The sequence below is a fragment of the Pelobates fuscus genome, chromosome 3, assembly GCF_036172605.1.
Source record: "Pelobates fuscus isolate aPelFus1 chromosome 3, aPelFus1.pri, whole genome shotgun sequence".
Taxonomy (NCBI): Eukaryota; Metazoa; Chordata; class Amphibia; order Anura; family Pelobatidae; genus Pelobates; species Pelobates fuscus.
Window position 1 is genome coordinate 262,477,355 of NC_086319.1, and position 144,179 is coordinate 262,621,533.

The 144,179-nt window shown below is 43.2% G+C and overlaps 3 protein-coding genes across 5 annotated transcripts; 1 reads left to right on the forward strand and 2 right to left on the reverse strand.

Moving 5' to 3' along the window:
• Positions 1 to 31,848: 31,848 nt before the first annotated feature.
• On the reverse strand, positions 31,849 to 34,121 carry LOC134601082 (protein phosphatase 1 regulatory subunit 3C-like). The gene is made up of 2 exons (XM_063445502.1): positions 33,965 to 34,121; positions 31,849 to 32,966 (listed from the first exon to the last, which is right to left on the reverse strand). Exon 2 carries the CDS (start codon positions 32,941 to 32,943, stop codon positions 32,275 to 32,277), a length of 669 nt encoding a protein of 222 aa, XP_063301572.1. The 5' UTR covers positions 32,944 to 32,966; positions 33,965 to 34,121; the 3' UTR covers positions 31,849 to 32,274.
• A 27,412-nt stretch (positions 34,122 to 61,533) lies between these two features.
• GINS4 (GINS complex subunit 4) lies at positions 61,534 to 73,680 on the reverse strand. 2 transcript variants are annotated; one of them, XM_063445504.1, is made up of 8 exons: positions 73,643 to 73,680; positions 70,961 to 71,115; positions 68,659 to 68,745; positions 68,447 to 68,560; positions 67,771 to 67,868; positions 67,022 to 67,110; positions 66,850 to 66,940; positions 61,534 to 64,760 (listed from the first exon to the last, which is right to left on the reverse strand). In XM_063445504.1, the coding sequence occupies exons 2-8, from the start codon at positions 71,054 to 71,056 to the stop codon at positions 64,664 to 64,666; spliced, it is 672 nt and encodes a 223-aa protein (XP_063301574.1). In that variant the 5' UTR covers positions 71,057 to 71,115; positions 73,643 to 73,680; the 3' UTR covers positions 61,534 to 64,663. The 2 variants fall into 2 exon arrangements, with proteins under 2 accessions (XP_063301574.1, XP_063301573.1); XM_063445503.1 differs by having other exon boundaries at positions 73,631 to 73,660.
• A 573-nt stretch (positions 73,681 to 74,253) lies between these two features.
• Positions 74,254 to 100,217, forward strand: CHMP7 (charged multivesicular body protein 7). Of its 2 annotated transcripts, none has more exons than XM_063448441.1 (11): positions 74,254 to 74,459; positions 74,689 to 74,971; positions 75,331 to 75,499; positions 85,915 to 86,100; positions 87,513 to 87,646; positions 97,011 to 97,059; positions 97,256 to 97,375; positions 97,557 to 97,655; positions 98,135 to 98,195; positions 98,660 to 98,795; positions 100,041 to 100,217. In XM_063448441.1, exons 2-11 carry the CDS (start codon positions 74,715 to 74,717, stop codon positions 100,102 to 100,104), a joined length of 1,275 nt encoding a protein of 424 aa, XP_063304511.1. In that variant the 5' UTR covers positions 74,254 to 74,459; positions 74,689 to 74,714; the 3' UTR covers positions 100,105 to 100,217. The 2 variants fall into 2 exon arrangements, with proteins under 2 accessions (XP_063304511.1, XP_063304512.1); XM_063448442.1 differs by lacking the exon at positions 74,254 to 74,459 and adding an exon at positions 74,497 to 74,583.
• Positions 100,218 to 144,179: the final 43,962 nt, after the last annotated feature.

Consider the following 144,179-nt stretch of genomic DNA (forward strand, 5'->3'; position numbering starts at 1 on the left):
TGCTTAGACCAAATTCCACAAACCAATTGAAAAAAGCCACTTCATTTCTACTAAGCACTACCTACATAAGCCAGCTGTTTGGCATCACAGTCAATCACCTCCGCATTCCCTTGTTACCAGTTACCGCAATGATACTATTAATTCTCTTTGTCATCATCTCCAAATTCCTCTGCTACCTCGTCTCATTTCCCCATTTTAACCTTTAGATTGTAAGCTCACGGGCTATCTAGCAAAGTACTTTGTATAAAAGATATTCAGGGGCTAGAATTCCACCCAAGGGGCAGGGCCCTCTTTACCTTTTGTTTGGGTCTGATTATATTGTACTTTCTTTTTCCCCGTTGTACAGCGCTTGCGAAATATGTTGGCGCTTTATAAATGCCAGTAATAAATAAATAATAAATACCGTATTTATCGGCGTATAACACGCACCGGCGTATAACACGCACCTCATTTTTAGAAAGAAATTCCAGGAAATTTCCCCCCTCCCATAGTATTCCCCCCCCCTCATCCCATAGTATTCCCCCCTCATCCCATAGTGTTCCCCCCTCATCCCATAGTGTCCCCCCCCTTTCCATAGTATTCCCCCACCTCCCATAGTATTCTCCCCCCCTCCCCTCCCATAGTATTCTCCCCCCTCCCCTCCCATAGTATTCTCCCCCTCCCCTCCCATAGTATTCTCCCCCCCCTCCCCTCCCATAGTATTCTCCCCCTCCCCTCCCATAGTATTCTCCCCCTCCCCTCCCCTAGTATTCTCCACCCCCCTCCCATAGTATTCTCCCCCCCTCCCCTCCCATAGTGTACTCCCCCCTCCCCTCCCATAGTGTACTTCCCCCCCTCCCCTCCGCTCCCCCCATAGTGTACTTCCCCCCCCTCCCCTCCCATAGTGTACTTCCCCCTCCCCTCCCATAGTGCACTATTGTGCACACTTCCTTTCAGTCCCGCCGGAAACCGGAACATGAAATTAAAGTTCCTGTACCGCGGTGCAAGCTGTGAAGCCGGCCCACGCTTCAGGACAGGTAAGTAATTATGGGACATCGGCGTATAACACGCACCCACGATTTTTCCCCTATTTTCAGGGGAAAAAAGTGCGTGTTATACGCCGATAAATACGGTAAGTAAATATAGCCCTTTCCTTAAACACCAAATGACACTTAGTGAAGGGTAAAACACACACTTTATTGTGACATAGGCACACATTTATAGGGACAATCACAACAGGGGGTTCATTAACTGGGACAATAGATGCCCTCCCTGGCACCAATTTGTCTGGGGGATAACACAATTAACTATGACTGATTTTATTAACTTCCAGCCAGCAGGACACCTTATGATAGTAACTTTAAAACATACGTTTTCCCAATAATAGATCAACAAATTATGCTTCACTGGATAGGGCTAATACCCACAAGCAAGAAGTAAAAAAAATAGATTGGATGTACCCAGCCCAAGAATTCATCAAATGAAGTTTAGCCAGGCTATGGCTATTTTCCAATCCAGTGCAGAGTTCCAGACTGCCAGTGGCTAACTGACGGCCTCCGGAAAAGAGTCCTCCTGTCTTTGGTTATCCATCTTCCCCATATCCCCTCAAACTGTTCAGCTTTATCCAATTATGCAATTTTTTTATTTATTTTTTTTGTTACAAATTTTAACTTTATGTTATCTTGCTGTTTCAAAAATATTAAAATTAAACAACACGTTACAGTGCACAGGGGTGGAAGCACAACAGCAAACACGCTGACATGTTACGTACCTGTAAGGCACTTCTTCAAACATCTCCCCAAACTTTTTCACAGGTTATAATGGTATAACAATTTAAAAAGCATACCCCAAATCGCAGAATTCACCAGTAAAAGCAGTGTGATAAATAACCACACTATAGACTAGTTGCTTCATGCTGGCAACAATAACTAAGCTGCTAGTTATATGCCAAATAAGTATTAGACATCGAAGGCTGCTGCAAATGGTAACATACAGTATTAGTTGGGAAGTTACTAAAATCTAACTATAAAGATACTTTCTAGTGCCAATATCAGAAAAATAAGCTATATACCTGGCAATGTCCCATAAAGTAGGTAAATGGAAGAACCAGCTTAGTGTTATAACTCTTATAAATTATAAAATAAGTTTCCAGGGGGGCGGGGCCTGACTGCAGAGCAGACACATGTTGCTGCTGCTCTTGCTTCTCATCGCATATCTAGCTGATTTACGCTGAGCAGAGGCTGTGGCCTGACTTGCGTCTCAACACACTGCAAGGCAAAGCTTGAGCTGCCGTCCCCCCCCCTATGGACCGGCGGGGGTTATCCCGGTCCCCACCGACTTGGCATGCATGGCACTGTCGACTACACCTGACCATTACAGCACGGGCTCCAGACATGCCGGGCCCAGCAATATGGCGGACGCAGCCCAAATATCGACACCAGCACACACGCAGTCACCGACCGCAAGCCTCAATCTGATTTTTCAACACTTCTGGGACCAGCTAGAGAAGCTCCTCGCTGGGCCTCCCCCTACCCACAGAGAGAAGCCACAGGGGACAGGGGTGCGGAGACGGAGCAAGCCTATCCCGGGTAAAGCAAACCCCCTCATATGCAAAAAGCGCACCAAACGCCCACCCGGGCCGAGGGTTGCAAGGAGGATACCTCCGAAGCATCGGCCACTACGCAGGAAGACAGGCCACCGCGGGCGGTGGCAGAACACCAGGGTTTTCTGTGGCGCCCCTGAGGGGAAAGACCCGGCCTCAACGAGAACCGGAGTCTGTGGCACGCAGATGCATACCCTACCGGAGGCCTGGGGTTTGGGAGGGGCCGCTCCTTTCTCGCAGCTCACCTTCACCCTCCAAAATTACCAAGCATCAGAAATGTTGCTGCCCAGCGAGGGTATTGGCTGACACGGCGGTCCATGAATTGTGTCCCCGAATAAGATCCAGTGTTGTGACCGGACTGACACCATGCGACAATCAAGCCACTGCTGTTACGTGACTCTCTACCCACACAAACGGACTCTGTCTTTCAAGCTATCCGCACCTACTGGATTTTTGGACTTCTCTGCAAACTCGCGGGATGCCCAGTATCCAATGACTCTACCTAATGCCTTAGTTAACACATCTTTCTATATTTTCAATGTATATAAGTTTGTTTTAAGTACATGGTGACGTGTGTCCCATAGGGTGGATATCAGCCTGTTGAATTACTCTAATACTGTTAATATCTAAGTGATAATTATACATTTACGTATATATAGCCTGAAATACCCTAATTTCTGCATAAGCATATTCTGGTAGCACACTCATATGCATGGCAAGCCTGATCTCGCTATTGTAAACTCATTATAACATATAACATGCACTAGGTTAACCCTGCCTTCATTTTACTAATACATAGACTAGCCAGTTAACCTTGCCAGGGATATGCTACAATGCCTAAGCTAGACAAGTATCTTTAGGCTGTGAAATGCAACACACTTTTTATTGTGTTTTAAAAGTATTGCTCACAGACATTTAATATTTCTCTCACAGTTGATAACTAGCATGTTTTCCATTTGCTATTATTATTATAAGATGAGGTTGGAGCCTGCTGGAGTTTATGATTGTACACTACGGTCGCAAATGTGATGTCTGTTTACTTGATAACACTCCCTTTTCTTCTTTCTGTACCGTCCTTACAATTGCCTCGATAAAAGAAAGATTGACAAAATACGTTTCCAGAAATGTTCAATAATTGGCCAAAACCACCTAATGTGGGAAAGGGTACCTCTAGCTGTCAGTCATCTCCGACACTCTCATAAATGGTGAAATTGTGTTTTTTTTTTTCTAAATAAAAGGGTGTCCTATTCCAACAAGATAATCTTTTATATTTACTTTCCTGGTTCACAAGACTAGCTCAAGTATGAGATCCAAATAGAAATAGAACACTTTTTTTTTTACATTTGTTTTCAGGAATGGCCATTAGTAATTCCAGTGACCAACAAGCAGTAAATGCTGGGAGACTATAAGAGTGTTCCTTTTGAAGAGAATACATCACTGAAAGATTTTATGCTTAAGCTGATGGGATACACATATACCTTGAAAAGGAGATAGTGATCTGGTCCCAGGGGGATAATTTGATATGGGTTGGATAACGAGTGGCATAGCTTAGTATATTGTAAATTATCTAGAAATGATGGAGACTGATTTGGACAGTGTATGTATGCCTAAAGTGGTACGGGAGATCTTACTTAGAAATATGGAATGCATAAGCAGAAAGTGCAAATTCTGGAGGGCATAAAGGTAATTGTAAGGGGCATGAGATGGGACAGTCAGGGAGAAAGGGAAAAGGACTGTCTCAGGTGGCTCCATACTTAGGGAGTAGGGAAGACAGTAGGATGTGTACATTTACATGATAATACTGGGCTGGCACTCTACCACAACAAAGTAGAAATGGGAAAGATTGTTCTAGAAAATACCATTGTTTTCAATTCTGCTTTTATATTCTAAAATTTGTAAATCCTGGAGGTCTGCCACAAGACTAGCAACTTAAAAGATTAGTTATTTTTTGTTATGTAGTTTTTTGGGGGTTTTCATTTATTGCTTTTTGGTTTTTAAATTATTTATTCATATTTGCCTCTCGCAATTTTGTTTGTGTTTTTTTTTTGTAACCTTGAGGCAGCATTACCACTCTCGTGAGCCTGTGCTTTCAGGCAATTGCCTGGTTTGCCCTGATTTAAATGCTGGAAACCTGTAATGTATGTTAAGACGGAGAACTCGAGCACTCGGACATAGTATAAGCATCTTTATGGCCATAATATGAGATTAAAACTCTATTTTCATCTTAGGTGTTTGATTTAAACCTGACAGGATATATATATATATATATATATATATAAACAAATAGGAAAGACTCTTGCACTCCAACTCTAAATGGTAATACTGCCAGGTGCCAAGTCCCAAATTCATAAAAAATCAAAAAATTACCGGCACTCATGGGCTTCTTTTATCCAATTTATTTTAGGTGAAGATAGTCAGGTCGACGTTTCAGCTCCCGATCGGAGCTTTCATCAGGACACCAAAGACATTTTACATGGCATAAAACAAACATATATAGGACAAATGAATCACATTAACCAATAAGCACTGACCTTATCAGCTGTATTCCATTCGCTCCGATGCTCGGCGTGCACTCCATCCTATTGCGCATGTCTACCGCCGGTATAGACTTCCGTGTCACATGATCGGGAGGCCGGGTCTCTGATCTGGTAGCGTCATAGTAACTTAGCAACCGCTGATGTAATCAGCTAAGGTTGCTACTATGTTTCCAGCCACCGTCAGGAGAACTCTCCCTTCTAATACAGAGCCAGCCCCTCGGTGATTGCGGTTTATGCCGTTACGATCATGGTGCTCGCCGAGCATCCCAATGGATTTAAGCACTAGCAGAATAAATATTACTATTAATATCTAAATCTCATCACTTATGTACATTCGCTACTCATATACAAGGGACGATTGTGTTGCAAGCTAATTACTAATGATCAAAGAAAAAAAGAACAAAGAATAAAAAAACTTGTGTGTATGCACAAAAGGAAAAGTATCTGTACAAGTGAAGACATATATCAATTCAATTACATATAAATGTAAATTAGTGTGCATAACCAATAAGGTATTAGTGTAATATAGTGTTTTTGTTATATAAACAATATTCTAGTGATTTGCTTATAAAAAGCAAAAATCTTAATTAGTATACAGTGGTATGAGATTTACGTGTGCCTCAATGTAAATATAAGTGTATAATATGTGCCTCAACGTTATTAATCTGCCCCTGATTGGCGGTAGAGTGAAAGAGAAAAGAGAAAATACATAACAAAATATATAGATTACAAATTTTCTAGATTAGGATATATAAGCAATTTTAGGTCAGTGTCTATGGTTATAACCCTTAACATTATTAAATACATTTTAAAATTCCAGTTTATCCAGAATAACTTTTCCTCTAAAGGATATGTTCAATTAAAAAATATTATATTATTAACAAATGGAACTATTTCTGTAGCTTACTCCCAAGGGTAACTCTCAGGAATGTTCCTTTTCCATACATTTAAATAGAGAGGACATATAGGTACATATTCAAGATGTGACTGCTATTTAACACAAGACAGGGAACTGATTATAGAAAAGGAGAAAATGAACATTTTTCGTTGAGACCTCTAGGGGAGATGGTATCAAGTTCCATTATCCAGTAAGTTTCTCTTTGTAAGAGAAGTCTCCCTCTATCCCCACCTCTAGCCGCCACTGGCACATGATCAAATGCCACACAGCGTAGGGCAGAGAGTGGGTGTTGTTTTTCCAGGAAATGTCGGGCCACAGGTTTGTCCGACTTGCCATCACGATAGGCGAGTCGGATACTTGATCTGTGGCCCCTGATTCTCTCGCACAGTGCTGTTTCTGTCTTTCCTATATAACTCAGTCCACAAGGGCATGTGAGTTTATATATAACAAATTCTGTGCGACAATGTATCCTGTGGGCAATTTTGTAGATTTTACCACTATGAGGGTGGGTAACTGTCTTAGAAGGAATTATATGCCCACAGGTCACACAACCCAAACATCTGACACAGCCATTGTTCACTATTTCTTTTCTTGTAGTGTTATAGCAATGAATGGGATCTGTTTTAACTAACAGATCCCTTAGGTTCTTATTCTTCTTATAACAAAACATTGGCTTATTTGTCAGTTCCTTCGGAAGTGTTGGATCTTGTCGCAAGATGTTCCAGTTGCGAGTGACAGTTTCAGTAATTTCTTGACTTGCAGTGTGTAGCATCACTGGAAAAATTATTCGATTGGTTGATTCTTTTCTCGGGTTGTTTCCTTTCTGATATTGTTCTCCTGCTTGTATTAAAGCTTTCTCCAGAATCGGTCGTTTATACCCTCTCTTCATGAATTTGGAGTACATCATCTTCAGTTGTTCCTTCCGTTGTTCCTCCTGGGAATTATTTCTATAGACCCTTAGAAATTGAGATAGTGGCAAGGATTTCTTTAAATGTTGAGGATGAAAACTATCAAAGTGCAAAATAGTATTACGATCAGTTGGTTTTGTATATAACTTAAACTCTAACTGATGATCGATAATTGATATTTCAAGATCGAGGAATTGGACATTTTTATAATCAATGTGTGAGGTCACTCTTATTGGTGTAGGCAAATTATTGATGTATTGTACGAATGTCTTCGCTTCTTCACCTGTGCCCTTCCAAAGGATTAAAATGTCGTCAATAAAGCGGTAGTACCTAACTATTTGCTCCCGATATTGTGTCAATATGTATTTTTGTTCAAAATCGAACATAAACGTATTAGCATACATTGGGGCCATCGCGGCCCCCATGGACGTACCAGAGACCTGTAAGAACCATTGTTTCTCAAACCTAAAATAATTATTGTATAATGCCAAAGATAATAATTCCAAAGTAAATTCAATAGGAGGGCCACAGTACTGTGTAGACGTTGATAATAGTTGTCTCATCGCTTCAATGCCCTCTTGGTGCGGAATCACTGTGTACAAACTGTTGACGTCCATTGTTATTAGCACCCCATCAAATTCTTTAATTCCTTTGAGGTCTGCTATCAGACTGTTAGTATCTTTTGATACACGTGGGTATAGCAGTAACCGGTAGTTTGAATAGATGGTCAAGATACTTAGCTATGGGCTCTATAATACCATCTATGGCAGACACGATGGGTCTGCCTGGAGGGGTATTTGGGTTTTTGTGGATCTTGGGCAGCGTATATAATATTGGTGTACGTGGCGCTTTTTTCTGTAGATATCCAAAGAGATCTAATTCAATAAAGCCCGCTCTCAATCCAAACGATAGAACCTCTTCAATCTTTTGAGTGATGGTACTAGTTGGGTCTTTGTCTAGGAGTTGGTAAGTTGTTTGCACAGACAGTTGTTGTTTAATTTCTTCTGCATAGTCAGAGTAGTTCAAAACCACTATCCCTCCTCCCTTATCCGCAGGGCGAATTACGATCGATGGATCCGATGATAGACGACGTACTAGTTTATGTTGTTCTTTTGTGAAATTCCAATATTGTGGCTTGTGTTCTTTTAGCACACTCTTTGTCTCATTCATAATAGTGGACAAGAACGTCTTGATCGTAGGTTGAGTTGGTGGGGGATCAAATTGACTAGGTTTGCGAAAAAATTGTGTTCTTGGTTCAGAAGTCTGGTCACTTGTATTTTTCTGTTGTTTGTTAAAGAAATCCTTAAGTCTCAATGTACGGCCAAATTTGTATAGTTCGACATTCCACTGAAAGTGGTTTGGGGCCTGGGTTGGTATGAAAGATAATCCTTTGCTTAGAATGTCCAACTCCTTATGGTCAAGGGGTCTATCCGATAGGTTAAAGACTGGGATAACCTCCGCAAAGGCGGTTTCCCTTTGGGTCCAGTGTATCCTACCTTTTTGCCCTCGTCTTGTGGCTGATCTCTTTCGCTTTTGCTTCTTGTCGCGATTCTCTGTGGGAGTTGATCCTCCTGATGTTCCTCTAGGTCTAAAAAATTAGCCGGTTCACTTGGGCGTGTGCCCTCATTGTCGGATGCCGATTCCCCTGATGTGACATCAATCGTCCTGATGTTTGGTTTGACAATCCGCTTTCGAAATCGTCTAGGGCGATTCCTATGTTCGCCTGATAGCCATCTATACACAGAGTGTTCGGTATGATCTTGCTGCACCCTTTCCATTTTTTGTCTTTTAAACTTTATCAGCTGATTTTTATATTTTAACAGTTCCTCATTGAGTTTTAGCTGCATTTTCACTCCGTCCTGTGAGTTCAATAGTATTGCATGTTCATTTTCAAGTTGTTGGATTTTTTTGCGGATCTCCATAAGGTCTTCTTTTACATCCTGGATTGTAATTAGCATTAGGTTCTTGTCCACTATTATGAATGAGACAAAGAGTGTGCTAAAAGAACACAAGCCACAATATTGGAATTTCACAAAAGAACAACATAAACTAGTACGTCGTCTATCATCGGATCCATCGATCGTAATTCGCCCTGCGGATAAGGGAGGAGGGATAGTGGTTTTGAACTACTCTGACTATGCAGAAGAAATTAAACAACAACTGTCTGTGCAAACAACTTACCAACTCCTAGACAAAGACCCAACTAGTACCATCACTCAAAAGATTGAAGAGGTTCTATCGTTTGGATTGAGAGCGGGCTTTATTGAATTAGATCTCTTTGGATATCTACAGAAAAAAGTGCCACGTACACCAATATTATATACGCTGCCCAAGATCCACAAAAACCCAAATACCCCTCCAGGCAGACCCATCGTGTCTGCCATAGATGGTATTATAGAGCCCATAGCTAAGTATCTTGACCATCTATTCAAACTACCGGTTACTGCTATACCCACGTGTATCAAAAGATACTAACAGTCTGATAGCAGACCTCAAAGGAATTAAAGAATTTGATGGGGTGCTAATAACAATGGACGTCAACAGTTTGTACACAGTGATTCCGCACCAAGAGGGCATTGAAGCGATGAGACAACTATTATCAACGTCTACACAGTACTGTGGCCCTCCTATTGAATTTACTTTGGAATTATTATCTTTGGCATTATACAATAATTATTTTAGGTTTGAGAAACAATGGTTCTTACAGGTCTCTGGTACGTCCATGGGGGCCGCGATGGCCCCAATGTATGCTAATACGTTTATGTTCGATTTTGAACAAAAATACATATTGACACAATATCGGGAGCAAATAGTTAGGTACTACCGCTTTATTGACGACATTTTAATCCTTTGGAAGGGCACAGGTGAAGAAGCGAAGACATTCGTACAATACATCAATAATTTGCCTACACCAATAAGAGTGACCTCACACATTGATTATAAAAATGTCCAATTCCTCGATCTTGAAATATCAATTATCGATCATCAGTTAGAGTTTAAGTTATATACAAAACCAACTGATCGTAATACTATTTTGCACTTTGATAGTTTTCATCCTCAACATTTAAAGAAATCCTTGCCACTATCTCAATTTCTAAGGGTCTATAGAAATAATTCCCAGGAGGAACAACGGAAGGAACAACTGAAGATGATGTACTCCAAATTCATGAAGAGAGGGTATAAACGACCGATTCTGGAGAAAGCTTTAATACAAGCAGGAGAACAATATCAGAAAGGAAACAACCCGAGAAAAGAATCAACCAATCAAATAATTTTTCCAGTGATGCTACACACTGCAAGTCAAGAAATTACTGAAACTGTCACTCGCAACTGGAACATCTTGCGACAAGATCCAACACTTCCGAAGGAACTGACAAATAAGCCAATGTTTTGTTATAAGAAGAATAAGAACCTAAGGGATCTGTTAGTTAAAACAGATCCCATTCATTGCTATAACACTACAAGAAAAGAAATAGTGAACAATGGCTGTGTCAGATGTTTGGGTTGTGTGACCTGTGGGCATATAATTCCTTCTAAGACAGTTACCCACCCTCATAGTGGTAAAATCTACAAAATTGCCCACAGGATACATTGTCGCACAGAATTTGTTATATATAAACTCACATGCCCTTGTGGACTGAGTTATATAGGAAAGACAGAAACAGCACTGTGCGAGAGAATCAGGGGCCACAGATCAAGTATCCGACTCGCCTATCGTGATGGCAAGTCGGACAAACCTGTGGCCCGACATTTCCTGGAAAACAACACCCACTCTCTGCCCTACGCTGTGTGGCATTTGATCATGTGCCAGTGGCGGCTAGAGGTGGGGATAGAGGGAGACTTCTCTTACAAAGAGAAACTTACTGGATAATGGAACTTGATACCATCTCCCCTAGAGGTCTCAACGAAAAATGTTCATTTTCTCCTTTTCTCTAATCAGTTCCCTGTCTTGTGTTAAATAGCAGTCACATCTTGAATATGTACCTATATGTCCTCTCTATTTAAATGTATGGAAAAGGAACATTCCTGAGAGTTACCCTTGGGAGTAAGCTACAGAAATAGTTCCATTTGTTAATAATATAATATTTTTTAATTGAACATATCCTTTAGAGGAAAAGTTATTCTGGATAAACTGGAATTTTAAAATGTATTTAATAATGTTAAGGGTTATAACCATAGACACTGACCTAAAATTGCTTATATATCCTAATCTAGAAAATTTGTAATCTATATATTTTGTTATGTATTTTCTCTTTTCTCTTTCACTCTACCGCCAATCAGGGGCAGATTAATAACGTTGAGGCACATATTATACACTTATATTTACATTGAGGCACACGTAAATCTCATACCACTGTATACTAATTAAGATTTTTGCTTTTTATAAGCAAATCACTAGAATATTGTTTATATAAAAAAAACACTATATTACACTAATACCTTATTGGTTATGCACACTAATTTACATTTATATGTAATTGAATTGATATATGTCTTCACTTGTACAGATACTTTTCCTTTTGTGCATACACACAAGTTTTTTTATTCTTTGTTCTTTTTTTCTTTGATCATTAGTAATTAGCTTGCAACACAATCGTCCCTTGTATATGAGTAGCGAATGTACATAAGTGATGAGATTTAGATATTAATAGTAATATTTATTCTGCTAGTGCTTAAATCCATTGGGATGCTCGGCGAGCACCACGATCATAACGGCATAAACCGCAATCACCGAGGGGCTGGCTCTGTATTAGAAGGGAGAGTTCTCCTGACGGTGGCTGGAAACATAGTAGCAACCTTAGCTGATTACATCAGCGGTTGCTAAGTTACTATGACGCTACCAGATCAGAGACCCGGCCTCCCGATCATGTGACACGGAAGTCTATACCGGCGGTAGACATGCGCAATAGGATGGAGTGCACGCCGAGCATCGGAGCGAATGGAATACAGCTGATAAGGTCAGTGCTTATTGGTTAATGTGATTCATTTGTCCTATATATGTTTGTTTTATGCCATGTAAAATGTCTTTGGTGTCCTGATGAAAGCTCCGATCGGGAGCTGAAACGTCGACCTGACTATCTTCACCTAAAATAAATTGGATAAAAGAAGCCCATGAGTGCCGGTAATTTTTTGATTTTTTATATATATATACACACACACACACACATATAAGATGTACCAGTTTCCCTCAGCAATTTAAATATTGACCATTTCAGAAGCAATTTACATATAATTAATCAGATGAGAACACGCATTTCTTTGTTACAAGTATGTGTGATATATAATGTCTGACTGATATAGCTTTAGAAATATTATCTACCATTTACAATTAAGAAAGGCACTCAACTGACACGTCATGCATAAAACCTAACTAGTCCAAGTAAGAAAAGCATGATGTTTACACAATGCAAATGCTTGTAAACCTCTAATCTCAGACTAGGTTTGTATAATAATTAAGGATGGGTGATAAGCAAGCAGACACTTGTCTGATAGTTAGCAGAGCTGCAAGGTTGAATTGAGCAACAAACAAACAATCCAGACAAAAAACCTAATAGATAATTGAGAGTGGACAGTGTGCTGTTTTTTTAGTTTAGCTTATCTTTCCTGTTCAGCAAACAGTGATAATGTGTTGAAATGCAACATAGGTACCACAAAATATCCATATTGCTACACATTGTACATTAAAGAGATCTTATAAAGTTGGGAACACAAATCTGTATTCCTAACACTACAGTGCCCTCTGGTTTCTCCCTCGTGCCACCACCCCCGGTGGGGCATAAAGCATTAAAAACCCTTTATATACTCCCCCAATTGTAGCGGCGATGTCCCTCAGCGCTGGGTCAGCACGCCACCTCCTCCATCGTCCTCCGATGGCAGGGACCTAATGTATGTGAGGAGAGAGTCGCGAACGCATTAAGCCCTACCCATAGGAAAGCATTGCCTCAATGCGTCATCTGGTAGACAGCCACAAGATGCTGTCTTAGTACTGCAATCAGTTTCTCAAAAATTGCAATGTTTTACATTGCAGGACTAAGGGGGGCAGGGACACAGCACCCAGACCACTTCAATGTTTTATTGCATTGTAGTACTGTTTCCTTAGCAGAGGCACTCTTCAGTCATTGAAAGTTGGAATCCTGTCTCTCTAGCTGAAAGGCTCAAGAATTCTGTACAGCAGACAAAATATGACTTATCATTTATATAGCCCTCCCAGGTTTATAGATGTGTTTTCATTATTTTACTATGAAAACTTATTGGGGCTGTGAGGCAGGGCCAGCGCGTCCATAAGGCGGCACAAGCGGCCACCTTAGAGTGCACCAGCCCAGGGGGCACTAGATTGGAGTGACAGCGCTCCCCATGCCAGTCACTCAGTGTAGCGTGGCCGGGCGACACGGACCGCGGTACAGGAACTTCTGATTCCTGTACCCGGCCGGACTGAAAGGAAGTGCTCACTGAGAGAGCACTTTCTGTCAGTCCGGCCGGGTACAGGAAACTGAAGCTCCTGTCCGACCACGCTACAAGAAAGGTAGGAGACACACCGGGACAAAGGGGGGAGAGAGAGGGGCAATAAGGGGGGGCGGGGAAGGAAAACTATGGGTGGGAGGGGAAGGAAAACTATAGGGAAAGGGGGGGAGGAACACTATGGGGGGGGGGGGGGAAACTATGGGAGGGTGGGAAGGAACACTATAGGACAGGGGAGGGGGGGAAACAGTGCTATGGGATAGTGGAGGGGGGGTGAACACTAAGGGACATAGAGGGGAGAGGACCATTAAGGGACAGGGAGAAGAGAGGAACACTAAAGGGCATGGAAGGGAGAGTGGCACGGCACACAGGGGGGCCTGAGTGGGGAGAAAGACGCGCGGATGTGCCTGGCGGTGAGAAATTCCAAAGAGGGGCTGGGGATGAAAGCGCCACACAGAAGGGCCTGTGAGTGGAAATACAAAGAGGATGGGGGGTTAAAGAGACACAGAGGGGCTGGAGAAGAGGAAAAAGATACACAGAGGGGCTGGGGGGAGATAGATGGGCTGGTGGTGTAAGAGAAACACACAAAGGAGCTGGTAAGAGTAAAAGACACAAAGGGTCTGGGAAAGAAGGAGACACAGAGGCTGGTGGGAGTAAGAAACACAAAGGGGGCAGTAAGAAATACACAAGGGAGGTGTAAGACACACAATGGGGAAAAATATAGGATAAGACACTAAAGGGGTTAAGACATTTAAAAAAGGGGATAAGAAACAAAAGGTGGGTTAAGAGGCACACAAGTGAAGATGCTTTGGGGGGGGGGGGAGGTGCTCCAAAATCATCTTCGCCTGTGTACCCAAAAATCCTTGCACCTGCCCTGCAGTGAGGACACTAGAGGCATAAGCTATACCTACCACCAAACCTCTTTCTCACTAATGATTACTGCCAGCTATCATTGGATATAATTAGTTTAGTATCAGAGATTACATATTGTTGTCACTACATGCGCCATGTTATACAATGTTCTATGGCATGAATTTAAATGCATATTAAATCAAAGAGGAGCACACTCTATAAATGCTACATCTTTATTAAATCCATGCTAAAATATATCATATAAATGCACACAATATACAAAGATAAATACAATACGATCTGTTAATAAAAATGAGCGCAATATGAACAATTCAAACAACTGCCTAATCCATGTAAGGTCTAAGAAGGATAATATAAGGATAATATATCAAAGCATGAAATAGGAAAAAAACAAAACAATAAGTAACACTAAAAAACGCTGGATAAACCAGTATGGGAAAAGAAAGGGACGACACCGACAGAAAAAGAAAAACAATGTTGCGGCTATGAGCCTTCCTTGAGAATGGCTCATAACTGAAACATTGTTTGTTTGTTTGTTTTGTGTCAGTGTCGGCCCTTTCCTCTCCCACACTTGTTTAGCCAGTGTTTCTTGGTATGTTCCTTATTGTTTTGGGGTTTGTTTGATTTTCAATTTCATGCCTTGATATATTATCTTTTTAGAGCTTACATAGGGGTGGGTTAGACTTTTGCTTGAATTACTCATATTCCACTTTTTCTTATTAACAAATTGTTTGTATTTTATTTATCTTTGTATATTCCTTATATCTATTGTGTGTATTCATATAGGATATGTTTTAGCATGAATTTAATAAAGATTTACCTAATAAGAGTGTTCTGCTCTTTCGTCCTATATACTATTGATGTATTAACCCTGGAGGGGATTGGGTTTATGCGAGAGCATCTAGTTCATAGTTTGCTTTTTTGGGCTATATTTTTGGGTTTGACAATATTTAACATAGTGTGCCCTCCATGCTAATTGTTTACATAAATTTAAATGCATGCAATACCATGCCCTATTATTATGTTTCACGAACTAAAGGATTTTGTTGAAATTTTTAACAAGTAGTGTGATACAGAGATAATGGCTAAACAGTCCTATTGTGATGATCAGTTTCTATCAGTACACAACTCAAAGCAAACTTGGTGAAACAGTTAATAATCAGGAATCAGCAAGGTCCTCCAGGGTCATGCACAGCAAGCTAATCAGTCAGATAGACTAGGCTGGTCTGACCTAATAGGCTGGAAGAGCCAGATGTTTTACAAGGAACACTAGAAGCAATGAGGCACTATTAACATTGGAAATACATAGTTGAATACACAGACCCATCATAATATTTTTGACCTGCAATAGCAAATAAAGAAGAGCCATTTATGTGTACGGATTATGTGTAATGTAATTCTGTTGCTTGTGTGCCTTGTCTCCAGCAGGCCTTTTTTTGTGTGAACAAATAGCAGCAGAATGAAACAAACTATGAACAGGTACATTCCTCAGTATTCAACCAGGGCAGATTGCCAGACTAGGTAAGTCAGAATTTTTAGATATTGGTCACCTGTGAGTCCAAGACAGGAAGATGCGAGTGGGGATGTCAATGATGCCTTTGGTGAAAAGCTGTAAGAAGGGAATTTCCTATGTACTTGGGTGGTAGAATCCAAAACAATCACTATATGGTCTACAACGAATTAACCCTTTAAGGAAAAAAAGTGTTCCCTTAAAACACTCAATGACAATACAAATATAACCAGAAAAAAACCAAAAAGGGAAACAACTTAGAAATACTACCAAATGTGAATAATAAATATTTACAACTTTTATATAAATAATAGAAACCATTAATATAAATGATATCTGCACTATATAATGAAAATATAGTGCAGTATAATCAGCACAAGGGTAGGGGTTGGGGTGGTAGAGAACTCACTGAATGGATGGAAAGTCAGGCATATCTCCCTCTCAAATGGGATGAGAAAATGTATGTAGACAATCTTCAAATGGGTCTTCTTGGTCACTCAAAAATGGAAAAATAGAGAGTAATATAGTGCAGATGGTATCAAAATTACAAATGTATTTAACAATATTGCACTTACAAGAGATCAAAAATGAGCATATCTCCACACACAGCGTGGTGTCCAGACTTCGTCAAACACCAGTGACAAACATTATGGGAGAGTCTGACTGGAAAAAGGGCAGACCTGGCCACTGAAGTGGTCAGGACCATGCAGGGAGCACTCTATGAATGGTCGCCCCAGAAGTGAATATGAAGAGTAACATATAAGAATGAAATGAAAACATACAAAAACAAAATTTTAAGTCCTACGCTTTTCGTCCTATTTGGACTTCCCCAGGGATGTACATTCGTAGTCCGTGGCGTTCCTCTTAAATACTTGTTGAATTACAGTCAACGATCGGCGGCTGGAATGGCGTGTGTCTCACGCTGGACTGCACGTCGGACTTTAGGGTTGTCGTCTTTCGTAGTAACAGTCACTTATGTTTTTTCAGTAATATGATGATGACATTGGAGGGGGCAGAGCACTGACCCAGCGCTGGTATCTGGTAAGTACAGTAAGGGTTTATTAACCCTTACACTGCTGGGGGGGGGGGGGGGGGGGACTACATCCAGAGGGAACTATAGTGTAGGGAATACAGTTTTGTATACATAGCACTATAGTATTCCTTTAATAATTGAAGGAACACTAAAAGCACCATAACCACTACTTGAAAGGTTATGGTGCCTGAAGTTCACTGGCTCCCTCCATTGTAAGTAGCATGCTTCCCAGCAGTTCTGCTTTTGGTGGAACAGTCCACATTTCAGTGTCTTGTCCTCCCATTCCTCTTTAGTTCCATGGTGTCCTGCATCCAGAGACACTAGGGAACTCTCCCCAGGCAGCACAGTGCAAGCCATTATTAGACGCGCCTGCGCTGTTCAGCGGTGTAGAATATTGCGACCATTCATAGAGTGCTCCCTGCATGGTCCTGACCACTTCAGTGGCCAGGTCTGCCCTTTTTCCAGTCAGACTCTCCCATAATGTTTGTCACTGGCAACATGATCTGTCATAGGCAACACCCCATCAGGCCCTGTCTCCCTGTCCAGATTACAGACCTCTTTTTTGGGGGAGGTGTGAAATAGTTAAAGCTGAAACTGCTATGTTTACAGCAGAAAGGGTTAATCCTAGATGGACCTGGCACCCAGACCACTTCATTAAGCTGAAGTGGTCTGGGTGCCTATAGTGGTCCTTTAAGCAAGAGCATGTGAATAGTAGTAAAAAATAAAAGAAAAAGAAAAAAATATATATATATTTTTTTTTTAAATCAATGGGCCTGTTCTATAGGCATGGGCCTGGAGATACAGCTCCATCAGCCCCTATGTTAATCTCCCCCTGCATCAGGCACAGATGACCGGCGAGGGCCTCCCCCTGCTGTCCACGTATGTGGAGAAGGCCTTCCACAGGGTGAGCTGGGATTTTCTCTAGCAGCCCTGTATGATAACCCGACAGCAGGCCCGGACTGGCCATCGGGCACACCGGGCAAATGCCCGGTGGGCCGCGATGGCCGTGGGGCCGAGGCCGGCAGGGGAGATCACAGGATCTCCCCTGCCAGCCCCAGCAGGGCCAGCGCGCTACCCGAGCGCCGGCCCTGCTCTGAGCCTCCATGGGCCGGTGGGGAGATCAAAGATCTCCCTCACCGGCCCAGAGACACTGACAGGCGGCCGCCGGCTGTGGGGTGTGAGGGAGGCAGCAGAGAGGACCGGCGGAGCTCAATCCAGCAGCTCCGCCGGGTCCTCTCGCGAGGTCTGAGCGTTGCCGCGGTAACCGCGGCAACGCTCAGATCTCGCGAGATTGAACTCTAGAAGCAAGGTTAGAGTTCACTCTCACCACTGGACCACCAGGGAAGGAAGCTGCAGAAAGGATCCGCCCCAGGCAGAACGGCTCCCCCCTCCCATGCTAAAGGTAAGAAGGGAGGGGGGGATATAACTTTTTTTTTTTTTAATTATTAATAATATATTTAAATAAAAATTTTTTTTTAATTATTAATATATTTAAATTAAAATATTTAAATAAAAAAAAATCACACCAACAGCCCCCTCACACACACAGCCCCCCCAGACACACACAGCCCCCCCCAGACACACACAGCCCCCCCCCAGACACACACAGCCCCCCCCAGACACACACAGCACCCAAACACATACAGCACCCCCAGACACACACAGCCCCCCCCAGACACACACAGCCCCCCCAGACACACACAGCACCCAAACACATACAGCACCCCCAGACACACACAGCACCCAGACATACACAGCACCCCCAGACACACACAGCCCCCCCAGACACACACAGCCCCCCCAGACACACACAGCCCCCAAACACACACAGCACCCAAACACACACAGCACCCCCAAACACACACAGCACCCAAACACACACAGCACCCAAACACATACAGCACCCCCAGACACACACAGCCCCCCCAGACACATACAGCACCCCCAGACACATACAGCACCCTCAGACACACACAGCACCCCCAGACACACACAGCCCCCCCAGACACACACAGCACCCCCAGACACACACAGCACCCAAACACTCACAGCGCACGCAGACACACAGCGCACGCAGACACACAGCGCACGCAGACACACAGCGCACCCAGACACACAGCGCACCCAGACACACAGCGCACCCAGACACACAGCACCCTCAGACACTCAGCACACATCACCTTCAGACACACACATCACCTTCAGACACACACAGGACCCTCACTCACAGACAGGACCCTCACTCACAGACAGCACCCTCACTCACAGACAGCACCCTCACTCACAGACAGCACCCTCACTCACAGACAGCACCCTCAGACAGACAGCACCCTCAGACAGACAGCACCCTCAGACAGACAGCACCCTCAGACAGACAGCACCCTCAGACAGACAGCACCCTCGCTCACACACATACACATATATAAAATAACCCTCAGTGAGTTAACAGACAAAGAAAATTAGAAACCTAGAATGTGACGGCAGATAAAAACACCCTCACACACAGCACCCCTCTTAAATACACACACACTGCGCCCCTCACACATACAATACGTCCAAATATATATATATATATATATATATATATAGAAAAATATGAGGGAAGGCTGCTCTCCGGACTTTTAAAACATCAAACTTTTATTGAGAAATAGTTAAAAAACGACCAATTTTTTATATATATATATATATATATATATATATATATACACACACACACACTACAGCACCCCTCACACTGCACCACCACACACATTACGCTCCAGATACACGCTAGATCCCTTACCCTATATGCACTCTTAATCCTCTCTATATATACACACACACACTCTCCTATACACACTCTGGGTCCTTTACACACTAGATCTCCTACACACCCTCTCTACAACCCCTACACACACTACGTCACCTATACACACACACACACACTACAGCCTGTATGCACACACTCGCTACATCCCCTATAACACTATGCCCCCTATACACACACTATCTACAGCCCCTAGCCACACATATTACACCACAAACACAAATGAAATTGACCTATTTACACAATACCACACCACACTCTACACACACGCAATTTCACAAGCAGGCTCCAAACACATGCACCATACACTTTCCTGGCCCAATTGTCCTCTGGTATCCCACTTGTGGAGACACCAGAGACAATTTAAAAGCAAACACAGCGCAAGCCTTTTTCTAATGCCAGAGCTCTTCAGCGCGGCTCTGCGCATTGAACCAACTTGCTCACTTTGAGAGGGGGTGTGCTTGTCATTAGTGATGACAAAACACACCCTCTCTGGCCCCGCCCCCTTCTTAGGGGGCTGCTCTGATTGAAAAATGCCCGGGCCTAATTTTTTTCCCAGTCCGGCCCTGCCCGACAGCTTGGGTTTGCATCAATGGGGCATACACAGAACCCTTTCAAATCCAAAATGGCACACGCCAGGGCTGCCCACTGTCACCGCTGCTCTTCATCCCTGTCCTCGAACCGTTCCTCCAGGCGGTGAGGAGGAATCTGGATATTCGTGGCATTTAGGTGGGGACCGAGACGCACAAGGTAGCTGCTTACGCGGACGATCTCCTGTTCTTTGTGGCATCCCCGGAGATTACACTGCCGAACATCATGCATGAGTTTGGGCTCTACAGAGACCTATCTAACTTTAAAATCAATTATACCAAGTCAACGCTGCTCAACATCTCAGTGCCTTCGACCAGGGCTAACATCGTGCGTGGGAACTTTTCAACTACAATGGTCGGATAGAGCTGTTAAGTACCTGGGAGTCTGGATAACTAGGGATGTCGCCCAACTGTACGAGACGAACTTCACCCCGATGCTGTCTACGATACGGAACAACTTGGCAGGTTGGATGCTACCACACATATCTTGGCTAGGACGCATCGCACTGACTAAGATGAACATCCTTCCGCGCATCCTCTACCTGTTCCAGACCCTCCCTATCAAGATTACGGCTATGTACTTCACATCCCTAAGATCACTGCTGATAAAATATATATGGGGCTCCCAGAAACATACGCTACCGGATTCTGACTAGAACGAAGGCGGAGGGGTGGCTGGCAGTGCCTGACTTTCTCCTATATTATTACTCCACCCACATGCACAGAGTACTAGCTTGGGCCAAGGGCGGGGTTGCCAAATTGTGGAAAGAAATCAAGCAACGCCAAACAGGCGGCTCCTTGCAAGCTCTAGTCTGGATGTCACAAGGAGAGAGTAGAGTGTAAACGGGTCGCCAGCCATGTGTTAAGGCCACTCTTGAGATCTGGCACAGGTTGGCCCCAAAATTGGGCCTTTCCCGTCACCCCTATACCCCCTCAACAATAATTGGGGGAGAGCGCAGGCACATTCATGCATAGGTTTAAGTATGAACGACTTAAAAGGTTTCTCTCCCACATCCCTCAACAACCAGACTTGTATAAGACTTTTACCTCCTTCGAACAGAATTGTATAGACCCTGCCCCGCAACCTCACGCAGTCTCTTTTCTTTAATCCCTACTCCAAACACAAGGGAACTCACCGGCACCTAGCTACATGGGGAAATGGGAAGTGGCCCTCGGGGGAAACCCTCACAGACAACCAATGGGGGAAGATTTGTGATCTAGTGCATCACTGCACGCTAGCTAGCAGAACTCAGGAGACAGCCTATAAAGTCTTAACACCCTACCTCAGACGGTGACTGTTGGTGCTGTCGGGCTGCATTGGACACGTTCCTGCATGTATGATGGGATTGCCCTAAAATCCAGCCTTTCTGGAGGGAAATTAGTGCCATCCTCGGAAAGTTCTCAGACAACCCACCAACTTTCACACCGGCGCCATTCCTCCTACATCACACCACCCACCACTTCAATCACCAAATACAAAAGGTCTTTGTCCATACAGATTCTGAACACAGCCAAACAGGTTATCCCCCTTTACTGGAAGAAAGAGGAACCCCCGACCCTGACATTGTTTTTTACAAAATGTAGGACTTACAACGGTTAGAGGAGCTGACCTTTGTGTCCCAGGGACATACACAGTTATTTGGACTCACTGGCTGCTTGACGCTTACCACCTAGACTTCCAGGCTTTGCTGACGTACGGTTCCCCAATAGACACGGCTGAGGGGTTGGGGACAACGGTGGAGGTACAGCCGGTTGGGGGAACATGCCCCAGGTCGCCAGCAGATAGAGGCCTACCATTATATAGGATATGAGGAGCTTTCTTGTACATGTCGATGTGCTGGACTGGATTTGGCAGCTGACCTGCCTGATGCCTCAGTGACCTCAAACATCCCTTGCCGCATGACAGTAGCGTGTTAAGAATGAGTCTACCCAGCCTCGCTTAATTGCACATAGTTAGGGTTTGATTTGAGATAGTTGATTGGAACCTTGGGCATGTGACGTCCTTTTAAAGTGCCTATATCACCTGTTTATCCGAGCATAATAATTATTGATGTAGGACTGAAGGATCCACGTGTACGCTTTCCTTATTATGTACCATTTTGTCTCAGTCCTGCGTGCCTTTTCTCATTGTTACTGTGGCTTGTCTTGAGATAGATGAATGGGCCCGTGGGTCAGTGATATCATATCATGATGACTATATACTCTGTTTATGTGAGCATAATGTTTATTGATGAAGGACTCAAGGGTCCCAGTTTCCGCCTTGCTTCTTTTTGATGACATTACCTCAGTCCTGCGTGGCTGTTTGCACAGTTACTGTACGCTTTCTAAAAATTATTGTTACCGTTGATGCATGCTTTCCTTGATAACCGCACGTGATTTATATGTGGTGACGAATAAAACTTTTATTCACAAAAAAAACTATCTTCACTAGCCGCCACTGTTCTTCCATCCAAACTCCCACTAACCCTAAATATAAACTCTATCTAAACCTAACCACCTCAGCCTAAACACCATCGCACTCCTAGCTTTAAACCTTCAAAGCACAGTGTCACATTTAAGTTATTTCACACTTTCATGTTGCCTACCTGTAGGTGTCAATCTCCATTTATAGGTTTTTGTTCTCCATTCACTCATTGCTGCAACGAACTTGAGAACACTGACATGACAATGCAGCATTGATGCTTTGCACCACAGTATATGCCTGAATGAAACAACGTGACTATATCACTTTGAGCTGCCTGAGACAGAAGCACAAATCTCATATAAAATGACTTCCTCTATTTACAAAGATGGATTTTGTTTCATGCTTTCCTAAGACTAAGGAAATGTTGCAGTAAATTTCTTAAATGAGTATTCTCTGCAATCCAATAACCACCTAGAGGTATGTACGGTAGTCTCAGCTTGCAGAACATTGAATGAGGCTTACTAAACAATGCAAACTCACAAAGCAATAAATACTTTTCAATATAGAACTCCATCATTGAGTCTCTGCTTGAGAGTTTGGGGGAATTTAGTTCAAAATAAAATGCAGGTTCTCAAGACGGATTGCAAATTTCCTGAGACCAAAAAGAGAAGACGAGAGTTAGAGAGAAAGGGATAAAGGAAAGGGTTGGGAAGACTTCTAAAGAGCAGAGCTAATTAGAGAGTGAATTCTGACTGCGCCAAATGTGGAAACACGTTACATAACATGGAAACGCCATGATGGGATAATTGGCTTCTACTTATTAGGAGATTATAGGCTTACAATGGCCTCAATGCATATGTCATAGGCCTGTGATTTTTAACTCTGGGATAGCAAAACATCACACTGCAAACAACGTGCACAAAAATGAAGATAATTAGTGTTATTACTAGATACTCTGACGATTCTCCAGTGGTTGCCAGACGGACAGGCATATATTGTATAGCTGGGAGTTGTGATCATGGACTAACCAGCCACAAAATGGAAAAAAACATTGTAATAATGAGCAGTGTATGTAATACAAGTTGAAATAATGATTTTCTTATATGTATGTGTGTTAACTACAAAAAACAATGATTATAATACAAGAGTTGCAGCAATAACATAAATATGAATATAGAATACCCCTTGCAAGAAATGTGTGCAATTAACATGTTAGTGTGTGGCTAGCATTTGATCAAACTGAACTAAGAGCTGCAGCAGTACACAGAACCCTGAAGAAACTGGTTAGCATAGCTTCTAGTTAGCCTGATGTGCAAGCATAGTGGGGTGACATTCCATATTCAAATCAGAACCACCTCCACTGCATTGCAAGTGATTCCCAGTGCATCTTTGGAATGCCACTCCAGCTACTTGTTCACACTTGAAGATCTGCAGAGGAAACCAATTTAAGATGTGGGGAGGAAAATCTCTTGAATCCAGTTTGCACAGGGCAAGTACATCATTAGAAGAACTTGCTCTGTGCAAACTGGATTCAAGAGATTCTGGTTACATGGAAGCTCTTCAAGAGTCGGCTGAGTTGGGCTGGCAAGCATGGATGGTAGTCACACCCCAGGCTGTGGTGGCAGCTTTTTCTGGGCAAAGGAATGTAGATTTAGGCCAGTTCCATACTTGAAAGTCTCTTAACATGCTTCTTTATTTATGATCAATTTATTATTAAAGGACCACTATAGGTACCCAGACCACTTCAGCTTAATGAAATGGTCTGGGTGCCAGGTCCAGCTAGGATTAACCCTTTCTGCTGTAAACATAGCAGTTTCAGAGAAACTGGGTTAATCCAGCCTCTAGTGACTGTCTCAGTGACAGCCGCTAGAGGCGCTGCCGCGCTTCTCACTGTGATTTTCAGACGCTAGCTTTCCTATGCTTTCCTATGGACTGGCTGAATGCGAGCGCGGCTCGTGCTGCGCATGCGCATCCAGACGATGACGGCGATATGGAGGAGGCAAGGAGGAGGAGAGTTCCCCGCCCGGCGCTGGAGAAATTTAACCCCTTCCACCCCCTAGAGCCCGGCGGGAGGGGGGCCCCGACGGTGGAGGCACCCTCAGGGCACTATAGTGCCAGGAAAACGAGTATGTTTTCTTGGCACTATAGTGGTCCTTTAAGCATTACTGTCTTTCAATTGTTCAACGTAAAAAGCAGGAAATGCCCCTCAGCATTTATTTAAAGGGTTAGTCTAAGAACCCCCGACCCAGTGATCTTAAATAGTCATGGTGCTTTAAGTCTGTATATGCAGCATTTCACTGAGAAATGTTGCACAAAGAGTTAAGCTTCAGCAGTGGCATTAGCTAGCCCAGAAGAATGTGAATTATTTTTCATATTTGGCGTTTGTTGTGAGCAAGCATAGCATCCTTGCGACAGTGGACCAATGGCAGCTTGGGTCTCCATTGTGTCACCCAAGTACCCCCAGGGAGGGGGAGCGATGCTACTAGAGGAAGGTCAGGCTGAAACCTGAAGCTTCAGTGCAGGATAGACAGGTAAATGTATCCTTTATTTCATTCTTTTTTTTTTTTTTTAAGGGGGGGCGGGGAGGGGGAGGGGAGCATACCAGCAAATTTTTATTAAAATACAGTTTTTTTTTGGTTTTGGTAACTGTTTAATAGGAGTAACTACCACCGTCTGTTTCACAGGTTACAGTCGTACATGATTTAATTCAACTTTTAATCCCATGAAAGGATTATTCGTGATTGAAAATGAGATTATACTCTTCTTTAGAGTGGCTAAATGGATACCCATTTCACAAGGTTATCCACATTGAACCTCTTACCTTAACAATGGTTCACATTCCTTAACAGATAACTCCCATCCATGAGCCTGTTTGATAAAACATTGCTATACTATTTATACCATTGCTTTAGAATTGTTTCCAATGTGAGAGAAGTCATATACATTGGTGTGGTCGTGGGGTTAACTAGCATTAACTAATGGTGTCAGCAAGTGAGGGTAACTGCACATTTAACCCTTTGAGTGCCTGATCACTAACCTAAAAAAATATAAACAGTTAGCCACTTTATAAAAATGTAAGATTATAACAATTCAAACCACTTTATAAAAATGTCATCCTCCTTTAAAAGCACATTCACAGTTTCTCCTTAGGTTACATGATTTAGTCCATAGAACTGAAACATAAGCTGGCCCTTACTTCAGAGGGCCTTGGGGTTTTGGCTAGAACACAAGAGAAGTCAAGAAAAATGGACACCCTACTAGTTAGAAATCTTAGACCAAGCAAGGACATCCACTCATTTGATTAATTCCTATAGAACTACAGATGAAGATATTGGAACAAACCCTCTAAAATAACAGACTCCTATAGAGTTCCTCACTGGCTTATGAAAAATATTACAGTTACCACAACATGAAAAAATAAGACCCTTTCAGAAGATATTGAAAAGTTTCTTACATAATTGTACCTATTCATATGCTGACCCCCTTGGAAAAATGATTTAGGCCAATCTCATTGATGAATTCTGATTTTAAAATGATCTCTAAGGTGCTGATAAAGTGTCTACTGTCAATCCTGGTGGGACTAACTCACCCCCCGTCCAGTGGGTTTAATTCTTAGACATCAGGCATGTGACATTGCATGGATCTAATCTGGTTAGTCATGCACAGATGGACCTACTGTAATACCTGACTTTGTGCAAAAGGGTACCTTATTCCAAGAGACTATTACATATATCTCAAGATAAACTGTTTTGCTAGTCAGTTTCCACAGGCTGTTCACACAAAGAGAACATGGTATGTAATTATGAATCCCTTTGTCTCGAGGGAAACTGCTTTAATGGACATATCACACAGTTGTACCATCCCTTATGTGTCACTGGCACAAGTAAACAAGTATGTTATCGAAATACAAAAAAAAAAAAAAAAAAAAAGTTGGGGCCCATAGGACAATTACATTTTTTCCCCCTCTACCTTAGATGAGGGAAGACATAAGATACCACTATGATGGGGAGGGGTGATCCAAACCCATAATGTTAAAGGAGGAAGCAGCAAAACAGAGCTGAAAAGGAGACTGTGGGGTTAAACAATTAATGAACTGTTTAACCCCTCAGAGTAAGCCAGTGCCAGGGACCTCCTGTCACCATATTAAGGTAATTTCAGTTATGTTATAGTGCCTGGAGTGTTCCTTTAAAAAACAACTGCAGCAAACCTACTAGTTACTGTAGGTTACCCTGTCACAGCCGATTTAATACAATTTTCACAAATTGGAGCTCTGCACAGGGAATGCACATAACAATGTGGCTTATATTGGCTTGTTCAAACGTGTTAATGTGAAGCCAGGGCACTCTAGTCAATCGGATTACAGCAAATACGGTAGTTATTTTGCCTAGTGTGCACCTTTACATTTTAAGTTGTGCCTTGCAGTGTAAAATGGATGTGATGAAGTATGTTTAACCCCTTAAGGACCAAACTTCTGGAATAAAAGGGAATCATGACATGTCACACACGTCGTGTGTCCTTAAGGGGTTAATGGCATTCTCCAGCACACAAAGCACTTTAGTTCAGGCTTCCCCAAACTCTGGCCCTCCAGATGTTGCTGAACTACAACTCCCATGATTCTATGAATGATATAGATAGGCTGAGAATCATGGGAGTTGTAGTTTGGGGAAGCCTGCTTTAGCTTGTCAAGTGCCAATTCAGGAGAGATTCGTACTTTCTTCTTTTTCCTTTAGCTCCACTAAGCTAAAGGAAGTGGTACGCACTATCCAGGGCTTTCTTCAAAAGTTGTGGGGCCACTTACAGAGCTCCAGGATTGAAGCCTCAGACTGGAATGGAAGTTAGGGGCAAAGTTTATGGGTAGCAGATTGAAGACTTTGGCCTTAAACAGTTTATCATTTTAACCCCTGAAGGCAAGTTTGTGCACAGAACATCCACTAAAGATTAAGATTGTGTTCCCCCACCCCAAATACAAGGTGTTTTTAATGTGCATTTTTTAAACTTGGTATGCTACTCCTGTACCCAAACTTGTGGTCAGCTACATCTAATTTGAAGACACCTATTGTATGCCTTTGTCACTATCCTGAGATCTTACAGTTGCCTATAATGACATGGAGAGTTTGACCGTTCTAGTTACCCCATAAATCCATACACTTTACAAGACACCACCTTGAGTAGGTCATAGTATTTTTTGAGCTTTCTTGTACAGCCATTATTTAACCAATTTCTTTCAAGTTTTATAGTAATTTGTTTTTGCATTTCATATACATGTATATTTTATTGTAGCTATGCACTGAGCGCAAGATGAGTTTCCTTCCCTGCTGCCCAGTAAAATTGCGACAAGCTACCACAAAGGGATTTAAAGCAGTTTGCGTGATCACCACTGGGCAGCATATATAGCCAAGCGCTGAGAATACTCAGCAGCTGTGATCGCGCTGTAGGGTTTTTTAAGCAGACCTAATTGGGTTCTTCTGGATCTATGTCGGACAGAATCTTCCATGACATTACCGAGATAGAAACATAGAATGTGACGGCAGATAAGAACCATTCGGCCCATCTAGTCTGCCCAATTTTCTAAATACTTTTATTAGTCCCTAGCCTTAATCTTATCTCTTTAAGAAAGCTTAAAGGACCACTCTAGGCACCCAGACCACTTCAGCTTAATGAAGTGGTCTGGGTGCCAGGTCCTTCTAGGGTTAACCCATTTTTTCATAAACATAGCAGTTTCAGAGAAACTGCTATGTTTGTGAATGGGTTAAGCCTTCCCCTATTTCCTCTAGTGGCGGTTTCATTGACAGCCGCTAGAGGCGCTTGCGTGATTCTCACAGTGAGAGCACGCAAGCGTCCATAGGAAAGCATTATGAATGCTTTCCTATGTGACCGGCTGAATGCGCGTGCAGCTCGTGCCGCGCGTGCGCATTCAGCCGACGGGGAGGAGAAGAGGAGGATCGGAGGAGGAGAGCTCTCCGCCCACCGCTGGAAAAAGGTAAGTTTTAAACACTTTCCCCTTTCCAGAGCCCGGCGGGAGTGGGTCCCTGAGGGTGGGGGCACCCTCAGGGCACTCTAGTGCCAGGAAAACGAGTATGTTTTCCTGGCACTAGAGTGGTCCTTTAAGGCCTCCAAGACTAACCTCTACCTCACATACCCGTCTCTTGCTCCCTCCTAAAGGGCAGCCCACCTTATTTGACTGCAAATTCCTGTCCTAATGTGTTTTACACCCCACCTCCTATAGAATGTAAGCTCGATTGAGCAGGGTCCTCTTCAACCTATTCTTCCTGTAAGTTTTTTTTGTAATTGTCCTATTTATAGTTAAATCCCCCTCATAATATTGTAAAGCACTACAGAATCTGTTGGCACTATATAAATGGCAATAATAGTTAGGATAGCCTTATGCCTGTCCCACACATGCTTAACCCCTTAAAACCGCAGCCAAATGTACAAGTTGTGAACGAAACAAAATGTAAACAAAACCTGGCATTTGCGCTATATGTCTGTCCAACCGTAATTCACCTCTTTCATATTAAATGCACCCCCCTTATTATACATCATTTTATTCAGGAGAAACAGGGCTTTCATTTAATATCAAATATTTAGCTATGAAACATAATTTAATATGAAATAAATGGGAGAAAAGATTTTTTTATTTTTTTAGTTCTACATGGCATTTTAACTGTCAATGTCATAATACTGTTTGCTTTTACTGCAATAAAATACACATATTTGTATTCAGCAAAGTCTCACGTGTAAAACAGTACCCCCTATGTACAGGTTTTATGGTGTTTTGGGAAGTTACAGGGTCTAATATAGCACATTACATTTGAAATTGAAATTCGCCAGATTGGTTACGTTGCCTTTGAGACTGTATAGTAGCCCAGGAAATAAATTTACACCCATAATGGCATACCATTTGCAATAGTAGACAACCCAAGGTATTGCAAATGGGTTATGTCCAGTCTTTTTTAGTAGCCATTTGGTCACAAACACTGGCCAAAGTTAGCGTTAGTATTTGTTTGTGTGTGAAAAAGTAAAAAAAACGCCAATTTTGGCCAGTGTTTGTGACTAAGTGGCTACTAAAAAAAAGACTGGACATACCCCATTTGCAATACCTTGGGTTGTCTACTATTGCAAATAGTATGCCATCATAGGGGTAATTTTCATTCTTGGACTACCATGGGGTCAAAAAGGCAACGTAAGCAATCTGGCGAATTTTAATGTGAAAAAAAATGAAACACAAGCCTTATATTTGACGCTGTAATTTTTGAAAACACCATAAAACCTGTACATGAGGGGTACTGTTGTACTCGGGAGACTTCGCTGAACACAAATATTTGTGTTTCAAAACAGTAAAAAGTATTGCAGCAATAATATCGTCCGTGTAAGTGCTGTTTGTGCGTGAAAAATGCAAAAAACGTAACTTTTACTGGCAATATCATCGTTGTAACACATTTTACTGTTTTGAAACACTAATATGTGTTCAGCGAAGTCTCCCGAGTAAAACAGTACCCCCCATGTACAGGTTTTATGGTGTCTTGGAAAGTTATAGGGTTAAATATAGTGCTAGCAAATTAAATTCCCTATACTTTCGGCCTGAGTTGTCAGGCAGGTCCGGCTAATTGTAATTAATTAGGATACCCAATTAGGTAAAATTATTACATAAATATATGTGTAGAATTAATATATGTATATATAATTTTTTTTTAAAATATTTTTATTTATATATAGGTATATATAGTGATATATACGTATATAGATATATATTATTTTGTTCTACGTGTATTTTGATATAAATATATATTAATATCACAATAAAGTTAGAACGAAATAAAACACATCTATATATTTAATATATATTTTTTTTTTTACGTATTTACATTATAAATAAAATATATATAACAATTATATATATATATATATAATATATATATTTAATCAGTATCAGTCTACGTGTAATTTGATATTAATATATAAATATATAAATATATATAAATAATCTAAGTATATATATTTTTTACACTTATTTTAAATTTTATTTGATTTTCAGCCAGCAAGGGGACTGTCATTACAGTTAGTCCCCCTGCTGGCATTGCTGCAGCCAGCTATCCCGGCCATGTGATTGTGAGGTCCTCGCAAGGACCTCTCTCAAATGGCCAGGGGCGACCGGAGGAGGAAGATCTGCCGCGGGGATCTCCCTGGGAGCCCCCCCAACCGCAATCGTCGGCGTGGGATCGCCGGCGACCGGGTAAATGAAAAAAAAAACGGAGGGCGTACATTTACGTCCTGCGGCGTTTAGAGCCGCTTTAAAAAGGATGTAAATGTACGCCCTGCGGACTTAAAGGGGTTAAACTCCCTCACTGTGTTACCCTCTACCGCTTCAGCTGGAAGGCTATTCCATGGATCCATTACCCTCTCAGTAAAGTAATACTTCCTGATATTTTTAAAACTTTGCCCCTCTAATTTAAGACTATCCTCTTGTGGAAGTTTCTTTTAAATATGGTTTCCTTTACTGTGCCAATTCCCTTTGTGTATTTAAATGTTTCTATCATATCCCCCCTGTCTCATCTTTCCTCCAAGCTATACATGTCAAGTTCCATTAACCCTTCCTGGTAAGTTTTAGCCTGCAATACATGAACCAGTTTAGTAGCCCTTCTCTGAACTCTCTCTCTAAGGTATCAATATCCTTCTGAAGATACGGTCTCCAGAACACAAGTTCAGGCTCAGTAATTTAAATTGTTGTATGGTGTACTCCCTTAACCCCTTAAGGACCAAACTTCTGGAATAAAAGGGAATCATGACATGTCACACATGTCATGTGTCCTTAAGGGGTTAAAGCACTGCATACAGCGCACCACTGTGGAGTGACCAATTGTGGCCCCCGTTGACAGATTGGAGTTTTGCGGTCATGGGTACTTAACCATAGTGTCAAAACTTTTTTTTACATCTGCCTGCATAAAGCTTCCATGTGTTTTTATATTGAAAGCTAGGGACAAAACAGTGATAACACTTGTAGCCAGAGAAATTGCAGTTTCTATAGATTCAGGCTTGGCAGCTTAGATCTAGTAAAGTGATACTTATCAGTAATTAAGTTAAAAGCTTTGAGGGAAATGTGGTTCAAACACCTGGGGTCAGGCTTTACAGGCCTATACCATGGATAAGCCATCTTATATACTAATGAAGAACTTTGTCTATTTGACATTGTGACAACTATCATGAAAATGGTTGTAAAGTTGAAAGTGTGTATTGAAAGACCACCACAAGTCAATATATAAAATATTTATTTGATTTGTAGTACAGATTCAGATAAAAACCATAACTGATCAACTAGCCCAATTCAATCATCCAATCAACCCATGGATTGCAAAAACCAGTTTGCACACAAGTCTTTACATGACAGTTCACCAGTCCTAGCTCCCCATCCACCCACAAGGTCTCAAAGTGTTCTAGCTAAAATGCTATTCTAACAGCTAGGCGGAGCATGGGATTAGAGGTTAATTAGCCATACAGGATGAGTATCATTTTAGAAGCTGATAGTACAAGATCGTAAGTGTATTCACTTTCTCCAAGGTTGGCTCTGCCAACCCTACTGTTTTGCATTGTAAATGGCTATACAAAAGAACTTTTTTGCCAGACAGGAAAACCATTTCAGTAGATGAAACATTGAGATGTCAATTAACCTGATCTATTTCACCACTGTGATCTCTGCATCTGCCCACTGCGTTCCTCCACTTTATGCAGTGTATAGTTCTTTCCATGGTTGTTGTCCCAGTATTCCTGCCCCTGACAGCAAAAACAAATGCAGAACTCTGCCCGAACAGTACCACTAGGCAGTGGTAACCTAAAGGAGAAAGTGTCAGTTTCCTCTCCACCATGTAAGTCACGTAGGTAGGAGCAAGGCAAATCATAATGACTGTTCCAGTTATCGTAGCTAACCCGCAGAATCACTCTCTTCTCAAAGCCAATGTTCAGCACCCTCACGGTACCAGCCAATGATGCTCCCTGCACAGCACACTGCTCCAGACAAACCTGCTGTCTGGCTAGTCTACAACGAAAGACAGTGTAATCTTGACTTGGAGGATGGAAATCCAAGCTATAGGTTGTGCGGCAGAGAGGACGTAGGGCACGTAGTGAGGCCAAAGCAAGCCCAATTGGATCTTCATCAAAAAATGAGGGTGAAAAGTGGCGGATGGTGGTGAGGGCCAGTCCAAGGGCATCCGCAAACACCACACCTTTCTTGCGGAGATCTGGAGGACGTTGAGTTTGTGCCAGGCAAGGTCTGAGTGAATTAGATGATGGGAAGCACAACTGATGTGGGGTTGGAGGGCTGAGACAGAGTACAGAGAAGTCACCAGGCATTTTGCAAGTGTATGGAGGTCAACCTGAGGGAACAAAAAAAAAAAAAAAAAAGGACAAAAATATAAGTTAAAAAAAAAAATCAACTTTTACTATGTGCATAGAAACTACAACATCTCTAAACTTTCTATGGAGTTTAAGTCAAGTCTAACAATGGCTTCAATGGAAAAAAAATAAAAAGCCCAGACAAGAGTTTAAGGGAATACAAGAGTATAACGCTCTAATGCAGCAATGAACGTATTCACAGAGACTAGGGTTTAAAACGTTAGACATGCATTGACTTTGCCTGTCCCTTTGACAAGATATGCACTAGGGATTGTAGCTTTATTAGCCCAGTGATGCAGATTTAAAATAACAGATCAAGTTAGTACCTTGCAATAACTATTTCACAACACCAGATATTAAAAGATCGAGGTGTTAAATGTAAGACTAGCATTACAGTTTTATAACCTAGTTATTCATTTTCATAGAAAGTTTGCAATTCTAAAGTCAGACTTATGGTTAAAAAAAAACAAAACCAAAAAACCAAGGAAACAAATGACAATTATTTTTTTATATGCCACATGTATTTAATATGGGATCACCAAATACTTGTGGTAAGTTTGTAGGCGAGAAGGCTTTGTGATCATAAGCAGCAATCCACAATTTATTCATTTCTGACAGCCATAGTGGGATAGTGAATACGGCAAGTTTTTTTTACATGTCCTGGTTTTTACAAGTCAGCTATTTTGACCCAAAATATAAAATGCATTCTATTTCAGTGAAGAGCTGAGTAGGTAGCGGATTCACCAGGATAATGGTTTAATTAAGCCACGATAGCCGATTTCAGACTCCAATTAAAAGTTGGGCGAGTTCTGTACAGATTACTGTTAACAATAAACACATAAAGTTCTATAGTGGAGACAGCCACGCCAGGGGTCAGACTGAGCAGTCAGAACATTGCATTACTCTACATACTCCCTTCCCATGTATTATCCCCCATTCATTCAGTATTACCACTTAAATCCAACTCCAGACTGCTTACCTTCTAGATAGAAACCTTTCTCCGGGTGTAGGAGCGGCAGCAGGCTGTGGTGGTGATGGTAGACCAGCAGGACCGTGGCAGAGGACGCCGAGACTCGCTGTGTGGCAGCAGACGGCAGAGAAGCACTCCTCTCACACCGGCGCCCTGCGCCTACTGAAACCCGCCGGTGTTCTATCAGATCTCTATACCTTGTCAGAATGGTATACCGGAAGTGACGCAGCCGCACCGGAAGTGACGAGGCCGCACCGGAATTGACGTTTCGGAGCTGGAGGAGGAGGAGCGCCTGCGCAGAAAAACAGGTAGGTGAAAATTTCACACAGATCGGGAGCGAAGGACACCTAATGCGCATGCGCGAAACCCACACTGCGCCTGCGCAAGTAGCTACAAGGGAGGGGGGATGGAGGGGATTTAACGTGCCAGTGCGCACGCGCGCCGAAGTACTCCCGCCGGGCACAGACAGCGCACCAGCGGGCAGGGAGATCGATTCAGCCGAACATTCATCCGATCTCCCTGCCCCACACTGCGCACGCGCCCACCAAGCCAGGACAGCCTCGGACACCGCGCATGCGCACTAAGGGGGTATAGAAATCTGATGGCCATATCTTCTAAGAAATCTCCTACCCCCTGAGTGCGCATGCGCGGTGTCTGCACTGTATCCTGACATCTCTCAGGTAAGCCTCGCTCACAACACTCTCAGCCATCAGGGGGGACTGTGCTGTATGGAGGGGGTGTATGTACAGTATTGGGGGGGGGTCTGTACAGTGGTGGGGGGGGTCTGTACAGTGTGGGGGGGTCTGGACAGTATGGGGGGGTCTGGACAGTATGGGGGGGTCTGGACAGTATTGGGGGGGTCTGGACAGTATTTGGGGGGTTCTGTACTGTATGGGGGGTCTGGACAGTATGAGGGGGGTCTGGACAGTATGGGGGGGGGTCTGGACAGTATGGGGGGGTTCTGTACTGTATGGGGGGGTCTGGACAGTATTGGGGGGGTCTGGACAGTATTGGGGGGTCTGGACAGTATTGGCGGGGTCTGGACAGTATTGGCGGGGTCTGTACAGTATGGGGGGGACTGTACAGTATGGGGGGGTCTGGACAGTATGGGGGGGGTCTGGACAGTATGGGGGGGGTCTGGACAGTATGGGGGGGTCTGGACAGTATTGGCGGGACTGTACAGTATGAGGGGGGTCTGGACAGTATGGGGGGGGGTCTGGACAGTATGGGGGGGTTCTGTACTGTATGGGGGGGTCTGGACAGTATTGGGGGGGTCTGGACAGTATTGGGGGGGTTCTGTACTGTATGGGGGGGTCTGGACAGTATGAGGGGGGTCTGGACAGTATGGGTGGGGTCTGGACAGTATTGGGGGGTCTGGACAGTATTGGCGGGGTCTGTACAGTATGGGGGGGGGTCTGGACAGTATGGGGGGGTCTGGACAGTATTGGCGGGGTCTGTACAGTATGGGGGGGACTGTACAGTATGGGGGGGGTCTGGACAGTATGTGCAGTATTGGGCGGTCTGTGATGTATATTGGGGCGGTCTGTGCTGTGTATTAGGGGGCTGTGCGTTAGATGTGGGAGGCAGTGTATTAGGGTGCTGTGTGTTAGATGTGGGGATTGTGCGTTAGATGTGGGGGGTGGGCAGTATGTGGGGCCTGTGTGTTAGATGTGTACAGCCCTGGTTTGACTACCAAATATTTTGTTTCAGAGATCTCAGACGCCATGGCCTGCTTTTTGCTACGAAAGCCCAGCCATCTAGTCACTCACCAGGGGTGGATGAGAAACTGCACCCCAGCCAGAGGGACTGCCCCACATCTGCAACCAAATCCGTCTGTCACTGAATTCTGTAATCTCCGTGTCTTTGTGCATGTATAGTACTCCCAATTCTTATATTTAATACGGTGTGTCTCTCACAATCTTTGTGTCTGTCTGCTGTAAATATGTGGCACGCAAGTCTGCATGCACTGTGTCTGTTTTGCCATTTTACTCTAACCATTATATTTTTGTGTGTGTCACAACTCTGACAAGCATGTTCTCCTATGGGGCACGAAGTACATAAAGAGGAATGAAGAAGTCCCCGTTTGAGGCTCGCGTCCAGGGTGGATTATTGAAGTGCCATCTGACACGTGACAAGTTTCTCCTGTTTGCACGGCGACTTCAACACTGTGTACTGTGATCAGAGGTAGGTAACCTTAGACAGTTCAGATGCTGTGAATTACATCTTTGCCAGCAGGTGTAGTCCAAAACATCTGGAATACCGAATGCGTATGAATGAAAAGTATGGTGTGTGTGTGTGTGTGTGTGAATGGTCAGTAACAAGGGTTGAAGCCTTGACGTGGCGTTACTGCTCACATGTGTTTTCATGTGCCAATTCAACCAATGTGAGTCACTGTAATACTTATAAGGTAACCAAAAGTACTGTGATTGTGGAGAATTAAACGCCTGTATCACCTACACACTGCTTACACTGTGACCGTATGTCCTATACACTGCTTACACTATGACCGTATCACCTAAACACTGCTTACACTGTGACCGTATCACCGAAACACTGCTTACACTGTGACCGTATCACCTAAACACTGCTTACACTGTGACCCTATCTCCTATACACTGCTTACACTGTGACCGTATCACCTAAACACTGCTTACACTGTGACCGTATCTCCTAAACACTGCTCATACTTTAAGCACAGACATGCTTTTATTCAAAATTGAAAGCGCTCGACCATTCTTTCTATTCTACGCCTCCAATCTCCAACATTGAAATTGTCGTTTGTAATAATATAAAATAAGTATTATGCTTTCTGGTTACGATTTGGTGAGTTGTAACTATATTTTTTATTTTTACAGTTCCAGAGGGAAGGAGCAAACCGCTTTGAGGAGTCCCTGCACAAGAGACTATTGGATACTGAAGGGCTGTACTGCAGTGTCGGCTCTAGACTTGGCGAGGCCTTGGGCAAAACTCGTACATGAGACCCCACGAAGAACACCATTATTGAAGAATAAATAGCAGTTGACTTTGTGTATAAGGAGCTGTAGATATATTGATGGGGGAGCTTTCAGCACTGGATACACAGAGCTAGTCTCTGTAAACATCGTTTCATTGTCTACCTGAGTGTGTGTCTGACAGTGAGTATCCTTGTATCTGTATGTATGTTTCTCTGAGCATGTGTATGTTTGTGTACTGACTGGCCTTTGGCACTGAGTTTATGGCGAAGCTAAGTTTTATGACGGTGTGTGTATAATGATTGCCTTTGGGGGGGTGACAGGGTGAGTAAAGGGGTAACTGTGGCAGGGTGAGTGTAAAAGAGCAGGAGGGTGCCAGCGTGTTGATGGTTGACAGTGTGTATGGAGGGAGGTGCCAGAGTGTGGAGAGTGGTGCTCGTGTGTACGGGGAGTGGTGGCCGTGTGGGGAGGGTGACATAGTGTGAGGGTGATGAGATGAGGGGGGAAATGACAGAGTAAGAGGGGGGGTGATGTAATGTGAGAGTATGGGTGACAGAGTAAGGATGGGTGACATAGTGTGAGGAGGGTGACAGAGTGAGGGGGTTATGGTGAGGTGACCGTAAGAGGGGGGTGACAAGGGGTGATGAGGTGAGATGACAGGGTGTGGGGGTCTGACAGGGTGAGAGGGGGGTGACAGGGGGGTGACAATAACAATATCTGATATTAGGCCACATGTGCAATTATTATGTAAATAATGGACAACATACTTTTTCAATTTTGTTCAATTAGAAATTAAATATTGTTTGACTTTTTTTATATTGCCACTTTTAAAAAGATTAAAACTCTTATTTTTTAAATCTACAGTAATTTGTCTGTAATAACGTTAACCTGTTAATTATTGTGGGACAGTGGAGAGAAAACCGAAACTGGGACTCTACCAAACAATCCAGGACTGTTAGGAAATATGGCTTTGTAACAACATTTGATAATTTATGGTGCATATAGGTCCTCTTGTCACTGTGCCAATGCATAGGTTTGCTTATAAATGTGATGACTTTCAAAAGATAGCAATAAGCATAGTAAGAAGTTGCTCTTTAAAAGCCCACGTCGGGGGGCGGAGCCTGCAAGCCTGACAAGCGGACGCCATCTCTGAGAGCTCCTAAACTACAGACTGAATCCGACCAAATATCAAAGCAACTAAAGCCCATCCGACCCTCTTACCGCCACAGCTGGGTCCCCAGAGCCATAACGCATCGATAGATGCCTTTCTTTATCGCGACAAGGCACACCAAACCACGGCGCAAATCTGCGGCCTACAACACACCCCTGAGCCTGGGACTGGAAGCACTCCTCCGCGGCAGCACCATACAACCCCCGCAGGGAACGGAGCCCATCACCTACCTGCCGCAACCGGAACACCGGACCGCAATGGGGAGACGCTCCCAAAAGCCAAACACAGTGGCTGACGGCAGAGACATTGGGGACATGCTGAGACAGCCCATGCAGCCTAAGCTGACCCCTGCTGGAGACCGGAATGAGGAGAACCGGGCGCAGGACAGACAAGAGGCTACACCGACCACCCAGGCAAGTCTCCCACACATACTTGACAACCCGGACGGGTCTGCACCCTCAACAAAGCAGGACTTGAAACTCCTGCTTAATGACATCCAACAAGTGTGGGCTGCTGACCTCAGGGCTTTGAGAACTGACATACAGGCCATAACTGACAGAGTACAAACCTCTGAAAAGGACATATGTACTGCCAGAACTGACATTGTTGCCCTTAAAGAGACAGTACAACAATTGCAAACCACTCAAGTCACACTGTCACACCAAATCTCAGCCCTGGAGGACAAACAGCGCAGGAACCACATAAAAATCCGTGGCATCCCTGCTGCGGTGACCGCAGAGGAACTCCCTCATTACGTACGTAGATTAATCACGTCCATACTGCCCCACACAACAGCCAAAAAGATGGCTCTGGACGGAGTATATCGCATATCGGGCACACCTAAAGCACCAACTGGAACAGCACGAGACGTTATCCTCCGCTGCTTATCCTCACAAGATAGGAACCAGATCATGATGGCACTGAAGAATAAAGCACCTCTGCCCTTTGAAGGCTCCTCGTTAACATTTTATCAAGATCTCACCAAAAATACCCTAGTCTGGAGGAAGTCAATGGGTACAGTTACCTCTCAACTACGATCTGCAGCCATACCCTACCGCTGGGGAGCCCCAGGAACGCTTGTAGTAACCCACAATGGACATACTCACACACTCACGTCACTAGAAGGGGCACCGGCCTTCTTCCAAGCACTGGGACTAACGGACAACCATCAGGACCCACTGGCGACCACCCCTGGGGGCACGTGGGACCCTGCCCACATCACCCCCTTCGTCCCAAGAGCCGGAAGCTCACAGGACACCGACGGCTGACAGCTAATGGGGACTGGGCCAATGATTATGGCTATGGCACCTGCCCAAAAAACAGCTGGGGCAAAACCGGCACAAGCCGTTATACCTGTTTGATCTAAGTTGCATATGTATATTTGTTTTTTGATTACTGTTTCTCTCAAACATACGTTCCAGTCCACTGCTCTACCAGAGCTGTAGAACCCGCAGAGACAAACACCTTGAGGCACACTGACGCCACAACCCCCCCCCCCCCCCCCGCCACCCCCATGGTTAGGGGCAACACATAAAGAGGAGGTCCCACATCTCACCTCAGGCACCTTGGCAGTGCGCCTAGCGACACACGGCCACATACCTAAATACGACAGACACTAGGCAAAAGACACCCCACACCTGGGGACCTCCCGCAGAATACCACGGACATACGCATGGGAGGCCACTAAGAGCCTCCACATAGAATCCCATAAGATTATCTCACCCATCACAAGGGCACACCTAAGAGCCCCCTTCTTTCCCGAGATACCCAACACCCATCACACCTCTCAGATGCGCCCACAAAAAAACATCTCCTGTTATAACGCATACAAGAGAAAATGTTGACAAGCATGTTTCATATCTTGTTATTAATCCTGTTTTAAAAAAAAAAAAAAAAAAAGTGCAGCACAACATGACTATGCTATACGGAACAGTTAATATCTCTCTAAAACCCTGTACTATTGATGAATCGTATATTTACCTCTGCACTCAAAAATAAAGAATTAAAAAAAAAAAAAAAGCCCACGTCATCTCGTTTAACCCCTTAAGGACCAAACTTCTGGAATAAAAGGGAATCATGACATGTCACATATGTCAGGTGTCCTTAAGGGGTTAAATGGTTTGGGTGCAGTGTCAATGTCCCCTTAACCCTGCAATGTTAAATATTGCAGTTTCTGAGAAACCTACAATGGAACGCAGCAAGTGCTGGTATTATTTGTAGCTAAGTAACACAAATTACATGTTAAGGTGTCAGCAAAATACTTTATTTATTCAAAGTTAATATGCAGTTTACACTTTATATGTATAGTGGAAAACATAAAAAGTCAAATTTGGAAACTGGTTAAGAAAAGTCACACTGTGGTATCCAAGAAGGAGAAAGTTCAATCACATGTAAAGAAAGGCTGTATGGCATTAGGAAGGCAGTATCTTAATAATATAATGGTCTCTTTCCCTGGACGGTCCACTGGAAAATGAAGGTTACATCATGTCTGCAGCATGCGTTCCGAAGCAGCCATATGGAAGTTTTCTATAGAAGAAGGTAATCTCTTCTGTTTGAGCAGGTGGAGGTTAATGGTGGTGGGTTTGTCTCTGGAACTGGAACCATCAGTAAAGGAGTGTAAAATGGAGAGGATCACCTTGTTCTTCCCACAAATGTAAGAAAACACAGAACAGAAGATTGAGGACAGAGGTTAACAAATATATGAAACCGCAAACACTAAAACTAACTTGAAAAAATAACATTCACAGTGTAAGCAGTGTTTATGGGATACGGTCACAGTGTAAGCAGTGTATAGGAGATACAGTCACAGTGTAAGCAGTGTATAGGAGATACGGTCACAGTGTAAGCAGTGTATAGGAGATACGGTCACAGTGTAAGCAGTGTATAGGAGATACGGTCACAGTGTAAGCCGTGTTTAGGAGATAAGGTCACAGTGTAAGCGGTGTGTAGGTGATACAGGCGTTTAATTCTCCACAATCACAGTACTTTTGGTTACCTTATCAGTATTACAGTGACTCACATTGGTTGAATTGGCACATGAATACACATGTGAGCAGTAACGCCACGTCAAGGCTTCAACCCTTGTTACTGACCATTCACACACACACACACACACACCATACTTTTCATTCATACGCATTCGGTATTCCAGATGTTTTGGACTACACCTGCTGGCAAAGATGTAATTCACAGCATCTGAACTGTCTAAGGTTACCTACCTCTGATCACAGTACACAGTGTTGAAGTCGCCGTGCAAACAGGAGAAACTTGTCACGTGTCAGATGGCACTTCAATAATCCACCCTGGACGCGAGCCTCAAACGGGGACTTCTTCATTCCTCTTTATGTACTTCGTGCCCCATAGGAGAACATGCTTGTCAGAGTTGTGACACACACAAAAATATAATGGTTAGAGTAAAATGGCAAAACAGACACAGTGCATGCAGACTTGCGTGCCACATATTTACAGCAGACAGACACAAAGATTGTGAGAGACACACCGTATTAAATATAAGAATTGGGAGTACTATACATGCACAAAGACACGGAGATTACAGAATTCAGTGACAGACGGATTTGGTTGCAGATGTGGGGCAGTCCCTCTGGCTGGGGTGCAGTTTCTCATCCACCCCTGGTGAGTGACTAGATGGCTGGGCTTTCGTAGCAAAAAGCAGGCCATGGCGTCTGAGATCTCTGAAACAAAATATTTGGTAGTCAAACCAGGGCTGTACACATCTAACACACAGGCCCCACATACTGCCCACCCCCCACATCTAACGCACAATCCCCACATCTAACACACAGCACCCTAATACACTGCCTCCCACATCTAACGCACAGCCCCCTAATACACAGCACAGACCGCCCCAATATACATCACAGACCGCCCAATACTGCACATACTGTCCAGACCCCCCCCATACTGTACAGTCCCCCCCATACTGTACAGACCCCGCCAATACTGTCCAGACCCCCCCATACTGTCCAGACCCCCCCCCATACTGTACAGACCCCGCCAATACTGTCCAGACCCCGCCAATACTGTCCAGACCCCCCAATACTGTCCAGACCCCACCCATACTGTCCAGACCCCCCTCATACTGTCCAGACCCCCCCATACAGTACAGAACCCCCCCAATACTGTCCAGACCCCCCCAATACTGTCCAGACCCCCCCATACAGTACAGAACCCCCCCATACTGTCCAGACCCCCCCCATACTGTCCAGACCCCCCTCATACTGTACAGTCCCCCCCATACTGTACAGACCCCGCCAATACTGTCCAGACCCCCCCATACTGTCCAGACCCCCCCCATACTGTCCAGACCCCCCCATACTGTACAGTCCCCCCCATACTGTACAGACCCCGCCAATACTGTCCAGACCCCGCCAATACTGTCCAGACCCCCCAATACTGTCCAGACCCCCCCAATACTGTCCAGACCCCCCCATACAGTACAGAACCCCCCCATACTGTCCAGACCCCCCCCCCATACTGTCCAGACCCCCCTCATACTGTCCAGACCCCCCATACAGTACAGAACCCCCCAAATACTGTCCAGACCCCCCCAATACTGTCCAGACCCCCCCATACTGTCCAGACCCCCCCATACTGTCCAGACCCCCCCACACTGTACAGACCCCCCCCACCACTGTACAGACCCCCCCCCAATACTGTACATACACCCCCTCCATACAGCACAGTCCCCCCTGATGGCTGAGAGTGTTGTGAGCGAGGCTTACCTGAGAGATGTCAGGATACAGTGCAGACACCGCGCATGCGCACTCAGGGGGTAGGAGATTTCTTAGAAGATATGGCCATCAGATTTCTATACCCCCTTAGTGCGCATGCGCGGTGTCCGAGGCTGTCCTGGCTTGGTGGGCGCGTGCGCAGTGTGGGGCAGGGAGATCGGATGAATGTTCGGCTGAATCGATCTCCCTGCCCGCTGGTGCGCTGTCTGTGCCCGGCGGGAGTACTTCGGCGCGCGTGCGCACTGGCACGTTAAATCCCCTCCATCCCCCCTCCCTTGTAGCTACTTGCGCAGGCGCAGTGTGGGTTTCGCGCATGCGCATTAGGTGTCCTTCGCTCCCGATCTGTGTGAAATTTTCACCTACCTGTTTTTCTGCGCAGGCGCTCCTCCTCCTCCAGCTCCGAAACGTCAATTCCGGTGCGGCCTCGTCACTTCCGGTGCGGCTGCGTCACTTCCGGTATACCATTCTGACAAGGTATAGAGATCTGATAGAACACCTGCTGCTGGTAATAGGTAAATCCACTCTGTCACGTGGTATATTCTTAACTCGGCGAATCAGACGCGGCTCTGTAATTCTGCCGAGCCAATGGGAGCGCAGAGCCAGGTTACCTTGGAGAACATTGAACCTGCCACCTATGCATGGACAGCAGCTGGGTGTGCTACGTCATCAGCATGATCTGCACATGGAGTGGCCCCAGCCTGGGACAGCACGGTCACTCTATCCTCAGCTGTACAGGGTTGCATCATGATGGGCACTTTATAGGGAGAGCAATGTACACAATGACACAAATCAGCACTGCTCCCTCCCTGTCATACATTGATTTTAGCACTTTTTGACAATTTTCTTTGCTTGTTTCTCTATAAATAAGGAATATTTAAAACATTTCTGAGCTTTTGTGTATACCTGGCTGAGGCATTTATTGGGAACTTGATATGGATTTGTTCCACTGTACATTGTTACATACAAATAAAATATAAGAAGAAAACAAAACACTTTTTGTTTTTTAAAATTTTAGTTATCTACTCTGCAACTTAAAAAAACCCTCAAAATATACTCACTTTCTAGTCCTTATAAGATGTCTAGAATTTCATTTAATGTTGGTTTACATCTATTGGTTATTATTTTATTATTATTATTATTATTATTGCCATTTATATAGTGCCAACAGATTCCGTAGCGCTTTACAATATTATGAGAGGGGATTTAACTATAAATAGGACAATTACAAATAAACTTATGGGAACAATAGGTTGAAGAGGACCCTGCTCAATCGAGCTTACATTCTATAGGAGGTGGGGGTGTAAAACACATTAGGACAGGAATTTGCAGTCAAATAAGGTGGGCTGCCCTTTAGGAGAGAGCAAGAGACAGGTATGTGAGGTAGGGGTTAGTCTTGGAGGCCATAAGCTTTCCTAAAGAGATGGGTTTTAAGGCACTTCTTAAAAGATGCAAGACTAGGGGAGAGTCTGATGGCGGTAGGCAGGCTATTCCATAGGAAGGGAGCTGCCCGCGAGAAGTCCTGCAAGCGCGAGTTGGCCGTACGGGTGCGGACAACGGACAGGAGGTGGTCACGGGCAGAGCGGAGAGACCGAGAAGGAACATACCTATGGAATAGCCTTCCAGCTGAAGTGGTAGAGGTTAACACATTGAGGGAGTTTAAGCATGCGTGGGATAGGCATAAGGCTATCCTAACTATAAGATAAGGGACTAATGAAAGTATTTAGAAAATTGGGCAGACTAGATGGGCCGAATGGTTCTTATCTGTCGACACTTTCTATGTTTAAACTACAACATCTGTGTTTAGCAATTCATCATTCAATGTAAATAAAATACTTTTTTTTCTTTTCTAAATTACATTTTAGTTGCATAAATTGTCACGAGTAAGTCACCTAAAATGTATCAGAACCGCCCCGCCCCTGACTACACCCCCACCACACCCCTAAAATTCAAATGTTCCCCTTTGTCCATTTAAATTGGTGGAAGGTATATCAACCTCTTCCATATCTGGTTATATTATAGAAACAAACCTAGCCTCATTACACCTCCTTTATTACAATCAAATTGCTGTGTGGGAAGGAGTGCCTTCAGGGGTTAAAGCACTTTCTGTTTAACCCCTCCCTCTGACCACCATAATCATCAGGAAGGTTACCTGGGCACTCGTTAAGAGTAATAGTACTTTTATATACATACATATATTCATATGTTTAATAGTTAGAGAAAACATGATTATTCATCTAATGTTTTTTAAAAAGCATGTAGATCAGCCTAAACAGTTCTGGCATATGGGATCTATGGACAGAAAACTAAATCTATTTGGGTGACATGGACCATGATGTTGTGTTGATTTAATAAACACCACTTTCGATAATCTTGTGATTTAAGCAGTGCTGGCTACCTTTTGAATTATTTTTTGTATTATTATATGAGGATTTTTCTTTTACATCAGTCATGCAACAGAGCTGTAGCCTGACACTCATAAATAAGTCTACAATGACTGAAGAACAAAACAAATTAAATAATGTTTTGGAATGGTCCAAAGTCTAGATGCATGCTTCATTGAAATGGCATGACAGATCCTGAAACTCAGAGTTTATGCTGAAACCCCAGCCCCCACACATTACTTATGTAAAGCAGTTCTGCATGTAGGATTGGGCTAACATTTCTCTAAAGCATCACAGGTGGCAGATCCATAGTTTCCTTCATTGAGATCGTAGATACTGGTGGTAGTGGAACCTATATTGAGTCAAGTGAGCAACAGCTTTTTCCATAGGGGCACTAGTTGCTGCATTACTTCCCTAAATGAATAATATACTAGCACAGGGGCTCCCAACTCATGGTACGCGTAAAAAAAATGGAGGGTGGCTAAAATCTTGATCTGTGTGTGTGTGTTTTTTGGTTGTTTGTATCTATGTGTCTGTCATTTTATCTGTATGTGTGTCAGCGTGTGTATCTGTATGTCTTTGTGTGTCATAATGTGTATTTGTATGTGTATCAGTGTATCTGCATGTGTGTCAGTGTGCGTCTGTATATTTTCCTTTTTTGGCTATTTTTCTATCTGTATGTGTGTCAATATGTGTATCAAGTGTCTGTACAACTGTATGTGTGTTCGTGTTTACATCTGTGTGTCTGCATGTGTGGCTGTGTTTGTATGTGTCTGTCTGTACATCTGTATGTGTGCCAGTGTGTGTATATCTGTATGTGTCAGTGTTTGTATCTGCATGTGTGTCAGTGTATGTGTCAGTGTTTGTATCTGTGTATCTGCATGTATATCAGTGTTTGTATCTATATCTTTGTGTATTTGCACTGTGTATATGCAGGGGGAGCCAGGGGCAGAAGCAGAGCAGGGGAGTATGGGGCAGTGGGGAAGAAGGGATAGCCGGGGCTGAGAAAAAAGGGAAATGGGAGAGAGGAAAACATCTAATTTGAAATTACAGAAACTATGTTAATTACAAACATATCGCTAATATGAGGTGTACAATTAATGGAAATAGGCTGCTAAGGGGTACTCAAAGAAAAAAAAAGGTTGGAAACCACTATATTAGCAGATAGAGAGGAAATAAAACACTATTCAGGGTCATGGTTAGTGCTAGAAATAGTGTTTTTATTTTTAAATCTCACCGCTGTTCTCCAACACAACACATTCCCTTTGTGAGAGGGAAGGATCAGGTGTTCTTGCAGATCATGGCTGTGAAGTCAATGATAAGGCACGCTATGGAAGTGGACAGGAGAGCTTAATAGGAAATTTGATTCCACGGTGGATTAGGTTCTTTTAATAGTGCTTTCACGAGCATTCCAATGCAGGTATTCCAGTCCTCTTCTTATAAGTACAATTGTGCCATCCAAAAAGATAATGACTGACTTGGCAAATCTATGTCCACGGATTATGTTTTGCATCTATGCTGTATTACAGTGTGTGTGCTCAGATTCTACATAAAAAGAGCGATTCACATTTGGCACTCCATCTCTTGCGGCTGGCTGGGCATCAAGGATAATCTAGCCCTGCAAAACTTGCATCTTGCAAGGCTTTGGGGTCCTGAATATTTATTTACCGTATTTATCAGCGTATAACACGCACCGGCGTATAACACGCACCTCATTTTAAGAAGGAAATTCCAGGAAATTTCCCCCCCTCCCATAGTATTCCCCCCCTCATCCCATAGTGTCCCCCCTTTCCATAGTATTCTCCCCCCCCTTCCATAGTATTCTCCCCCCTCCCATAGTATTCCCCCCCTCCCATAGTATTCCCCCCCTCCCATAGTATTCTCCACCCCTCCCATAGTGTCCCCCCCTCATCCCATAGTATTCTCACCCCATAGTATTCTCCCCCCCATAGTATTCCTCCCCTCCCCCCATAGTATCCCCCCCTCCCATAGTATTCCCCCCCTGCCATAGTATTTCCCCCCATAGTATTCTCCCCCCCTCCCATAGTATTCTCCCCCCCCTCCCATAGTATTCTCCCCCCGTCCCATAGTATTCCCCCCCCTCCCATAGTATTCCCCCCTCCCTGTAACGAGTATATACCCCTACACGCAGGATCCAGCCAAACAGAAGACAGCACAGAGGAGAGATACGTCTACCGGACCTTAGAGTGGCCGGACTCGACGTAATAGGAGAAGACAGAGTCAGGAACGATCCGAGGTCAAGGGCACAAAGAGACAGCGTAAACGAAAACTAGCCGGGGTCTGGTACACAGGAATCAGCAAGCCGGCAAACAGTACAGACAAGGATAAAGCGAAAACGAAGTCAGAATACAAAGCCAAGGTCAAATACGGAGAAACACAACTGAACACAACAAGCACTAAAGGGAACTGTAGCAGAAACCACGATAGGGCAAGGAACTAAGGGAAAAGGGTGAGTATAAGTAGCCTTCAAACTAATGTGATTGGCTCCTGTCACTTCCACACCCCAAACAGGTAAGTGTATGGGGTGATTGGCATGACAGGAGCCAATGGGAGCCTTTTTGCAATTTAGGCTCCCACTGTCTCTTTAAGAGCGCGCCCGAGACTCGCGGCGCGCTCTTAGCTGCAGGGGGACACGTGACCGCGTGTGCACACTTCCTTTCAGTCCCGCCGGAAACCGGAACCTGAAATTGAAGTTCCAGTACCGCGGTGCGCGCTGAACACCGGCCCACATTCAAGACAGGTAAGTAATTATGGGATATCGGCGTATAACACGCACCCACGATTTTCCCCCTATTTTCAGGTAGAAAAAGTGCGTGTTATACGCCGATAAATACGGTATTTTTTTTTTGTCAATCTTTGTTTTTATTGCGGCATATAGCAAAACAATACAGAAAGTAAAGCAAGGAGTTAGTGCACATAGATCACATGGTGTGTAAAACATAAAGATAGCAAGGTCACTGCTGGAACTCCTGCGAATAACAGCCTCTATTTTACAAGTTTCAACTGAGTGTTAATATACATTTTTAAACAGGTAGATACAGCTTGGTTACAGTTAGTAAGGACAATTGAGCCTGGGGTCGCATATGTGGTGGGTGTTCCGCCCCTGAGATTAAGAGAACATTTCACTGAGTACGGCATGTCTTAAGTTTTGCTAGTTCTACAGAGTCTGACATTATGTTAGAGATGTCAGAGTACTGTACAGGTTAGTGTAGCTGGCTATGCTGGTGTGCCCAGCCCTTAGGTATCGGAGGGTTAACTGTCCAGGGGACCAGGTAGATTATGGGGTAGGTAGGTCTAACATGTCAACCAATCACATATGCCATGTGTAAATACGCTATGGCTCAACTGCCCACGTGTTGCTCTGTTGAGAGTGCCACTAGGTGTGTAAGCAAGTTCGCTAGGCCCAGTTGGTCCACAGCCCACGTTCTAAATTGCAATATAACAGTAGTAGTCAGGGTAATCTGAGTTAAAACAATTATTCCTCTTTCAAGACTAAGGTGTGTATATGTATCAATTTATAGCGATGCCCTAAAACCCTCTAGGAGTGTCAGTGTGACATTTCAATTACTTGCCATAAACCAGGGTAATGAGCATTGCAATAGTCCACAAGAATGTTAAGCCTACACCACAGGGTGTGATGGTGCTATAATATATGGGAGCTAGTCCATCGGGTTGTGGGGGGAAACCTCCTCGATCCCACATATGATTTGGGGTCTGTCCTGCTTCTCTTGCATGTCTGCTCTGACCCTCCGTGCTGCGATTCTTCCCTTGTACCTCTTGGGTTCCCGTCACTTGAGTGCCGTGTATCTTCGGCCCGGGGCCTTAGTGGGAGCCCTGACCACATGTCCATTGACCCCATCATCAGGGTCGTGGGCCCAAGGTTCCATCGGGTCTCGGCAGCCTCCCTGGGTGTATGGGTGGTGTTGGAGAGTTACCTCCATGTGAGCCCCCAGCTCGGAAGAAGATTGTGCGGTCACAGGAACAACATCGTCCCCTTGAGTAGTGGGAGATGTTGGACGGCTGGTATGTATGGGGTCTTCCATCGTGGGCTTTATGTCATGGGTTGCAGGTGGTTGTGCTTGCAATGCTCGGGATTCAATCCGCTGCCAGAATTCCATGCGAATTCTATCAAAGTTAGCAAGAAACTTGGCTTCCCAGTTCGTCTCAGTTTCCCTGATGCGTCGGCCATTTTGATTGTGGCTCGTGATTTTGGTGCGGCTACACAGAGCTCCCTGATGGTGCACTGAGCCTGTGGTTGCTGTTGCCCAAGTGGGAACCGTGATAACCCCCATCGGTCCATGGGGGGTGGGGGGGGAGTGTGTTTGCTCGCTTATGGTTAGCAGCAATCATTGAGAATTTAAGTTCTTGTTACCAGGGTCCCAGCTTTTACTTAGTGCCTTATGTGTGTTTATTATGTTACCGTATATTGCTTTGGGAAATAAATGTAAATTGGTAAACATTGATAAATTAGAAAAATATATGCCTTGCTACGTTTTTTTGTTGTAAATTTTTATTTTGTCGTGCACGAAAGTACATCAGAGTCTGTGTTGCCACAACAACTAACACATACTCTTTCAAATACATCAAGATATAGCGATGGTGTGGCATGGGTAAAAATGGCACATTTTGGTTTAAAGAGATTCAGGATACAGCATATCACATAAGTTAACTTGATACCTGGAACTGTTCTGTGTACCGTTTCTATAGCTAGTTGTGTGTGCAGGAGAGACCAAGTCGTAATGAAGTGGCTCAGCGTCGTCTGCTTTACATTACAATAGGGAGCGTGAGTATGCTGGTTAGGGTGAGGGCTGGTTAAAATAAAGGGCTACTCTGTGTGTGTGGCACATCATAAAACGAAAGATATAACTTATAAACATAACAGAGAGCGTAACTGTACATGCTGAAATGTCATAGCGAGTGATGGCTTTAGGGTCGGTGTGTGTCCTCGTTAAATACTAGAGCTATGTGTTAACGCTGTTTGTCGGTTTTCCTTTTTTTTTTGTTTATTTAAAAAAAAAAGGGTACATCTATTTCAATCCTGTATAGCGTGGAGCCTAGAGGTACACGCCGCTAAGTTGCTATAGCATTAGTCGCGGCATGGAATGGGTTATCTATTGGCGGCTCTCTGTGTGTTTATCCCCATTTCCCAGGGGAGGGGGGGGGGTTATCACCGGAGCAGTTAAGGTCAACCCTGTAAGGGTGTTGTCTCCGCCTACGGCATTTTCTAAAACATAGTGAAAGGAAACATTAACTAGTGAAACAAAATTAAGGGAAAAAACAGTTCTGTATGGTCTGAATTAGACCAGCGGGTCGCACAGGTGATGCTGAACAGGTGACACAGTTCATGTCTGTGGCGTCCCCGTCGCTCTGGATCGAAAGACTGTCTCTTTGTCCGCTGACTGCAGTTGAGGGCGAGGATATGGAGCTGTTGCATCGTTTTGACTTGAGAGTCCCAGTATGCCCAGTATAGCGTTGCCGTCTTGGGGGGTCATAGCTTGGTGTTGTTCACCGTTGACATTCACCCATAAGGTTCTGGGGGTTGCCCATTTGTAGGGTATTCCAGCTGCGTGAAGCGGTTTGGTTACCGATTGCATGTCCCTGCGCCACAGCAGTTTGGACCTGCTTAAGTCCTGAAAGAATGAGAGTCGGCAGGACTCAAATTCCAGTGGGGTCTTGCCCCGAAGTGCCGCCAGCAGCCCGAGCTTGTCTGACATTGTTTGACATCTGAGTATAATGTCTCTTGGGGCTGCGCTGGGGGCCTGCGGTGATTTGGAGATTCTGTATACCCCATCAAATATAAAAGATTTAGCCTGTCTTGTCGGCAATACCTCTGTCACCAGGCGTCTTATGTAGTGGGGCAGTTCCTCCAGCGGTATGGTCTCTAGTACCCCTCTGATTTTTATATTTTTACGCCGGCTCCTGTCGTCCAGTAGATGGACTTGGTTGGAGAGATTTTCTTGGGCAGTGTGCAGTTGCCGGATCTTGTTGTCCATTGTGTGTATACTGTGTTTTAGGTCTGTTATGTCCCCTTCTGTCGTTTGAGTACGTGCTGTCACTGCTTGTACTTGTGTGGTGAGCGCCGCTAAGTCTGCTTCCCACATTTGTTTAAGGTTGCGTTGGAGGCCTGACAGCATATTCTGAATGTCCCCTTTTGTGGCTGGGGTGCTGTCCTCTGGTACCAGTGGTGGTTCTGGTCTATAGGGGCCTGGTGGGGGACTGTCATGAATAGATTCCTCATCCGAGGGTGCTGGAGAGGCCTCGTGGGGAGTGGGCGCTTGTCTCACCCTGGGCGTTTGCAGCATTTGGCTAATGTCCTACCGCGATTTAGTGATGACTGGGGTCGGTTTTGGGGTTTTCCGTCCCATCTCACCTGCGGTTTGCTGGCTGGACTGTTGGTCCGCTGTGGAAGGTAAGTGCCACGGCCAGTCCCACTCCACTCTGTTTCCGTGCTGTCCGCCCGCGCGGTAGGCCTTAACGCCGCGTTTTCGAGTTTTTACTCCGGGTGTCACAAAAAATGGCATCAGCCTAGCCAGTGATTCTGCCCGTGTACTGCGGTGTCGTTTGAGACCACGGGTGTCGATTTGTGGCCCCGATGTCGGCGGATTGCTGTGTTTTTTCTCGGAGCTCCGGGTAATGGCGTCCGCTCCGGTGCGGTGTTAAGCTCCGCCCCCCACGTTTTTTTTTTTTTTATCTAATTGTAGATGTGATGAAGTGGAGAGCTCCATTATAAGAAAGTGGGCCTGTATTGTTTTACCCCTGTGTTTCTGCTTTTTTCCGATTTTGTTGCAGACAGTATTTTCTAGTGTATTTATCATAGTGTTTGTGCCTTTAATCAGACACAGCACTATATACATTGATATAGCAAGTCACAGTTTAACAAAACAGTTTGGCAGAACACAATTTTTTTTTTTTAAATAAAACATACAGCAGGTTCTGAAATAGATTATACTTTTACAGTTAAATAATAAAGCCACTAAAAAAAGGTATACTACACCATGTATGCATTTAAAGAGACATGAGATTATACTGCCTCCACTAGTCCAAATTATAGATTAATTATCTATATCTGTTGTTTGGCTATAATTTTAGACAATCTTTATTTAAAAATTTCAGTTTTACAAACGGGCAGCCTGAATATATACTGAGTTAACTATGGAATTTGGAACTTGAAGGATAAGTGCCAATGTCAGAGCAAAATATATCGTCACTTGGCCTAACTTGCTAAATTTAGGTGCATTCCACAGCCCAATGGCCATTTGGGTTAGGTCCTTTAACTTTCTAAACAATTTCAGATCTGGAGTAGAATATCTTATAAAGTCAATGAAGACTCAGGAGAACAGTCAAGATGCCTGGCATAATTCTGAATGTGCAGATCTCTCTCTATTCAAGCGCTCTAAAACTTCCGCCACGTTTTACATGAAAATCCTACTTCAGTGAATAAACCCCATAATCACTACCTGCAGACAGCCTGGCACTTCTCCTTCCCCCACACAGAGTGCTCTCAGACCAGCTGTGTCAACAAATCTCAGTCCCTGCCAGGAATAGAAAAATCTCCTAAATAAATAGAAAATGCATGTAAGAGGTTTTCCAATTGAAGGTAAATGAGGCCATGTCAATCATCAATCGTTTTGCCAGATGTAGCATCATGGGTCAAGTAATAAATTCCTTTGCCATCCAGGAAATCTCTATCCTGCACCACAACCATACCCATCAATTTGTAGCTGGACACGCAAGGAAGCAATAAGCTAAAAGCACTAAAACACAGTGACACAACCAAAGACTGGTAGCAATAGAAAGAGAGGCAAAAGTCACAATGAAGGAAATTCAAAGGGAAACAGTACTGCATTCTGACAGCTGGTTTTATCCTAATATTTTGTTGAGATGTTTCCACAGAAAATCCTCTTGCCCTGGCTCCTTCATGTGTTTGGGACAAAACCATATAAAAGTATGACATCCTCCCAAAAATATTATGATGGGCACTTACTAAAGTGGGGATTGTGCACAGAGAAAAATGCAAATGGTAGGCTAAATTAGTTAACCTGAAAAAGGTCTCATGCATGGTTAATTTTCGGCTCATCTACGTTATCCTAAAATTGTATTTACTCTTGTCAATTCTCTCCTGTTTCTCATTAGTGAATAGGCACCTTTGTATTTCTTGCTAACAAGTAAAATGGATTATATTTTAGCCCAGTCACACTTCAATGAGTTATATGTGTGCTTTTCCTTGGAACCTCAGCTGTTCTAAGATAATTATATAACAGATAGTTATAGCAGATATAATTACTCTGAGATGAAATTATTACCTTTTAGTTTGATTTTTATTTACAGCATGCAGAATGAAAATTCCATTTACAGTGCACAAATTAAAAGCTGTGGAAAACCAGCACGTATAATCTATTCTCAGAGTTTATGCACTGTGGCCTTTTATACTTGTTAAAAGTCATAATGTAATCTTTAATGCTCTCTACAAGCATACAGTGAAAATAAAATACATATGCATTATAATAAACAAAATGTGTCCTATTTAAACTTAAAGAATAACCTTAAAAGTAGATAAGGCTGATCTGTATCTCATACTTTCAGGAGCATTGAGGGCAGAGATTAGGACAAATGAATGAAATGGGGGGGGGGGGGGGGGGGTTCTGAAAGTAGACAGACAGTCACAGCTGCGGTTAGAGCAGAGTGCACAGTGTCTGTCTGATGCAAGGCCCTCTGCAAATTACAGCCTTGTGCACCCAATAACCTCAGCTATATGATCTCATACTGCTACCTATACATGCCCAAGGCACAGAGATAAGGTTATTTGCATATCTTGAACATTTCTTAAACAGTGCCCTTAAAAGTGCTGAATATTATTTACACACTTGCTTACACCAGGATAGTGTTTGGATTAGTAATAAAAAGAGACCTGTAGGTCTGTAGATATACACTTTCATGTGATGTTACAAAATGTGCAAGAAAGGAAAAAACAATGCTCATGGTTCATGTTCTGCATTTCTGGCCATGTGATGTCATCAGTCAGATGGGCTTCTTGTGTGCAAATCACTGAAATTATAAGCATTATAGAGAATGGAGACACCAAAAGTCCTGCACTAAAACGAATGCAAAGAGCGGACGTGAATATGGTGCTTGGAATGTCCCTTATAATGTATTCTGGCACCCTCCGGGATTCAGAATGTCTAACAACAAGAAGTCTTTTAGAATATACTTCATACTTCTCAGGCTACAATGAGTTTCTGCTACATTGCCATCTCACTGACAACCATCTGAGATACTGTACAAGTATTAAAGGACCACTAAAGTTACCTATGGAGTGGTCTGGGAGCAGTGGTCCTGTCATTTTTTATAAAATCTTTATTTATGATATTTTTCATTTTTGAAAGTTCAACATTGAAGGAAATTACAGAAAGGAAAAATAAGGACGTTAGATCGGATAGGCTGCGTTTCTAAGTAGCATAAAAATATTAGGCAACATTGCACACAAAAATAACAGGTAATCATATTGTTGGCCATTAATTTGTGTCGGGTTTCCAAGTACCAGCCTGGGGTAGTGGGATGCACATTGTTACATAAACTCAGGGGAATGCCATAATAGCTGAAGAACGGTGAGGACCATGTCGGTGGTGATAGTAACGGGAGTCTGTGGTCTGGAGTCTATTACCGTTTAACTTATTAGCAAGCGGAGGGGGGGTACACAAATGTGTGTTTTAGAATGCAAAGTATGGGTGTGTTGATAGCTGTATGTAATGAATTGAGGACCCGTGGCCCCTGAAGCCGTAGAGTGTGGTGGAGGGGATAGCCCATGTTGTTAGCGGGTGGTAGTTTTCGGTTTAGCTGTGCCCAGGGAGGTTTGTGTAACTGCAAACTATTGCAAGTTGGTAGTTGAGTAGAGAGGCAGGGAGATGGGGGACAAAAGAGTATGGGGTAGGGGTCTAGGTGGGCAACATTGGGTTGAGTACATTGGCAATGGGAGAAGGGGACAAGGAGAGAAAGGGATAAAAGATTTTTAAAAAGGGGGAGAGAGTTAGGAATATCACAAAGGTACAAGAGAGGGTGGAGTGGGCTCGCTGGGGGGGCCTCCCTGAGGTTCCCCTCCTGCCTCGCCCCCCTCAGGGAGAACGGTTTATACGGGAAGTGACAATTCATATAGCCAGGGTTCCCATACTTTATCGAAGTGTTTGGTGGTGTCACTTACAAGAGCAGAGAGTTTGTCTATTTTCATGGCGTCATTTATTTTGCGTTTTACCAAGTCAAGAGTAGGGATGTCTGGGCTGCCCCATTTCTTTGCGATTGCCCGTCTCATAGCTAGTGCTGGTTTGGTGACTAATTTGTTTTGTGCACATGGAGTGTTTTTAAGGGGCCTAGAGAGGAGCCACAACCATAGGTTCATCGTAATATCTGTGTGCAGTTCTTGGGATGTGAGCTGCGCTACCCGTTGCCACAATGTCGCTATCTGAGTGCATTCCCACCAGAGGTGGATGTATGTGCCTTTGTGACCACACCCTTTCCCGCAAAGGTCTTGGTCTGACTGTTTTATTTGTTTTAGGCGAAGTGGAGTTAGGTACCATCGTAAAAGTATTTTGTATGCCTGTTCCTTGTAATTAACGCATATTGATACCGTTGCCGTGGCTTCCCAGATTGCTATCCAGTCATTGGGTTCTCCAATGGGGCCTATGCCCCTCTCCCAAGCTGACATGCAGGGAAAATAGCCTTCCTGAGTGGTCTTGGTGATGAGGGAGTATATTGCAGAGATTTGTCCTTTTTGGATAGGGTACTTGACACACGCTTTTTCAAGAGGTGTTAGCAGGGTAATGCTGCCTCGTTTGTAAGTGGGTTCACTGATAAAGCTCCTAATTTGGATGTATTGGAAGAAGTCGTGGGTTGTGAATGGGGTGTGTTGAGGGAGGTCTGCAAAGCTGTTGGTTGGTGTAAAATTGGTATATTTGAGTCATTATCCTCGAAGTGTATAAAGTCTCTAGGGTTTATACCGGGGGCAAATTGTGTGTTTCAGAGGATCGGTGTGAGTGGGAAAGGGTGTGATACTAGCTTACATCTTACCATTGTACATACAAATGAGTTAGCGCACACAATTGGGTATAATTAAGTATTACAGAACTTATTTTGCAATATACAAAATGTGTGTATATATAGATATTGTCCTGAAAAGTTTTTTTATGATGATTTTACTCATATAGTCCACATTGGCAATGCAGTCACCCCTTTCAGGCTTCTCCAACACTTCTAGGAGTATAATTCAAGTAACCATCTGGGGGGAGAGAAACTTAAGGTGGTGTAATATTATTAGGTGAGAAACTGCCATCATACACATCCAATGTGCCTGGCTCACAGTTCATGGGGTGTATCACTGTCGAGTTCACCGTCCACCGTCAACCGTCCACCAATTGTCTTGCTTGGTACTTCACCTCCCTGAATGCCAGATACATGTTGTCGGCACCACGGGACTTACGCGTTTCGCCCTGGGCGGGCTTTTTCAAAGTCTCACAATCTCTTTTGTGGGTAAGTCAGGGGCCCTGGTGGAAGTTGGTCATCATGTTGCCGCGGGATCATGGGGTCTAAGGCAGAGTTCTCTTCATCCAATGCCTATTTTCTGGTGGCGGTGGGGGCCCGTTCGTGTGTCTCTGTGGTCCCTTGCTGTGCCGGTATGTGTGAGGGTGTCCCTCCAGCTCCAGGCTGGCGTGCTGGCCTGCATTCCTTGGCCACACACTTAGTCACCTCTTGGGCCCGAGTTTTCTCCCTTTGCGGGAGTGATTGAGGGTCTTGTGATCTTCTGCCGCTTTTGTCGTTGTTGCCTCCGTGTGTGTGGGCAATACGTCCGGGATGTCCGCCAGGTAGAGTGTGTGTGCGTTGTAGTTTTGTGCCCAAGGGTTTGCCCTTCACTCCCTGTCGGCTGCGGTGTCGTTCACCTTCCTTCTTAGGTTCAGGAGTGTCAGTTCGGGCTGCTGTCTGTCGCTCCCTGAGCTTATCCCAGATGCGGTTGAAGATTGCCTCTAGTCTTTGCGAGAGGTCAGACTGTTGCACTGTCTGCTGGTGGGTCGTACAGTCCGCCGCCATCTTGGAGGCGCCTCGTACTAGGTTGCCCCTCTGTATTTCAGGCTTGAACTTGTGGTGAGACCTTGCCAGACCGCCCCAGACGTCCAGTGAGGACCGGGATATCCCCTGCCGGTCCATGGGGGGGGGGGGGTAGGATGCAAGTATGTCGAGGGGACCGTGCGTGACTTTGCTGTTGGGGAGAGCGGTCGCCTCTCCCCGGCGCGATCTTGAGTAGCTTTTGAGGGTTCCCGAAGAGTGTGTGTCTCGTTTTTAGGGTTGTTGGATACCCCCGGGTTTCCCCTGCTTCCCCTGCTTGCTGCATGCCTTTTCTGACTTTTGAAAAAGCCCTCTGAACGGGCGAAACGCGTCAAGTGGGACATTTACAAGTGGGACTTTTATATTGAGATTTTAATCTTGTTTGTTAATATTTTCCCCCCTTTTTTCAATAAATAGTTACTTTTGAGTACTATTTACTCATTCCTTTTTTCGGCTTGATTCCTGATACCATCTATATCCCGAGGTGGGGATTATACCACCCATGCTGTTTTAACTAGAGCAGGTTCTGCTCTGGGAAATGTAAGTACATTCTTTTCTACTTATTTACTAACATATACCAGTATTTACTGCACCATTGGAGTCCCCTCTCTGTTTTTTCTACCGAGATTCGGAGGACTATCAACATTCCAACCACCATTCTGACCACCACACATCCTTAGACGGGGATTGTACCGTCCACGCGTTATACAGCAGAGCTCTATTAAGCTCTAGCGTATGTGAGTGGTTTTCCTATATTATTTATTGTATTACTACTGTATCTAATTGTATTGCACTATTATTTGTTTTTTCCCTTTTTTTCCCTGAGGTCTATTACTTTGCATCGAAGGTTTATGTATGTATAAATTTTAAGGCGCAGTATACGCTATTTTTTATCTGGTCTATTCCACCACACAAGGTTTTGGGAGCCCTTGTATTGTATACCGCAGCCTGCTTCACCATATAGTGAGCGCCTATACTTCCTGTTTTCGATATTAGCTCCGATTTTTGGGGTGTAAAACTTGGTCATGTGACATTGCAGCTCAAAGGGAAGCATTAAATTAAACACATTTGGATGCATGCACATCTGTTCCCATTCCTCCTCTATGAGGTGCATTGGATTAGATTATTGGCTCGAGTGCCAGACAACGTCTGAGTCTCAGCACTGGAGAAAAGGTAAGTAATATATTTTTTCCACATTTTTAAAAACAGGGCGTGGAACTCTACAAAAAGTAAACATGCACTAGGACACTCTAGCGTTAGAAATAGTTTTTCACATGCTTTAGTGTTTCTTTCACTTATCTCACCACAGCTTGACTTCAATAAAAAGTGACCCCTGAATGTGAATACACTGGTGTATACAGTTTAACATACTGTAGATGCAATTTTATTCAATTTAAGAGTCTTAGATTCAATATGAAATAAGCTTTGGATCTAAATGGTCCCTCTCTGATACCTGCTTTAAGAGACAAATTAAAGGTTGAGCTAGCTTTTGGTACTGCCAAAGCACTTTAAAGGGGTTACTATTTTCTTTTTCAGACTAAAAAGATATTTTAAAAAAAAATCAGTGTTCTCTCTCTAAAACAATCAATTAATTTAATTTTTTTCATCGTAACGGATGATCCTAGAAATAATTTTGTTCATCGTGATTGATAATCCTAGCCAAATGCCAGTGGATTAAACAAATGGCAACTCCGCCAGTAGCATATATAAAATATTAAAATAGAGTATTGAAAGCAACAAGTGCCAAATACACACACCACTCCCTGTGTCTAAAATAAGAGATAATAATACTTATATATATACAGGTACATATGGAAGATGTTCCATGTAGTCAAGTCCTGGTAAATTCTGACTGATGATATCAGCAGTTTCTGTGGATCTGGTCAATGACGAATAAATAATGCAGCTAAAGTTATTCCCTTCACTTGCAAGAAGTGCCAGACGCTGTCCTGTTAGGCTGGCCTGTTCACGCCGGTTTGAGAGTCCCTTAGGCACCAAATGTGATGCTGACCGGAAAGAAAGCCACTGGATTAACGGAAAGCCCTCCAGCAGGATTCCTGGACACAGCTTGGAGTATGAGACCTCATGGAGCAAAGGTGAAATCAAAATGGCGTCTCGTATGACCTGGAAGTGCTATTCGTCTGACCCACAAAGGAAACATATATAAAATATCACTGGATTCAGTGATCCAACAGGCAATATAGACCTTGCCCAACGTCCATTATCAAAGTTAGCTGGGGCACAAGTTCAGGTCAAAAGAACCAGGAGAAAAGTGCTAAGGAGAGATCTGCCATTCAACTACATTTCATATGGCTTCATTGTGCCATAAATCTGCATTACATGGCTTGAGTAAAAAAAATCAAAAAAAAAATCTCACCTATGAATATGGTACAGCAGTGTATGACAGTGACATATAGATATAGCAAAAAATGTCACAGTCTGAAGATAGCTGCCCAGACCAACTAAATAATGTATCTCATTTTTTTTGTTGTTGTTCTAGAACAATAAATAACAGACACACAAGACCTGTCAGATTTATGTTAATCTGTTTTGCATCGCACATGTAGATCTGCACATGCATATACAGATATATAAATGTGCTCATATATGGAACTTTGAGGACTTCGCTCCACAAAAAAGTTAGTTTGACCTTCTGGATACAGAAGTTGCTTGTGGTTCAAAAATAGGGGGGGATTGATAAATAAATAAATAAATAAAAAAGACACACAGGTTCCCCCTGATGCCTCAATAACTAAACAGACTAAAGATCCAGCTTATTCTGCCTCTACCCTCAGGGAATTGTGATGGGTAATTAGGATGTTTGAGGGTAGCTTACTCAGCAATACTTGTATAGCAAGTAAGATTTTTTTTTTTTTTTTTACCCGACAGGGCAGAATGCATTGATTACAGATCTGTAAAAAAGTAAAGTGCAGTATATATTTGACAGGCATCAAAAGGAATGTACAAAATCACAACTGCAAAAAACAACAACCAAACAAAAACAGTAAATCATCAAATAGATGCCACGTTTTAAGATTCAGTATTACAAAGATCAATTACATGACCAAAAAAATTAGAAAGAGGGCAGACATTAGAGAGATGAAAATGAAGGGCTACTTCACATGAATGTAGAGAGACCAATCATTCACATAGCTGTCTTTATATTTCAAATAAGAGGACCATATGACAGAAAAAGTTCACACAGAATTACAGACCATGACCATTAGCCACAATACATTATACACAATTTTTTGTAAAACCTTGGTTATAAATGGCTTAATTTCAGCTATGTACCTTATGATCCAAAATATCCTAGTTGGCAGTCACTGTATATATATATATATATATATATATATATATATATATATATATATATATATATATATATATAACCTTATATCAGTCTGGACATAAGGAAGTCCCTGAGATCTAAACAGAATGCATGGGAAAGCCGATACTAAGAAACTGAGAGATTACCATTAGGAGATCGCCTTTGGACAACGCCATCAACCTTGTTTGAGTAGTGCTCTCAACAACTTTTATTCTTGTATGCCCATCTATTTTACAGCACTGACAAATATGTTGTTGAATATAAATAACAATAATATGGAGATAACTTCCACAATGATGGCATGACCTCCAAAATAGATCATATGTTATTGTCTGCATAGAAGACAAGTTATCAGCTTTAAAAAAATTTTTATTGTATTGACAGTATGATTTTTGGCACATTGGTGCGCGCGCACACACACCCGAATTCAGTTGGATATCAACCCAAAAGTGAATTTGTAGGGCTAAATTTAGTGCTGTAATAGAACGGAGAATAAACAACCCTATGGGTAATTATTCAATATATTGCAGTCCAACTAGTTTCTCCTCACAGCATGCTAGTTTCACCATAATTTGGGCATTAAAACAGAACAATGTACCTTCCCGCACTGCAGCCAGCCTTACATCCAGTTCTACTAGTTATACCATGATCAGACTATAGGAAACATTCAGCCTGCTTCTGTTGCCAACAAGTATGGGCTACAGCTGGACTTTTTTTCCCCCACAGCCCTAACATTATCTTAATTTGTATTAATTTTGACAAACAAAACAAGGAATTTAGATGTAATTTTTATCAACAATCGTACATGGTTAGAAAAAAATCTAGAAGCCATCAGCAGACACATATATATTACTTGACTTGAAAAAAACCATAGAAATTCTAGGCTGGCCCACAAGTAGCCCCCCAATTGTAATGGAACCACAAGTATTATGAGTCCTTTTCTAAATTACAGCAAAACTAACATGTTGTTTGGAAATGTTAGAATTGGCTTGGAGGGTGTGTCAATGCAAAATACTGCATAATTAAGTATGGGGTAATTTACAATCAAATTAATTTTCATCAGCAAAGTTAGCCCACAAATTTGGTTTCTTCCAAAAGGGACAAAATTTATTATATCAAATTAAACAGCATCGAAACTGAGCCAAACTGATTTTGCCCTGAACAATGGCATCAGGAATTAATTCCCCATACTATTTGCATTAAAAACAGAAATCAACAGTGGGTACACCTACTCCCACCAACAAAGAATAGTTTAACATTTTACTCTATCCATTGGGCAAGAGGAAAGTAAAATTCAAACTGGTGTTACCAGAATCAATTATTAGCTTAGGGGTACCTGGCTGGCAGTATAACCTGACACTGCCACATCCAATACACACCACTCTGTGGGTCGATAATGGAGAGCTCTAAGACCTACTTTCCTAACCCTTTCCTTTAAACATCCTCTGGTATGAAATATGTGGAATTAGTTGATGCTGGTGGACCACCTTATGACCTATATGAAGCCCTGGACTCTCTCTTATCCCTTCACCTGATGTCCTACAGTAAAGGGGTGGACAGAAAATCTGACACCCTTAATGGCCTTGTGATATGCATTTGTCCCTATTCCTAAAATATTTCATATTTCATACTCCATATACACTGGGTTGCATGTTAAAGTATCAGGTGGGAAGGCCAACATGTTTGTCCCACTAAGAATAACTGACAATTACTTGGAGAGTATAATCAATCACCTACTATACTGAATCTCCTATGTACAGTGCTGAAGTAAACCCAGCTAAACATTACCAGGCTGCTCATGAATTAAATAAAAAAATAAGTTTATAGCCATACTTTGGTGAAATTTGGTGTATTTAAGAAGAATTGCTACACTACAAGTGACGTTAAAGACAAGTCTAGAAACTGCACCCTTATATGCAACAATCAGGAATGTAAAGCACATCGATAAGTCTGAAATAAGATTGGCCCATTGGTGAGCAACACACAGCGGGCATTCCTTTGCTAAACAATGAACTGTAAAATCCAAATGGCAAAATTAGCCAAGATTAGATAACAGCGGTGTTGAAGGATTTTTCTGATTCAGCTATTTTAGCCTAAATTTTGCAATTCAGCTTTCAGTTCACTAGAACTCGGTGAATAAATCAAACTTTTTAAGCTTTTTAATGGGAAAAAGAACACATAACCTAGTAGCTCAATGTTTAGTGCTCAGATTCCATTGGCAGTGTGAGTGATCAGCCTTTATCCCTGTTTACAGTATATAATATACATTTTATTTACAAGTGACATTGTTTAATCTTTATATATTTGATACATCAGTATCTTTCACATTTTACTTATATTGCCCATTAGTAATTTATATTTTTGCAGGCATCACCTTTCTGTATTAAACACCAATACTAAAACAAGTGGAAATGCACTGTTATTAAGCCAAAAACTGGATTTATTACAAATCTCCAGGTGCAAAATAAAATATGTTTTAAGCAACAAAAAAGTTACAATTAAAAAAAGTAACCCCTTCCCCTGGTTAATCAACACAGTTTCATTCTCCAGAGATTTAACAATTGTTCTCAGATTTATGTTTGTAGACCTTTTCATGTGCAGTGCTAGGAGTGAGAGTAACAGGAGACTGGGTTAGACAGACAGAGAGTGAGAGACACGTAAATCATGTTTTTGTTTGAGCATTAAATACTGCATTGTATACAAAGCTGAAGCCTTCAGGGAAAATGGCCTTCTTATTGTTAAATTAAACGGGGAGGGTACAGTTTGTTTACTCATTAAGTCAATGACCTTCATTAATTTAATGGTTCTTCAGAGAAAAAGACCCAATTAATAAGAAAAAAAAATGAAGCGCATTTGTCATGCAGAAAAGGCAAAAGACAGATATCTGAAGTGTTTAGCTTATACCTTAATGACTTTAGCACGGAGGTGTGATCTACAATGTCAGTGAATACAAAGTGCATGCATGCTAATAATAACCATTCACCCTCTCAAAATACAATGTACGAGTCAATTACAGAGAATAAAACATTTTAAAGGATTGGTGACTGCCAGGGTTTAACTATATAACTGACAATGTAAAATCAGTAGATAAAAAGATAAAAGGGGAAATCTAAGCCGACAACTGTCACCAAATGAACAGTTAGTATTAAATACAAATATAACTGCTAAAATTTTATTTTTCCAAAGAAAATGGGCAATTTTTAGGAAATAATACAAATCTAATGCAACGAGAAACAAATGTGTTCCATGGACACATTCCTTGTTTTCGTACGAAGATTTGATAGGCTGACTCAAGTTTGCCAACAATATACACACATACTTAAATATTAAATAGAAGTGATCATTTATGAGCTTTGTGCTGTGTTTTTAATCTATAACAGGAAATATGTTTTACATCATCTTTCAGAAATTAATTCAAAAACAAAGACTGATGACAAACTCTAAATTTTTCGATTGTATTTTTCTTCACCCATCTGCTTTTTAAGTCCACATAATCCGCTGAAGCATTTGTTTTGAGTGAAGATAAATTGTCTATTGATGAATATGTGAAATGATTCTACAGGCGACACACAGATCAACTTGCAAGTGTATTGTAGGACAGTATTCCGATAAGCAATGGGCTACCATGACTGTTTGGAACTTAACCTTCTGGTTACTGATACCGTCTCAAGTCTTTCACATATCCAATAAAATAAGGAAGCACATTATCCAAGCTTGTGTGATATCTTCGGAGATTAACATGCCAGCCTTTGTATTATACAATGTAAAAAGCAGTCATTTCCCAATTTTTATGAAAATCAGTGACTCCAAACCCGTTGAACTCTTTATCTTTATACATGTTAGCAGAACATGAAGTTCTGAATTATACAGCTAGATTGTGAATGACACGGTCATTACTTTCCTTTTGTATGCAGTGTGTTGGTTTTATGCAGTGCAACAGATGGAGTGGCCAACAATTCAAGTATGTTACTCTGCTGCCCCCTGCTGGTTATATAGTTTTGTACAGCATACAAAGTCAAATGAGATTCACAGCTCCAGAGGCCACAAGTGGGGCTATTGTGCGGTAGCGGATGAGATGCTGGGATCCAACTTCCATGTCTATGGCATACTCACTGGAATAGAGAGAAATTGTGTGTAAAGAGGTGCACTGACAGAAGGTAACAAATAAAGGTGATGTATTAGGTAAACTAGAGTTTTGAACAGGTTTCTTTATTTAAACACACATATTTATGCAGAATAAACAACCCAAAACAAAAAGGGCGATGAAATGACCAATATATAATAGATTAAAGGACAGTGGACAAACACACACAATAAACATTTTTAAATCTTACAAAGTTACTTAAAACCACCTATCTTAGCAAACGATATGGGGAATTGGTTACACTATATGGCTATACCATGTTAAGCCCACCACTACGTCCCAGTATCCCAATATAAGTGGATCCTAAGATAATTTTAACAAGGGAGATAAACATGCTAATTGCAATACTGCTTAAACTGCTTTCCAAAGAGACTCCTCAAAAGTATGCTTTCATGTGGTCACCTCTAATGGGGCAATCCCACCGGATCATCCATTGGCTGATAACGTTAACGGAAAGCCATAAATTCCAAGAATATGCACATAACCGACATTAGCCAGCCTGGATCTCTCATTCCAGATTGGCTACTAACGTATTAATGGCACTGCTGGAGGTGAAGTCATACCTCTGACCCCGATAGAAATAATTTCAGTGTGTGCAGAGTTTCAGATTGAAAAGCTGCACATACAGACTCCAAGTCTTTTCTGAACTTTGTATGTTTATATTTTAACATTTTTTGCTGTGAAAAAAGTGCATGTTTGCAGATTAAAGTTCAATTAACTTGGATTAATGGAATTAGTTTAGGAAAATTTTTAATATTGCATGATTACACAGCCACATGCTATATAACTAATCCCTATTTCACGCTGAATAATGTTTGAACTAGAAGGTATCTTAAATAGGAGGCTAACTTTAGATAGATTTTTATACTCAAAAGTAATATTTAAAAGAATAAAAATAAATCCGATAAAAAAAAAAAAAAAAAAAAATCTGATTTAAAGGAATACTATAGTGTCAGGAATACAAACATGTATGCCTGACAATAGAGTTCTAAAAACTGCTGTTTAGGTTTCCGGACCCTCTTGCCTCTTTGTTAAAATGGTGTTTAAACTCACCTTTTTTCCTGCGCCACACCAGTCTTGACGCAGCCGGCCCCACCTCCCAAATTTAATAATCTCAGCCAATTGCAGGTTAGTGTGCATGCACAGCAAAATACAGCGCTACGCCAATCAGCAACTCCTCATAGAGGTGCACTGAATAAATTCATCTCTATGGGGAGTGTTTAGCGTCTCCATGCAGAGCGTGGAGATGTGGAATGTCCGTGCTGCACTGACCCACACCGGGAGTAACGCCAATCACCGCCGGGGTAACGGCAGTGAACAGGTAAGTACATAATACCGTTATGATGGTTCAGGAGCGTCACTGGTCCTCAAAGGGATTTTTACGATGACGGTCCTGAACCGTTAGTGGTCGTTAAGGGGTTAAAAGAGCATTCCAAGCACCATAACAGGTCTAGGTTGCTATAGCGGTTGTGATGCCACCATGCTCTTTGCACTGTTCCTTGACTCTATGTCAAAAACAGAGGGTCCCCTGGATTCTCATGGCCAAGTCCTGATGTAGCATACTACTAATGCAGAAGTTACACACAGATCCTAAATATGGCTTGATATTGCAAATGCAGAAGTATAATGTCTGAAATAGCAATAAACCAATGGGATCCTATGTTTGCGTTAAAACCACCTGAAAACAACTTAACACAGAACGGGGGACAGCTTACGTGCACCATAGGTGGTGTAGTGGGCAGCTATGTTTCTAATGAACCTTTAATAGATGGAAGGAGCATGTATAAAGAATGCATAGTTAAGGAAAATAGTGTGTGTGTATGTAGGGATTGTGTGTATCTTGGCATGTACAAGAAAGAGTTTGCAAATGTCACACTCTGTTTCTATTTTCTTCAGTAAGCACGTGTTCAAAGGCAAGACTGAGAAACTCATGTAAAGTATGTTATGTAAGAGGAAATTGAGAACTGTGGCTGAGAGTGTCCATATGACCAGTACAGATATGGTTGTGTATGATGGAAAAATGACTGTTTGTGAGAGAAAAAATACACAACTCGTACCTTTGGTCATCTGACTCTGGTTCCACCAAGATGTTTTCCTGATGTTCTTTAACTTTCAGGAACACAAAGGAATCTAGGTTTGGCTTTGGGACTACAAATAGAAGACAAAATGACAAAATAGTTTCCATTTTTATCCTTGCTGTTTTAATTCCATTCCTTTTGATTCACTTACCCAATTTAACAAGATCCACAGCCTGCAAATTTGGTGGCATGTGTCGAAGAGCCACACTCTTTAATAAGGTTTCTGTGTGTGCCGTGTACCTATAGAGATGGGACACATATGCGTTTGGCATTCTGTTACAAACGTTATGCTGCATTGCATTTCTTTGTTTGGAATAACAATAATCCTTGTGTAAGATTTAGGACAACACGTATGCCTTTTGTGCACAAACCAAGAATTGCTATCGGGTCAGTTTAAGATTACAGGTGACTGACTAACTGACACAGTTGTCCCTTTCAATAAACACATTCCTAGAAAAAAAAAAACAAGGAAGTCCATTTCTCACACTAGTCTCAATTAAATGAAGTAGAGATTCCCAGTAGTATATATCAGTCTGTTTTTTGTTTAGCTTTAGTAAAAGCCACAATATCTCCTTGGGCTTTGATAATTCACAGTGTGGGTTGGATGCAGGCCGCTACAGAATAAGTAAGTACAAATATAACACAACATATATCATCCTATTGAGTAATTGAGACATACAAACCTCAGTTAACACACATTATGTGGGTTACTTGTAGAGAAAGCTCTGTAATTCATGTATTTCTTTAAACTGTCCCTCATTGTAAATAGAAAAATGTCTTAAAATACTTCTAATTGTTTCGTGTGTGTGTATATATATATATATTTGTGTATGTGGTAGTAGAGGATGGTGAAAAATCACATGTACATTTCACCTACTATAAGACTTTGGAAAAACTCACTCTTTGGCAAAAGCAAACTCTTCAGGTGACAAACATGGAGGATCTCCCTCCCCTCGAGTCTTCTCTTTCTCCAAGACATGGGGGAAAAATTTCTCAATCTTTACATAAAGTGAAAGGACCAACAGAAGCACAGTTCGTTATATTAAGTAATAAACATTCAAACAATTTAGCTGCAGCTTACAAAGGTGATCAGTAAATCACTAATGTGGCTTCAGTAGCCATTATACAGAGCTAAGCACCATATATTACTGCAAGACGCCAGGATTGAAGTTCAGTTATATAATCTGCCTGTAGTGGCCTTGTTTTAATATTTTTGAATAAGCTTTTCAAATGATTTCATATATTATGTATACAGTTTTAATAGAATTTAATATTTTGAAGAATATTTAAATATTTGAATAGTGGATATATATTTTTAGACATGATATATTTTTGGCATTGTAATATTTTGAAGACATTTTTTTAATTTAAAAGAATTTCTAGAAATATTAAATCATTTGAAAAGATTACCTACAGATATTAAAATCTAGGCCAGCATCAGGCAACGATTGATTTTACACAGTCAGAGAGACACTTACATATATACAGAGCGTTTCCAACAAAATAAATATACTGACCATCCTGTAAAATGCAGTACTCACAAGCTCCGCTCAGTTAGCAGAAATTGACAAATTACCTTAATCAAGCGGCTTCGAAGGTAACTGCTAAGCATGTATCGGATCCTCTCAATTTCCATGTGGTGGAAGCTGATCTTCAGGTCACCAGCCTTTGCCCTCTGCAAGTTCTGCTCCTGTATAAATATAGGCATTAAACAAGTTGAAAGTCAGACAAGGACAGCTTTCAAGTCATTACCACCAAGGTACTGAATAGACCAGGAAAGAAAGTTACCATATGGTTCAACTGCTCCATTACACATTCAATAATCTCAGATTTGCTCTCCAAGAGCTCAGGCGCAAACTTTTCATTAAGCCATGCCTGGTGGACAAAGAAGAACAGGGGAAGAAGTTGGTTCCTTTATCTTGCTACACATATACACAAAGTTTGTGCATTGCATCACTACACAAGAACAGAATCTACAATACACACATTCATAATCATGTAGCATTGCTGTACATAAATATATTCACTCACATGTACTGCTTTTTACCACAAAATAGTAACAGAACCTGTCTGACACAGTACACAATGGTGGGACACACCAGTCTAAACGCAATGAACGGTGGCAGACATAGTGCGACACAAACATTTTTAAATTAATGATGAAATACTTTTTTTTAAGCCAACATGTTAAGTATAATATTATTCCCCAGCTTTACATGTGATAAGTCAGGCATGGATGACAATAATAACTGGAGAACACAGCAACTAACAACTGTAAGCAATGTAAAAAATTATCTTAACGTAATACTAAATTCATGAATGAATTGGACACTATTGGACATATTTGCAAAGGTTTCCTCCTATATCCTGTCTACAGGCATTCTCACACAGCAAACTACTATACTTGACACTGAATTATACATAACCTACTGCACATTACAAGCATTCAAATGCAACTGGCTGCCATATTAACTCTGACACATTTCACGTACACTATTCTGGGTAGATTCCCAAATGTAATATTCTGTATATATGTATTCCCTATTCTAAAGGTTGGCAATGCATCATGGCAGCTGTAGTACTGTAATATCTTTGGATCTACCTTTTGTCCAGCCATGCTTATTGCCATATCTGACCCATCAATTAAAAATAAAATAAATACATCTTACACTTTATTATTGCCTTATAGCAAAACACATCTGTATACTGCACAGGGCAATGCATAGTCCATTGCCCTCAGGACAACTTTATCCATGCATACTCTGCTGCCTCATATACAAGAGTAAACCTGCAAAAGCTGTGGGAGCAGAGTGAGCCCTGCCTTTTTGCAGAAAATAGCGAACAGCAGATCAGCAAAACACTTCATATGTGTTTATTTTTTTTAAATCTACTTAAGAGCATGACCCCCGTTACTTAAACATTAAAAGGGAAATCCCACTCTGTGGTGTGAGACCTGTCCAAGTTGTGCATATGCACATCTCTATCTTCCATGAGGAGAGGTGAGACACAGTTGTAACAATTAGTGGCTGGCAGCTCATTAAACACAACCTTGTTTACAAAACTGTGAATAAAAGATAGAATGCTGGACTTCCAAAACAGGGATGCAAAAAAACTATACCTCACGGCACACAGTGATATGGAGAAAAGTTATTTTGAAATATGTATATTTAAAATGTAACAGCTCTATAACCAAAATTTATGAAGAATACACAAAACAGTTGTGAGGCAGCACAAAATATTCAGTGTTTCATGCACTACTATAACATTGGTAATGCTAGCAAGGAAAGAAGCATACAGGCATAAATAATCTAGAATTCAGATAAATAATATATTTATACATTTATTGCAAATTAATTGCTTCCAAATTATATTTAAATAATTCATAAAAGTCCAAAAAAAAACAAAAAAAAAAAACTGTTTAACAAAAGTTCAAACAGTTCTTTTATAGATAAATCAAAATTTGCTTTGAAGAATTGGACTTGCAGGTGTCCACCTGATTTCACACTGAGAACTAAATAAAACATAGGGATTCGCCAGTAAAAGAGTCTTGTTTCTTCTGATATTTGACATTGTAATGTGAGTTGACCATATGCTTTTATAAATATCAGTTTATTGTTTGTCTTCTCTTTATAGGAATTCATGAGGATTACTAAACCAAATGCTTTAGGAATGTCTATAATTACAAATGTATTTTTAATTTAAACATTATTGTCAAAATATTTTAAGTACGGTAGCATATTTGTCTTAAAATAATGTAAGTTATAAACATTAATGATCAGTCCCAAAGTTTGTCATTTAGTACATTTCTACTCATATTTTTCTTTTTACAATGAGCCAGTAGATTCTGCAGCTCTGCACATTCTGTCTGGAAATGGATTGACTTTACTTGGTGACCGAGACATTCATTTATCAATTAGAGATGATGAATGTGTATACTATTCATTTTGCCACCCTAATAGGTAATGTTTTGATTCCTCTGTTTGGTATTATTAAACGTCTCAACAAGATCACTCCAAGAAACCAAAAACAATGGGGTTGCACAGATACATCACGACAATACACTGTTTTTATTCCATGCAGAACATCTCACCTCCTCCAACTTGTTAATCAGCTCTGCAGGTGTCAGAACTTCTTCACTGCCAGCATCTGAGCCCTGATCAGAGAGAGCTAAATCATTCTCCATCATGAAGAAAGCAGGGTTCGTCCTGATATGTGCTTAAACAGCAATGTGCTTTCATCCCACATCTACAAAATGAATAAGTAGACAAAACCATTAGGTGAGGGGTTCATTGCTCATTCTATAGAAATGTACTGTGATTACAAATACTTCTTGTATCTTGTAAAATCATTTTCCAAAGTTGATGAAGAGTAGCTCTCAGGCATGTTCTTCATTCATTTAGGAATTGTACTTTACTAATGTTTTGATCACAGTGGTTGGCTACCTTGGGAAGGGGCTTTATAACCTAAAGGTGTCTTCGAAGTCCACCACACAGCACTTTTTAATTTATTATTTCACAGAATGTTTAACCTTTATACATACACATTGCTTTTTCTTGATATAACAGGTGAAATGGACAACTCAATATCACATCCTTCCGACAGAATGCAGGCCCTGAAGATATTTCAGTTGCTGGAGTGAGCAGAGAAAACTGGTTTCCACACTACATACAAAGGACATACCGTACTTTCTGCAGACTCTCAAAACGCTTCTTCTCAAATCACCAACACAGATAACTAACTGAAGGAGGAGAGGTATTCTAATGCGAGTGTGTGAGAGTGGCTTATCATGTGTTATACATGTAAATGGGGAGTTAAAATGAATAAAGTCTCTCATTGTTTAATTAGGATGTGGTTCTGTCCAATTTAGGAGGACTAGCAACATCCATCTGTAGAGCTGCCCTGGATATATCCTCAAAAAAAATTCTTACATTTAAAAATAAACCAAAACTAAATTAAACCTTGCGTCCATTGTTAATTGGATGAAATGTAGGAGATTTGGTTATTATTGGGTTCAAGGAAACCATTCATATTTCTCAGCAATTAATTGACAAACAAAGTAAGTGCCAACAGAAACATGGTGGATACCACTCTGCTCAATCTAGTTTTAATCTAGCACAAATAGCTGGATTGTTATCCCTTGCAGGAACATGTTCCATATTATATTGCAGAACAGAATTGCAAAAGAAATGTAATAAGTGAAAATCTGAATCTGATATTTTTAATGCAGTTTGGCAAAATTAGCTGAATTTCATAATTCTGCATAAATGAAGTTAGATCAAAACCAAATTCGAAAATGTAAGCTCAAATTGCGGTTTTGGAATCATCCCCCATATTAGCTATAGTTACAGTGTGGCTATTTTAGTCAAAATTTTACAATTCTTGATTCAAGTTACTATTATTTGATGGATTACTGAATAAACCTTTGGTTAATGAATAATGTCTAAAGAAAGACCAGAGACACCTGTCAGCATTAGGTGTTATAAATGATTTTATGACATCTTTTATGACAGCTTGCCGTGGGACACCATTCACCACAACCACTAAAGCAAAATGTAGAGGTTATGGTGCTTAAAGTGTCCCTTTAATTTTATTCATAAGAAAATAAAATGCATTTCTCTTAGTGTACTCTAAAATGAAAAATGTACATTTAAATCGTGCACCAAAATAAGCTGCTTTTTTTTTTTTTTTTTTTAAGCCTGTCTGTATTTTAATAATATTTATTTTCAGTATTATGTCAGTGATTAATACCATTGACTCATTTATGTATTATCCCAGGGTCTCTATTGGCCAGGCCGAAAGTAGATAAATAACCTTAATTTATTATCTGTTCATCACGTGTAATATAGTTTTAAAACTAATCAACCTCTTGTTTCTGTCAAACTTTGGAATAGTTTGTCTCATTAGTTGTTAAATCCCTCCTTAATAATATTGTAAAGTGCAGCGGAATAAGTTTGTGCTATATAAATGTTAATACTAATAATACTATTGCCTCTTCTATCCAGAGAGATTCAGCTGCACTTAGGATAACAGTATGAAGAACTTATTGTGGGCATTGCCTGGGTCCTGGTGAATATAATATTATTATTATTAATAAGATTAATGTGCCTTTTCTGTCCATTTTTGGGTTAAAGGACCACTCTAGGCACCCAGACCACTTCAGCTTAATTAAGTGGTCTGGGTGCCAGGTCCAGCTAGGGTTAACCCATTTTTTTTATAAACTTAGCAGCTATGTTTATAAATGGGTTAAGCCTTCCCCCTAATCCTCTAGTGGCTGTCTCATTGACAGCCGCTAGAGGCGCTTGCGTGATTCTCACTGTGAAAATCACAGTGAGAGCACGCAGGCGTCCATAGGAAAGCATTGTAAATGCTTTCCTATGCGACCGGCTGAATGCGCGCGCAGCTCTTGCCGCGCGTGCGCATTCAACCGTCGGGGCGGAACGTAGAAGGATCGGAGGCAGAGAGCTCCCCGCCCAGCGCTGGAAAAAGGTACGTTTTACCCCTTTTCCCCTTTCCAGAGCCGGGTGTGAGGGGGTCCCTGAGGGTGGGGGAACCCTCAGGGCACTATAGTGCCAGGAAAAAGAGTATGTTTTCCTGGCACTATAGTGGTCCTTTAATATCCAAACTTATTAAAAATATGTAGTTTGCAAGGTTAAGATTTTGTGCAGAGACATTCGATTTATGATATAAATGTAATTATTTGGCTGCTATACATTCCCAATTTGGCTTTACTCTGTAAAAACATAATAGAAGCCATGATCACCATTCAGCTTACCTGCTCGTCCTCTTTCCCGCCAACTAGTTACAGTCTAGGACTGGAGTAAGGGGGCGTGTCCCTACGTTATAAACACTAGAGAAAGATCAAGTGCGCGATGACAAATAAAATGTCACCGTACTGTACAATGGCGGCCATTTTCCCGGAGACCGAGAGACAGTGCTAGAGATTTACACACCTTCACAAAAATGTCCCCATTAACTGGACCTCAAAGGCCATCATTTGCGACGTGTCTGTGTTTAGAACCAGTCGCCGCTCCACCAACTCATAAATATTACCAAGAGAAACAATTCACCGGGGTTAAAAACACTGAGCTGATTATTGTTATTTTTTTTTCATTTTATTTATTATATATGCCTTAGATCACATTAATTTCATTTCGTGTTTTATAAGGTGCATCCATCCATCCTTCATATATAGTTTATTGATGCAGAATCGCGGTGTACACTGCTGGCATGCAGTATCTGTACTCTGCCGTTAGGGGGCAGTCTGCGCGTTATCTGGCTCCACACTGAGACTCCCGCACGAGTTCTAAACGCAAGAGCCGTTTTGTTGTAGCTAGAGCCATAGCTTTATTCATGGCGCCATTTTGTTGTAGCTCGAACAATATTTTTAGAGAGCCATTTTTGTGTAGCCAATAGTAAAGTGTGTAACAAATTGCGGACTGCGGTCCACAGAGGCCGCTTCAAGAAAGACCTGTCAAACCTGGCTATCATTTAGTTATGCATCATATGGACATCTTATCTTCGGACATATAGGAGTGCGGGACAGATTGGTGGCAGCAGACAGAGAGGGGGCGCTGTGGAGCCTGCTGGGGGTTTGTATCAATGTTTCTTTCTCTTGCACATTAACTTTGTTGCCATTCCTGTCCTGTCACCTATCTGAGCAATATCTGGTTTCCTTTCTCTTACTGTAATCTGAACTGTCTATCCCTTAATAAGGTATTCTGACCCTCTTATCAGATATCAAACAGTTTCCTGTAAAGAAAAAAAAAAGTCTTCTTTACCAGTTCAGTTCTACCAACTCTGCTTTACTTCTTTCTTTAGGTTTACCCTCACAATTGTGACACATTATGGCACCTGTGGAAACATATCCACCTGATTGGGAAGATGATGAGCGGATGTCCTTCCTTTTTTCAGCTTTTAAACAATCAAGAGATGTTAATAGCGCCGACTGGGACAGCAAGATGTCCTTCTGGGTGTCCATGATTCTCCGATATACCCAGTCACAAGGATTGCTCAGTGTTACGCTGCGCCAATTGCAAACTGAATTTACACGCAAAGGGAGCATCCCTCTTGGACTTCCTACCGTCATTCAGGAGATGGTCAGGTGGAGACCATAATTAGGAGAGCATGTTCTTGTATTGTGCTTGTTGCCAAGGTGGACCCTCAAATGTTAGAAGACTTTTAATTATAGTGTAAACTAAATATAGAAAACATTGCGTAAATTCTATAGAGATTATAACATTACAATGCAATTTATACATAGAGATTTGAATAAATTACCATTAAAGTCAAGTGTGCACATTCACCAAATAAATAAAGCGTAAATATTAAAATAACTGATATGCTATTCCTGAACAAATAATTCACACCTATGCTGCTCCGCACTATTTTTTGAATAACATAATCGATTACAATCCTGTATATTTTTTCTAACTTTGATATATTGTCTTATCATTGTGACAGACAAGGAACTCTGCAGAGGGAGTCAGATTTTGTGTCTGGTGTCACAAGTGGATGGTTGGCGTGGAGCATGCGACAGCTGGTCATTCGTCCTCTCCGCTGGACTGCTGGAACTGTCCTCGGTATTCAGATTTCCCCTGATGAGGCACTTGTGATTCCTGAAGTTGTAAAGGTACATGATGCTTTTTGTTTACTTATATAGGTCCAGCAAATTCTGTATTCCTGGATACATTCAGTAAGGCTAACAAAATGGACGATTTTGATAGCGCAGTCCATAGGTCTGTTTGCTATTATGCTCATCAGTATATAGATGGATTTTATATTGCCATTAGTATCGTTGTACCCCTCCCCCCACACCAAATAAATGTAAATCTATTGGCGTGGTAAGGACTATTGATAAGAGTGTAAAAAAATAAAAACAAGTTATTGCATATGGGGTGCATCTATTGTGGAATATTCATCTCTTTGACAGAAGGCTATGCAAAGCATGTTTGGGCAATAATTCTTTAAATAGTCAGCAGAATCACTGCAGCTTAACATAATTGTTCTGGTGTCTATAGCATGTCCCTGCAGTCTTTTTAATGTAAAAGCTGCCTTTTCACAGCGCTGTGTTTTGCAGCGCATGCACCATAGCTTCCCAGTGCATTCCTATGGGAAAGCACTGGATTGGCTGAGATCAAGATTGATGATCTTAGCCACGAAGACGAGAAAAGGTGAGTAAAATCACTGTTTCGCTGCAGGCTTATAGATTTGGAGACCTAAACAGCCACTCCAGGACTACATTGTTAGTTCTGGAGTATTTTTAAATGACCGTGGATGTGGTCCTCCTTGCGTGTGCCGGAGGTTTAGAGTGGCCTAGAGTTAGTGGTCATTTTGTGTGAAGGGTTAGCTAGAGGGGTTAACCTCTATCTATTAAACAATTGTAATGAGAAGAGAGAACAGACAAGAACAAAAACATGAAAAACAAGAGGCTGTGGTTCATGTGGTTTTCTTCCCATATGCGCCCCCGAGATTTGGGACAAACAGGACGACATTGGCTGGGTCCCACGCTGTTGTAGTCGGGGGGGTCATAAGGCCCAGTTTCGCCATTACAGTGTCCATCTCTGCTATGTCCATTACTCAATGTTCAGTGCCCTGATGCAGTATTATGAGCACATGTGCTGGTCCCCAGCGATATGTCACCCCTCTGGCCGCAAGTGATGTTGTCAGCGGTCGAAAGGATTTTCGCCATTGCAGGGTAGTGCGAGACAGGTCTGAGAAAAATGTTAAGTCCATGCCCTCAAAGCTGAAGGGGTTCTTCCCTTTGATGGCACTCATGAGTGCTGCTTTGTCTGGCCCATTTTGGAGTTTGACCAGGAGGTCGCCTGTCGCGGAACCTGTGAGTTGTGGTGGTTTGGGTAGGCGAAACATGCCATCCAGCTGTATCTCCTTTGCTTGCCTGGGTGGCAGCAGAGTTGCAAAAAGCCTGCCGAGGAGATTGGGCAGCTCAGCCGGGGTCACAGTGTCAGAGAGGCCTCGTATTTTTATGTGCTTCCATCTGCGTTTATCTTCCATGGCTGCTAGTTGGTGGGACACTGTAGTGTGAGCCGTGGTAAGTTCTCTCACCTGCGTCTGGAGGTCTATCACCTGAGCTGCAAGTGTTTGGGTAAGCTGCTCCACGGTGGTCAGGTGAGCGGTAAACTCTTTGACATCGTCAATTAATTGGGAGATCTCCGCGAAAAGAGTCTGGCGCAGGTCTGAGAGGAGAGAGGTGAGTATCTCCATGGTGAACGGGTAACCCGCTTCGGCTGTACAGGCTCTGCCGGCCCTCGATATCCCAGATTCTCCAGGCAGTGCAGGGGGATGTCGTCTGAGCTTTCGAAGTAGTCCTCGATGTCGGCCGCCATTTTAATCCCTGCCGCGCCATGCAGTCTCCACAAGAGATCACCTATCTTTCTCTCTAATAGACAAGATTTCAATACCTGGTGTAGGGATGCAGAGAAGGTCTTTTCAAACGAGACATTAACCAATGAACAAACACCTTTGGACACTAACCAGTCATTTAACTTTATGACTAAATTATATAAACAGCAAATTCGGACATGCTGGGAGGTTTCATCATTAGAAAATTATATCAGAAAAGAGATGATCCCAAGGGGCTTAAGAGTTCGGAACATACCAACAGCATACACTGATAACCCCGATTTCATGAAAGAATGGGAAACGGCAGCGGGGTGTTGCTCCAAAAAATTTATGGAAATTATCTGCTCTTTTGAAAAAACTAAATTAGAAAATACTAATCAGAAATTGGGTGAAGAGATTGAGAGACTCAAGCAGTTTAAGGATGAAGCCACTTTCACCGCTCTAGAGAATAAATTGAAATTCAACCTGGATAGATACCAGTAATCTGTTAAGTTTAGAAAGCATCAGAAGTTCATTAGGGATTCTAGAGACTACCAAACAGGCAACATTTATAAATTCCCTAACCGACGGTATAGACAGAACTCTGAAAATAACTTAACTTCTGAATATGACTCATCCGATACTGACTCCAATCCAGCACCTTCAAACTCACAAACCTTAGGCGCAACACCTAGCGAAGCTAGTAACCCACGAAGTATTTTAAAAAAGGGGGTTGATTTTTTAGAAATAGGACACCAGGAGGAATATCCAAATTATCGGACTCGCTATCAATCGAGAAACCAGGGAGGGAAAGATGGGAGACGGGGGGAGAGAGGAAGAAGGAGACGGTACTAAGGAATGAACCCACTTCTGCCCTCTCTAGCACTCCGAGTCTACAGGTGGTCAATCTCTCAACCTTTAGACTTGAGACATTTCACTGTAGGGTACTGGAAAAGGGCCTTTCATTCGTTCCCACCCCCCCTTTTGACAGATTCATCTGGGCGAAAGACCTACAGCTGTTCGTGAGGAAACTAGCACTGCACAAATTTCACAAACTTAACAAAGAGAAAAGAGCAAGATCTCTCGGTCTCTCTGTTGGAGATGTAGAATGTCTGAATAACCTTGTGGCTCTATTGGATGACAATGATATCCGATTGCCCCCTAGGTACACTGAACTAAAGCCTAGGAGCCGCTTTACCCCTAATTTCTCAGCCTTCAGGAACATTGACTTGTTCCTTGAAGCAATGAAATATGAGATTGACAACATAGAAACAACAAATTTCGCCTCCCTTCCCAATGAAAATCTCTCTCGCCAAGAACAGAAGGCTTTAAAATCTCTTAGAGATAATGACACTATTGTCATCAAGCAGGCAGATAAGGGGGGGAACGTGGTCTTGATGGACAAACCTGACTATGAGAGAATGGTACAGGTTGTCCTCAACGATAAGGACACTTACATGGTCCTCCACTAAGACCCGACTAATGCTTTCCTTAAGAGCTACAAAGAGATTCTGGATGGAGGGCGCAGTGGAGGTTTGCTGTCCGACGAGGAATATCGCTTTATTCTCAATCCTTGCCCCAGAACAGCAACCTTCTGCCTCCCCAAAATCCACAAGAATCTTCAGAGCCCACCTGGCCGCCCCATAGTCTCAGGGATTGATAATTTAACCCAAAATGGGAGCCTCTATATTGACCGTATCCTCAGGCCATTTGTAGAAGGTCTCCCGTCGTATATCAGAGACACTAAGCAGGCCCTACACCTCCTTGCTGACCTACACATCCCACCTACGTCCAAACTATGCAGCCTCGATGTTGAGGCGCTATACTCATCCATCCCACACCAAAGGGGTCTCGAACACAGCAGACATTTTTTAACTAAAAGGGGCATTGAACATCAGGCACACACCGACTTTACCATCAGTCTTCTTGAATTCATCCTAACACACAATTTTTTCTTATTCAACAAGAAGTTCTACCACCAGGTGAGGGGTACGGCGATGGGCACTGCTTGTGCCCCATCCTACGCCAACCTCCACCTGGGTTGGTGGGAGGAACAAATCAGGACTAACAGTACACTATTACCTTTCATGTCTAAGATCACATCATGGTATAGGTACATTGATGACGTCCTGATTATCTGGCAAGGTGATATGGATGAATTCAATCAATTTGTGGCCCTCCTCAACACTAACGAGGACAACCTCAGATTCACCTCTGAGTTTTTTGGACCTATCAATTTCGATTTGCGGGGATGGTTCCGTTAAAACAACTCTTTTTAGGAAACCATCCGCATCGAACTCCCTTCTTAAATGGGATAGCCACCATCCGAGGTCCCTCAAACAGGGCATTCCAACGGGCCAGTACCTTAGACTCCGACGGAACTGCTCAGACGTAGGGGACTTCCAAATCAAAGCCAAGTCTTTACGGCAACAATTCAAGGAAAAGGGCTACCCAAACAAGTGCTTGAAAAGAGCCTACAAAAGGGCTCTATTGACAGACAGGGTAGAACTTCTGTCGGACTCGTCAAATGCCAATCGAAGTGCAAACAAAATCATCAGGATGATTGGCACATTTGACACGGGATGGAACAGTATAAATGAGTCTCTGCAAAAATTCTGGCCCATCCTCCTGAAAGATCCGCACTTGAAAGGAGTACTGGGTCCACGAGTCACCATTACCGCTAGGAGGGGAAAGAACCTTCGGGATATGCTATCCCCCAGTCACTTCACTGATAAACAGAACCCTCAGACTTCATGGCTGGGGCGCCTAATACCAGTGGGCACCTTCCAATGTGGAAAGTGTGTAGCGTGCAAATTTATCCTAAGGGACTCCAAGAAAGTCTGGGACAGTGAGAAAAAGCAATCTTTTCAGATTGCACATTTTTTCAATTGCAATTCAGCAGGGGTGGTATACCTCCTCATGTGTAGTTGCAATTTGATGTACGTGGGTAAGACATTCAGGCCCTTTAAGGAGCGCATTAAAGAACATGCGAGATGCACCAAAAATCGTGTAGAGACTCCTATCTCAAGACATCTCAAGGAACATCATGACGGCTCATCCAAAAATATACGGTTTTGCGGTCTTGAGTTAGTTAAACGCGAGTCTAGACGGGGTGACTTTGACAAAATTCTGCGTAAAAGGGAATGCAGGTGGATATACAAGCTTAAAGGACCACTCTAGGCACCCAGACGACTTCAGCTTAATGAAGTGGTCTGGGTGCCAGGTACCTCTAGGATTAACCCTTTTTTTTATAAACATAGCAGTTTCAGAGAAACTGCTATGTTTATAATGAGGGTTAATCCAGCCTCCAAATCCTCTAGTGGCTGTCTCACTGACAGCCGCTAGAGGCGCTTGCGTGATTCTCACTGTGAAAATCACAGTGAGAGCACGCAAGCGTCCATAGGAAAGCATTGTAAATGCTTTCCTATGCGACCGGCTGAATGCGAGCGCGGCTCCTACCGCGCATGCGCATTCAGCCGATGACGTCGCGATCAAGATGGAGAGGAGGAGGAAAGCTCCCCGCCCGGCGCTGGAAAAAGAGGTAAGTTTAACCCCTTCCTCTCTCCAGAGCCCGGCGGGAGGGGGTCCCTGAGGGTGGGGGCACCCTCAGGGTACTCTAGTGCCAGGAAAACGAGTATGTTTTCCTGGCACTAGAGTGGTCCTTTAACACCCTGCATCCTAAAGGCCTGAACGAAGGCTTTTCTTTCTCCCCTTTCATTTGAAACAAAATATGGGTAGGCCCTGACCTAATACCCAAATACGAGAAGTGTCCAGATTTTTTCTCTCTGTACATTAGACTTTTTCTTCTATAAGAGCTAGGTGTCCCTCTCCAATAAGAAGGTTACACCTACCCCTTGTCTTGTTTTTCATTATTGCTCAAGGCCATAATAATAATAATTTGTTTTGGTGTTTATATATAATGTGATGTTATAGGGTACTCACAGAATTCATAAGGGGTGCACATTTCTATTTATTATTTAGTTCCTTTTCTTTCTACATATATATTTTTTTCCCCAATTTCAGTTTGTTGGACTAGTTTATTTTCATTTTTCTTTCCTCTCTTTTTAGGAGTATTTCTGTCCTATTGGAATTCACCTCTGTGCTGACCACCTAACTGGGAATGAATGAATCCCCTGCCCGCTGCCCCTTTAAGCCCCTTCTAGAATATATAGCTTATTTTTCCCTATTGACCTTAGCAGTATGGCTGCCCCATTGAAACAATATCCCACAGCCAAAATATGTCAATGGTGGACTATATATACTTTCTCCACTATACCCTAACCTAACATTTTGACATTTACAGATTTCCCCTCTGTTTCCCTTTATGGCTGCCATATCTCCATGTAACTTTTAGACCTTGGGGGCTATATATGACAGGGCTTAGTAGTGACTGATGCAACTGTCTCCCACTTTAGATGGCACACATATCCACTGACAGGATGTATGGGATTCCTACATTGCCTCATGAGGCTATATGTGTCTTTATGAGCTTACATGCACACGTTCATTACAACATCTCTTTTAGAGATGACCGTATGCTCTGTCCCCTCCGTATCTCCCAATAAAAAAGTATTGGGAGCTGAGGTAATGACGTCACCCGGAGGGGTGGGCGCAGTTGGCAGATCGAAACAGACACTAAGTCTGTCACCCACGTGGGATGGCTCGCCTCAATGGTCCCTCCTCCTCCTTCCACCTCCCTCCTTTCCCCATTGGACCGTGGGTGAGTCGGGGAGGCGCTACTATGACGCACCCACTTGGGCGGAGCCGGGGTTAGCGATTGGCAGGCGGGACCCCAGGGGCGGGAGGCGCCACAGTTTAAAACACGGACAGGTAGGCAGATCCCCTCCAGCTCTTGACAAAGGCGTTCTATACGCCGAAACGCGCGTCGAGCATTACAGAATGCCGATGCATCCCTGTTTCAATCTAATTTAATTTGTTTTATTTATTTCTCGTTTAGTGTTTTGATGTTTTACTCTGGCTTTAGCTAACTTGCAGTTTGCTCTATGACCACCTAGGAGCAATTTGGGCGAATGATAGGGCTTACCTTGAGGCTGCCTCGAAGCAGCAGGTAGTGTTTCTTTGGTCCCCTGGCTTTAAGGGAGACAGTCAGCTAGTTCAGGGCTACTCAGGGTGAGGGTGGAGTATGACCCTAAGGTCCATTTGGCAGTAAACCATACTTTGATGCTCTGTGGGGCATGTATGCACTCCCTGAACTGACCACTTGGATTCACTGCTCTCTCCTTCACACCAGTATTTCTAGCCCGTTCTAGTGACTATTTTACCCCCTCCAGGGGCATCCTACCTACCAAGGTTCACTATTTTATCCCTATTCACCATAGCCCACAGACCTGCTCGTTAGGTTCCTGGCAATACCACTAGGTGAGGTTTGACATATTGATGTGCATTACTATTAGGGACCTTCTTTTCACTGGTCCTCAGCACTTATTTACTGCATTAGCTCCAGTCAGGAGAGCACTACAGAATGCCGATGCATTCCCGTTTTACTTTGTTTTATTTATTTTTCGTTGAGTGTTTTTGATGCTTTCCTTTGGCTTTCACTAACTTGCAGTTTGCTCTTTGACCACCTAAGAGCAATTGGGGCGAGTGATAGGGTTTACCTTGAGGCTGCCCTGAAGCAGCAGGTAGTGCTTTTTGGTCCCCCGGCTTGAAGGGAGATAGTCAGTTAGCTTAGGGCTACTCAGGGTGAGGGTTAAGCGTGAGCTTAAGGTCCATTTGGCAGTAAGCTATACTTTGATGCTCTGTGGGGCATGTATGCACTTCCTGAACTGACCACTTGGATACACTGCTCTCTCCTTCACACCAGTGTTTCTAGCCCGTTGTTTTAACTATTTCACTCCCTCCAGGGGTATTCCACCTACCTAGGTTCACTACTTATCCCTATTCACTAAAGCCCTCAGACCTGCTCGTTAGGTCCCTGGCAATACCACTATGTTAAGTTTGACATATTGATGTGCAGTACTATTAGGGACCTTCCCTCTCTGGTCTTCAGCACTAACTTACTGCATTAGCTCTAGTCAGCATCTGCAAGTACTCACCTCACTTACGAAAGGGGAATCCTCTTCTGGCTACCGGTGGAGCCAGTTTTATATCTCACTACTATTTGTAGATGCTGTTCTATTAAAGGTTTAATACCCACGTCTTTTTTTGACTGTTCTGACTTTTTGTTAGTTCCCCCCCCCCCCCCCCCCCTTTTTTCCCTATGAGTACCATTACTCAAAGGGGTATAGATTACTGAGTGAGCAGTCTCCCACCTTCATATAGTTTTATGTTCGGTGGTTATTCTGCCCACTCTTTCATTTCTTTTTCAAGAGATCACCTATGTTCGCTAATTGCCGAGGCCGATCCGGGCGCAGTTTTTTAGTTTTCTTCCCCATCAGTATTGGGGTGTCGCTGGACTTCTTGCTGTGTAGTTAGCAGCCGTTTTGGGCAGAATTTGGGTCTTTAGGGGTTCAGATTGTCGGAGAACTGTGGGTATGCGACTGATTAGGTTGAGCGCTGGCTCCGCCCCAAAAATTTTTATCTTAATATTTTGGGGGGGGTAATTAACAATTTCCTCAAATGTAGGAATTCTAATATGCAACTATTGTGGGTCACCTGTCTTAATTTAAACATTGATAATTTCTGCTTATTATTAGGAAATGTTTCTCATTAGAATGATTGTACAAAATAGCATGTTCCTCACTGACAACACAAAGTCAGCATAATCAGACAGAGTAGTATATTCTCGTACATACATATTTGCTGTTAATCAGCAGTATACTTTACTGAGGAGAAATATTACGGGAAATTATTAAGGTGCCATTATCTACAATCTGTACTGGTTTATACAGTCCATTATTAATAATATTACCGGTAGTTGTCAAGGAAATAGTGCACAGTAACTTGAAATGAAAAGAATGTTCTGGATGTTTGTTGACTGTGTGCATACAACTTGTTATCTTGGTATAAAACCTAAAGCAAATAATTGCTGGTTATGTTAGTCAAATGTTTATATGATTATATAAGAAAATAGTTAAAGTCTGTAGACTAGATTGAATCCTTGACCTCACTACACACCTTGACACATAGCTCAGCTTCATTCTTATCAGCATCCTCCTGCTGGGAGGATTTCTTTGCTTTATTTAAGGTCTGTGGAAGTCACTTAACTCCTTAAGGCATACAGCCATGCCCTGTTTGTAAGTCAGTGAGCTTCATTCACTCTGCACACAAACACAGTTATTCTATAAAGTGAGAATTCAAGTGAATTTCCAATTTTAGGCCAAAGTAGCTGAATTGGAAGTAGCGACTATTTAGATATTATCTTTTTTTTCTTGTTACTTGGCTATTTTTAACTTAAATTTAAAATTTGCTATGAATTCTCACTGTAGTGAATGACTCTGTATGTCTTAATATGACTGATTATATTACATACATAAAATATATATATATATATGTGTATATGTGTGAATAATTTGTCTATTCAGATATAAATGTACTGAATGTGAGAAGAAACCTATAATGTCCATGCGGTATTGCTGAAGGATCCCTGAAATGTATACCATATGGATAAAGGTATTGGGACACACCCCTTAATTAATGAATTCAGGTGTTTCAATCCGACCCATTGCCACAGGGGTATAAAATCAAGCTCCTAGCCTTGCAGTCTGCGTTTACATACATTTGTGGAAAAAAAGTGGGTAGTTCTGAAGAGCTCAGTGAATTAAAGTTGTGAATTATTATTAATTATTGGAAAGTGAAAGCATTTAGGAACAGCAGCATCCCAGCCACAAAGCATAATTGTATAAAAGTCACCAATGCACTGCTAATTCCATAGCGAAAGAGTTCCAAACTGCCACTGGAATTAATATCAGTGCAAAAATTGTGCGGCAAGAGCTTAATGTAATCGGTTTCCATGTCCAAGCAGTTACATGCAAGCCTCACATCACTGAGTACAATACCAAGAGTCAGGTGGAATGGTGTAAAGCACGCTGCCACTGGACAATGGGGCAGTGGATATGTGTTCTGTGGTATGATGAATCACCGTTCTATGTTTGGCAGTCTAGTGGGCAAGTGTGGGTTTGGTGGATCCCAGGAGGAAGTTACCTACATGACCGCATTGTGCAACTGTAAAGTTTGTTGGAGAAGGGATAATGGTATGGGGCTGTTTTTAAGGAGTTGACTAGGCCCCTTCTGTCCGGTGAAGGGAAATGTTAATGCTTCAGCATACCAAGACATGTTGGACAATGCTATGCTTCCAGCTTTGTGGGAACAGTTTTGGGAAGGCCCTTTTCTATTCCAGCATAACTGTGCCACAGTGCACAAAGTTGGATGGGTTTGGTGTGGAAGAACTTGATTGGCTGCACAGAGCCCTGACCTCAACCCCAGCGAACACCTTTGGGATAAAGTGGAACAGAGATTGTGAGCCAGGGAATCTTGTCCAACACCAGTATCTGACCTCAGAAATGCTCTACTGGAGGAATGGGATTCCTGTGGACAGCCTTCTTGGAACAGTGTAAGCTGTTAGATCTGCAAAGGGGGGACCAAGTCAATTTTATCGCCTATGCATTTAGACTGCAATGTCATAAAAGTCCCTGTTATTGTAATGGTCAGTTTACCAATACTGGTTTTTCATATAGTTTAATTTATTGTAGCATAATAGTTGCATGTGCCCGCACTCCTTATAAACTGAATTTTCACACCCTCCAGAAATGGTCAGAGTTGCTGCTGAAAAGGTATCCGTCATCTTCCCTAAACTCTCTTCCTGTGTTGCGTGAGGAGGATGTGCAATCACTTTGGGCAGAGATTTGTCCAAATCCCTCTTCATTGAATCTGGTTTTGCTGCAGCTTCAGAGAGACAAAAAGATATGTGTGCTGGAGAATGGTGAGGAGAAGGTGAGTGGTTTCTTTTAGCTTCCTTTCTCTACCATCCTTTTTTCCATCATGTCACTAAGGGAACCTGCTGTCAAAAAATAAAAAATACCAGTGTAAGTGCACATGCTATGGCAGTGTGCATTAGTATGCTCCAAGTCAATTCACTATTTCACTGTTGATGCCCAAGCATGCATTAGTGTGCCTGCACCATCATGGGGCGATGTCACCCTGGACATGTAAGTGCTGTGAAATTGAGTTTTTTACTTTGATTTGTTGTGGGATTTTTCACTTTACAGCTTACTGAACCTCCTATAAATGTCACTATTTCTGCTAAAGGCAATGTATTTTTAACTTGTTGCTGATTGGCAGATCAGTATTTAATGTTGTCAATTGTTGTTTACTGGAAAGAAAAAGGAGGGGCAGTGCAAGATATGTTAAATTGGCCAAGGTAAAGCAACACTTCATAGTGTATCCTGAAAACTAGTTGAGCTGGTCTGGTTGATTGTTTCAATCAAGGTGTTGATGGCATAAGGAAGTCAATAATGTTATCAAGGAAAGTAACTGATCTTGTTTTGTTTGTTTTATTATATCACACCTTTCAGGAAACCATGAACTAGAGCTTATTAACATATTTTTAACATAGGCACATTTTCATGAGAGAGAACTTTCCAACGCATACTTTTACATTTAAAAAAAAAAACAAAAAAAAAGTTAAATGTCATCTGCAATGTCACCTTTGGGTGGAGACATACTGGAGAGATATACAAACTTCTTGCCAAATTGATTTATTAGTTTGAGTTAATTGGCAAGTAGGAGTCCCAATTTTAATGCTAACACATAATTAATGAACTGCATTTAACCCATTACATTCCTGAAGTCAATGTTGAAAACTGCTGTGACTGAGAGCCAGAGAGAGTTCCATTTTCCTACACAGGCTGTCAGGGAGGGATTAAATGTAACCACTCACATCACGGCTGCAGTTCCTCTGGGCTTCAGGAATGCTTTGCAGCCTTCTTTGAGCACATACCATGTTGAGATCTGTGCTTTTTGTGTAATTCAGGTTCTTAAAGGAACACTATAATCAGCCAGACCACTTTATCTCAATGAAGTGGTCTGGGTGCAGTGACCCTGCCCTGTCTTTTAACCTGAAGTGTAACACGTTGCACGGCTAAGTCTACATCTGTCAGATTTGTATTCCTAATGCTATAGTGTTCCATTAGGATATTTTAATAACATTTGTGTTTTCATTATTTGTGCTGGGAAACAAATCCATCCTGGCATGCACTTGATATCATTTCCCTGACTGGTATTGACTGGACTTAATCTGCTCTACAAGAAAAAAAAAGGTTAATGACATTACGTACAATGTAATTATATCCATATATAACATTGAACACATTGTCTCGTTGCTGGTTTCTCAACTTTCTTTGCAGCTGATGAAATTTGTACAGGAGGGCATGGGTCAAGTAACTCCCATTGGAGACACAGATGTGGGCATCTATGAGCTACGTAAATGTGAGAAGCTTCTCTCTGAGAGATTACAGAGTGCATGTGAGGAGTCAGACAAGTGAGTACCAAGCATAGGCCACAGGATTTGAAGAACTGTAAGCTCTCGCCCTTAAAGTGTACTGTGAGTTGTTGGGTTAATCACAAAACAGGGAATTAATCAGATAATTGCAAAGTTTGCGTTACAGTAGCTTAGCTTTAAACATAGCTGCATTGGTGACTTTCTATTTTGATTAACCTTTGCAATGTCCTGGTTATTTCACTACAATTCATATTTTAGTGAATAACAATGGGTAATCCATAATGTAACTATAATGGAAATATAATTTAGTGTGCACAATGGTTTTGCAAATATAAACATACAAATATTTTTATTTTTTAATTTTTCTATTATGCAGTGTCAAAGTGACATGGCAGCATTAAACATCTGCCCTGTCCATTTTGTCAATTTCCAAAATTATGTTGATGCAAGAAGTGAATTCAATTTCCATTACAATTATTTTAGTGCCAACATATACCACATCATTTTACAAAAAAATTTGTAGTATTTTTCTAAAACTCTACATTTTCTGGCTGTTTGCCAGCACAATGTATAGATTAAAATATCTACCCAAATTAATTTTAAATTTTAAAGTGTCAAAAATATTCAGCACTAAATAATGTGCTTTGTCTAAAACTAAACTGATGCCAATATATATATTAAATTCATTCTTTGTTGATAATATGATCAGATATTATGCAATCTGAAATTGTGTAATGTACCAATGTAGCAAGCATTTTAAAAAAAAGAAAAAGATTTTGCTGGCAATACGACTTTGTACAGATGAGTTTTTAACCCTATCACAAAGAGTGACATTTCAGGGCACTCGTGGTCTTAATTTACAAAATCATTGCTATAAAGGGGTAAAACAAAAGATTTTTTTCAATTGCTTTTCAGAGTCATTTAAGTCAATAATAGTGGAGCAAATACAGGGGGAAATACAAAAAGGTAAGAGGAAAGGAGTTAACCAAACAAAAAAGTTATACAAGTGCAGATTATGCACAACCATGACTGCATCTAAAATTGAGCAGCTGTTATACAACCGCTAACCATATATACAGAGTGAGCTTAAAAGATCCTATATCATTTCTAATCGTGAGCAAAATAAAATTGTGCAAAACATATCTCTTTATACTTTGGACCCACATAAGCATATATAGATGATGTTTAACGTTTGTATCCTTCATTTTTTAATACCATGGCAATAATTTCTCTTTTTGGTGGAATCTTATCTGTGTTCAAATAACTCTGTAAAATAGATGTCACGGCAATCCGAATTTGAAGAATTACAACTCTTTCTGGCTTATTAAATATACTAGGGATAAGTTTAAATAGACCCAATTGAGGAGATTTGTTAGAGAAGGATTTACTACCGGGACCGGGAACATCTCTCAAATAGTCTTTAAGGGCAGTCCCACCACGTGTGTTTCATAGTACCTATATATCCGCAATTTCACCCAACATTCTTCAGAAGAATCCGAGAACAACTTTATTAATCTAGTGGGTACAAAGTGCCATCCATACAATATTTTACAATGATGGTTCAAGCCTTAAATCATACATTTTAGAGCATATGGAAAGATTTTTACGTCTAACTTTAAATATGTGTCCTCCATCACTTAATTGTTTAAAAATGTCATTAGTAATAATAAACCTCCTTATTTAAAATTACTACTTTACCCCTGCATTTATCAGCGGGTTTTATCACAACATTAGGGTCTTAACTTTAAAAGATCAATTTCCTTTCTTTCTTTAATTTATATTTGTTCATAGGTTTTTTTTTATCTCTTTAAGATCTTCAAAACAAGCATTCTCAAGTACTTCCATATTTGTGACTTGAAACAATAGGGTTCCATATTCCACAAAACATGAAATCATTTCAGAAGGCTTGTTTACCGGCCTAGTAGTTTTTTTTTTTTTGGGGTGGGGGGGGGGTGGGGGGGGGGCTTCTTCATGAATGCAACTATTCACAGTAGCTGAGCTACATGTCCCATAAATCATTGTTTAGTGAAACCGTATGAGATATGCACAGCCCTCATTTTGAAATGAAAAGGGAGGACTCGTTAAGAAAACTAGCCACTTCAAGGTTCTGCAGGATCAAGGGATTTGCATCACTTGAGAGATATTTAGATTTGATTTTGTTGTTGTTTTGTTGGGTTTTGTTGTTGTTGTTTTTTTTGTTTTGTTTTGTTTTTTTTTTTAAATTCTTTATTTTTGATGTGCATGTATAAACAATCGCATGACTGTAATACCACAACAGCATTCTTAAAGCGGCACTGTCATGCCGAATTCCGTTTTTTTTTTAACCCCCCTCCCGCCTCAACTACATCCAATCGACCCCCTAGTCATCCCCAAATGCCCCTAAGCCCCCCACATTACCTATTTTTTATTCTTTATTTTCTGCCCCGATCTATATTCAGGGCGCCGCCATCTTTGTGTGGGTAGGTGAAGTCCCTGTGGGACACGTCATCTACCCACACTACACAGACTGTGAGATTCCCGCACATGCCCAGTGAAACATCTGGACATGCGAACGGGAATTTCATCTATTCATTCATTCATCAGACAGACGAATGAATGAATAGAAAAAATCAGACGAACAAACTAACACTGAGTATCAGTGTTCGTTTGTTCGTTCGGTTTATTACAAGGAGGGAGCTACCGGCGTGCAGCTCCCTCCTTGCAATATGTAAAGACAGAAGCGGTGGGGAGCTGTGCTCCCCACCACTTCATAAGCCCCCCAGGTCCCCTCCTCACTCTATGGGGGTCAATATGACCCCCATAATAGCACAAGGGAGATTAAAATCTCCCCAATGCCCCTACTCGCTATATCGCGAGTAGGGGCATGTCCACTAAACAGTGAGCAGCCTGTTCACTGTAAAAAAAAAAAAAAAGGGTAATAAGGGGGGGACGGGGGACCTACTGTCCTCCCCCGCCGGCCCCCACCCCTGGACGGCGGGTGGGGGCCATAATGGGAATGAGGGGGGACCTACTGTCCTCCTCTCAGGCCCCCACCCCTGGGCGGCGGGTGGGGGCCATAATCGTAATAAGGGGGGGGGGACCTACTGTCCTCCACCCCCCGGCCCCCACCCCTGGGCGGCGGGTGGGGGCCATAATAGTAATAGGGGTGGGGGGGACCTACTGTCCCCCCCCCCGGCCCCCACCCCTGGGCGGCGGGTGGGGGCCATAATAGTAATAAGGGGGGGGACCTACTGTCCTCCACCCCCCGGCCCCCACCCCTGGGCGGTGGGTGGGGGCCCTAATGGAAAAAAGGGGGGGGGACCTACTGTCCTCCCCCCCCGGCCCCCACCCCTGGGCGGCGGGTGGGGGCCATAATAGTAATAGGGGGGGGGATCTACTGTCCTCCCCCCCCCCCGGCCCCCACCCCTGGGCGGCGGGTGGGGGCCATAACGATAATGGGGGGGGACCTACTGTCCTCCCCCCGCCCCCACCCCTGGGCGGCGGGTGGGGGCACTAAGTATATTCCCCCCCCCCCATCAAGGTGACTAGGGGTGCCCAAGCCCCTAGTCACCCACCCCCCACCCAAATAAAAAATGCCCCTACCTACCCCCTCACCCTACAAAATAGTGAGGGGGGAATAAAATTGCTAACCTGTAAAGTAAAATTAAACTTACCATTCGACGTCTTCTTTTTTCTAAAATCTTCATTTTTCAGCCCCAAAAAAGGCCAAATAAAAAACCATCATAGCCGTCGAACTAAAAATAAAATAAAAAACCCGAGCGCAAAAAAAAAAACCCGACGAAAAAGAAAAAACCCGAGCGCACAAAAAAATAATCCATCTTCACCCATGGAGGGCTCCGCGCAGACTGAGCTCCGCAGGGCGGGGCAAGGCTTATAAAGCCTTGCCCCGCCCTGCAATTAGCCTAAGAACACTCTGATTGGTGGGTTTAAGCCAATCAGAGTGCTCTTTGTCATTTTACAAGCGTGGGAAAGTTCTTTGGAATTTTCCCACGCTTGTAAAATGACACAGAGCACTGTGATTGGATGGCTTGAAATCCATCCAATCACAGTGCTCTGTGTCATTTTACAAGCGTGGGAAAATTCCAAAGAACTTTCCCACGCTTGTAAAATGACACAGAGCACTGTGATTGGATGGATTTCAAGCCATCCAATCACAGTGCTCTGTGTCATTTTACAAGCGTGGGAAAATTCCAAAGAACTTTCCCACGCTTGTAAAATGACACAGAGCACTGTGATTGGATGGATTTCAAGCCATCCAATCACAGTGCTCTGTGTCATTTTACAAGCGTGGGAAAATTCCAAAGAACTTTCCCACGCTTGTAAAATGACACAGAGCACTGTGATTGGATGGATTTCAAGCCATCCAATCACAGTGCTCTGTGTCATTTTACAAGCGTGGGAAAATTCCAAAGAACTTTCCCACGCTTGTAAAATGACAAAGAGCACTCTGATTGGCTTAAACCCACCAATCAGAGTGTTCTTAGGCTAATTGCAGGGCGGGGCAAGGCTTTATAAGCCTTGCCCCGCCCTGCGGAGCTCAGTCTGCGCGGAGCCCTCCATGGGTGAAGATGGATTATTTTTTTGTGCGCTCGGGTTTTTTCTTTTTCGTCGGGTTTTTTTTTTTTGCGCTCGGGTTTTTTATTTTATTTTTAGTTCGACGGCTATGATGGTTTTTTATTTGGCCTTTTTTGGGGCTGAAAAATGAAGATTTTAGAAAAAAGAAGACGTCGAATGGTAAGTTTAATTTTACTTTACAGGTTAGCAATTTTATTCCCCCCTCACTATTTTGTAGGGTGAGGGGGTAGGTAGGGGCATTTTTTATTTGGGTGGGGGGTGGGTGACTAGGGGCTTGGGCACCCCTAGTCACCTTGATGGGGGGGGGAATTTACTTAGTGCCCCCACCCGCCGCCCAGGGGTGGGGGCCGGGGGGGGGGGCAGTAGGTCTCCCCCCCCCCTTATTACTATGATGGCCCCCACCCGCCGCCCAGGGGTGGGGGCCGGGGGGGGGGAGGACAGTAGGTTCCCCCCCCTCTTATTACTATGATGGCCCCCACCCGCCGCCCAGGGGTGGGGGCCGGGGGGGGAGGACAGTAGGTCCCCCCCCCTCTTATTACCATTATGGCCCCCACCCGCCGCCCAGGGGTGGGGGCCTGGGGGGGGAGGACAGTAGGTCCCCCCCCCCCTATTACTATTATGGCCCCCACCCGCCGGCCAGGGGTGGGGGCCGGGGGGGAGGACAGTAGGTCCCCCCCCTACTACTATTATGGCCCCCACCCGCCGCCCAGGGGTGGGGGCCGGGGGGGGGAGGACAGTAGGTCCCCCCCCTCTTATTACCATTATGGCCCCCACCCGCCGGCCAGTGGTGGGGGCCGGGGGGGGAGGACAGTAGGTCCCCCCCCCCCTACTACTATTATGGCCCCCACCCGCCGCCCAGGGGTGGGGGCCGGGGGGGAGGACAGTAGGTCCCCCCCCCCTTTATTACCATTATGGCCCCCACCCGCCGCCGGGGGGGAGGACAGTAGGTCCCCCCCCCTTTATTACCATTATGGCCCCCACCCGCTGCCCAGGGGTGGGGGCCGGGGGGGAGGACAGTAGGTCCCCCCCCCCCTCATTATCTTTATGGCCCCCACCCACCGCTCAGGGGTGGGGGCCGGGGGGGGGGGGGACAATAGGTCTCCCTCCCTTATTTTACTTTACGGCCCCCACCCGTCATTTAGGGGTGGGGGGGCAATATTTTTTTTTTTTCTACAGTGAGCAGCCACAGGCTGCTCACTGCTTACTAGACATGCCCCTACTCGCGGTATAGCGAGTAGGGGCATATTATTATTTACTAATACCAAGTCATTTTTACTTGGTGTTAGTAAATTTGGCTGAAAGACCAGTTTAGGTCTTTCAGCCTTTTAGTAGATAGCTCCCTGATACCGTGGGAATTAGGGAGTTATCTACTAAGCGGCTGTAAGATGCAGCCACAGCAATGAATAGGATCGGAGTTTCATTCATTTGAATGAAATTCCGATCCGAACAAAGTACCGAATTGCATCCTAACACCAATGGAGAAACAGTGCTCATTCTGTTAGGATGCAATTCGGCAGTTTTGCCGGCGTTCTGTCTAAGTGACAGGACGTTCGGCAATACTGACAAGAAGCATTGTGGGAACAGGGAGGAAAGCTAGGGATCATGGGAAAATTGCTCTGACCAGCGGAAATGAAGCACACTTTGCTCCTCCGCTGGTCAGAGCTGGTCAAGCGGAGGAATCCTCCATAAGACAGAGTCCCTACTTTGTCTTATGATTTTAAAGAAAACTAAAGAAGACAGGAAGAAAAGAATAACAGATCCCGAGAGAGGGGGAGGAGAGGAAGAGATTGAGGAAAGGTAAGTTCGGCATGACAGTGCCGCTTTAAGTAATAAAAACATTCAAGAGTTCGGACAGGTTATACATGCTGGCTATACAAGATGAACTACACAAACGTGTAGGGACAGTGGCTGAAGAAGAGATAGTTAATCTTAGTCGTTGCATGCAGTTAGACAACACATTTTTGTTTGTTTTTGAGGATTCTGCACATTTTTAATATATATTATAGTCGCTTGACAGTTGGTTTATCCTGTTCAGCTCGTCAAAAAAGGAAGGATACAAGATTAACTATATAACATGAATAACTTGAAATAACAGAAGAGTAGTTCTAGAGATTTAGATGCTGCTACCCAGTTTTACCAAGTTAACACAGCCTATTGAGCGGTTATACTAAGCTGGGTATATGCTAAGTGGGTATGGGATGAAGCTGCACAGGTTTGTATACAGTGGTGTCGCTTTGCCAAAGAAGAAAACTAAAACGTTTGTTCTCTGCTCTGCTTTTCATGGCGTGTGAGTTGCCCTAAGTACTATATTAAAGCTTCTTAACCCCGCATGTTAACTACGCTAGGGAGTTAGGTAGTTCAGTGGGGGAATGACATGTTCAAAACCTATGCGGATGCAATAATAGGCTAAAAAAGTAGTAGTAAGTAATTGGGGAGTTAAACCTGTGACTAATTTGCTGGAGCACATAGTAAGCCCAGGGAAGACATGCTACCTCCGAGTGCTAAGCATCTTGCACGCTGTGATACCTGAAGACATTAAACAAACATCAGTAGAAACATAATACAATAATACAGCGATGTCAGTTGAGTGATTCTGCGCATCTTAAGACTTTGCACTCTCTGTGTGAGTAAGTGTCAGCATGAGGTTCATAGCTTAAGATACTGGTGCAAACAAGACAATGAAGAACGCGTAAACTAGGCGTAAAAGGAAAAATGCCTTCAAAGATATAGAAAAATCTTCACAGGGCTAGTAGAAGCATAGTCCGTCTCTGGTGCAGTTCATCCTGATTAGCCAATGCCGGTTCTGGAGGCTAGACAGGTGGGCCAGATACGTTGATTGGCCTATTTCCCCCTATGCATGTCAGTTTCACAGTAGTGGCTTAAAACAAAACAGAAACACAACAAAACTTAACTCATGCAGCTGAACAACGCTCTCGCATGGCAGCGGTTTGGGGTACCAGCCTGGCTATTGCTTGACCATTAATAACTGAGGATACATGAAAACATGTCCTTAACATTAGCAGTCCTAATAAAAGTCCAACTCAGAAACGATGTCCCAGGGTTGCGCGTTTAGATAGTGCGGCTAGAACAACGGTGGGTAGCGTAAGTCCCTGTGAGTGCACCCCGCCGTCGGCCCATGCCTTCCTCGGTGGTCTAGTATGCCAATCTGATGTCGGGACGTCGTTGCAGGCGAACGTTGTCAGGAGCAGGAGCAGTCGATTTGTGTACATAGTGCGCTTCCAAGTTGTCGCTGTCAGGGGATAAGGGAGAACTGTCCGTGGAGTTGGAGCTCACTGGTTTTCGGGTAAGCTGCGTTGTTCCGTGGAGGCCGATGCCCACATTAAAAGGTGTTGCTTGTAGTTCGGTGGACAGGGGATCAGGTTTCCGCAATTGGAAATTGGACAAGTGGTGCGTCCGAGAGTGTCGAGCTCTGAAAGGTAGTTCACTGCTCTATGGAGGTGAGTGGGATTTCGTGTGCCTCTCTATTCAAGTGGTGATCGAGGCGTAGGCGTCCGGTGTATTATTTCTTGGCACAAATGCGGGCATTCGTACCGGGTCCCAGTTGCGGTTTGGGGTGGTAGGCTCGTAGGCACTCACCTGGGTTTGTGTAACCTGTGGCAGGCCCAGGGTTTGTAGGAGGTTGGCTGCTTCTTGAGCGTCGTGGATTTGGTGTGTTTTGTCTCCTTGTTGAACGAGGAGTATTTGGGAGGATCGCCAGCGGTACCTTATATTATTGCGCTGAAGCAAGGTTGTGAAGGGACGGAGTGACCTGCGCCACGCCAGTGTAGCCCTGGACAGGTCAGCGTAGAATGTCAGGCTCATGCCTTCAAACTGTAGTGGGGTCTTGCCTCGGAGTGTGGCGAGGATCGCCGATTTTTCCTTCCTGTTTCGGAAGGTGAGGATGGTATCTTTGGTGGCTGTGGCCGGGGCCCCGGAAGGTTTGAGGACTCTGAAAAAGTCAGTGGGAGTGATGGGTTTAGCTTGGCTGGCGGGTTGTATGGCCGTCAGCATTTTTTTCAACGTTTGAGGTAATTCCGTCTCTGGCAGGTCATCTGGGACCCCTCTGACCTTTAGATTACAGCTCCTTCTGTTATCCTCTTGGGCCGCAAAACGCCTTTCATATAATAAGTTTTGGCGTTGTAAGTCTTGTACTGCCCTCTGAAGGGAGGATATGTGCTGCTGGTGATCTTGGGAGGAGGCCTCCAGTGTTGTTATGCGGCCAGTCAGGCCCTGCAGCTCTCCCTTCAGTGCGGTGACGTCCGTGAGGATATTCCTCTGTAGGTCGGCTAGCAGTGCCTTCAGTACCCCGGTAGTAACCAGGTCAGCATCTTTGTCCGCTGTGGGCTTATTAAGTTTCACCGGCTGTTTAGGGGCTGGTGGTGGGAGGAAATCCTCCTCTGCGCCTTCAGAGTAGTCGTCCGAGTAGAAATCCGAGCAGCCTCCGTGGAGGGCCGCCATATTGGATTCTCCCGTGCTGCGTGTTTGCCGCCACATGTCTCCTATCGTCAGCCCTGGAGCAGGTTTGTCCGCCCCTTGTTTTTTATTTTTTCGTCCCATGAGGTCAGGGTAGTTCCCCTGGTTGTGTGGTTGTCTTTAGGAGTGAAATATTCAGTTTTTAGAGGGTTTTTTCTCGATTGTCGATCGGAGCTTCTGTAGTGTGCGTCCATTCGTTTCAGCGGTTAGGCTCCGCCTTCGTTGTTGTTTTTTTTAATGTTTTTTTTGCTTTCTTTTGTATTGCTTTTAAAATGGGATGGAAAGAGGGTGTAGAATTTAGAGTTTTCTTTCAACTTGCTGCCTTCTGTGACACCTATTCTCTATTTGTTCTCAGGCTAAAGATGGAGGCATTAAGCTGCAAACGGTTAGGAAATAAGCATCAGGTAAAAAGAAATGGTTTATTTTTGTCCATGTTCTTCTTTTCCCCTTCTGCTTGTTATTTTGGCCTTTCTCACGCCTCTTCATTTTAGTCACCTCCTCATGTTTTCTTTATTTCTCACAAACATTGCTTTCATTTTTTTTTTAATTTTCTTGCAGTGATGCATAATGTGTCACTTTCTCCCCCCCCCCCCTCCTCAGGCCATACGCTGTTTACGACGCAGGAAATTAGCAGAGCGGCGAGTAACAGAACTGCATAACAAGCTGGATACAGTGCAGGGCATTCTGGAGAGAATATCGGCAGCTGAAACGGATCGCAAGGTAATTTCACAGCACATATATAGGTGCTAGAATAAATGCAGCCATTTCATGTTTTGTTTCAATGTGTGTGTGTGTTCCAAGTAGACCTATAAGATCATAAAGAACACTTTTATTTAAAACTTTATTATTGTAAATGATTCTTTCACAAATAGGCACTTTATAATTGGTCTATCAAATGTAGGTCATTGCAGCATATGACGTTGGAGTCTCTGCCCTTCGACTGGCTATGAAGGATGTCAATCTGGAGAAAGCTGAAAGCTTAGTGGATCAGATTCAAGAGGTGATAAAGATGACTTTTTTTGCCAGTTGTGTGGCATCTTATGCCACATTTGAATGCAAACCCATTCAACTTAGAATAGCCCAAGTGACATTTACTTTATTGATTCCATTACCTTCTTTTCTGCTTCCTCTGGAAACAAACTGTCCTAGCATTGCCGATTTAGGTCTCAATTTAATATTGTTAGTCTTTCCAAATGATTTCATATTTTTAAATAAACTTGTAAAACAATTTTTTTTTTCAACATATTAAAATATCATAAAATACACAAAGCTTATAAAAAAAAAAATACAGAAAGCTTATATATCCTATATTAAAAAATATATAATATTAAATACTTTTAAAAGTTTATTCAAAAACATTAAATAATTTAGAATGCTTACCTTAGCCTTCGTGTATTTGTAAATATTTGCCCAAATTTTTCTGGATATTGGGTTTGTCATGGCAAACTTCTATTTTCCTTGTTATTCTTCTTGTTACAGTTCTGTGATCTTCAAGATGATGTCAATCAGACTCTGTCAGGAGCATCAGTTAATGATATTGGTATGTACCATGGGTTAATTTACACCCCTTCCTGTTACTGGCTTTCCCTAACACATACTGCACTTCATAATCCCAATATTACTGCAAAGTAGTCATTCTAACTACCATATAGCTTTGTTTAATTGCAAAGGTTATGGTGCACATCAGAGCCAGCCTCACGTGTGTAAATCTTGTTCAATGGAACAGGGTGTGAAAAGGTTCAATGCTATAAAGCCTTGCCAGCTCATAAGAAGTGCAATTTTCAGATTGGCAGCTTATGTAGTGAAGTCCACACAAAGGTGGTGGAGTTTATATAACTCTATATAAGCTATTTTAATGACAGTGCTTCTTGTTTAAATTACCTGTCCTATTGTGTATTCCCTATAACACCTTCAATTACACCATAGCCTTTCCCTGTAAGCTCGTACTGTTCTATATAAATCATGTTGTATATTATTTGTTTAGTGCATTGCTTTTTTCCCCAGATATAGATTCTGACGATCTAGAGAGAGAGTTGGATGATATTCTCAAGAACGTATCTGATCAGATCGACCTTCCAGATGTCCCCACTACTCCAATCATCTCCTTGCCACAGCATCCTAGTATGTTTGAGAGTGACAGAGGGATTCGTGTTACACAGACCAACTTAACATCCTTAATTATTTTGCTTTAACTGTAGTTTGAATGTACATTATGCCTTTTATATGTTAGATCTTTGCTTGTCTTTAGAATTCCCAATACCTTAAATGTATAACATTTTTTTCTCATACATGTAATACCTGTGGTTGTTAAAAAAAAAAAAAAAAAAAAAAAAAAGATTTTCCGGATATCTAAGCAATGTTCAGCATTTGGGGCAGAAAAAAAAACAGAATGAACATTCTTTTTACAGATGTCAACAGAAAGGCTATTTTTAGATAGATGTGAAAAACTAGCATAGGGCAAGGTTTACATATTAACACCTTCACTACTCAGTAGTTTTCTTCTAAAAGAAGAAGTGAATAGCATTTATATAAAGCATGTGGTGTACAGATTGCTTTTCAGTGATACAAAACATTACAATTATATATATTTACACCACTTTTATTCATATGTTTAATCCTTTAGCAACTATATGGTATGACATGGCTTAGCACAGTAGATAGTTACACCAAGCATACTGTAGGTAGATGTGTACAGTTATACCAAGTATCTATACTGTTCTCTGAAGCGATTTCAAAAGCCGTCTTTGCTGTTAGATTGTAATTATGAAATTTGATCTACTAAGTTAAGGATGAGAAATTCTTTGCAGGGTAAAAATCCACACTTAAGCAAATGAGATGGTAAATGGATTTTTTGAGTTTTATTTTGCAATGTAAAACCATATAGCTTGTTTATAAATTGTTTTGGGAAGAAATGTTGATTAAACAAATAGATTAGATTATTGAAATATGTTAAACAGCAGGTATATAAGTATTTTAGCAAAGGAGGCAGTGAGTATTGCAGTGCAAGAAAAAAATTATACACATTTATGTCCGGAGCAAGACACAAAGTCAAGTAAAACATTGTGTTTTAGATGATGGGCCAACTGGCTCTTATTAAACCATTTATACAACAGGGGTTTGTCTCTTGTCTGTATCTTGGCTTAAAGGATAGATCTAGTAAACTTACCATTTATAAAATAAGACTTTGCTTTCTGTGTCGGCATGTAGGATGCATCCAATTTACAGAATTGGTGGTTGGCTTACACATGTCTGCATATGTAATGGGTGTTTATACTTATATAGCTGATTAACATAAGCTTATTTTAGGCATTTAAAAAAAAATAAAAAAATATTTTTCTTTTTCTACACACTTACGTATATTTTATACTATCTGCTTCTTTCTTTCAGACGGTTCTCAGCAAGATGACCGCTCACACTTGCGTTATGCACCACAGCCAGTACTGCAGTGATACCCTCTGACTTCTCATTGCCATCATTACTACTGTGCCCACTTGCAAGCTTTTTGTTGCATATCACCTTTTCATGATTACCATATGACTTCTATAAACGTATTAACTGAAAACATCTGTATTCAATTTTATACTCTTTCATCCATTATAATTTAATATTGCAGTAAGGCAGTGGAGAGCTAGATTATAGTTCTAGATGTGTTACAAAGACACGTGAGAGAGCCAAAAGCTACATGTGCTATAATTTATTCACTTGGTATCTGATTTTTCCTGTGTACCCTTTTCAATACTCAAGCAATTATTAGACAGAGGGACTTGTCAACATTGGTATTAGTAGACCAATAAATGATTGCCAATCCTTTTAAGACACCTGGTCCTTGTCAGCAGTTATTGAGGGTAACCAGGCACTATGATTCTGGAACCAGAGTACTAGTGCTTCCCTCTGTAATTACACTATTAGCCATGTCTTCACCTTACTGCAAGGAATATGGGGACTCTTAATCTACTGCTGCACAATATGTGCCCTGAATGTTCTGTTTTTTTTGTTTGTTTTTTTTAGTTACCTGTATAACTACAACATCTATTGTTTAAATGTAAATATGTAATAAAACCAAGAAAATAAAAAAAACCTAAATAAAGCAGAGATTTTTTTGTTGTAAACCTGCTATTTTTCAGAAGTAGCATTTGTTTAGGTGCATTTGCCAGTTAAAGAAACCTTTAATTGAATATATACACCATGAAACCAGTGCATTGTACAAATACTATATGTTTCTCCAATTAAACTGAAACGTATGACTAACATATCTCATCCAGAAACCAACAAACAGGTAAGTAGCATCAGAAAAAAATCAAGAAATAGAGAACCGCCAATTATAGAACCCTAAAACGCGTTTCGCCAGTCAAATGGCTCTTCTGTTGTTACGGCTCTGGCATTTGATAACTATATAGAGATATATTCGGGCACTTTATTTAGCAGTGCTGCTACTCAAATTAGTAGATTTTTTTTTTTTTTTTTTTACAAAGTTACAAAAAATTTAATTAATCTAACAGCATAGAAAGGTACCACAGACCGGAAAAAGGTCCCAAAACAAAAAAAGAGATAATTCAGGGTTATACAGGCAAATAGCATGCTGTACAAGATTGGTACAATACTGCTGTCAAGTAACCGCACATTTTGGTTGGGTAACAGCTGTAATTGAACCTTCCGGTAGCACCAGCTCCTTGAGAAGATGCCTCAGATTTGAGTGATAGGGTAAATCTTGCTCCCTTTTTCCATCAGATGCCTGTGTGGGCCCCACTTGTACATGATCTTATTATTCTGGAGTAGTTGGGTAAGTGGCCTGAGTTACTGTTTCAGTGGCAACAGGGTCGAGAGGAGCCGTCTTATAAAGTAAGGCAATTCTTTGGCTGTAATGGTCTCTGACATTTATGGCCTTGGTCCTGTCTTCCAAGTTGACCACTTCTTCAAAAAAAAATCTTTGAAAACACACTTCTTCAGGAGCATATCAATTAAACTGTCAGCAGGTTTTCATGACTCCTCTCCTGCAACTGTCAAAAAAAACCTACTAGGTTCTCAGTGATTACATTTCTAGCAACCTATTTCATTACTCCTACTTATACCTTTTGTGCCGCTATACCCCACTCCCTCTAGCATGTAAGCTCATTGAGCAGGGCCCTTAACCTATCTGATCCTGTGCGTCCATTTGTCTGGTTACAATTACGTGTCTGTTAGTCCACCCATTGTACAGCGCTGCGGAATTTGCTGGCGATATATAAAATAATAATGGTAACAACTTTAATGTCTACATTAGTGGATGGGGCAGTGTACCCATGAGCAGAGGTCCCCCAAGAACCTATAGGTTCCTAGACAAATGTACATAGGTCAGGTGGCAGGCTGTCTTCATCCGAGGAACTTGAAATGTAGGCCTTTGCGGGCGCCATCTTGGTAACCTCGGGATAGCGACCTGATGCAGAAACGTCCCGATAACTCGGGATTCGCAGCCCGAATCTGTCCGATGTTTTAAAACATTTTTTATTTCTTCCTCATCTTAGGTGGGGTGGGAAGGGGCCGCAGATCCAACATGTGGGTACAGCAAGATGTGCCAGTATTTGCACAGCAAAGCTATGCTGAGTAGAGTTCCAACGACATGTGTCCAACTTGTTCGGGCGCTGGCTCTGCCCTCCCCCTCATTTAGTCTATTTAAACTAGCTGTGTATTGAAGGCATGGTGAGGTAAAGATGTTTGAGAGCAATGTTATAGCCTCTATATATTAGGGGTGCCCAATACGTCAATTGTGATCGACCAGTCAATTGCAAAGGCAATGCTGGTAGATTGCGGTCGGTTGTTGACCGACGAGAGTTGGGAGCACAGAGAACTCTTTGTAGCCATGCCGAATGCCCGAGTGAATCATTTACCTAGTACCCGGCCATTGTACTCTGGTGCTGGCTATTGTGTGTAAATAAAGTGTGCAGCCTCAGAGGGGATGGGAGCTGAGGGGAGCGGCTGCTTCATCGCATTGAGAGCTGAAGGCCGCTGGGATACATGATGTCATATCCCTGCGGCCAGGTGCTGTTGGAGAGAGAAGGGCAGCAACACCTGGTGGGACTTGTGTGGAGCAATGATAAGAAACAGGAAGTGTGTGTGTGTGTGTATATATGAGCCAGTGAGTGAGTGTCTGTGTGTGTTAGCACCAAAGGTGGAAAAGACATTCAGATGGGGGATAGAAGACGTAAAGGGGTTAAGATGCCACTAAAGGTGGAATAAATAGAAGCATGAAAAAAATGACAAACAATATACCATATTCAAAAAGGCGGCAAGATGCACACAACGAGCAAAAGGGTAAGATGGGCAAAAGGGTTAATGACAAACAGGTGTAGGTGAATTTTGGTGGTGGCAAAATGCATCATCGCCTGTGCAGACAAAAATCCTTGCACTGGCCCTGCTGGCAGCCGCACTACTTGATCCTGTGGAGGAGCGTGAAGGCACGCAACGCTGCACAGATGTCGATGTGCTTTGCCTTCTTTCAGTATTTCCAGGCAACAGAAAGATCCGCTCTGACACTGGGTGCAGGCAATGCCACGGTGGTAGAGCTTTGAGGCCAGAGTCTGTCTGTAGAAGGGAGCAGCAAGCAGACCTTCATCAATTGTGAGTGGATTGTCTGCTTGCTTACATTTTTTTTTTCTTTTCTTTTTTTTGAATGGATACTACTGTAAGGGGCTAGCAGGGGTTTTATAGAAGGGATGACGGGTTTTGTAGAAGGGGGACAGATGTTTTGTAGAAAAAGGGGTGACAGAAGTTTTGCAGAAGGGGGCAGGTGCGTTTGTCTATCTGCTTATTGTCCTCAATTGTAGTCACAATTGAGGAAGTGGTTGGCTTGAGCCATGCGGCAGCCAAAGCCAGACGTTCGGCTGGGTGATCTTATTAAACAATTTTTGTGAGTGTGTGGGCAAATTATCAACAGGTCTGGATAATAGGAATACCCAAAATGCCTATGGAAGACCTTGGACAGGAAATCCGACACCTCTAGAGTCTCTCTCATATCCTGCTCCTACTAATGAATGCAGGTAAGGTCCCATCATACTTTAGCATTGGTGCAAATGGCATTGTATATTATAGAGATTATCCCCTACCTTCCGTAATCTTGTGCACACATGTCTTCAAAAAATGTTGTGGCCCTGGTAGCTGCCCCACTTACCACAAGGATAGTCTCTAATTTACGGGTAATAAACAAAGTCTCTAGGCAAGTGGCAGTCACGGCCAACAAGCTCTTCGTATGATACCATGGCATAGTTACAGTACAAATCCTCACACCACATCTGTTTATATGGTTTTAATTTACAATGTCTGATGTATAAAGCATTGCATCTTCTACGCGGGATATGTTGATCTTTCTGTTATGCAATAAAAACAGAGTTCCAACCAATCCTTATACGTTTGCAAGCCTGCCTTCTCCAACCCAGCAAAGTTACTAGTTTCCATCCACGGTTGGAACTCCTGATTTCTCAAAATAGGGGACATTTGGGAAGGTGATGACATTAGGTCAAATTTAAGCAAAGGCAAATAGTTTAGTAGAGAGAGGGCATCCCTGGTGTGTACCATTAGATAAGCTGAATTAGCCATCTAAGATTTTTCTAATTTCTGCAGAAAATGTATTAATAGTTTTTAAGAAAAATGTAAATCTCTTTCTTTCCCAGCAAAAAATTATGAATCATTCAAATAGAATAATGACGCCCAGCTTGTCTAACAACCACTTTTATTGTCTCTACTGTACATAAAAATAATTGAAAACCGTTACATTTCTTTTTTTTTTAATAATTTATTTATTAATGTTTTTTATAATATGTTGTACATACATAAAGAACATACAAAAAAAACAGTATATTGTATACATACATAATTACAAAGAAGTATATATATTATATTCCATAACATGTATATCAGCACCAATATTAAACAATATTACTACTCTCCAAGAAATATACTTCAAACATACAATCATCAGTAGAGGTGAAAGTGCTGGAAGCCAAATGTCCCTCACTTCCATCACTACTCTCATACAAATAAACAAATAAACAAACAAACAATAAAGTTGACATTTCTTTCTTTATCATTCATATTATATTTTATGCCACTCTTAGATTCCCCCTTTTCTGGAAATTCCTATTTAATGTCACAATACTCTTTCCAATGTTGGGTTCTCAAGGACCTTTATCCATTTATCCCAGATCTCATATTGGCGTATATTAATACTTAAATTGGGTTATAATGATTGCCTTAATATGCAGCCATGAATCAATTGTTGTCTTTTTCCAGTTTCTTAAAAGCTTAAAAAGCCATCAAAGCATGAATCAGCAAACATTTCTTATCTTTAGTTAATTGCGGAAGATTTAAATGTAGAAGCAAAATATCTGGGGTCCAGATATGCGTGACATCCAAAAGGTTATTTATATGACCCAAAAATTGAACCCAAGCTTCCCTAATTGGAGCACAATCCCACCATATATGTAATTCATTCGCCCCCTCATTCCCACATCTCCAACATTTTCCTTTGAAAATTTCTGAATCTTGTTTGGTGTCATGTACCATCTATTTAGAAGCTTAAAATGAGCTTCCCTAATATTTAAACAATGTACCGTAGAGTACACTGTTTGGAGAGCCCTGTTCCATTCCTTTATATCGATTTTTATTGATAAATCTCTTTCCCATTTGGTTTTAGCTAGGGGCTGAACAAGTCATTTTATACTTTTCATAATCTCAACACATCTGGTTAATATTTTTGTATCTTTCTCTGATTCTATTAGTTCATTTAATTTAGATATTGAGGATGACTTTGTTATACTACCTGAACCATTAAATTTCTATTTTCTGATTTAGCCACAAGTGCCATGTCCTTTCAAAGATTTAATTTCCGGCGATAAGGCTGACTCATTGTCTAATTTTTTGAAACCTAGTTCTGCTATTATGGCAATCGAAAGCTAATTTTCCCTGAAGTCCCTTTGCTTTGCTCAGGTAAATTATCTTCAGACCGGATTAAGGTCTGAAGATTACTACATTGAACCTAGTACATATAATTTACAATTCATAATTAAACATAATGATCTTTATTATAAGCACCGGATGATGTCTGATGATGCAGCGGACACAGAAAGACTGGTCCCAGGCTTGGGATGCAGGCCTATTCTGCTCAATGTTTGTCCTTTCCCGAAGGGGGAATATAGCAGAGAGCCAGTCTTTTCTTCCAGCACTATCCGACTAGTAATGCCAAGGATATTCCAGAGAGTAAGAGCGTCAGCAGATGTTCCTCCAATTCCTCCTCAAATTTCAGTCAGACACTGGATAACGTGAAAATCAGTACAACATTATTTAAACACAAACAGGGTTTTAATACATGCCTTTGTTTGTATAGTGAACACAAGACAACCAATTACTGTAAAATCTTGGGATGTCAACCAATCGCACTAACAAGTTTAAGTAAATTATAGCCAGTATGAAAGTCGTATTGTGTTTGCTGGATGACTTACGTCTTGTATTCCTATAAATGAGAAATCAGAGGACAAAAGAGGGACAGGGCTGGGAGAGGGTGTTGTGGATAGAGATTGTCTGTTGGCTTGTAAGTGTTTGGAGTGTTTGTGATATTGTGTGTGTGTGTGGGGAGACTTCTTGCAGTATTTTGTGAGTGGGAACACTGCCTGTGGTGTTGGAGTGTGTGTAGATAGGGACTCTATTGTGAGTGGGGGGACAGGGGGAATGCTGATTCTTTGTGGTTCAGTGGGATGAACATGGAGAAAGTATCAAGTTGCTGTAGCAACCTGCAGCAATACTTTCATGTGCTAGGTGGAATGACACACATGGTCTGCATTTACAGTAAGTGCAGACCACAAGCTCCCTGGGCCCTGGCATAAAGGTGGCCTGGCTGTTAAGGAAGATCGTTGATCTCACCACCATCCTTGGAACAGAGATCCCTCCTTAATGCTGGCTTTAAGGAATCTATTAAAGGGGCACTATAGGCACCCAGAGCACTTAAGCTCATTGTCCCTGTCAGTTTAATCCTGCCATGATAATTATTGCTGTTATTGAGAAACTGCACGTTTAGTGGCTGTCTAACTCCCGCGCACCTTAGGTCCCCGACGACAGTTGCCATCGGAAGGGGAGGAGCAGGCGAAGCTTTACCCAGCTCCAAGGGACATCAGCACGAACGCCTACGAACACAAGAATGCGTGCGCGCAAACAAGAGAACATGTGCATGCGCATGAGAACGTGCCAACATGAGCGAGTGTAACACATGGGAAGAGGAAAGGGAGGAGTGGGAGCTGATGCACGATAGCAGGGACAGGCAAAAGTGGAGCAGAGCACTTGTAAAATAGGAGAAAGAAATGTTATAGGCAGGAGAAGGAGATAATTTTGTTGGCTAATAATAATAAGTGGGCTAACTAGCTCAGCCTTACTTTTTTACATTGCCATATGGAAGGTAAAATAAAAGCATTACAAACAATGGAGATGGGGGGCAGAGTCTGACCGGCAAGCCGAACAGCCGCATGTTCACAGGGCTCCCGCTATTTCAGGGGATTTATGGAGGAAAATCGACATTGCAGCACTAGAAGAAGCACCACATAACTCAACCCAAGCTAGGGGGGCTCTGGTGTATCCCTGGATATCTTACTCAAGAGATTTTGAGAACGAGAGCCCGAGATGTTCAACCGCGGCCTGCGGACGGCAGAGAAGGGGAAAGACGGCCGCTCTCCTCGGCCTCCCAGTGGCGGTGCGGATTCCTGGGGGTCTTACCCCCCCCCCCCCAGAGACCGGCGGGGGTGATCCCGGTCCACTCCAGGGAGGCAACCCTGCTCCTCAAGCCATATAAGCAGTTACCGATCGAGCAGCAGATTTCCACGAAGAAACAGAAAATGGCGGATGCCAAGTGCTCACATGCAGACTGGGACCTCGAAGCTAGACTGGACAGCCTGTTCAATGCCTTCTGGAGAAAGCTGGAACTCAGGCAGCAACAGGTCCGGTTGCCAGAAGTGAGAGAAAACTTACCTCACAAGCTGCCTTCACGACCACGCGGCAAACGCAGGGCGCTTAAGATACAAGGCACTCGAAAATGGCTGATCAAAAGACCCAGCTCACCACAACAGCGAGCCACCCATTGGTACCCTGCCAGACATCCCAACAAGAGAAAGGCAAAGAAAGAAACAACAAGAAGCATGCCGCAACCAGATCTGACCACAACAAAGAACAAGACGCACAGCTCATATCGGATCCCGAGGTCATATAGGAGACGCTTGCAAATCTCAGCAATTTTGCCTTCCCTCCAAACCGTGCATGCGGGACCCTGCTCGGCGGGGCAACAAGGCCAGCAACAGAGACTTACTTGGCAGGAAAGTGGGGCACCTCAGAGAGGCATTGGCTAACCTCAGCACTGAGCACAAGAACTGAGTAACAACTATTTAATTTTACTTTACTAGCATGTTTCCTTTATTTTGTTCTCATAGAGAGATTTTAGCCTGGTTTACCTGGGGAGCCTCCCTCGGGGAATTTTTATCAGATACAGTGCCTAAACTAATCAATAGTCTAAGCCTAACTAGAACTATCTAAGTCACGTTTGCAACCAGCCTTAATGTTATTATATCAAAAACGCATAGTGTTCCCAAAATTGTGATATTGTTTTCTGTAGACGATGCTCTCATAACTGGTAGTTGTTGATGTGGCACTATAACTATCGCAATGCACTTTACTAATCCTGCGACTATTTCATTATTGAGCGCGATGTAGTGGTTGTACACAGCGCACATACATGCATATTACATAGCCTGCCGTTAGAGTTTTACCTACACAATGCAAGCCACCTCTTGATCGTTGGTTACGTACTGCGCTGACCCACCTATTAGATGTTATGCATCCCGGTATAGAATGACATGATATTCTTAGCAAAGATTCTCGTTAACTTTACATATAAGTGTGTCTTGAATTACAATAAGTGTTCCTAGCATGTTATTTCCCACAAAGAAAAAATGTGCTGTTTATCTCTGCCATGACAGTATTTGCCGTTGAAATGCCTGTACACGCTGTTGTGGCACTACAAGTTGCTATGTTAAGTAATAATATGCACAAGAAAAATAAGGAATTCCAAAGCCCTACGCCTATAACCTAAAGCGAAACTAGATGTGTTATCCTATGTTGTACCATATAAGCAATGTTTACTCATGTTACTTTCACAATTATACAAAAATATGTTATTTTCTTTATGCTAGCCATCTTGACTAAATCTCACTCTGTTGGAATAACTGTTTAGTTGAGCATGCCAATTATACAAAAGAAAGAATTAAATTAAGCACGAAGGGGCGGAGCTAAGCGCCATGCTAAACGGTCGCACTGGAGACGAGCTCCGTGCTACAAACGCTCCTAAGTAGCCAAAAACGGGAGAAAAAGCTTGCCGAATCGACGGGGGGGCAACCCGAAGAAGGGTGACCCTACACTTAAGAGCCAAGAGCTAAGCATTCCGACCGATATCGGAGGCTCCTACTCGGGGATAGACCTGAGGCCTACTAGAGGCCTACCCGGACAAAATAAGAGACCGCAGCAACTCACCTGGAGGTCTCCCCGACATACTTCCTCCCCCCCCCCTGCCGGAGAGGGATATCCCGGCACCTGAAGCCTGACGAAGCGAAGACTAAAACATAGAGGTGACTGTCCCACTGAGCCAGCACAGCACCAGCACTACCCGGGCCCCTGGGAGGTAGCTAAGATGGCCGCCCAGCGAAAGCCCCAACAGCGACGCACGCAAGTCCAAACTACCAGGAATCCCTTGGGGGACTTCGACCGACTTTGTGCGAACTTCTGGTCAATGCTGAGCGACCGTGGTATGGCTCGCCACCTGGCAGTGAAACTAGTGGCCACCTGGATCCGACCGGCAACCAGGAGGCGCCATTACCAGCATCCAATACAAGCACCCAGAGAGACAACTAGACCCCGCAAACGCCGTCGAACCCAAGGGCGGGAAGCGGCGCCATACTGCATGAGAGAGCATAATGGCCCCCACACTCGAGAGAACAAGATTGCCAAGCCAGCATCCCACACAAGCTACTCACCAGCTCCAGGAACTGACGTCCAGCGAGGTTCGCATCCATCCCTGCACAGGATGACGGCAAAATGGAGAGCTGACTCGCCGACCAACACACTCCTAAGAGACCCAGGGAGGCCAGGCGCCTGCACACCAGGGAGACCGCGCCAACTGCACCGACCGACGCAGGGGGCACACACTCAGCCCCAACACGGCATCGGCTGATCCAACAGGGACTTGGACTCAATAGCAGGCATAGTACTCGGTGTAAACCCAGCCTCATATGCCCCAATTGAACTTCCACGAATCTCTGCCAACAACGTTATTTATGTGTTTCCACTACTGTTTCCTGTTAAAATATAACTCCAGTGGTATATCAAGTCATTTATGCTATCTAAGTAGTTGACTAGCTAGTTACTTATATTATGAGCTTTAATTAAGCGTCCACTAATGAGGGCGGCAAAAAGAAGCGTCTGTACAAACTGCTTTAAAATTATTATTATTTTTTGTTTGTTTATTTATTTTTTAAATGTGCAACCACACTGTTAGACAAACGTAGTACATTTATATAATGCAAGGCTAACCAGACTAACGATGTATGTATGTTTAATCTCCTGAAAAACACTGCCTAACAACCATAACTTTGTTTTGCAACATTAATTTTTCATAACCTGTTACACTTACGCCCCACAAAACCGCCACTTCTCCCCTACATCTAAGTGCCTGAGTCGGCCGGACCAGTGGGCGCCACAGCGTGATTTCCCAACCCACACCACTCAAAGCCTTAGGTAGGATGCACTGCCTCACCCTAACCCACCCTGCCCCCCGCAGCCCCCGCGGTTAGGGGCAACCATCATGTGACATACTACATGTCGCCACTAGCATGACAACCTATACCAAAGATAAAGCTGCGAGCCATTGACTGAAAGTCCCTAGCAACTGACACCCATCCCATAGGAGCACAGACCGACACTCGACTCCACTATAGGCCAAGGCACGTAACTGAGGCAAAGCGACACCCACCCCCACAACATAGTTCACTAAACCCTTATTGCCTTAGGTACTCTGTGAAGCAAACATGGCTCCCTTTAACTGATATCAGTACCTAACATTATGTTAAGCGGTTGTAAACCCCTCAGAGCTGTATAGAACAGCCACAATTACTGCAACCCCTACAGCTTGGTCCCTGTCCACTGCATAGAAAACCGCTAGACCGCATTATATGTTTAATTGCAACATAAAGTACGTTCCTGAAGTTACAGCCAGAGTGCACGCTCTATTCATTGTTTAAATGTTTTCCTCTGTCCTCTGTTCACAATGCTATGTAACTCAAAGCCAGCTACAGCTGGCAAGCTTACGCTCGCACTTAAAGATACAGCCAGTGCGCATGGTGAGCTTATGGTCTGAATACACTATTAGGACCTTGTGTAACTCAAAGCCAACTAACTGAGCACGCCTATGCTTGAACATAAAGATAAAAACAGGGCACTCGCTGAACCCTCTAGATAGACTGTTATACTCACATGGTTTACCTCTTGACTTTACCTAAATTAAACTGTGATGTATAGTTATGTCCAGCACAATAATACTTAAAAAGTGCAGTCAATTCAGAGCCACAGATGTCTAACCTTATGTACAATTTGCGCACTTATTCATGCTGTTGTGGCATTGTTTGATGCTTTGTTATTCCTTGCACGCACAAAATAAAGAATTTAAAAAAAAAAAAAAAAAAATTAAGCACGGTTAAATCTAATTAAGCAGTTAGAAACCTGTACTGGATGTTGATAATGCATAGCTTGTAAGCTGACAATCACATAACAACCGTAGTGACTTAATTCTGTTTATATAAAAATGTGCAATGTCTCTTATGCCACATTACTGTTACCGCATGTTTCTTTTATGTTTGCACCAGCTGTCGTGGCAGTGCAAAGCTGATTGTTAATTCTATTCACAAATAAAATAAAGAATTCAAAAAAAAAAAATGGAGATAAAAAGGAAAATATCAAAAACATTTAAAAAATAAAAAAAGGGAAGAAAAATAAAAAAGAGGGGAGAAAATAAAGGAGGAGAAAAAGCAGTGTTTAGAGTGGCTCATGTTTTGGCAAGTTAAGTTTTGTTATCTTATGAAACAAAAGAAAGAAAGAAAGAAAGAAAGAAGGAAGGAAGGAAAATAAGTAAAGGAAGGAGAAGGAGAGAATAAAGAGAAAGGGAAAGAGACCCCTGACAAATTGATATAATATAAGGAAGGTAAAGAAGAAGAAGGCAGGAAAAGTAGAAGAAAATGGGGGGAACTTCTTTTTATGGTGACACGTAATAAAAATTGGCACCCAATACAGTGTTGTTTTGGTGTTTGTAATAAAAGGGAAAAGAGGGGGGGGGGGTGGAGAGGGGAGCACTGTGTGGAGTGCAGATCAAAATGTGGTAAGATTAAAAGTAGTTGTTAAATTGTGCAACAAATTTAGAACCCATGTCTGGAAAAAAGAAATATGCTCGTGGCTATTAACCAGAGTATCTGAAGACACTTGCACTAAAAAGTTCGAGTTACTGCAGCACTGGTGGACGGTAAGGAAATTTTACCATCAAGAAAGATGCATTAGTGGGCAGTAGGTATAAAAAGGTTGACCAACCCTGCCCTAGACTATGGCTTCCCTTTAAACTGTGCTCTGATTGCCGGAATATTTTAATTCAGTTTGCAGTGTGATTTTCTATATGTCAGGTTAAAAGTGAGATCTGGGCAGCTGAATCTTGATTTTTCCAGTTAGAAAGCGCAAAAGAGTCAGTCTATTTTTAGCTTCTGTATTCACGTTCCAAGTAGATGGAGCTTTTAAGAAACACAGCTGACAGACTCTCAGTCTTTCCTGCTTGTCTGTTAACTTCTCTTTTATTTTATAAGGAAGTAAATTCCAATTATTTTATTTTATTTTTAATTCTTTATTTTTGCTGTGCAGGTGGTTACAGGATATCAACAGACGCCACAACAGCGTATTTCAGGATGTACAGTAGTTAAACAGTGGCATGACAATTCGCACATTTTTCTATATTTTTAGGAAGCTTGACTAAACAGCTGTATTGTCAGAGTAAGATTAAATAAAACAAAATAAAATAATAGATGCTTAACTATTCAGGTGGAAAACAAGCAATGCTAGCACATCTAATGATTGTGCCCAAGAGTTAAAGAGAGGCAGTTATACATGACGTGGTTATTATCAGCAAGTTAGACGATTATAATGCGCTTGCAAATAATGTTAAGATGCTAAGTGTGATGCCCTGCGTATCACATTTTTAATTATAGATATAATTTAACAGTGTATCTGCGAGTTACAAAAAAGGCCTGTGTTGCCATAAAAGAAAGTACTGGCTAGTAATACAACATATATTAAGCATTTGTATGTCAATAGCTAACAGCACTATTTTTCGTAGATTCAGCGAATATTCAAGATGGCAACACAAGCTTGATAGTGGTGTCAGATTACAAAGACTGACTGTATGAAGCCCTCTGCAGTTGGTTTTAACCCGAGACAGGTGGGGTAGGTCGGGAGGCAGTGAGCCTGCTAAATCCAATGGGTACTCAAACCTAGTGCCTGTGTGCAGTTCACAATACCCACTCAGCCTGCTCAGGGGGTTGGCAATCTTACAGTGCCCACAGATAGTTCATAAAGGGCAAGTGTCTCAGAGTTGTGTCGCCTTGTGTTTAGATCTGTCTTGAGGCCAGGGGGACCCAGGTAAGAGGCTGCCTTCCAAGCCTGGGTACGGTACCTGTCTGGCCCCCAGCCCGTGGGAGAACCTGGGCCGGCCGAGGGCTTGAGACCTGCTGGCGGTCGGGTTGAGGTTCAGGTGCGCTGCGGATGCCAGCAGTGCTGAGCCCCCGTGATTGTTGGGTCGCGTAGATAACTTGTTGTACAGGCACCATATCAGAGCTGCAGTCCCGGTCACCTTTCAGACGGTGCCCCGCAGGGGCTAGGCAGAGCTCCTTCGTGGTGGATTTTTCAGCTGGCTTGGGAGCTGTTGAGGTCGTCGCATGAGCTCAGCCTGATCTGCACAGTCAACCCCCCGCACTTCGAGCTTGTGGGAAGCAGAGACCGCGGGGGCTCAGGAGGTGAGTGTCTTGTTGAGGCTCTGCGTGTCTTGCATGTTTCATGTGGCTTTATGGGTCAAGCCAGCTTATACCAGGCGGGCTGCCCCGTGCAAGATGTGTCCGGGGGGGGGGGGGGGGGGGGGGACGACACACAGTTGGGGCTGCTCCAGGCACCGTTCTCCGGTAGGTTGGCACTGGTGGGTAGGAGCTTGTCTGCTCTTTTGCCGCTTTGTTCGTGTTTGACTTTTCAGTCTTATGCTAGTGAGTCCGCCATGTGAGTGGGCTGTAGAAGGAGCGAGCTCCGGTCTGGCGGCCATCTTGTTTTGGGCCTCGAGCTCATGTGTCAGCGTGGCATTGCCTCCAGGTGCTATTGCTATGGGGCGAGGACCGGGATATCCCCCCGGTCCAGAGGGGGGGGGATCGGGACCGGGACCGCGATGGTCAGATTCATTGTTGGGCTCCGTAGGGCAGGATAGTGGAGCGGCGGCCGTCCACTCCACTCACCGCCAGGTAGGTCCCGCTTGGTGCGGCGGTAATCTCTCCCCCGAGGGACTAAAACTCTGCGAGCTAGCCTCTCCTCGGCTCCGGTGGCCCGCAATCACCGAGGGTCGCAGTTGTGGGCCCTTTAATCGGTCAAAGTCCCGATTTTCCGGCTTAATTTTGCCCTTTTCGCAGGAGCAGCTCTTTCCTGCGACCGTTAGGCTTGGCGGCCCGGCCCCGCCCCCAAATTCCAATTATTTTAAAGCAATCAAATTGAGCTCTGCACACAGGAAAGGAAGGTCAGCCTCGGTCCGGTGAGATCATCGTGTGTTCCCCTGATTTGAGGCGACAATCTGGCCAGATTAAGAGTCCAGTGGGCCTGGTGCTGACAATTATGAGGGGCCTAAGTACAGAATCTTATCGACCAAAAACACTAAAACAGTCATTCCTCTCAAGCATTATGTATCTGGTGGAGATGTTGTCGGAGGGAAGCTCATAGGATGCAGCTATAAAAAAAACCTTAGATTCTCTTAAAATATGCTAATCTCTCTCTAATTCATGCTTTCATCTTTCAAGTAAATCCATACCCCCTAACAGCAGTGTCCAGTGAATCAGGAAGTCAATGGGAACGGTAAAAGGGTGGGCCACTAACGCGGATCATGTAACCAGAACTTCCAAAAGGGCCGAACATGCCCAAAATGGAGGCGTGTCTGCCCAAAGAATTGGAAGGCTAGCCTGGCATGATGGTATTGGTATTGCAGAGTAATCTCTGTTTATACTGAGAAAAATTCCGGCATTTCTATTGCCGGTATTACTGCAATATCGGCACGGCCAGGCAGCCTCAAATAAATACCAGCCAAGTGAACAACCCTAATAGTAGTGTTAAAAAAAAAAAAGTTTTAAAAAAATAAAAGTTTTTTTCATTTAAATTTTTTTAAATCAATGGGCCTATTCCAAGGGCCTGGACCTGGAGCTGCAGCTCCATCAGCCCCCATGTTAATCCGGCCCTGGTCTCCCTGCCTGCCCCATGCAATCAGATCACAGACAGAAGACCTGCACAGGGTATATCATGATCTGTGATCTAAAAGAAGAGGCAACCCATAAATTGGTGCGCAATATTTATTTATTTATAAAATTATTTACCAGGATGGAAACATTGAGATTTCTCTCGTTTTCAAGTATGTCATGGGTCCACAAAACATTGCATTGTCACAATAGGATAAAATATTACAAAAATACAATATACAAACTATAAATATATATACACATACACACATATATAAATTTAATACATAACAGGTAATAAATATATTCAACCATGACAGGTGCATTCTGTGCTGAGTCTGTTATACTATAGGATAGCCTCTATGTTGTCTTTTTAGGCTTACCTGCGATTTACTGCCCTATTTACCTTTGGTACCATCACCATTGCCATTATTATTATTTTTTCCATCCTGTTCTAATTTTGAGACCTTATTTTAGGCCACCTATTTATTTATATTATATTCTCTAAGGGATGCCATCTAGTGATTACCTCTAATTGTATATTTTATACTCCACTATTTTATGTGCTCCCACTGTATATAGTATATTTCAGGTGACCTTTAGGCTCTGCCCAAGCTTTTTATTAGGTGCTAGTTTTCACCTGTCCTACACAATATTCTGGTGTTATTCATTATTTCTAATAAAGGTTTATTTACCCTAATATATGTAACACTTTACTTAGGAGGTATTTGCCCAGTGGATTTGAGCTCCCACTTGCTATATGCTAGGGGATCTTCTTTTCCACTTTCTTTTCTTCTGTTTACTGTATCTGGGGTTAGGCCCCTTAATACCTCCTGTAACCCCTTTTGGGTATTGGTGGTGGATTTTTTCCACCTCCTATTCCCTTTCTCTTTTTCTGTATAATATTCACATAGTTGCGTGTGAACACATTTTTCCAAGATTTTTGACAATACAGGGAGCAATGATATCGGGTGATAGTTAGATACCAAAGTATTGTCACCACTTTTATGGATAGGTACAACTTTTGCAGTCTTCCAAAGTTTGGGTATGTATCCTGACACCGGGGATTCATTGATAAGAGTAGTGACAGGTTTAGCAATTGCTGGCGCATTGAGCTTCAGCAACATTGCTGGGATTTGCTCTGGTCCACACTGGTTTTTCATTTTTTAATTATTAAAATGTTTATTAACGACACTAACAGGCACAGGTCTAAAATTGAATTTCTCAATATGTGGATTTTGAAGATTTGGCAGGACTTGATCTTTATTTGTAGTCTGAAAATGAGTGTCATTTGTTATCTTAGCAAGCAGGGTGGTAGCACATCCAACAAAATAATTATTAAAGGCATTTGCTACATCTATGGGGTGTTGCAATGTTTGGTTGTCCATTTTGACAGTGGAGGGTTGGGAGTGGATTGTGGGGGTTTGTATGTTATTTATTATTTTCCAGAAGTTTCTTGGGTTTGATAGGTTGTTGTTAAAATTTTCACTGAAATATTGGGCCTTTGCCATTTTTGTTTGTTTTGTAAGTACAGTGATCGTTCATGGAGCCAGTACACTTGAACTTTGACCACAGCAAATCTCTAAACTGGTACATTTGAATGAGGTCAGCTGTACACCATGGCAGGTTTGTCCCTTTTAGTTGCACTTTACGCAGAGGGGCATGCAAATTCCAAACAAGCAAGAGCTCGGACTGAAAAAATGCAGTTGCTGTGTCTAGATCTGGAATTAGTCCTAATCTGTGCCATAGTATGTTCTTGAGATAATTTAAAAAGTATTCAAGATTAAATTTTTTGAAAAACCCGGTGATTATAATCTTGGGAGGGGATTTAGTGGCCTTTATTTTGCGTATGCAGCATTCTAGACAGTGGTCACTGAAACTGTTAGGGAGAACGCCCGCCTCCTGGATTCTGTCAGGACAACTGGAGAGAATCCCATCAAGGATTCTGGCTTTTAATATTAATGTGAGTTGGGGAGGAAATGAATTGTGTTAGCTGCAAAGTCTTAAACAGTGTACATGATTTATTATTTTTAGGATTCAGCCAATCAATATTAAAAGCGCCAAAAACCAACAGTTCACTTTTTTGGTTTTGAGCTACAGTTTCACTTACAGGTGATACTCGAAAAATTTGAATATTGTGCAAAATTTCATTTATTTCAGTAATGCAACGTAAAAGGGGAAACTAATATATGAGATAGACGCATTACATGCAAAGCAAGATGGTTCAAGCCGTGATTTGTCATAAGTGCGATGATTATGGCTTACAGCTCATGAAAACCCCAAATCCACAATCTCAGCAAATTAGAATATTACATGCAATCGATAAAACAAGGAGTGTACATAGAACAATATCGGACCTCTGAAAAGTATACGCATGCATATGGACTCAGTACTTGGTTTGGGCCCCTTTTGCAGCAATTACTGCCTCAATGTGGCATGGCATGGAAGCTATCAGCCTGTGACACTGCTGAGGTGTTATGGAAGACCAGGATGCTTCAATAGCGGCCTTCAGCTCTTCTGCATTGTTCGGTCTCATGTCTCTCATCTTTCTCTTGGCAATACCCTATAGATTCTCTATGGGGTTCAGGTCAGGCGAGTTTGCTGGCCAATCAAGTACAGTAATCCCAGTCATTGAACCAGGCTTTGGTGCTTTTGGCAGTGTGGGCAGGTGCCAAGTCCTGCTGGAAAATGAAGTCAGCATCCCCATAAAGCTCGTCTGCGGAAGGAAGCATGAAGTTCTCCAAAATCTCCTAGTAGACGGCTGCGTTGACCCTGGACTTAATGAAGCACAGTGGACCAACACCAGCAGATGACATGGCTCCCCAAATCAACACAGACTGTGGTAACTACACACCCGACTTCAAGCATCTTGAGTGTGTGCCTCTCCATTCTTCCTCCAGACTCTGGGTCCTTGGTTTCCAAATGAGATGCAATAGTTGCTCTCATCAGAAAAGAGGACTTTGGACCACTGAGCAACAGACCAGGTCTGTTTTTCTTTAGCCCAGGTAAGACGCTTCTGACGTTGTTTGTTGTTCAGGAGCGGCTTGACAAGAGGAATACGACATCTGAAGCCCATGTCCAGGATCCGTCTGTGTGTGGTGGCTCTTGATGCACTGACTCCAGCCTCAGTCCACTCCTTGTGAAAGTCCCCAACACTTTTGAATGGCCTTTTCCTGACAATCCTCTCCAGGCTGCGGTCATCCCTGCTACTTGTGCACCTTTTTCTTCCACACTTTTCCCTTCCCATAACTTTCTATTAATGTGCTTTGATACAGCACTTTGGGAACATCCAAATTCCTTCGCAAATACATTTTGAGGCTTTCCCTCCTTATGGAGGGTGTCAATGGTGGTTTTCTGCACAACTGTCAGGTCAGCAGTCTTCCCCATGATTGTGATTCCTACTGAACCAGACTGAGAGATCATTTAAAAGCTCAGAAACCATTTGCAGGTGTTATGGCTTACTTAGCTGATTAGAGTAGGACACTGTGAGCCTAGAATATTGCACCTTTTCGCAATATTCTAATTTACTGAGATTGTGGATTTGGAGTTTTCATGAGCTGTTAGCCATAATAATCGCACTTATGACAAATCACGGCTTAAACTATCTTGCTTTGCATGTAAATACATCTAGCTCATATATTAGTTTCCCCTTTTACGTTGCATTACTGAACTAAATGAACTTTTGCACGATATTCAAATTTTTAGAGTATCACCTGTAGTAGTTGGACTATGTCAGAAAGGGAGTGCACTGGAGAATTAGGTGGGTGGTAGATTCCAGCAACAATGATAGTTTTAGTGAAAGGGATCTCAATTGTGCCAGAAAGGAAATCAAAGGCAGAAGGGGAGTTATAGTTTTTTAAAGGAGTACATTTTATGAACTTGTCAACATAAATAACAATGCCTCCTCCTCTCTTTGCTCTGTCATTTCTAAAACATTAATAACCCTGTATTGCAATGGCGGATTCTGGTATTTTAGTCGTTAACCATGATTCTGAGAGCACAATGATTTTTGGTTTGTAATGGGAGCACCAGGCTTATCGTGCATCCAGTTTAGGGAGCAAGCTACAGATGTTGCAGTGCACAAAAGAGAGGCCTTTTGAGTGAGGAGATTAGGACTAGAATTAGCTGGGGGACCAGGGTTATACTCCACATCATTTGCAAGGGAAAGTAACATAAGGAATAGGAATTTGGACATCACTTTTGTTTGGCCATATAGTGAATGGGAAACTTTATAATTTAGTGAGGTGGCGGTAGGAGGGCTATTTTTTATAACTCTCCACCAGCACTCAGCAGATAAGTTACAGCAACTGAGCAGGCCATGGTGTATGATAATTTGTTTTCCAGTTTGAGGTGTGTGCTTATGGCGGTAGTGATGTGAACAAAACTGGAGTGAGAAAAGGGTTATTAAGAATAACAGTATGGTCATATTTGGATTCATGTTAGTGGTATGAGGTGTGTAGATGAAAACGAAACACAAATAGTGAAAAACAAAAATTACAAATTAAATCAAAGTATATAATATTGGTGTGTGATATAGAGCTTTTTGTAGGGAGAGAGGGTATATATTCTATAGGGTTAAGAGATTGGATGGAAGGATGTGCTGATCAGTGTTTGCACCTGTCATTTCAGAATGAAATGAGAATGAAAGTTGTGTGAGAGACTATCTATAAATGAGGAAATGAGTATGGGGTGGGTGAGGGGAAACATTCTTCCAGAAGGCTACCTGTTGCAAAGAGCAGTGGAACAGCTGATTGAGCTCTGGGTGCTTTGCTGGGCTGGGTAAGTTTTAAAATCAGGATGTGGGAGAGAGATATATATTAGGGTCAGATAGTCTAAGGGATGGGGGAGATACATCTTTGGACATTTGATTAAAGGGTCATTTTAGCAAAAACAAAGGGAAATGTTGGAAATTACAGAGATAAGACAGAGGTATTCATGTAGGGAAATTAGAACCATTTAACAAATAACAAGAAAGGTATATATGGGCCTGAGCTGGTTAAACTAACTTAACATAATGGACAAGACAAAGGTGATAAAATAAGGATATGCAAAGTATGATTAGTACAGGCTGTAGTTAAAAAGACATGGACATATATACATTGAAAGTAATACAATGATCACTAAATATAAACACACACACACAACAAAAATAACAGGGTATGTAAAAATATAATGAAATGTTGGTCTTCCACAAGGCTGCCTGTTGCAAAGGGTAGTAGAACAGTTGATGGAGCCCTGGGTGCACAATTATCTTACAACATATCTCTTGCCAATAAAGCCAAATTAATCAACCACTAAATTGGTGTGTAATATCAACTAAAATATTGCACAGTTATCTTATAATACATATCATGCAACTAGATAACAATTAGTTACTGATATATGACAATGTTGCACTAGGAATGTTTTTTTGTTTCTGATTTTAGATCCTTGAGAGCATCGAATGGATATGTGCAAGTAAATGAGTTATATTTATTAAAGGACCACTATAGACACCCAGACCACTTCAGCTCAATGAAGTGGTCTGGGTGCCAGGTTAATCCAGCCTCTAGTGGCTGTCTTACTGACAGCTGCTAGAGGCGCTTCCGCGATTCTCACTGTAAAATCACAGTGAGAAGACGCTGATGTCCATAGGAAAGCATTGATTAAAGCTTTCCTATGGGCGGTTTGAATGCGCGCGTGGCTCTTGCCGCGCATGCGACGCTGACGTCGGCTGGAGGAGGAGAGGGAGCCCGGTGCTGGAGAAAGATAAATGGCTGAAGGTTTTTTTTTGTATTTATTTATTTTTTTTTTTTTTAATTCTTTATTTTGGTTGTGCAGGTGGTTACAGATTATTAACGGACGCCACAACAGCGTAATTCAAGGTTACAGTAGCTATGCAGTGTCAGAAAAATTTGCACTTTTTTTTATATTGTGTTATGTACATCTTGTTTAACGAAATGGTTACGTTGTCAGAAAAATGATTGATTAGCATAAAGTATAACAAAATAATTGATGCCTATCGTTGAATACATCGGCATTTGTGTTAGGCATACCGATTTACATAAAAGGCTTAGGGCTTAATAACATAAGGTAGTATTGCAGGGCACACTAACAGTAAAATAACATGAAGGAGTTAATTCCCGTGGGTAGTAACCTAGCGAGACAGGGTGGTGATCCCTAAACACTGATAAAGTTTAACCTATACCCTCCGCATAGAGACTCCGACATTATGTGGGAACATGCTAGGCACACTTTTGGTGCACAGTGAAGGGGACACAGTAAGCATTTGTCAGTAAATAATGAACAATAATGAAACAACAGGCTAGGCTAACTGACAGCATGTGAATGATTAGCCAAGATAGTGTCAATATGTGTATGCATTTTAAACAGCTTAAAGTCTCACTTAGTTGAGTATCAAGATGAACATTACCGGCATATAAAACATAGTGAGATATCCTGGGTACAGTGTTATGTGTGCTGTAACTGGCTGGTCTAATAAGGGAGCAGGGAAGATCACTGTTAAGTGAGCGTCCAATTATATCGGCATATACATAAAGTAAGTCCCACTCAATCCGTCAGGGAAGGGACTGGTAGAGGAAATATTAACGCCAGCCGATGCCCAGGGACAGAGGCTGTTAGCAGGTAGGTGCCTAAGTCCGCTGGAAGCCTCTTTGATCGCCGGCGTGCAGGACGGTACAGCCTCTTGGACATGCATTCTCCAGGGTGCTGTGGGTGTACGGTGGGGTGCTGGAGTAAGTCTCTGCGGTCTCTTGTGAGGGTACTCCACATGGTGAGTGCAGGTCGTCCAGAGGGAGATGAAATTGCTTAGGGGTAGTCCCTGCTGGTGGGTACGATGCCTCACCGCTGGTCCCGGTTTGCGGCTACAGGGTTTGTATCGGGTCGCCCGCCTCCTCCTTCCTGCCTTTTTAACTTTGTTATTACCGCGGCCAGGAGCTGCGCATCTTTGCTTGGTCCGGCCCTGGGTTGCCGCTGGTGGGGTTTCCGCTCCTGTGCCTCCCTGGTAGTAGATTTTAGCCCAGAAGGCTGCAAACAAGCGATCCAGCCTTTCTTCTAGGGAGAGTTGCTGATGATTGTGCCGGGGGTTACACGTGGCGTCCACCATGATTGTGTACGCCGCTCCGGTAATATGGGATAGGCACCGCTGTAGTCTTGCCGCTTTGTCACAGGCTTAGGTTGCCAGGATATCCCTCACCGTCGGGGGGGGGGGGAGTGAGTATGCCGGGGAGACCTCCAGATGAGTGGCTACTGTCAGCGTGGGGATCGGCCGCCTCCCTCCCCTTGTCCAAGTAGGCCTCAGGTCTATCCCCGGTTAGAAGCCGCTGATTGCAGTCGAGATGCTTGGTGCCCGAGTCTGCCGTGTGGGGCTTCTTTCTCCAGGTTATTTAATCCACAATTAGATAGGTTTTTGCCCCGTTTTTGTCAGATTATGAGCGTTTTTGGCACGGAGCTCAGCTCCTGTGTGACCTCTCAGCATGGTAGCTTGGCTCCGCCCCCGAAGGGGTTTTAACCCCTTCAGCCCAGCGGGAGGGGGACCATAATGGTGGGGCTGAGCTAAGGACTACAGAGTGCCAGGAAAACAAGTTTGTTTTCCTGGCACTACACCTTCCCGCTGCTAGCACCATTTATAGATGAACGTTTATGTTCTTTCAAAAGGGACTACAGGTATCCTTCAAGCTACTTAGCACAGGACAATGAGAATTCTCTGAATTTAAGTGCTGGTGCTTGCAGGTAAGTTCTTGTTCAAAACCCCTTTGTAATTGTAATATGTAGATCTTCTGTAAAAGCAGCAGATGTGTGCAGGGCCAGTGCAAGGATTCAAATACACAAACATACAGACACACAACCATGCAAGCACACAGACATAGTTATTTAGACACACAGTCACAAAGATATACAAAATGTAAATGTAATATGGACTGACAGTGAGAAATAAATATACCCAATGGGATGAAATAACAGTAGGGCTGCGTCACATACAAGGGAGCGACTTATTAAATGAAACCGAAAAGATATAACTGGTATGTGAGCGCTCCAATTAATTATGCAGATCTACATAAAAATCAAGATGAAAATATCAATAAACTTAAAAATGACCAATCTCGCCGAGATCACCACAATAACCACCATAAACCACAATTGAATGTACTGGGTGAGTCTTATCTGAATCAGAATACTCTACACATATATATAAGAGTATAACAAAATATCATTTATTGTATAATAAACTAATCATAAAAAATGAAACAACATCTCAAAACGTCCAGTATCAGATGTAATCGTGATGAATAGTAAGGGGCCCCTTATTCATATTCTTGTCGACAAAGGACTGATGTAAAAAATCCGAGATGTGCACATTAGCATAAAAACTATATGTGAACTCAAAAAAGTTCAAGCAGTAGGCTCCAGTCCAGTCCGTGAAAAAATATATAAGTGGATAAACGGATAGTGCCCAGACGACCAAGCCGTCTTACGGAGAGGGAGCTCAAACACCAGCCAAACACCCTGGTCAAGACTAAGAGGGAAGCGATAGGGATGGCCCCAAAGGTGAAAAATCACATCCAGATATGGAAAACTATGGGGATATCACTTCAGCAACTTACCCTATCCGTCCGACCATCGGGTGAGAAACTGGGAGCACATAAACTCCAAACCGTGAGGGCTGCAGGAAAAAGGCCGTTCTCGCCAGGTCGCTTGCCGAAAATCAATGGCTGGTGTTTGAGCTCCCTCTCCGTAAGACGGCTTGGTCGTCTGGGCACTATCCGTTTATCCACTTATATATTTTTTCACGGACTGGACTGGAGCCTACTGCTTGAACTTTTTTGAGTTCACATATAGTTTTTATGCTAATGTGCACATCTCGGATTTTTTACATCAGTCCTTTGTCGACAAGAATATGAATAAGGGGCCCCTTACTATTCATCACGATTACATCTGATACTGGACGTTTTGAGATGTTGTTTCATTTTTTATGATTAGTTTATTATACAATAAATGATATTTTGTTATACTCTTATATATATGTGTAGAGTATTCTGATTCAGATAAGACTCACCCAGTACATTCAATTGTGGTTTATGGTGGTTATTGTGGTGATCTCGGCGAGATTGGTCATTTTTAAGTTTATTGATATTTTCATCTTGATTTTTATGTAGATCTGCATAATTAATTGGAGCGCTCACATACCAGTTATATCTTTTCGGTCACAAAGATATACAGACACACAGTCATAAAAGGCACACAATCAAACAAACAGTCATACAATCTACACATACAGGTACCCTGTCATACAAACACAGACATACATTCCTACAGACACAGGCACACAGATAAATACAGACAAAGAAACAGAGATAGGCATATAGAGACATACATACACAGTGATACAGAGACATACATACGCAGACAGTGATACAGAGACATACAGACAAGGCATACACAGACATACATACACAGACAAACAAATAACCCTGCACACTGATACTGTGTAAATACTCCAGCCATCCACAGTGGTGGATGCTCCATGTCAGGCGGACATCGCTGGATCCACCAGTAAAGTCTTCAAAAGGAATAAACGCAGGCAACACTCCAATAGTAAGGATGGTATATTTATTAATAGGTGAACCACCCATAGAAAGTGTGACGTTTCGGCTCAGCAGAGCTTTAATTATGCAATAAGGCTCTGCTGAGCTGAAACGTTGCACTTTCGATGGGGTGGTTCACCTATCAATAAATACACCATCCTTACTATTGGAGTGTTGCCTGTGTTTATTCCTTCTGAATACACACACAGACAGTCATAGAGAGACATATAGACTGTCTGTGTATTACTGTATGTGTATGGACATGGGGTGGCTAAAAGATAGATCCCCATCTGTCATGCAACTTCAACAATGCTTTGAAAGCTGGGGCTCTACCGATTCATGCATTTATGTATAGTGTTAGTTTTTGAATGCAGGGGTGTGTTTATATATAATTTTGGTGTCTGATATAGATGTGTGTTTGTATGTAGTGTTGACATTTGAATGCAGGGGTGTGTGTTTGTATGTAGTGTTGATGTTTGCATGCAGGTGTTTATTTGTGTGTAGTGTTGGCGTTTGAATGCTGAGATATATGCACATATACACATGCACTGCCACACACCGTGAAACAGATACACGATGATACACACACTGACACACATGCAGATATACAGATACAAATATACACAAGCTTATACACATTCAGATAGACAGACACACAGATACAGATACACACAAACACTGACAGACATACAGATAAACACACACTGGCATACACACACACAGATACAGATACACACAAACACTGACAGACATACAGATAAACACACACTGACAGACACACACACATATACAGATACACAAACACTGACAGAGATACAGATAAACACACACTTACAGACACACAGATACACACACATATACAGATACAAACACATAAAAACACTGACTGACATACAGATAAACACACACTGACAGACATACAGATACACACACACACAGACAGACATAAATACAAACACACTGACAGACACACACACACATGCTGGTCAAAATATACACTTTTCTAGCCACTCTCCTGTTTCCTGCTTTGTGGGTTTAGGAGGGTGGCTTACCTGGGATCCAGAGTTCTGCCTGAGGTAGTTGGGAGTTGGAGGAGTTGGTCCTGCCCAGCCCCCCTCCTCTCTGCTTTCTCCTGCTCTTGCTGCTCTAGTCTTCTTGGGAGGACTTCCTCCCATGCTGATGAGAAGAGGGCCGGTGGTAGCTCTGCCCCTGCTGGGCGCCAGCCGCGCTGTGTGCTATAGAGGGAGCAGGGATCTGACGTGTTCATATCCCCGCCCCCATCCACAAAATCCGCGGCACTGCAGGTTGGCGCTCGGCCACGCTACAAGAAGTGACCGGCAGGAGAGGGGCGCTGTGCGCTTCCCTCCTGCCGGCCACCCAGACATTTGCGCCCCCTGGCCACACTGACACACACACCCTGACATTGAACTCATGCATTGACCAAGACATTCATTGACCGTATGCACACACTGATACACATTGACATTGCACACAATAACATTCCCAATCCTGAGGTTTGAATGTTGCAATCCTAGTGATACATAAATAAGCAAACACAAGTTAACTTTTTTCATCAAAATATTTTATTTAATAACATTAATAATACATCTTGGAGAATGGCCGTGAACCATTATTACGGATTTCATAATTCCAATTAAACAATAACCATACAAATAATAATAAACCATAACTTTAAACCAAACCAACATATTAACCATAACGTTCAAAGGCTCCGCCCCCCTCCAAAGCCAGGAGCCATAAATCTATCTTAAACTAAATCCACCCTCCTGTGATGACCAGGAGGGCAACTTATATCCCATAACAAGGTCACAACATAGGTTCCTAAATAAAAAAGGGGGAGGGTGGGTGGGAATGTTATGGATAGAAATTATTGTTAGTAAAATGTCTATTTACTGTATTTGCCTGTGTTCATTATTTACTTAAAATGGCTGCTAGAGCACCCCCTCCCATCGACCAAAGAATGTAAAGAATGTCATGTATTAAGATGGCGTCTCCATCCAGAGCTGCACCCAGGATGATGGTGACATCACACTTTAGAGGAAGTGCATTAGATAAGACACTTGACCAATTAAAGATGTATTCTCTCTGCTAACTTGCTTTCTGCATATGATGTATTTATGCTTGTATAAGGGGCTTGCCGCCCCCCTGATTAAACATTCTGAAGTTTTTCATTAACTTGAAACTTGTGTCTCGGTGTGATTTACTTCAGCGTGCACACTTTCTAATTCAAACAATCTGGACAGGGGCAGATACTCAAGCAAACACTTGGTTTGATCTAAAACAGGAACAGAGGTCAAATATTTTAATACAGCCAACCTTCAGATTTGTCTGGCACAAGCTGAGGTAATTAATTTTGGCGCCTTTAAATTTATACCCCCTATTTTTCCCAACACTGTGGTCCTCGCGCGGCTATCTACCAATCCAGGCTCATGCCCTGGTCGCGAGCTTACCGCCTTTCTAACAGCGCGAGCTGCCCTGCCATTAATCCTAGCCCTGCAGTTAACCCCTAGAGCGAGCGCTATACTTACCACCAACTTTGCTCCATCAAACCTCATGAGGCTGCTCCTTATGCAGTCCGTGTGCCTGACATTCTGTATTTACTCTGTCATATACTACAATATTGTACAAACTACTTCCATATTAGGCAGCTCCCTCTTTCACAAACTCCATGTCTGTCTCTCTCTACCCAATTCTGTTTTTCTCTTCTAAATCCCTAGCTGTTGTGTTTATCCTTCAATCCCCACTTGTACCTTTTTCTACCTTATCCCATCTGCTCTCCCTTTGTTCTTACTTGTATCCCATGCTGTGCATGCTGTCTGCAGTCTATTCCTGCCTTCACAGCAGACTCCCCCCTGTTTCCCACACTGTGCTTGCTCTGTGTGTGGAGGGGGCAGGGTTGTGAAGTCACATCCCACCCCCACCCCCACAGCGCACTGAGCACAGGAACTGGAAGCCTTCCTGGTGGGATTGATTCCTGGCAGTGCTGCTCGGCCAGTATTGTAAGAGTAAGTGTGGGGGCCCTGCTACTTGCCTGCCTAGTATGCAGTAACTACTGCTTAGTAAGTACTGTGGGCAGCCCATGATAGCATACAGAAAACGAGCTGTGTCAGTCTGTGGGGCCTGCACCTCATGGTGCCTCCACACACGGCTCACATCACGCAGTGCCTGCGTTCCCCCCCTTTGGATCGGTGGGGGTTATCCCGGTCCACACCAACCTGGCTCACAATCAGTCGCGGCCCTCTGCGGTCCGCTGCAACCCGAGTCACGCTTACAAAATGGCGGACGCTGGACAAAGCACCACACAGAGGCCCTCTCAGCCCTTGCATGAGCGGCTAGATGCCCTTTTCAGCCACTTCTGGGAACAGCTGGAGCTACGAGCTGCCCAACTACCCCCCACACAAGGTAGAATAGCGGAGGGGTGCGAGCATATGGAGCGGTGCAGACCCATCCCGGGCGCAACGATACACCAAACCTCCACCACTCACACTAAGAGCCCATCCGGACCAAAGGTCACGAGGAAACCCCCTCCGAAAGGCCACGCGCCGCGGGCGGCGGATGTCCATCAGGCCTTATCGCAGCGCCCAAAATGGGAGAGACCCGGCCTCACTGAGATCCCGGGTCGGTGGCACAGGGATGCCGACCTTGCATGGAGTCTGGAGCAGGGGAGGGACCTCCCGCCACCCGCGACCCCTAACACCACACCGATACCCTCAGGTACCTACCACCGCGATGCCCAGCATTGGAATCGGCTGACACAAAACCAGGAACCCTGAGCTCCCCACGTGTTGCAAGATAGCCCACGCGACAGAGAAGGAGTAACAACCCGCTCCCAGACGGAGAGTGTGACCTTATTTCTGGAAAAGACCAACCATAGAAGTCGAGCAGCTATTGTGCCAGACAAGAGACTTGTTAACTTGGACTTAATCATGCAAGTAATCTTACAGTTACATACTATGGCCCCGCATGGTAACCGAGAGACTGGCCAATTAGTGGGCCGAACAGCAGCATAATATGTAAAACTCCTATCTCCCATCTCGAGAGACTCAATTGTGCATACACCTGGGGTAGATTCTGCAGGGGAGGGGGATGCGGCAGTATGTATAGCTAACTTGTTTTAATATCAGTTTGGGTTTACTCAGGTTTATGTTCACTCACTCTGAGGCTCATCAATTTCTGTGTGTGTAAGCGCTAGGACATGCTTCAGTATAACAGGCCTAATTAAGCCAATACCTCATGCCCCACTGACCGCTATCAATAGCAAACTCACAGCACACACGGTACACAACCACATAGCTTTTTTATGTCGCATAAACCGCATAGTGCACATTGTACCACACAACTAGATAGTTGCAATGCAAGACAGCGATAAAGGGCGCAGGGTGTCAGGCGAGACTAGCATACATAGACAACCGCATACTGGATGAGATCGTCAAAATCGAAGCATACATGCCGAATGCGACTTCACCCTGATAACACATACACAGAAATATAACTGCATTAGAGAGCCTAGACATAGCACCTCAGAACGTTTTAAGCTTGTTTACCTAATAAAAATGAGACGGGCATATCTAAGGGAAGTTGAGCATTGTTATGATGACCCTACTATGTACGTATTTTTGCCTTTCTCCCTCTTTTCATTCTGTACCACCACAAACAATTGCCTCAATAAAAGAAAGAATGACAAAAAAAATGTGTGTAATAAGGTATACCACAAACCTTGTGTTACAATTTAAGTGTGTGTTAATAGAAAAAGTTGTGTTTATTTCCTAGAGAAGCAAAAACAAAAAAAAACAAAAAAATTTCTGTGGAATGCCACATATTTTACAGGGATGGTGCCCACATTTATAAATATAAATTATATTTATTAAATATACAATATTATATTTAAGCCAAGTACTTCTGTTAGTTGATTCTTTGCTCTTTCCTAGTTTATACTTTGCTCAAGTATAAACTAGGGCACAATCTATGTGACAGGGTAGGTGCTTTAAGTGTAACATATTCAATATTCCCTGTACGCCAGCTGGATTCCTCCGCCAAGGATTGCTTCCTAGCTCGATCCGGGGAAAAACCACAGCGCTTCTACCCCAGGCGCCGAGGCTTGGAGCCGCTCCATCCTGGAACAGGATAAGGGACTAGCTCTATTCCCTCCCAGGGACTGGACAACACAGTCCTGGGAGCTATAGTTCTTACAAGGACTTTCCTGGCTGATTTCTCCACGAGCTGGAACAGGATGCTGAGCAGTGAATAGCCCTTCCCCTCCGAGTAACTAGACGACACATAGTTCTGGGAGTACAACTGATTTTAATGAGCCAAACTCTGCCTTTTATGCATAGACTCCAGCATGTGGACTCCATTGTATTCAACACAAGCCCCTCCCAGGAATCTCTGGGCCTGGGAGATAATTGAGCTAAAGACCGGTAAGCTAATGATCTCCCAGGAACAGAGAGCCAAACACAAAACATAAAAGTACCCCAAAACATAATAAAAACATACAATAACCCCACATATTATACATGCCCAATAGCCCTGATCTGAGTGCCCAAGTTCTCCAAATAGCGCTCAGATCCATGCAGTGTAGGGGAAATGCCACAGTGTTAAAATTCTGACGAGCCGCACAAGTGGTCCTATGCCCCAAATAGTTCCAAGGCGTTTGGAGCTTTTGTCGGTGCTCCGCATGGCTCTCAGCTAGCGTTTGTTCACCTTAGTCTCAGATACCTTCCCTCCAAAAAGCGCTCTCCTGGCGGCATACAAAGGGTTTCAAAACCCTGGACCAAGTTGGCCGGGGACCCACGAAGTCCTCCTGCTGATATTAGTTTCATAGCACATCGCGGCTAAGGTCGTGTCTTACAGTGGATAGAGTTTCATCGCCCACAGAATTGGAAGATTATTTTCAACAGTTGCTGGAATCCTCTAGTATTGTCTACTAAAAACTGTTGAAAAGTAAACTTGTTCGTGACTAGAACTATCCTTAATACACAGTTTCTCATTATTTTGCAATAATCACTTTCTATCTTTGTCCTTAGCTATTTTAATCCTCAGTTAATAGCTCACTCAGGATCATGTATCTGATGAAGATGGTGTTGGAGGGAAACTCAAAGGATGCAGCTATAAGAAAACACAAACCCTATGCTAATCTCCCTCTAATTTATGTGTTCATCTTATAAGTAAATCCATATCCCCTAACAGCAGTGTCCAGTGAAGCAGGAAATCAATGGGCGCGGTAAAAGGGTGTGCCACTGGCGCGAATCACGTGACCAGACCTGCCAAAAGGGGTGAACATGCCCAGAAAGGGGGCATGTTTGTCCAAAGAATTGGAAGGTCAGCCTGGCATGAATGCATGTCAGGCTGCCCGCCAATCCTGCAGGCTGTCCAATTAAGGGCATACTATGCAAGCAGCACCCTGAGCTTGAAATAAATGTGTCTAATGATGCGCTCACTCCATGCTTTCTAAGGACTGTACCCTAGCACTCGCTGGTCCACTAGTCTCCTTACCTTCTTACTAGCAGGCAGAAGTTCCTGGTATATAGTCTGAGACAGAGAAAAGGTGAGTGTAGAAAAAAGGGGACATGCCACAGTGTTAGAGAGACCAATGTCTGCATTACCTAAACTAATTTTATTGTCAGCCAGTCCACACAAGTTTTGTTCCCATACATCCCTCTCAAGCTTCCAAACATAAAGGGACACTATAGTCACCAGAACAACTACAGCTTATTGTATTTGTTCTGGTAAGTAGAATCATTCCATTCAAGCTTTTTGCAGTAAACACTGTCTTTTCAGAGAAAATAACTCCACTGGCCGCTCCTTAGATGACTGCTAGAGGTGCTTCCTGGGGCAGTACTGCCTAGTGTGCAGCACTGCCATTCAGTGTCTCCACCCTCTGCATGCAGACACTGAACTTTCCTCATAGAGATGCATTGATTCAATTTATCTTTATGAGGAGATGCTGATTGGCCAGGGCTATGTTGGACTTGTGCTAGCTCTGCCCCTGATCTGCCTAGTTGACAGCCTCAGCCAATCCTATGGGGAAGTATTGTAATTTGCTCAGACCACCACTTCTGATGATGTCAGCAGACAGTCTGTTCACAGGCAGAGCCAGCAGCTGCAGACTTGAATACAAGTAATATTTTATTAAATTTAGGGAGGCAAGAAGAGGCCAGGGTGGTGGTTTTAACATACCGTATATACTCGAGTATAAGCCGACCCGAATATAAGCCGAGGCCCCTAATTTTACCCCCAAAAACTGGGAAAACTTATTGACTCGAGTATAAGACTAGGGTGGGAAATGCAGCAGCTACTGGTAAATTTCTAAATAAAATTAGATCCTATAAAAATTATATTAATTGAATATTTATTTACAGTGTGTGTATATAATGAATGCAGTGTGTGTGTGTATGAATGCAGTGTGTGTGTATGAGTACAGTGTGTGTGTGAGTGCAGCGTGTGTGTGAGTGCAGCATGTGTGTATATGAGTGCAGCGTGTGTGTATATGAGTGCAGCGTGTGTGTGTATGAGTGCAGTGTGTGTGTGTATGAGTGCAGTGTGTGTATATGAGTGCAGTGTGTGTGTATATGAGTGCAGTGTGTGTGTATATAATGCAGTGTGTGTGTATATAGTGCAGTGTGTGTGTATATAGTGCAGTGTGTGTGTGTATGAGTGCAGTGTGTGTGTATGAGTGCAGTGTGTGTGTGTATGAGTGCAGTGTGTGTGTGTATGAATGCAGTGTGTGTATGAGTGCAGTGTGTGTATGAGTGCAGTGTGTGTGTATGAGTGCAGTGTGTGTGTATGAGTGCAGTGTGTGTGTGTATAGTGCAGTGTGTGTGTGTGTGTATGAGTGCAGTGTGTGTGTGAGAGTGCAGTGTGTGTGTATGAGTGCAGTGTGTGTGTATGAATGCAGTGTGTGTGTATGAATGCAGTGTGTGTGTGTGTATATGAGTGCAGTGTGTGTGTGTGTGTATGTTGCAGAGCCTTGGTGGGGGGTGGGCAATTTTATAATTATTATTTTTAATTAGTTTAATCATTTTTTGTATTATTATTTTTTCTTATATTGAATTATTATTATAATTATTATTTTTTATTTTATTTGATTTTATTATTATTTTTATTTTATTTTCGTCCCCCCTCCCTGCTTCCTAGCTGGCCAGGGAGGGGGGCTCTCCTAGCCTAGGGGACACTGGGAGACTAGGGGACACTGGCTGGGAGACAGACACATGGGGACACTGGGAGACATGGGGACAGTTGGGACATAGACATGGGGACACTGGGACATATAGGGAAACTGGGAGACATGGGGACACAAGGCACACTGAGACACTAGGAACACAAACTCTGGGAGACATGGGGACACTGAAACATTTGGGGACACTAAGACACTAGGGACACAGAGACATGGGAACACAGACACTGGGAGACTAGGGGACACTGGGAGACTAGGGAACACTGGGGACACTGGCTGGGAGACAGGCACTTGGGGACACTGGGAGACATGGGGACAGTTGGGACATAGACATGGTGACACTGGGACATATAGGGACATTGGGAGACATGGGGACACTAGGCACACTGAGACACTAGGAACACAGACACTGGGAGACATGGGGACACTGAAACATTTGGGGACACTAAGACACTAGGGACACAGAGACATGGGAACACAGACACTGGGAGACTAGGGGACACTGGCTTGGAGACAGACACTTGGGGACAGTTGTGGACATAGACATGAGGACACTGGGACATATAGGGACACATGGGGTCACTAGGTACACTGAGAGACATGGGACACAGACACTGGGAGACTTGGGGACACACACTAGGGACACTGGCTGGAGGACATGGGGACACTGGGAGACATGGGGACATAGTGTCTCCGTGTCCCAATGTCTCAGTGTCTCCCAATGTCCCTATGTCTTACAGCATCCCCATGTGTCTCAGCATCCCCATGTGTCTCAGCATCCTCATGTGTCCCAGTGTCCCCATGTTTTCCAGTGTCCCCAAGTGTCTGTGTTCCCAGGTCTCCCAGTGTCTGTGTTCTAGTGTCTCAGTGTCCTCTTGTGTCTGTGTCACCATGTGTCCCCTAGTGTCCCTATATGTCCCCTAGTGTATCAGTGTCCCCTAGTGTCAGTGTCCCCATGTTTTCCAGTGTCCCCAAGTGTCTCAGTGTTTCCAGGTCTGCCAGTGTCTGTGTCCCCTAGTGAGTGTCCCCGTGTCCCCTAGTGTCTCAGTGTCCCCACATGTCCCCTAGTGTCTTAGTGTCCCCATGTGTCCCTGCTGCCTTTCCCCCCATCCCTCACTTACCTGAGCTGTAGAGCTGCTGTCTGGACTCTGTGCTGTGTTGCTGCTCCCCCACGGATCAATGAGTAGTAGAGAGAGGCAGGGATATGCTGTAACTTCCTATCCCAGCCTCTCTCCTCACACAGTGACCCCTACTGGCCAGTTCTGGTATTGCAGAGTAATCTATTTATTTTCTCATTTACTCTGAGAAAAATACATGCATTTGTATTGCTGGTATTACTGCAATACCGGCACAGCCAGGCAACCTCAAATACCGGCTGTGCCAGTAAAATACCAGTCAGGTGAATCGTAGATCTAAATTTTTGAATTGTTTAGACAACCTCTAGTGGCTGTCTTCCATGCAGCCACTAGAGGCGCTTTCTGGACTCTAATAAAGTTTTACTCTGTGAAATAACGTTGGACGTCCTCACGCTTTGCATAAAATCTTCATATTTCCCATAGGAAAGTACTGATTTAATGTTTTGTTGTGTATTTATCTGTTAGCTGAGCTGACTGATAGTTGGCACCATGGGCGGTATGGAAATTATGTTTCTCTCCATCCTGTAGCCAGAAAAGTTGCTGCTGGTGGAATGCTCCTATCACCTAGTATCAGTTCTGTAACTCAGCCCAAAAATCTGCTGAAAACTCGAGAAAGGGAGAATGTGCAACATTAAACCACGGAGCAACGCAGGGAGGAGTGGGCCTTGACAGAGCCAGGAGTAGGCAGGTGAAGTTTAGGTCAAGGGGCTGATCTACGGTTGTGCAAGGGGTGGGGGTTAGAGCGGAAGTTAAATAGCGGCCATTTTAGGGTATGTTCATTCTAACTTGAACTTGAAGACGGATGTCTTCGGGAAAGGTTCCATGGTCACGTTGTTTGAATTACCGGTGTCGGGGTTGTGTCCAGTGGCGAGTGGGGCTGGGTTTTTGGAAAACCGTCCGGAGGGGAACGGATGTTTCTTTGCGGGTTTTTCGTTTGGGCTTACAGAAGTTAGGTCTGGAGCCAATGCAGTTCGGAACACATTCATTCCGTATAGGTGCAGCGACCGAAGCGGCACGCTTGGGTCTGGGTGATGAGCGGATTAGACGGATCGGGAGATGGGAATCTCTAAGGTTTCGCTCGTATGTGGGGCCGGATAGGCTGGTGTGAGGAGGTGGACGATGAGGGGAGAGTTTGGGGGGGTGTATATGCTGGTTCATCGCTGTTATGTTTTTTTCTTTTAGGTTGGATGGTGTGGATAATTGACCATTCGAATATCTATTGGGCACAGAGGAGGGCTGCAGTTCGAAGAAACGGAACACAGCTGGGCTTTCCTGTGGATCGGGTGGCGTTATCCTGGTTTGGTTATCGGGGTTTCATTGGCAGCACATTAGTACAGCAATGTTTCAAAGGGTAGCGGAGGAGGCTTTACCAAATGTGGTAGTAGTTCACGGGGGGGGAAACGACTTAGGTTTGGTCCCCCAACGCGAACTGGTTAAACGTATGAAGCAGGATGTTGATAGACTGAGGGGGCTTATCCCTGGCGTAAAAGTGGTGTGGTCGGCGATGGTGCCTCGGTTGTGCTGGAGACACGCCAGGGATTCGACTGCAGTTTATCGATGTCGGGGTAAGGTGAACAGGACCATGGCGGTGTTTATTCGTAGGTTAGGAGGAGTGGTGGTGCGGCATCGGGAATTGGAGGAAAGATTGCCCGGTTATTTTCGAGCAGATGGGGTGCACCTGTCAGATGTAGGTTGTGACCTTTTTAATTTGGGTTTGCAAGAAGGGATAGCGCAAGCCCTGTTTTTGTGTGGTGGGGGTCGCACATGTTCTTAAGGGGTCAAGGCAAGTGCTGTGGCGGAAAAGGTCTTGGTTAAACAGGAAGTTTGGTGGGTTAAGAAATTGGTAGGCCAAGGTCTAGGCTGGAGTAGGCCGGAGTTAAAAGTGTGGAGGTAGGTTCGAGCCCATCGGTGGCTACGAACCAAGGGGTGTAGGGGTGTCTGGGTACACCCCTGCAGTTAGACAAATGGAGGTGGGGCCTCTTGGTAGGCCGTTGAGTTACGTGTTATGTATTATTGGTTATGTTAATGTTTGTTCTTTGGTAGGGTCATTGTCGGGGGTATGGTACAGGAGAGAGTGTAACGAAAGGAGTACTGTTGACAATGACCCTAAATTGTTAATTTATATATTTATATTAATTAATAAAGCTGTGGACTTTATACTCCAACAGAACTTTTGGTGTCTGCGTGTTATTAAAGTTATGGTTGGCACATGCCGAATAATGACTGTGCAATAATGTCATGCGTTGACTGCAGCCACAGTTCACAATGAACTTCTGCTTCTGTGGAAGGTATGGCAGCCACAAGCAGTTGGGCAGCCCAGATTTAAACAAGTAGTCTCAGGACGGCCACCTACCCTAATTAGCTCCAACCAGATCTGCCAGTAATTGAGAGTACATTGGGAAAATGTAAGTGCAATATAGTGGGATTACAATATATAAGGAACTGGAAGATGGAAAGCGGAGAGCAGAGATGGAGGTTAAAATGCTGGTGGCATGAGGGATAGATATAATTACAAAGGGGTGAGCCAGTAGAAAAAGAATGATAAAACAGAAGTGAAGAAAAACTAGAAAACATTGATTAAGGAAAACATATCACATAGGAGTGGCAAACTATAATTTTGCTTAGGCAAAAAAAAAATAAAAAAATACTTGCACTGGCCCAGGCTAATTCTCAAGTAATAGAATGTACACAATATGTCTATTTAATAGTAGAATAGTATATTTAATTCACACTTCAAAGGTGAAGAAGAAAGCTGCTCAACAGGTTTACTAACCTGTTCTCGGTTACTTACCATTTCTAACTAGGCCATGCATAGCTAACACGCATGGCTTAATAAATACTTTGGAAGCCAATACTCTGCCACAGACTGCAGCATGCACAATTAGGCGGAGAGAGAGAAAAGATGGAGATATCCCCATATTTTATTTATTTATTTATTTTTAGAACCCTGCCAAACGCTACACCCATTACAGCTCATTGAAATGGGTATGATGCAAACAGTTATATGTGCTTCATTTTCACAGTTAAGGCCAAACTAGTTTTGCGGTTTGACAAAAAGCAGGGCTTTCCATGGTTTTATATCTCAAGCACTTGGATGCATGCTCAATCGCCACTTCTCCTCATGATGTTTTTAATGTTTTAAAAGGACACTCCACTGCACAAATACAAAATAAATACAAATCACTGTTTAAGAGATATACCCGAAATAAAAACATGCCTGCATTAAAAAAAAACTGCATATCTTTTGCGTGTCAATTTCTATTGAAATCGGCTCTTTTTGTAAAATGAAAATGAAAAAAAGAGGACACACTCTTCACACATAAAGCACTTCAGCAAGCCTAAGTGCTTTGGGGGTCTGGAGCAGTGGCGTACTAAGGGGGGGTGGGGGGGGGGCGGTCCGACCTGTTGCCACTAGGGGGTGCCCGGGGCAGACTGTTTTGGGTCCTGGGTCACTGATCGAGGGCTTGACACCAGGAGGTGGCCCGGTGGCTTGCTCGATATGTCGCCGGGTGAGATGTCCCACCTGCGCCCATCGCAGACACCGGTGTGTCTCTGCAGTGTGCAGAGCTGCAGACCATGTGTCTCACGAGATCTGATCAATCAGAGCGCGGCATGTAGAATTATTAAAAATCTTTATTGAACTTGTATTGAATTATTGCACTAACTCCGTTTTAACCTGGTACTGTGACAAATCCTCCATTTTGTCCTCATAACCTGACTTCTCCATTTCAAAACTACATTACATGACAGAATTTCCCAGCACATCTAACACAATAGACAAAGACTGTATTTTCTATAAAGACATGACTACCCAGGAACTGCTGAATTTCCCCTAACTCGCAACATAGTATAATTTGAAGGCCATGAGAACACTGTAGTAATGAAATGTTCTATTCATAAGAGACCTTGCACCTGACCACAAGACCTGACATCACTGACTGTGTAAAATGACGCTCAAGCCCCCCCTTTCCACCGAGTAAACCTCATGCTAAGGGAAATGGCGCTTGAGCCCCTTGTCCCCACCCGTGTCCAAAACAATACCACCTCTCGGTGGGTGGACACGAAGCTAACCACTTAGTTTTTGAGCCAATTAATTATATTGATAGGTGGACACTAATCCAGACACTTAACAATTAATCCAATTAATGATGTTTATTTACTGATATCTTGATAATCAATGATGACGCAAAATGCCTCTTAAAAGGGCCTGCGAGCCCACTCTTGCGGCACTTGCCAATAAATTTCCTCGAAGTTATTTTAACCTGAACTCCGTGTGTCAGACTGAATTACTTCAGCGTATATACGCAATTCAATTTTCTTTAATTTGGACAGGAACAGATAGACATTTAAACATTTTGGTTTACTGAAAAAGTACCATAACAGCGGCAACGCTCTGAATGGATCTCCCGAGATTCATGGTCTGCCGTATGCCGTATGCCGAGATTCATGGTCTGTCGTATGTCTTTGAAATTGCATTTTTTTTTTCTGAAAATCTCGAAGCAGTGAGTGATGAGCAAGGCGAACGATTTCATCAAGGCATTGAAATGATGGAAAATTGCTACCAAGGTTTCTGGAATTAAAGCATAATGCAGTTTACTGTTGGATGCTGTATCATGATGAACCAGATAAAGTGTACAAAGGAAAATCATATTTTAATCATAATAGTAAAAGTGTTGTAATATTGATTAAATTGACAATAAATGTTCATGATATATATAAGTTACAACAATAATGGATGCACTTTGCTACAACTCTAATCCCTGCACATTTCCGAAATATACATAAAATCTATCAAACCCAAAGGATGGTCGTATTTCACAAACCAGACGTGATGCAACAAAGGTGAATACATATTTGTAATCCACATGAAAAATTGATCTAGAAAAATATGTTTTTGTTTATGATGAGAGAAAAAAAGTTTTATTTTGTTGACCTGTGTAATTAGAAGAATGGTGGCAAACTGGTTGTGAGAGCAGATAGGCACCAATGTGGACATTGGGTTTATGGTCACAGACAGAGAAGTAAACTTGGAGACAGAAGGCATCATACAGAGCCAGAGACTATATGCACCACCGTACTGAGAGCCTAACGTTCATGCTCTTTAATTTTTTATATATTTTGGAATAAAGTATTGATTTATTGTTCAGCTGGTGGTGAGTCCAAATATTTTTATCATTTGGATCCAGCGCACATGAGGGTCTGATCACCCCTAGCCTCAGTAGTTTGGAGTGGTACTTCAACCACTCCACATTTGTGAGTTTATTTTCAACAGGGTTTTATACATAATTTCTGTGTACTACAATGCTGCACTCGATTTTTCTGTTTTTATGTATTTTAGATCATTAAGATCATCATATCAATCTCTGTGCAAGTATGTTTTAAACTACTCACTATATAACAGTTTTGTGACACTCATGGGTAGTAAGATTGTTTCCTTTTTAGGTGGAAACATTTAGTCGATTATACATATTGACTTTTAATCTACACTCACACTGTTGTGTTTAAATTTCGATTGCGCACCAATATTAGATTTACTTGTTGGGAATTTTTATATCAGGGTTGAATATAGGTTGCTGCATGTGTCTATAAGTTAACAAATTGTTTGTGTGTTGCTACTTGCACTTTATAAGTTATTAACTAAAATATAATTTTTTGTCATTTTAAGATTATTGGACAATAAGAGTGCAGCTAGTGCCAGCTTGGACATGTCATCTCCTTGTTCATCCACCTCATTAATAAGATAGTTGCCTTCCTGGAAAACAGGAAAGTTGTTCCTGGTGGCACACTCCACACCGGTGCAGCAGTAGTGGTCAAGTGGCGGAAAGATGTACTCATAGCTTCTCTTTGCGGACGAATTGCCCTGAACTGATGCTAGCTTCCCTGTGTGATCCTTGGATTAAGAAGAAAACTTCCTTGTGTGATCCTTGCCTTTCTTGGGCCTAGATGAAGTAACCCTGATGGACAGGCTATGTTATGCACACTTCCAACATTATCATAGTTAAGTTCCGGATAGAGCCTGCATAGATAGATAATATACTCACTGGGCGTGGCTTGACCGCACATGGAGTGAGTCGCACGCTGCACTCGCTCCCAGGCCCCAACCCGTTTTAGCCCAGATCCTGAGCTGATCCCGCGGTCCATATGGGGAAACCCAAATGGACTACCCCCAGACACCCCCCTACTCCCCACTCACACCTCAAACCTGGTCCCATGGACGACTTTTTGTCCACCCCGCAGCACCTCCGAGACGCACGAGGCACGGACAAGATGGCGCCCCCTTCCCGGAGTACCAGCAGCATTGCAGGCTCCGCGGATGGGACACCCAGCACCGACGCAATATCCCAGATGTCCAGGGACTTGGCGGCCATATCAGCCAACATGCTCACAAAGGGGGACAAAGTGGCCCTGGTCACTGAGCTGCGCACCGTCATCCGTGAAGAGATTGCCGCGGTACGTAGAGACCTAACGGCCCTGGAGCAAAGGGTGGATGAACTGGAGGAACACCGTCTCCACTCCTCACACCACCAACAAGCCACAGATCTTGCAACCACGCGACAAGGGAATATACTCCTTGAGATGCGCAGACAGGTTGAAGACCTGGACAACAGGGGCCGCCGCAACAATATACGCATACGGGGCCTCCCTGAGGCTGACAGCGAGTCCCCAAGGGACCTATTGCTAGGCATCTTTACGCAACTGCTTGGAGGGGATACCCCTGCGGACATACCCATGGAACGCGCACACAGAGCGCTCAGGGGCCCCAGGAGAGATGGCCAACCTAGGGACATAATATGTTGCCTCGCATCGTTCCAACAGAAAGACGCCATCATGAGGGCAGCCAGGGCTCAACGCACAATTATCTACATGGATTCCCAAGTTTCCCTGTTTCAGGACCTGTCGACCCTCACTCAAGATGCCCGACGGGCGTTGAAGCCTTTGACAAGCATGCTGCTGGATAAACGGATTCCCTACAAATGGGGTTTTCCGTTTAGCCTACAGGCCAAGATTGAGAACCGCTGGCACTCGCTGCGCTGGCCCAACGATGTACCCCGATTCCTCCAGTCCGCTGGACTGCCACATGTCCACATTCCGAACTGGATCCTCGAATTCCCGCCGGCACGCCCCACCGGACCCCATCTGGCGGCAGAAAACATAACAGGGGGACATATTGCCACTCCTCCGCAACGCCGGGGCGGCCCAGGCGGTCCAGAAGAATAATACTCTAGGACATAGCAGCCGATCTCCTACCAGGTACCATGGTCCCTCTCCCAAGCTTCCCCCACCCCCAGTTCCCCCCGGGGTGGGCTTCCAGTGTTTATTTACCCATGGTGTTTAACCACCAAGACGCATGTAGGGGTGAGGTCCGCGGCCTTGGGCCACCGGGGACCGGGATGAGATCAAAGGCCCACCACAGCGACATGGGACGTGGGGTTGCTTTTCGGGAGGGAGGTTACTGGTTATGCCGGCTACAAGGGGTGAGCCAAACAGTAACGGACTATTTGGGTGGGGGGTATGGGCCGCAAAACCCAAGAGTGTATATGCCCAGTACCGTGCCTACACCCAGTAAGTTGCCTCTTGCACGGGCGACAGTGCCTACCCCGCCCACCACTCGCTCATTCTGTTTAATAATTAGTCTGTATGTTTATTATTCGATTTCACTGTTCAAAATGCCTAAATTAAGCCACAGTTTAACCTCGCATGCAGAATGCCCTGTCAGAATATGCTGAGCTACCCCACTGACTCATGTGTCGCCTGAGCCGCCCAAGCAGCCTACGGTACACTACATCTCTGCCCCAGGAGCGCGTAGCAAAGTTACTATATGGTATTTATTCCGCCCCATACTGCGCTACCTGCGTAATACACTAGGCTCACCCATACCACAATCTTTCCCCTGGAATGAGCTGCACTGCTGTTATACTGTTGGTTCCCCGACACATATTGCACACATCGCGCTGCCCAAGCTATGCTATGGCTTTGCCCCGACTGCACGTTACAAAGACGCTGTATGATCTGCGCCCCTTTACCTAATGCGTTTGCCATGCAGGCCTTGATGCCTAATTTAGGACACAGTCTTACTCTCGATAGGGGATGCAAGAAAGCTGGACGAAGGCCTCCCCACCTCCTATACAGCTTCCTGCGCTGTGCTAGAAGACTACCCTAAGCCATTAGTTTAACCCCTGATGTAAGCCGTAATACTAATTCACGAGCTGCGCCCCATTAATTAAAACTTTTGATGTATTGTTAGAAGTTGACACACGCCCAAATGCCTCTTGTTTTCCCAGTGGTAACCGTGGTGCCTAAAATATGCCACCACCAATCCCCAGGGGTACGGTGCAAGGTTAATGTATGTAATATGGCCCACTATTTCACGCGCTAAATACGCTGCTTGATGTACCTATTCTATGTTATAGCTATACCACAGGAGTAGGACGCAATGTTAATGTTTGAGGCACACTCTGTTACTCATTGTGTTTTCTGCCTTGCTCAAAAAGCCTACACTAAGCCACAGTTTTACCCTTGGTGTATGTTACAATGTTAATGTCTACAGATCAACTCACTGCTTGATATGTGCTTTATTAATTTTTGCTCAGGATGTTGACAGTTTCCCCACACCTTCAAGACTGCATCCTAACTGCGCCCCCCTCCCACTGACGTACCCTCCCCCGTTACGCCCGACGGCGCCCAGGACTCCCCCTACCCTCCTCCCCCATCCCCTCCCGGACTCGCGGAGTCTCAGACATCCACCCCACAAGACGGGTTGGGTGCCGAGGGACGCGGACGCTGACAACACACATACCAACGAGACACACTCTGTGGGCGGACCTCCTTGCACCTCACGCAACTGACCTCCTCCTGTATATATTAGACCGGGGTCCGACGAGACCACACTATCCTTTAGTTTACTGGACGACACCTACCGGTCTAGGTTCAATAGTTGCCTTTCTCCCCTTCACCTCCTTTCCCCCCATCCCCTCGCCCCCCCTCCCTCCCCCAATGGATCCACCTACTTCTAGTGACCTCCCTGCGGGAACTGGGACAGGATTCAAGCCGGCTTTACTCACGTACTGGTCTAACAATACGGGAGGTCTCAATCAGCCGGAGAAACGTTCCCACTTGCTCCGCCGTCTCGGGACGGAGAGGGTGTCTGTGGCGTTCCTGCAGGAGACGCATTTTCGGGGGCCAGATGCACCCAAACTTGAGAACAATCGCTATAACCTGGCTTACTACGCCAATCACCCGGCATCAAAGAGAGCAGGTGTAGCGATACTCTTTGCACAATCCGTACCCTTTAGCCACACAGAGTCCCTCATAGACCCTGAAGGTCGATACCTCTTTGTTAAAGGCACAATAGTAGATCACACCTACACCTTTGCCTGCATATACTGTCCCAACCGCGGTCAACACACCTTTCTCTCTCGTACCCTGGCCAAACTCAATAAATTCAGAGAGGGCCTTCTATTGGTTGCAGGAGACTTGAACATGCCCCTTGACCCACTCCTGGATACGTCTCGCGGGACCAGCACGATCCCTCCACACTGCTTGCGTGCCGCCACTAAGGCACTTACCAGCCTAGGTCTGGTAGACTGTTGGAGAACCGCACACCCTGACGATAGGGACTATACCCACTACTCCCATGTCCATCGCAATTATAGCCGTATCGACTATATCTTTATGCCACAGGAATTCCTCTCCCTACTCCACGACGCCCACATTGGACTTACGACCCACTCCGACCACGCCCCAGTTAAAATACGTACGAGCTCACCCCTTCACAGACCCAGGGACAGACAATGGAAACTTAATGTGTCCCTACTGAATGACACGGTCGTCCGCACATCCACGCTACAAACACTCGTTCATTATTTTGACACGAACGACAGCCCAGATACCCCCCCCTGACGGTCTGGGAGGCACATAAATGTGTTATACGAGGCCACTACATCGCCCTCTGCACACAGCGCAAGAAAGACAGACACAGATGAATCACCACCCTCACCTCCAGGGTGTCCTCGTTGGAAACCACACATAAACAAACACTAGACG

Coding starts and splice junctions, on each gene's coding strand:
- CHMP7 (XM_063448441.1), top strand. CDS start 74,715: ATGGCACCTGTGGAAACATATCCACCTGATTGGGAAGATGATGAGCGG. Junction 86,101..87,512: donor TGGAGAATGGTGAGGAGAAG/GTGAGTGGTTTC, acceptor CTTTCTTTGCAG/CTGATGAAATTTGTACAGGA. Junction 98,196..98,659: donor AGCATCAGTTAATGATATTG/GTATGTACCATG, acceptor TTTTTTCCCCAG/ATATAGATTCTGACGATCTA.
- GINS4 (XM_063445504.1), bottom strand. CDS start 71,056: ATGATGGAGAATGATTTAGCTCTCTCTGATCAGGGCTCAGATGCTGGC. Junction 68,561..68,658: donor TGGAGCAGTTGAACCATATG/GTAACTTTCTTT, acceptor ATATTTATACAG/GAGCAGAACTTGCAGAGGGC. Junction 66,941..67,021: donor TGTGGATCTTGTTAAATTGG/GTAAGTGAATCA, acceptor TTCTATTTGTAG/TCCCAAAGCCAAACCTAGAT.
- LOC134601082 (XM_063445502.1), bottom strand. CDS start 32,943: ATGCCTGGTGACTTCTCTGTACTCTGTCTCAGCCCTCCAACCCCACAT.